Below are 144,179 nucleotides of genomic sequence, written 5' to 3'. Positions count from 1 at the left end.
TTTTTCAGGCTGTCTAGCATGTTATCACTTTATCTTTTGGAACCACTTACGACTCTGGTGGCACAATTATAAAACGATCACACTTTCAATATGGAAAACTGTTTCAGAGGTGAACGACTTGTCTTCAGATTTGACTTGTTTATATAAGCAAAAAACAAAAAGAACATTTTTATAGAAAGTTTCATCTTTCTGCTAGATGCTGGATAACTGTTTACATCTAAATCAGCCTTGACATCATTTTTAATCATTGTGTTTTTGGCAAACGGTACCTTTATAACACAATTATTAGTTTTGTGAGTTACTGAAAAAGAGCCAATACAAGTTCCTGCTCTCCACTCCTTGGCTTTGTGATTACACTGTTGCTGGAGCTCACATGTTGAGATTACCTCCATACACGGTGCTGTCATTTCATTCTATTGAGACCAGTGGCATGCTTGATCCTGGTCCTTTTCATTTGCTCCCACAGATTCCCTTTTCTCACCCATTCAACCTTGATGGCTCCTTTCACACCACTGTCTGCACCCTCCCCTGGAAGCACAATGAATACCAGTGTGTTGCCCTGTCTGCCAGACAGACTTTTATCTGCTGAGAAGCCCACAGCTCATGGAGAGCCTTTTGTTACCTATCTCCAAGGTGGCTGAATGACTTCTTCCTTTGATTTGTACCTTACCATTTTCCCTCTCACATTGGATATGTCTCTTTCACACTTTTCATATGTGTCCTTGCTGCTGGATATCCTACTCATTGTTAAACTTTCTCCCAGCCCCTAAAATTTTGCTTTGGAAAGCCCTAAAGTAAGTAATGAACACGATTATTGCATAGCATTGTAATTTTGTTGTTAAGATTTTCATATATATTCTAAAGTAGGTTATTGAAATATAATGGTTTATAATCATTTTAGTTCAATACAGCAGTTCCACAAAGTGCAATAGGTCTAAAATTGACCATCTGGGGGTACCCTGCTTTATTTGAGAAACAGTACTAGTGTGACTCAAAAGGACCTCTGCATCCTTCATCCCTTTTAAAAGTCTCCCCTTTCTCACTCTACTGTTAAGAAAAAGTCGACAACAATCTTCTCTCTGCAGTGTGAGTGGCAGTGTCGAGCAGGAATCAGTCTTTATATAGATTGTAATTGTTTCTCCCTGGTCATGCATCTCTCTTCCCATCCATCTCGGGTTTTTTTTCCCTGCCTGTTTTAGGCAGGTTTCAACCACACAAGGTCATTGCTCTTAGGCAGCCGCAACTCGGCTTTATTGTTTCAGCAGGTCAGCGGGTCCGACACACATCACAGCTATTATTCCTCAGGAACAAATGGACGTCTCACGCTTTGATCTATGGCCTTCTTTCTCAGACACTTCTATAATACCCTTGACAGGATTTTTTTTTTCTTTTTTCCTGTTCCGGTTTTTGGAAGATTATCCTTCTCTTTTCACCACTTCTTACACTTAAAGTGCCATATAACTGATGCAAGTGGTTTACTACTGTAGATTTGATAAAGAACGTGACAGATGAAATCTTTTTGTGTGACAAATATGGGCTCTGACTTTCAGTAGGTAATACAAATTATTGCTCTAGAGTCATTTTGTCATAGGACAGCATTGTATTGGGATGGCATCCCATTTCTAATAAAAAACAAACACAAAAACAACACAAATAGGTTTTAAGTATAATAATTATAAACTGCTTTTTGCTCAAAACACTAAAATAGGAGTGCAGCCCAACACACAGCAGAAATATTACCTGTGCTATTAAGAAACAACATGTATGATTTTAACAGCATATTTAACCTCCAGCCAGGACTTGGGCGTCTTTCATCAACAACGGTGATATCAGCTCATCCCTGATTAATGGCTTTCATGTGGCATTTCAAGCCGCTCTCAGGAGAAGTCCAGCAGCAGGATCACTTGGATGACCCCACTGCCCCTGTTTAACAAATGAATAGGAAGCTTATCATGCGTGACACTGCAGCTTGCAAATGTTCAGAGGCAGGTGTATGAGTGTGGGCATCATGGCACAGCCCAAAGGACTGAATTATTTTTCTAATTTTCCATTTTTCAAAGTTGATGCCAAGGTTGGAGCCCCACTGCACAACTATGGAGGTCCTCCTGTAACAAGCTTTGTGCTCATTACTAAAAGTCCCCCAAAACATACCTGCACCATGCATAATTTATGGGAGCTGGGGGGGTGTCTCACACCACTAGTGTTTGTAGGGTTTAATTACGCATAACTTGCCAGGATCCGTGATGAATGTACTGACAGCTATAGTCAGTGACTCGAGCTAAAAACAAAAACACGCGTACACACTTTCTCTGACTTTCATTCATTTTCCTTGAGAAACAGTCATTTATCTGTTGATACTTGCATTTATGGATACATCTCAGCAAAAAGTATCTGTTTGATTTCAAGGATAAAACAATAAAACTGAACAGACGTGAGAGTAGGCAAGGGTGAAATGAAGAGGTTTGAATATATAAAAGCACACGTTTTTCTGTCACTGGAAGGCTTTGAATATTGTACACTAGCAGATCTAAGTTCTCCTCTACCACATGGGCATTTGTGTTGTTGTAAGACATACAAACCCACTATTATACAACAAGTATTATCTAGTTGCACCTGAATTCCCCCCAGCCCATCCACATGCATAACAAATCCAGGAAATGTCAGCTGTATGGCCTGAGGGAGAAGCGTGCCATTTGTTTAAGCTCTGGCTTGTGATGCAGCCTAGTGCCATTGATGTTTGGATAGAAGTGAATGAATAAAGGATGCCGGCACTTGCATGTCAATCAGGAGTTTACAGGACCCTGAATTCAGCGAGCCTTAAGCCAGCATATGCTGCTGATAACCAATAAGCCCCTCGACTTCCACTCATGCACACACACACACACACACACACACACACACACAGAAACACCGAAAACATACAGACAATGATGGAGATTGATGTTAAGTATTTTGATCAATGCCTCTCTCATCTTCTCAGTACTCACACATAATAAATATTCAAACACCTGCCACGTCAACATGTCCCAGCAAAGTGATTAGCAATTTCATTAAAAGGAGCAACTGAGAAGAAACCACAGTAATGTAGCATTAACATCTCTTTCCAAAAAAAAAAAAAGAAAAGTTATTTGAACATTGTTGAGCAATGAAGCAAGTGTTGATTCCGATTGTATGTTTAAAGCCACGGCAGTTTTGTTGTTTTCATTCTGTTTAGCATCTGACAGCATATTGAAGGAGCACCTCGGAGCTTTTCCTCTGTCCGATTCACTGAATGTGGATTTTTAGTTGCAGACTCCTGGAGGCCCAGAAGTTTCCACTGGCTTGTTTTTCATTCTCAAAATCCCTTTCCCTGCTAGCCAAATCACTGAGCTATGACTACAGGCCTGGTTGGAAGTCCTTATCTGCTATCATTAAAGATGCATTTATTCCATAGCCTCAGGTGATTGTGGGTGTTTGTGTGTGCATGTGTATATGTGTGCTTTCAAATGCCTTTCCTTGTTTGCATGTGCACATCGTTGATGTGTGTGTGGGAAGCGGGAGAATGTGCAGAATAGATGATGGGGGTAAAAATGTTTGCGTGTGTATGTGGAGGTGGCTTCAGGGGGGTCCTGTGTGTGGAAGCGGATAAGGATTTGTGTGTTTCTGCGCATCTGCCTGTGATTTGTGTCTATTCTCCAAGGTTAACACACTCCTCCCACACTAGGCTGATCTAAATAGAGACAGAGCTGGGGTAAATGGGGATCAGAAGTCAAGCGCTGGCAACCATGCTAAATTATCAGCGGAAATCAACACTGTCCTCATTAATTACACAAAAGGCCGTTAGTCATTTCCACCTTCCCCCCACCAGCCCGCCCCCCTAACGCCTCTCAAACTAACTGATGCTTCTCCAGTGATTCCTTTCGCTTTGGCACACATGAAGTGTACCCACAAAAATTCTAGCATATTTTAAACTCCCGCACACACGAGAAAACAGAACAAGGGCAGAGATGAAAGGAGAATCTGTCTTTGCCGCTGACATTGGAACAGAGCAACGAAAAGATAATGTAGTCTGTGAGTCATGCTCACCTTGAGTCCTGTCTCCCTTTCATTACAGCTTTCGTCTTCCACTAAAGGTAGCTGTGTTGTTGTTCTCTTCCCAACAATCACTTCAATAATTTATGACAATGAAACTAAGAGAGGCGTGCACTGCATATTGTAGCTGATAAGAGGCAAAGTGTCTTCATTCAACAAAAAGAAGCGCTGTGACAGTATTTTGGGGTGGATGTTCCTTTACCTTTAAGAAACAACGACTGCTTGAAGAAAATAAGAAAGCACTTACAGTAGCTTGGCTTCTTGGCTAAAAAGGAAACATAAACTTTTGCAAATTTCATGGCCTTGGGCTTCAAATAGCACAGGATTTGATGCTTCAACTTCACACTATGTAAATTGACAAATTCAGATTTGTAGTTTCAGAGTTTTGTGATTAATGGATGAATTAACCACCTTATGGAATACACATTTCCTTTTTGGGCCAGTGAGTAGTTAGCTTTGTCATCAAAAAGTGTGAATAAAGAGCAAGTTGACTTCTTTTATTGATTGTTGATTCACTCTTTATCCTGAAGGCTTCTGAACTGAGGAAACCTCTGGGATAAAGATTGAAATGTTTTCAAGAGCCAAGTAAATAATTCTAGATGCCTTCTACTAAATAAAATAAAAAACATAAAAAAATAGGATCACCTTGACCTGGACCTATAGTTTAGATTTGCGTACATATTAGGGAGTCAAGGTGTAGGAATGGGCTATGTGGTGTTACTCCAGTGTAATGTCTTGCTTTGAACCATCTCATTCGTACCATTTTAAAAAACAACTAGAAAATTTCAGGAAATTTTGATATGGGCATGCCCTACTGCTCATTCGACTCCACTTGCTGCTTTGGTTTGGGCTGTAGTGGTTGTGTTCGGGGTGGTTCTATGTCAGTTTGAGGTGTTTACGGTTGTATTGCATTCATTCTTGTGCTCCCAATAGTTATTAATGGAGCGCGCTTTTTGGCGTCTAGCGTCCCCACAGTAACGCTTTTGACTTACAAAAAGTAATTCCCATCGAGGCACGATGGAGACGCATCTAACGATGTATGCCATGCATGGGTGCACGTTCCGGTTCAGGCCACGTTAACAGATACAGTAGGTGTTTCTTTCACCATGGTAAAAAACCCCATCCGAATGAATGGGGCCATTTGGCATGGATTTTGACATAAAGTTTCCTTAAATCACAGCTTCATGAAATTTGAATATGTTGAAGTCCACAGCGTGCCGAGTCGGGGAACATTTGTACGATATCTCTACGATAACCTGTTGCCTAGCAACAAGCGTCCAAAGTCAAACGGAAAAAAAAAAAAAAATGAAAGGTCAATATCGCAAAAACTGTAATAATTGGCATAATGAGGTTGTACGGTCCGTTAGTGCCAATCGGGCCGAGCGAATTGAAAGTTTGAACGATGTCTCTACGATAAAGTTCGGCCGAGCAATAAGCGTCCGAATTTTCGCTTTTTTTTTGTGCTTTTTGGCAACTAGCGTTGCCACGGTAACCCCTATTACTGAGAAAATTAATCCCCATCGAGGCACGATGGAGACGCATCCAACAATGTATGTAAAAAAAGTGCGGAATAAGAATAATAAGAAAAGGGAAACCTTTTCTGTATACCATTATATCGCCTTCATTTTCATGTTTTTCCTCATTTTTTCGGGCGCGTTTTATTTTTTGGGGATTTTTTTTTCCACATCAGAGCGGGGTCATGCTGTACACCCGCTGGTGTGACGTGAGACTTTTGCGACTTTAGCTTGTTAGCAAAATGCTAGCAACATTGCCCTTTGGGCCATTCTGGACGATTGCAATATGGTCATGCCATTACTTGGCATGCCCATAATTATGCATCACAGTTGATTCAACTGTCGTGTTCTTAAAACAGTATTAAAGAAATATTAAGTTTCAGACCAACTGTACAGCACGCAACTCTATTTATCTATTTATCTCTATTTATTCTTCTCCGCAGCTAACTCACGACAATACAATTCAGCCTGGCACCACAGCGCCCCCACCTGGTAATATGAAACAAATACTCCCATAGCAATAACCCATACTATGAATCACCACACAATAACACCATTAACAAGCAAGTTTTTGGGCTGTGAGAACAAGTTGGAGAACATGGTAAAAACCCTTGAAGACATGAGGAGAAAATGCAAACGTACAAAAAGACCCCAACTGGGATTAAAACCAAGAAGCCCCTACTATGTGTCAATATGCAGTAGCCTATGTTTGCACCGTGCACAGTTTGGTTGTGCTACAGCAAGCTTGAATATAGGGCATTTAATTGGATTCTTTTTTTTGACCTAAAATACAAGCACAAGAAGGGGATCAAAGTAAGTCAGATAGGTGGCAAAAAGGCAAATCTTTCGCTTTGTGAAGTTGATTTTGTCCAGTTAAACATTTACAAGCAGGGATTAGCCTGACTTCAACATTATTATGTGAGCATGTTAGTCTGACTATGCGAACTTCAGTCTTATTCGATTTCTGTTGGGCAAAAATTATACATGCATATTATAACAGTACGAACACGTTTCAGATGGATTAAAGCTTCTTTTTTTTCAAACCTCATGCAAAGACACTGAGTACTAACCACCGTACCAACGTATAGCAGCCAAACATTCATGTAGAGGGTAAATATAAAACAAGTAGAAATGTTTAAGTCTACTATACATGTGTAGTTTCATACAGTTTGGACTTCAACACTCAGCAGTCATCGAAGGCTAAAGGAGGACAGACCATCTGGACCCTTAAACTGCCACAATTTAATACAACTATATAATCCTAATGGAGCTAACCTTTCTAGTGTTGAGTTTCATTTTGTGTTCATTTGAACCAACAAGATTCAACTGTCAGGGATGTGGTGGATGGGACCCAGATGCAGGAGACCAGGAGGCAGGAGTTAAAAAACAAAAACGTGTTTATTTCAAAATATAACAAAGAAAAGCATTGCTTTGCAGGATTGCAAAAACCAGAACATGACCATGACAAAATCCAAAATAACCTGACACGACACATGGAGGAAGGAATCAGTATGGACCAGCAGGGAGCAAGGGAAAGACAAGACAAGATATACACAGATAAACACATGTCCAGATGATCAGGGGAGATGGGAACAAGGGAAGTCAAGACATAACTGAAACACAAAGACACAGGTTTCAAAATAAAACAGGAACTGGACAGCAAAACCATGACATCAACCTCTTTTTCCTACTTGTAGTGGTTGGAACCACCAAGACCATTTTAACAGCATTTTAACAGCTTTTGATCCTGATTCTAACTCCATATTTAACTCTAACTAGACTCACCCTGAACCTGTAAGTGAGGAAAGGATTGTCCCTGTTTATTTTAGCAAGGGTTGTGTGAATTAAGGTTAGCACATCTAATGAGTTTAGGATCGTCATTATAGATAACTTATTCAACCGAATGGCTCACATTCCACGTGGACCACATGGACCTCCTTGTGTTTTAGTGTATGAGTCTCGCTGACCATGCAGCCACACATCCCTCGTCAAATGACTTTAATGTAAACTGGTCTTTGAGCAATACAGTCAAGAGTTTATGTTGTCCTTTGACTCTGTCGCTGTGTTTGTGAATATAAAACAAGCAATGAACTTTAAAAGCAAGCCTGTGCGTATAGCTTTAGTGGACAGATCAAATTCAACTTGTAATCACAAAATTGAAAGTAGCACACATAAAGGCAGGCTGTGCATAAACATAAGTGAACTGCAGGCTGATTTCTCTCTACGAAAGAGTTAGCTAAGGTCTTACAGAAAGCCATTCATTATTTCCCAGCTGAGGTGGATTACTCTGCAACGGGAGCTGACATTTACCGTATGCATTTCATTATTGAAACTGACCTGGAAATTAACAGCAACATCTCAGCTCCAGCAGCCCCCCCACCACCACCCAGCCCTCAAGTTCTCTATGTGCAACTCACCAAAGCATTGACCCTCTCCTCATCTCCCTCCTGACCTTTCAGTACTGCATTATTTAATGCACACTGATCCCACACAGACCGCCACTGAATACTAGGAAAAGGTATTGACAGAGACATATGGCTGCTGTTGGATTACATGCATAATTGAGGGGAAGGAAAACAGGTTATATCCCTGACTGGGGTGTGTGAGTCAAAGACACCGACCTTGGTCTTCTGTGCCCAATATTGTGGAATTAGAGCTCTGTTTGAAAATCTGGCGCTAATTATTTCATCTGAAACTATACAATGGAAAAAAGGTATATATTGACCATTAAATTTCACAGAAATAGGAAATTTACAAACAAATATTCTGGCAGATATACTTCTGCCAGAATCTACTGCTACTTCTACAGATATACTTGTATATAAAGCTGGGATTCACGATTTTCATAGTGTATATCTATAATTTACAATGAGTTGTGACAAGCGTGATTCATGGTGTTGAACATACGATTATAAATTAACACTGAATATTTTTTTTTCTCTATGGAAATGACAACTTCCGCTCAATGCCAGCACATGGAGGATTATTTGTCACAAGGGGTCTAAAAAAAGCAATTTAATAATCAACAAGAGTTTACAAGAAAAACCAAAGAAAATAAATGATAGCGTGGTGGAGGAGGACAATGAGTCGACATTAACAATCAGGTCTGCCAGTGAATAACGAGCTCGCCACCAACATTTTAATTAGCAATCCGCTGGACGGCACAGTGATTAATGACCACTATTTGATTTCGGTGGTGCTCTGAATTAATAACTAATTGACATTTAATGAAAATTACTTACTGCAATTGGAATTAAAGCTGTTTCTTGCCCCTTTATGCACCATAGAATAATAATAATTATAAATGCTGTTATCCCCAATTGATCATAAACATGTTAAAAAAGATATCAAAGGTGAAGAGATTAAATTACAGGAGGATTTAACAAAGAGCATTAACAGAACCAATTATATTTTGATAATGTTGGCTCTGACCAATAGCAGAAGGAATTTCATGTAATTGTTTATACATTTTTTCTATCATCATGTTCTAGCTGCATATAGGTGATGATTGGAAACTCAAGGGTTAAATTGAAAGCATACTGCAACCCCAAAAGTAGTTGGATAGTCTAAACGTGAATCAATTTTGCTTATGCTTGAACTATTTTTATTTCCTTTCTCAGTTATGTCCATTATAAACTGAAACTGTCACTATATATCACATTTATCTTTGTCTGACAAACATTGAAAGTGATAGTTACAAAAAATGTGCATACTTATCTTCATTTTCATTTCACTTCTAAAGTGAAGGTATTGAAAGTATTACAATCATTTACTACAACAAAAACTTTGGGCGACTTTCTCCTGAAATACACAATTCTTTCTCTTTTTTTTTACTTATGTTATGCTTATATTACATAGTCTAGACAACAGTTTATCTACCTCTTGCATACTCACCAGAAAATATCAAACCTTTTTATTCTAAAACTGGTCTGTTTTCATGTCACCAGTTTTTCTTGTCTTGAGTCATTCAGTTGTGTAGGAGCCAGTATTAACGCTGCATTTCTATCTTTATCCTGAATGAATTACAGTAACCTCCCAAGACCCGAGCTCTGGTTCGATGTTTTTATTTCTCATCGCTTTTCCCACCTAAAGCATGATTAAATAAAAAGATATAGACACCCGAACCTATGACATCCACTTATGCAGACATCACAGGTTTTAGGATTAAGCTATTTTTCTGCTACTGGAATTTGAAAACGTACATTTTAAGCAGGGATTTGAACATTTCATTTGTTAGATAGCGCTCAGCCATTGTATCCTCCCTACCACTGTCTTTGTTCAGACTGTTATGCTCTATTAGTCAGTGGTCACCTGTTGGCATCTCAACACAGACACAGCAGCCTAGTCTAGTTAATTTTACTCAGCTGCCCACCTTCCCAGCCCGCCACCTTGCTCCACTCAATTCTAAATGCAGAACATAACAGACCACATAGAGCTCCAATCAATATTTTGCTTCTCTGAAGATCAAAAAGGGCTTTGTTTATCTGTATTTGCCCCATTCTCCAGGTGAGAAGTCCCCCTGTGATTCCTGCTCCATGCAGAGTCCACCCTTCTTCATTTGTCTGTGGAAATTCCTGCTCACTTCTTCATTACTATGCCCTGATATTCATGGCGTACATTCTGTTTTTCACTGAAAATAGACTTGATTTATTTGCAAACAGCAAGCTCACGTTAGTGAGTGTGTTTGTGCTTATACTTAAAAGTTTACTTGAGCTGTGGTTTAAATTATGGGTTCCTTGTGTCTGTTTCAAGTAAGGAAAGCGATTCATTTTATCTCCCCTGTGTATTTCGTTGTGGTGTTAACACATTCAAAATCGAATGCCTTTTGGCTCTTTAATGGCAGCTACAAACAGCCTGAATTTGTATAGCACTTATGAATGTTTGATAAAAGCTTGGAGCTCTGGACCAGAAGAGTCTGTGTTTAAGTTTTGCTCAAGAAGCCCCTTCTTCTCTTCTTTATTGCTCTATTTTCACCACAGATATCTCTACTCCAGGTAATCTACAAGGGATTTTTTTCTGGAATTCATTTCATCTTTGTTTTGTGATACTCTCAGGTTTATAAAATGCTAGCGATTGACTGAGGTGATGTAATTATGAAATATTTAGCAGTAATGACTATTGAGGATGAGATGTGGATTCATGGCAGTATCAAAGTTGTTTAATATTAAGATGTAAGACTTGTGTCTCTTCTTAAATTATTAACAATTAAAAAGCAATACATAACGCAATTCAATATTCCTATCAACTGGATGTCTTAAATTGTTAATAGGGGAAAGTTAGGGAAAGTAGTTTATAATAGTTTAAAAAAAAATGTGCTAATGGTTTCAGTCCTTGATGAAATGCTCTGCTTTTCTTAAAAGAAAATGAAAATGAAATATTTCAACCACCCCTATGTGCACCTCTGCATTGCATTTGATCATTTGTGCTCTAAACTTCATATCCTATTGTGTATCACACTGCACTTTGTTGTTTACATTTTCAGTTCATTAAGTCTGAGTTTCATAAGTAATCAAAAACTCTCTGTTAGTCAAAGAGCAGAGAATCAATTTGCTGTCACAGAAAAAAAAAGTCACACAATGCATTGAATTTCCTCAAAATGCCCAAGATGTTTCTGGAGGGGTTTATCGGCCAGCTGGCGATAGCTAATACTGAGATTCGTCAAATCGTTCCAGGGAAAGACATGTTTGAAGTAGTAACAAATCAGACATTGAAGTAAGAGGACTCACACATACAGCAGACAAACTGTGTGAGCCAAACGATGCTTATTAATTCTAACTATGAGCTCATCTGCTGCATTGATCATATGGTCTATTTATTCCGGTTAATGGCAAAGGAATGAGTGATTTGATCTGAAAATAGTATGGTGTTCCCTTTTTTGTATAAGACCAGTCTTGTAAATTAATTTTCATATTAGGTACATTGTACAATATGTGACAGTTGACAGCGCATCATCTATGTTTATTGCTGCTACAAGCCAGAATGCTGTGGAATCACATACACAAGTGTCTTCTTTCACATCATTTCTAATCAAGCTGACAAGGTGCAAACAGCAGGGGCGGAGCCTGTGCGATACTACGCCTTAACATGTCCACTATCAATATATCCCAGCAGAGAATAATGAATGGAGGTGAATGGCTAGAATGTGAAAGATGTGCTCAGCACAGTCAGCCATCTCAAACTTAATAGAAAGTTACGAGTATATCAAGATATGGCTGATGTATGATTCCAGCAATGATCATTTAGTGCTGATGATGGAGAGCAGAAAACAAGTACTCCCTGCATTCTGTAAGATTTGGGCAGTTGGATTGGAGAACATATAGTTAGCAGTGGAAACGGGAATTGATAAGTTCTACTCACGATCCACCATTAAACCACCATTTTGGCCTCTGGAGAAAATAAAATTGATCTTTTTATATGTACAAAAGAAAAGCCATTTGAAACGCAACATAGGTACAAGAAACCTTACTTGTCAAGCGAGGTTATGCAATAATGTAGAATAATATCTCAATAGTCCTTTTTTAATGTAATATATCAACTTTTGATCACACTTTTATGGGGAAATTTTCCTGAGTTAATGAGTGAAATACTGTACTTTATCTAGACAGAGGATTATCATGCCTTGCATTTAACGTTTAGGAGACAGCTTGGTCGCATGAAAATGCATACTGATAATCAGTGTTGTGCTAGTTACTGAAAAATAGTAACTAGTTACCATTACTAGTTACTTAATTAAAAAGTAACTCAGTTAGTAACTCACACTTACTTTAAATAAAAACATTATTTTAAATGCTCCCATTTAATGCCCCTCTAGCCTTCATTTCAGCATGTACTGTATGGATTTGCATTGTGCATCGTGTTCTGCATTCTGATTGGCTAAACAGTCTCCCCGCTTCCTGTGTCAATAACGTTGGTCGCTTAGCAACAATGCTGAGAAGGGCCGATGAGCTTCAGCAAGCAGCTGAAGAACGAGACCCTTTGATGAATCGTTCATTACAGTCTCAGATATAATCCATGGTGGCATGTCAGTTTACAAGAATATTTTTGCCCAGAAGAAAAAAGAGCGACAACAACGACCCATAGCTATTTTCTTCTCTCGAAAAAACACATGTGCACCGCGGGATTTAGGAGAAAAAGACGCTGCAGAGTCAGGATGCAGCGGCTCAAGGCTGATTTATGGTTCCGCGTCACACCAACGCAGAGCCTACGGCGTAAGGTACGCCGTCGATTTCATGCAGAACCATAATTGAGGCTTCATAAGAGCAGTGAAATACGTGCGAGGCGGTGCTTATCTCCGCAATTTGAAGCCTTCTATAATAATTGTAAAAATAATTTCACTTATCACGGGTTCTTTTTGGAATGCAACCCCTGCGAAAAACCAGGGATTACTGTAATGACAATATCTCCACGTTGCGAAACTCGCCTTCTCTTGGCTCGCCATGACCGGTCATGTTTTTGAATGCACACACACTACGTTTCCTCTGGTCTCCGCATGTGGGGAAAAAAAGCCTCACTGTAGCTGCAGAAATAATGGAGTAACGCACCGTTTGGTAACGGTAATTGCGTTACTGAATTTAAAAAGTAATGCGTTAGAGTATTAGTTACCTCAAAACTAACGGCTTTACTGTAACGCGTTACTAAATAACGCGTTAGTCCCAACACTGCTGATAATATATAGTCACTTCACTTGTCATTGGTATGCATTGCGTGTTTTGTACATCAGTGCACAATAAGCACACTTAAGAAATGACACCGTTCTAACAATATCATTTGTACAAACCCCAAGACATTTTTTATATTGCAAATGACACACAAATTACGTTAACATACATAAATGGCATATTTTGTAAATGCAAAGTCATTAGAACGTGATGGATCTTGGGACATCTCTACATCAACACGTATTTCAAGCAATAACAAGCCGCATACTTTACTTTGGAGAACAAGTTTTCACGAGTAAATTGTGGGTCATCATTGATAAAAATTGAGAAAACCATGTAACAAAAACATGCAGCAATTCTGAGGTGCACTGCCTCCTCTGGCCAAGTGGGGCGCCATAGGGGGCCGGGGGGATCTGGCTGGAATAACGTGAGCCTTCCACGCGCTACGTCCGGCCAGAGAAGCCCCACCCTGTACATGAAGTTTCTTCAGAACAGTCAAGGGTCTGTTATGGTGTTCCGCAGGGTTCAGTGCTAGGGCCAATCTTGTTCAGTTTATACATGCAGCCATTAGGAAGTATAATCCAGAATCACGGCATACACTTTCATTGTTATGCTGATGACACGCAGCTCTATTTGTCTATGAAGCCGGATGAAACAGAACCGTTAGTTAAACTTCAGGCATGTCTTAGGGACATCAAGGACTGGATGTCCGGAAATTCCTTGCTTCTAAATTAGGATAAAACAGAGGTTATCATTCTTGGTCCAGAGCATTTTAGGAAGTGATTAGATGGTGTTGTGATGGCTTCCAGTGCAACTGTGAGAAACCTTGGTGTGGTTTTCGATCAGGATTTGTCGTTTAAACCACATGTTAATCAGGTTTGTAAAATAGCATTTTTCCATCTCTGTAATATTGCAAAGATTAGGAAAATCCTCTCGCAGAGTGATGCAGAAAAACTAGTTCATGCGTTTGTATCTTCTAGACTAGATTACTGTAATATGTTATTAGCAGGATGTCCAAGTAATTTGCTGAATAGGCTCCAGCTTATCCAGCCCGAGTGCTGACAGGAATCAGCAAGAGAGACCACGTCTCTCCAGTGTTAGCGTCACTCCATTGGCTACCCGTAAAATTCAGAATCCAATTTAAAATTGTATTACTTGCGTATAAAGATCAAAACGGCTTAGCTCCGCATTATTTGCAAGACCTGATAGTGCCTTATGTTCCTGGCAGAGCTCTCCGTTCTCAGAGTGCAGGTTTACTCGTAGTTCCTAGAGTATACAAATGTAGATTTGGAGGGCGGACGTTCTGCTATCAGGCACCATTACTATGGAACCAACTTCCAATCTGGGTTAAGGAGGCTGACACCACCTCGACCTTTAAAACTAAACTTAAAACCTTTCTGTTTAGTAAAGCCTATAGTTAGTGTTTAGTAAACCTCTAGCTGGTGTTGGTAAATCTCTAGGTAGTGTAAACTCTAGTGTGTTAGAGTCAGTAGTCATAGTTGCAGCTATAGAACAAGACTATAATAGTTAGTCTCAAATATAGCTTTGCGGTAGATATGCTGCTATATAGGCCTATGCTGCAGGGGGGCACCGACATGATCCACTGAGCGGTGCCTCTCACCTTTCTTTTCCTCTCCTCTTCCCTTCCTCTCTTTTCCATTTCCATTTTTATTTATTCTAAGTATCTCATAGCTATTATTTTTGTCCATCGCTCCTGTAGTTTCTTGTGCTGGCCCCCCTTTTCTTTTTTCTCTTTTGTACATGGTGCAGCATCCTCTGCTGGTGGCAAAGAGCATCTCTGAATGCACAACACCGGAACCTGCAGCGTGGGAGCGAGAGGGGCAGGGTAACGGCCCGGTCAGGCGGGGGAGAGATTTGTCCGTCAAGACTCCTCTCCCTGGCCCTGCCCCTTCTCAACCTTTCCCCGACCCTGAACCTAACCTGGGGCTTGCTGATTGGGCTGGAGCTTCGGAACTGCGTGCTGGCCTGCGGTCCCCACCCCCGGTCATCCCGTTGCTGCTTCCACCTGCCTGCTGTGTGTTGCTGATGTCCCCGACCCCCCAGTCTGGCCCTCGGCAGGAGGGTCCCCCCTTATGAGCCTGGTCCTGCTCAAGGTTTCTTCCCTCCTAAAGGGGAGTTTTTCCTTGCCACTGTTTGGCTTAAGGCTTTTTTCCCACTATGGGAGTTTTTACCTGCCATTGTTTATGTAATAATTGCTCGGGGGTCATGTTCTGGGTCTCTGGAAAGCGTCTGGAGACAACTTTTGTTGTATTAGACGCTATATAACTAAAATTGAATTGAATTGAATTGAACTACACATTGTTTAGTGAACAAACTTGCTTCCAGAAAGATACAGTTCATAGTACAGGGACAAGATTTATATTAAAAGGTATAGTCAGTGATGTTGGAGAGCTAGCAAGATTTGAAAGTGGCACCTCCTCTAAGCCCCGCCCCCTCCTCCCCCTCCCGTCAGCGCTCCGTCCAAAGCCACACCCCCACAAACTTTGGGGAATGCGCATTTGCAGGAGTCGAGTTTTCCAGGACATTTTGGACAGCACATTTTCAACAAAACTACACCATTTCTCACTCACCTGTAAGCGAGGCCGGTTTTAGGGGGGGGGCAGGGGTGGGCTGTGCCCACCCAAAACGTGCGTCCTGCCCACTCAATCAAAGTTATGGGGATCCTTTATTTTTTTATAATTTAATTTTTTTATAAATATAAAAAAAAACATCACAGAATATCTGTACCGTTTCTGATTGGTTGGGCACTGCACATCATTTTTAGATACAACAATGAACGCATGCCGCAAAAGTTGTGGCTCGGCGGAGGGACCCGGCGTCCCAGCAAAATCCGCACAACAGAGAAGTGTTCAGAACAGCACACAGAGCACACACTGAAGGCTGATTTATGGTTCCGCGTTACACCAACGCAGAATGGTGCGCGTCGCCGCGTACCCTACGCCGTACCCTACGCCGTACCCTACGCCGTACCCTACGCCGTACCCTACGCCGTACCCTACGCCGTACCCTACGCCGTACCCTACGGCGTAGCTGTGCAGGCTCTGGTGCAGGCTCTGGAGCCACGGCTACGCCGTACCCTACGGCGTAGCCATGGCTCCAGAGCCTGCACAGCACCGCAACGAACCGCCACCCACACCGGCGCTCTCCGCCCTCGCCAGGATGGAGACGCCTCCACTTCAGCCCCAGTATGGGGGTCCGTGGCAGACCCCCAGTAGCGGACAACCTGCGCCGCAGAATCGCAATTTGGCTTTCTTTTTCTAGCCTTTTAGCAGGGCGAGCCGTTACAAGTAACGCTGGAGGTGGTATTTTTGGCTGCGTTTTCTCGTTTTCTGCGCCATTCTTCAGCAAACGTGACTCGAGTGTGTGAAGTTTTCCAGCAAGATTTTTGACGTGACGAGTGCGCGCATGGGACAGAGGGGGGCGTGGGCGGGATTTAAAATGAAGGCATCTGATTGGCTCTTTCCCCCCTGCCAATCCTCTGGTCCTCTGACCAATCCGTGCCACTCGGTGCACAAAAAACAGATTGGTCAGAGTTTTTACAGGATTAAAGCTGTCAGAGAGGTCGGATATTTTTCTTTCCTTTTTCTGAACACATTATTCACTGGCTACTCTCAGGATGGAAGGACCATTTCACCCAGTATAACAATAAATGCTTTTGAATATTTATTCAAAATTACAGACTATACCTTTAAGCAAGAATGATGAACAGAGGCCTTCTTTAATTTTGACATATTTAATGTCAGGTGTTGATAGATTTAAAACTGGATATATCAAACCACTTTGGGATCTTATGTGGCTTTCTTTACTAGCTATTTTTATAAATGATAAAAAACTTTGACATGACAAATAGACCCATAGATAAAGATTTTTAGATTATATAGATTTTGTGCATAACACATCAATGTTCATAGGATCTGCAGATAGAGCATGGTGCCGAGTTATTAGCAGGAATTATGTCAGAGGTGTTTCTTTATGCCACACTCCTGAAAGCTGGCATGTGTCCAGTCCTTAATTATGTGTCTTGGATTTGAAGCCATGGAGGGAAGTAAAGCTTATGATAATAAAGACATTTTATGGTCATTGTTTTCTTTTTCTAATTTTGCCATTTTTATAGGTCAACATAACAAAACACTGTTAAGCCTGTCTAAGCCTGTGACTTTGCCACCCAACAGAGTGAGCCGCTTTAACCATCAGATGATCCGAGAATATTCAAACTGCTTAATCAGTTTTACCTTCAATAGAAAATCCTTAATTGTGTGAGAAAAAAAATCTTTATGAGCCAAATGGTTGGTCAAGTGGAATATAAGTTTGCACTCATATTTGACATGTCAGAATTTAACCCAATAAGTATAAGCAGGGTTGTAGACAGGATCTGAATTTAGATTTATTCCAAAACTTAAACAATGATGGATTTCTCAGATTATACTGTATGGTTTGAATGATGGAAACTTAAATCCTAAAAAGTAGCAGTAAAAGAACACAGGCTGATGATTCTTGGAACTGCTTTCTTTGATTGAAGTTTTGGGTTTGAAATATATATTGTACAGACTGACAAACTCACAAAGAGTGAAATGGTGAAAGGGTTAGATATAACGAACAGAGACTGAGGTTAATGAGCCACAGGTGCACAATGTGAGTAATTGGCAGCAGGATCGACCCCAGCCAGCCACACCCACACAGAGAACAGAGGGAGACAAACAGAAGACACAAAAAAGTAAAAAAAGAAGGATGCGGGATGATACTGCAAGACCACGACACCCAGAACCCCATCCTCCTTCCTGGCAGACATAGTTTGTGTTCTGGCAGCAAAGATAACGAAAGACAAAGTGGTTGAAGAAATTCCTGACACATTATTTTAGCGTTTGGAACACAGTAATAGTCTTGGTAAGTACAAATGCCATGACTAGATACTGAATGTGACCAATGGCTTCTATACACTGCATGATTTTTGCAGTCGTATAAGATCACACTAGATCTGCTTAATCTTGGGTAAGATGTCAAGAATAGGATGCAGAGAGACTGGTGACAATGGTGAACTTTTTTGAATTGTAGGCTCTGACCTGATGTGGACAGATGTAGGATTACATTATCAATATGCCCTGACAATAAACAGTTAAAAACTTGAAAATGAACTGCTCAGTCGTAGCTTTCATGGATTCCAAATATACTTTAAAGTAGCAGTGAAGGATGAGGATGTGGTCATGAGGCCAAGTTGAGATGCCAGTTTTGCAAAGCCAGCTGGAGTTAATAAGTTGTAATATTGAACTGTGACCTAGCATTCACTATACCGTCAATGCATTACCATCACAGTGTTGACCTATATTGCCACAACTCCACAAAATTTGGCCTGTTTCTAAGACACCATCAAACCTTGATTTGTTTTACACTTCACATGCACGTTCTTTTTTTTAAAGAATTGTCCTGGGTTTCATTGATTCATATGTCATTTCATGTTTCCTTTTAATTGAGCTGGTAAGTAGATAGAGTTGTAAGATATCTGGTACGTACGAGCGAAGCGCACCGTACGTGCGCGTCGCCGCGTACCCTACGGCGTAGGCTCTGCGTTGGTGTAACGCGGAACCATAAATCAGCCTTAGGGCTTCAGCGGCGCGGGAGAGATGGATGACCGAGGGAGAACACAGTTTCACCAAGAGTGGAAAGCAGCGCCGGGCAAGTTATGCCACAATTTGCAGATGGATTGTAGATACTAACGTGGGCTAACGTGTCTGCTGGGACTATTTTGCGAGCTTTCGCAAAAGCCGGCAAGTCCGAGGCGCCGCACAGCATGGAACGTGACTGACAGCGAGGAAGTTCGGACTGGCACAGCTGATTTAGCGGAGCTCTTTAATACAGAAACGGGATGAGGACTTCGATGGGTTTGATTAATGTAAAAACTGAAATAAAGTAGCCTACAATCAAACAAAGTTTTGCTCCCGCTCTATTTTCAAATACGCACACTCGTGTGCTGTGTGTGTGTTCTGCGGCGCGTGTGTGTGTCTGTAGACGGCGCCTTTAGGTTCGGTCGCGAAAATACGGTATTTATATATGAAATGTCAGAATAGGTAATTTTTTGACGACACCCCGGTGGAGAAAGGCTGATGTAGGTCAAGAGACATTCATATTAATTTTCACACTTTTTTTAACATGACCCCAGCGCAACTCACTCGCACAAATGCGAGTGGATACATATTTCTCTTCGCACCGGATGATTTTTATTCGCAAATGCGATGAAAACTGTCGCACTGTACAGCCCTGATATACGATGAAAGATATTCCCATGATTCTTTCATGACGGCCATCTTTCATCTACAACAGCCCAAAATCATGCAGAGCACAAGAGTGTTAAAAAAACAGTTTTCAGTTTTTTCCCATCTTCAGATTGGACTAGATTAAGCTTGGTAAAAGATGATGGACCAGCTAAGCAACTCCAAACATGAATTGTTTACAGGGAGAGTATATATATCATCGAAGTCATGGAAATGAATACACTGTTGCTGTGCTCTCATTCTTTTAAATGAAGATACATGTTGCACACAGGGAAGAGGAGAAGAACGATTTCATCTGCTATAGGTATTCACTAATGTATCTGTCATCATCCTGGGATGGGTGAAGCTAAATAACAAGAGGTGAGAAAGCAGGGTCCAGGTAAGAAGTCACTGGGACAGCTGTAAGGGCAAAGACGAGGAAGTGACAGTGCCCCTGTAACACAAACCTCAATGAGATCATTAAAGTATATATTAAATGATTCAAGAATATTTGTGGGTAGTCAATGGGAGATGTATGACTATCAATGTTTGTTGGAGGTTGGGTGGACTAGAGTTAGGTCAGGAGGAAGAATGTGCTCCAAACACAAACTACCAGCAGACCAGACAACATCACTATGGATATTAAACCAATGATAAGAGGCAAATTGGGTGAGTAAATGAGCTGGAACTGGCTAATCTCACTGTTGTTAGTTAAAACTAGGCATTGGCAGAGCTGCACTATATGAGCCTGCAGTTCAACATTTAGAATACAGTCTCAAAAGAAACATTTTTATCTATATCTTCTACCATCCCACAAACACACAGCAAACAGGTTCAGCAAAATCTGCACTTCTGCTGGTGTTCTTTGTCACCAAAATAATAAGTTTGTCATCAAATATCTAGAATGGCTACATAAACACTTATCCACACTAAATCAGTGCTCCACCTTTGGAGGGATGAGTCATGCGTCTGCTGTAAAAACTCTTGCAAGAGTTACAAAAGATGACAAGTCACCTTTTCCATGCCCATAGTTGATTATTCAACCTAATATAAAGGAAACAGCAGAAACAGGGGCAGTTGTTTCACTTTTGACTAATAGATCATTCTTCTTTCTCTTTTTTTTAATACTCAGAGGTACCAGCAATGACAGCCTATAAGCCAGTTTTCTCGTCATTGTATGAAGCTTTTTTTTTTTTTTAAACATATATATGATTTGGATAGGAGGGGAAGTGAGGGGTGGCGTCCACTGCAAGTCTGAAATGTGAGAAACACAGGAAAACACAACGGGCACACAAGCCTTTGGAATCTGCAAGAGAGAAAACAAACAAACAGAAACGGGAACAGGCCAAGACACAAACAGCAACAATTTCAGGTCTCTAAAACTAAATCAAGAAATGGCTGCTGCGATTACTGTATTTGTCCCCCAAAACTGTGGGGTAAGTATGTAGGTGAGTGAGCAGGTGTGTATTGGCGCTTCTCCACTAGTACCTACTCAGCCCGGCTCAGCTCGCCTCCACTCGTTTGGCGCTTTCCCACTAGGGGTCTAGCCATGCCGAGTAGATACTTTTTCTGTAACTACTCTGTCGAGGTTCTAAGCGGCTGAGTCGGGCTGCATCTGACGTCATCACACTACACGCCACCGATTGGTCAGGGGGTTGGATTCAGACGTCTGAGTCAGGAGGCGGACATCAGCGAAAGAGTGACACTGATGGCGGCTTCTTGTTCATGTTATTCAACAGGCAATGGCAGCGCAAAAGTCTGTTTCATGATTCAACTCTGATGTGCAGATGTTCATAAACCTGGGGGCTGAGGAGAGAATTAAAAAGGGATCTAGACGGGGCGATAAGGAACGACAAGATCTACCAGGAGCTCTGTCACTTCATAGCTGCTTGCGGCTACCAAAGGACTTTTCAGCAGTACCGAGACAAAAAAATAATTAAAAAGCGTTGCCGCTTGAAGCCTCTCTCACTCTCATTTTTTAACTTGATATCAAACACAAGGTACAGACCCAGCAGCACATATATCATCTCCATGTTCTACATCTTTAGTGTTGTTGTCTTCATCGTTTAGATCACGCAATCAAATACGTCACAGCAGCTTCGCTCCAACCCACTTCTGCTTCAGGTGCTGAATTGTTATGGAAAAGAAACTAGACCGAGTTGAGTCGAGCCAAGCTGAGATAAGTAGAGCTGATTAGGTACTAGTGGAAAACTGCCATATGTCTGTGTAACTGTGTGTGTGAAAAGTGAAAACAAGGCTTTACCTGAACTGCAACTACAGTGGAGGAGGGAGGGCACAACCAGCCACCAGAGACCAGAAGTCAAAAAGGAAGAAACCCGAACCCAGGCAACCAGCAGCCACACTGAGGACCAGAAGAGGGCGGGAGGAAATCCCCCGCCAGGAAGCCTGACCCCTCCCAGCAGGCAACAGATGGAAGCCCGGGGAGGAGGCAGCCGGGATGCCTACGGTGATAGACCAGGACTCAGCCGAGCACCAGCCACCCTGCATAGGCCGATCACGTGGCCAAGAGGTCCACACCCTCCAGGCCCGCAACCCCCACCCGGGGAGAGGCCAGCCTGCCCGGAGCGACGGGGGCCACCTCGACAGTCAATGACACCCCACGACACCCGCCCCAATGAAAAGCGGGAACCCCACAGCCAAAGGCGCACCCAACTGCAAGGGCAGCGGGGGGAAGCAGAGACGGGCACGGAGTGCGACAACCCCCCAAGGAGCCACCCAGACAAGCCCAACAGCAAAGAGCCCCAAACCCAGGTTAGACAACGGACACTCATCCATCCATCCATCCATCCATCCATCCATCCATCCATCCATCCATCCATCCATCCATCTATCCAGGTCCACCAAGCCTGGTCAGGGCCACGCCGCACCCCCAGGAGCGGGCCCCCCGCTGTCAGAGCCCCCAGTGTGGAGCAGGAGATGCTACAAACAGTCCTCCATTCACACCCATGACAAAAAACATAGAAACCTGAGAATGAGTCCCCCTGCTGTCGTGCCCATCCAAGTACCCCCCTGCCGGAGGAGACCCGCCCCCCGAACCTGGCCCTGCTCCCCCATGCCCCTACAGATGCTGGGGCACGTGCCCCCCACCCAAACGACGATCGCCCAAGGCAGCAATACCACCCCAGCGCAGGCAGCCACCCCCCACCCAGGCAGAGGCCAGCCCCCTGATGCGGGAGCTCCAGGCCCACACCCTAGCCCACACCGGAATGATCCGGAGAACCGCTCAAGGCAAGTGGCTGGCACCTAGGCCATTCCCAACTACCCCACCCGCCGCCACGAGGTAACACCCCCCCCACAGACCACCAAAGTCCCCACCAGGCCAGGGACAGAGCTCCACCGTGACGACCCCCATCCCCCCCACGCCCCATCAGATAATTCTTCTGATGTTCACATAATCCATCAATTCCCCGTGCAAAGGCATATGGTTTTATCTGGAATCTTGGGCTGGGGTTCTGTTGCCACAATACAATCTGCCACAATCGTAGTTTCATGACGTAAGGGTTTTTAAAGCTTAGTTGCATAAACTGGATGTAGAGTTTTACTTTAAACTTTTCACCATAAAAATATCTTGGTGGATGGCAAACTGGTTGGATAGACTTGGGTAGTGTGATTTGAGTGTAAAGTCAAGAGAATAAACTTGTCTCTATAGTGATACAAGATAAGCTGTGTCACTAGATTGTGATGTCTGAAGAGACATTGCTTATTTGGCTCAATGTTTCCTTGTGGATTGCAATGATTTCAGTCACCATCTTTCAACAGGATACTGCAGGGTCAATAAAAGGTGAGGCCAGTGTATACTGTCAGAAATTAAACCCTGTGTTTTGGTACAACACAATAGCTAAATGCTGCCAGAGGAGAACGCTCATATTTGAAAGTGTAAATATAATGGCTTTGAAGATGTTTTATATTGGGATGTTCCGTCATACAATGTGATCCTTCTGACTTCAAATTTGTGGTTAATTTACTATGATTAAGCTTATTTGAAAGCCTCCATAATGTTTTCACAGTCATGGAGTACCCCATGTTTTATTAATGAATTAATGAATTCATTAATTGTGCATAAAAACATAATAAAAATCATCTGATTATATTGAGTCTCAGTTGAGCAACAACATATTAATGTTTTACAAAAATTAAGCCCAAAGGGGCCCTGGATAGCTCAGTGGGTTGAGCAGGCACCATTTGTAGAAGCCATAGTTCACAATCCTTGATTCCTTTACTTTTCATCCTTTCTGGTGCACATTCGTTGGTGTGATTATAACCATTGCCCTGTAGCATAACCCAATTTTGACCAAAATGTATGTGTTGATCAGATGGCTTCTAGATTCCTCTAGAACAGGGGTTCCCAACCTTTTTTGTGCCAAGGACCAGCAGAAGTATGAACAAAAAGCTCAGGGACCGGTTGACAATTTATGTCAATTTTAATAAACATTTTAGAAAAAAACAATGCATTTTAAAATGCAGGCTATCATTGTTTTACTAACTTTACAATGGTTTCAGGTGCATATATTTATCCACCAACAGGTGGCGACAAACACTCATTTTACGAAAATAACAGCCTATTTCAATTGCCAGACCGACGCAACATTTTGGCCCCTTTTTATTGCTAAAGACATTAATATTATTTCAATAAGCAACTCACCCAATGATTACAGCCTATCATTTCTAAAAGTAAATGTAGAGATCACGCTTAACAAATTTTGTAAAATCAAAAACCAAACCACACAAGAATATACTTGTCCAGACCAACAAGAACAGAACAGTTTGAATGTGATCATAAACTGATTATTGATTGACGGTACTGTATGCAGGTTAGGTACAGTCAGCTACAGAGATGAGCGGACCTCAGCAAACCTCCATGAGCCGTTTCTTTACTGGTTGTTCGAGTAAAAGAAATAGTGATGAACAAGTGGAAAATCCTACCAAAAAGAAAAGCAAAAGCTTTAATCGCAAGTACGACATTATGTATATAAAATATGGATTTGTTGCAACGGGCGATTTGGAGGCGCCAAACCCACTATGTATTTTATGTGGAGAAATGCTCGCCAACGAAGCAATGAAGCCATCCAAGCTTCAAAGACACTTAAATACAAAACACCCTTCTCTCAAAGACAAACCAGTGGATTTTTTCGAAAGGAAAAAACGTGAGTTAGATTTGCAGAAGCAAGTTTTAAAGGCCACAACATCAGCTAACGTCGCTGCAACGAGGGCTTCATATCTCGTTGCTCACCAGATTGCAAAAGCTAAAAAGCCCTTTACAATTGGAGAGGAGCTAATACTGCCAGCTGCAAAAGACATCTGCCTCGAACTTTTGGGGGAAAAAGCAGCTGGCATAGTGGGAAAGGTTCCACTTTCCAACAATACTGTTGCCAGGAGAATTGATGATATTGCCGAGGATATTGAGGGACAATTGCTGGACAGAATAAAAGCATCTCCGTGGTATGCAATACAAGTGGACGAATGATGTGATGATGTGGAAAATAAAGCAATGATGTTGGTGTACGTCCGATATGTGTATCAAGATGAGGTGCATGAAGATATACTCTGTTGTCTTTCACTTCCGAGCTCAACCACCGGCTCCGAAATATTCAGTGTTGAAAGAATACGCTGCAGGCAAACTGGATTGGGCGTTTTGTGTCGGTTTCTGTACTGACGGGGCTGCCGCGATGACTGGCCGGTTGTCAGGGTTCACCGCCAAACTGAAAGAAGTGGCGCCGGAATGTGAGTTGACTGCATGATTCACCGCGAGATGCTGGCAAGTAAGAAAATGTCCCCTGAACTCCACACAGTCCTGAACAACACAATACGGGTAATTAACTACATCAAAGCCCATGCCCTGAATTTGAGGATGTTTGAACTATTGTGCGAGGACATGGATGCCGATTACAAGCGCCTTCTTCTACATACAGAGGTTAGGTGGCTGTCGAAAGGAAAAGCCTTAACCAGAGTGTTCGAGTTAAGGGAGCAGTTACAGAAATTCCTCTACGACCGACAGTCACCATTAGCAGCGAATTTTAGTGACGAGAGCTGGCTCGCAAAACTAGCATATTTGAGCAAAATGTTCATGGCCGTGAATGGCTTAAATCTGACGATGCAGGGGAGGATGGCGGATACATTCAGACTTGCAGACAAAATCGCCGGATTCAAAGCCAAACTGGCAACCTGGGCACAGCGCGTCAACCGGGGTGTTTTTGACATGTTCAACAACTTGTCCAGCTTTTCGGAAGAGCCTGAGGGACTTGGCGAGGTGATACACAGCCACCTGACATCACTGTCTGATGCGTTTGAGCGCTATTTTCCATCTGCAAAGGACCCGAAGAATGGCAAAGGATCAATGCGTGATCCATTTCAAAACGACGATGGTCGAGACCGGCTCCCATCAGAACAAGACGACCAGCTGATTGACCTCAGGAATGACGGAGGACTGAAAACACTCTTTGATTCAACATCACTGTCATCCTTCTGGATCAAAGCATCAGGAGAATACAACGTGATCAGCACGCTCGCTCTGAAGACGCTGCTCCCGTTCCCAACGTCGTATTTGTGCGAGGCAGGGTTTTATGCCATGACCATCACTAAGACCAGACTTAGAAGCAGACTGGATTGCGCTGTTCAGTCCGGTACCAGAACTTATTGTCCGATATTGCCAAGCCATGACAGGGCTGCCACTCAAAGAAACACATTTCGATTTATACAAGTTTTGGATGAAATTATATGACAAAAAAATGCAAAAATTGTTTTCTTAAATTTAGTATGAGGTTGCTTTAATTATGTGGCAAATGATAATAAACACGAGAAAGATGGGTACTTCAATGGAAAATAGATATTTTATTCAACTTTGCTGCTGTTCATACAAAAAGTAAATAAAAAAAAACAAGGACAGGCATAGTGATCAGTCAGTATAGACATAAATCCATAAATAAATAAACCTCTGTCCATTATTTTTCATTTTTTAAGGACAGGCAATTGTGTGATATAAAAAATAAATGATAAAATAAAATAAAACGTCTCGTATTTTTTCTCCATCAAGTGGGTGAAATGGGTTCTGGATGCTAGGAGGTTTTCTGGGTTGAACTGGTGTATCATTTGTTGAAACCTGTCACCATCAACCATGGAGAGCTGCTCATATCACAGATCAGCTGCAGTATTGATCAGTGAGCGCAGTCGTCTGGTGCGGGGAACACGTCTGCTTGTTTTACAGAAAGGGGTCCATGGTGGCTCTTTATCGGTCTGCATGCATTTAATTTAGAATACTTTTGTCAGGCACAGTCAGGCATAACGTTAAAGCTCTCTTTTAAAGCCGAAATACGCTTAATATCTTACCAAGGCGAGTCCGTTTCGTTCAACTGTCCGAGGTGCTTTTTCTCTTCAAATGCTTGTGCATTACCGACGTGCTCCCGTGATAAGCAAGGTCTGCTTTGCAAACCTTGCAAGTCTTCTTTTTATTCGCCGTATCCAGGCTAAAATGCTCCTGAACTTTTGAAGTTTTGTTACCCGCAGCTGTGCTGAGACGCAAAAACAAAAACAAAAAAGCTGCGCTGAGACGCTGTGGTGCAGCGCGGCTCTCAGCAGAGATTGTATGAGTTAAAGTGAAGTGAGATGCCTCACTCCATTGGGAAAAAAAAAGTCTGGTGACAATTGCCGACAATTTTGATTATCGCTTTTTGTCGACAACGTCGGCGAATCGTTGCAGCCCTAATTATGATCGGAACACAAGCCATTTCACGTCCCAGTAGTAACGGCTCTACGGCCCGGTACCAGTCCGGGGACCGGGGGTTGGGAATCACGGCCCTAGAATACTCTTAATATGCAGAGAAGTTCATAGTCAATGCAGTGACAGCAAGGTGTCCCGGTCCTGTGGTGTGTTTGTGCAGAAATACTTTGTTTGGATTTTAACAAACAGCTTTATTCCACCTCATCATGCTGCCATGTTCTTTTTAGACAGAAGAGAGGTTCAAACAAACTGTACTAGTTAATCCTCTTCTAATTGTTCTGTCATGGACTTTAATATTTAACATGCTCTGTGAGGTTTGTAGGGTCTAAGATGCTACACTTGTGTTATTTTTCACGCCCCTGGTAGGGTCTCGCATGGCAAGCAGGTCCTAGGTGACGGGACAGGCTAAGAGCGGTTCACAAGCCAAACATGGATAAAATTAAATCAGGGACTGTTACATCGCCTCGATTGACGTCACCAGGGCCCCTCCCTGGAGCCAGGTCCGGGGTTGGGGCTAGAAGGCGAACGCCTGGTGGCCGGGTCTTTGCCCATGGGACCCAGCCGGGCTCAGCCCGAAACAGCAACGGCTTCAAGTAGGCTCACAACCTGCAGGAAGGACCCTGTGATCCTGGTCCAATGTGGTCTAGGTAATAGTCGTGGCAGGGTGCCTCGATGACCCTGGACCAAAACTCTACCAATAGGGATATTGAATGTCACCTTGCTGGGGAATCAGCTGGAGCTTGTGCAGGAGGTTAAGAAGTACCGGCTAGAGATAGTCGGGCTGACATCCGCATAGCTTGGGCTCTGGAACCCAGCTCCTTGAAAGGGGCTGGACCCTCCACTACTCTGGAGTTGCCCAGGGTGAGAGGCGGCGGGCTGGTGTGGTTAGCCCCCCAGCTCAGCTGCAATGTGTTGGAGTTTACCCCGGTGAACGAGAGGGTCGCTTCCTTGCCCCTTCGGGTCGGAGAAAGGTCTCTCACTGTTGTTTGTGCCTACGGGCTAAACCGCAGTACAGAGTACCCGGCCTTCTTGGAGTCCCTAGGAGGAGTACTTGATGGTTCTCCAACCGGAGACTTCAGTGTTCTACTGGGGGACATCAATGCTCACGTAGGCAATTACAGTGATACCTAGAACGGCGTGATTGGGAGGAACTGTCTCCCCGATCTGAACTGGATCGGTGCTATTGGACTTCTGTGCTCGTCACAGTTTGTCCATAACGAACACCGTGTTCAAGCATTAAGGTGTCCATCAGTGCACATAGAACATGACACCCTAGGCCAGAGATCAATGATCGACTTTGTTGTTGTTTCATCTGATCTTCAGCCGCATGTCTTGGACATTCGGGTAAAGAGAGGGGCTGAGCTGCGAGTGTGAAGCGGCTGGGATGAAAATCAGCACCTCCAAATCCAAGGCCATGGTTCTCCACCAGAAAAGGGTGGTGTGTCTTCTCCAGGTAGGTGTAGAGGTCCTGCCTCAAGTGGAGGAGTTTATGTAACTCTGGATCTTGTTCACAGGTGAGGGAAAGATGGAGCGTGAGATTGACATACGGATTGGTGCAGCGTCCACAGTTATTGTATGTGGTCGTGTACCAGACCAGTGTGGTGAAAAAGGAGCTGAGTCAAAAGGCGGTGCTCTCGATTTACTGGTCAATCTATGCTCCCATCAGAAGAATCAATGCTTTTTTTTATCAATGTTTTACAAAACACCAAAAAAACAAAAACTCAAAAAATAATGAGGCAAAAAGGGGTGAAGATGAGATACTGAGTTTTGCGCATGACTGCACATCCAGGCAGACACAGAAGCATAAGGTGACTCCAGAGACAGACACAGTTTTACATGGATTAAACAAGATTTTTGGAATTGTTTCATACTTAACTTGAGTTATGGTCTTGATAAACTGACAAACTGGCATAAATTGAAGTGGGTCCACCATTGTGCGTTAACTGCCTGCAGGATGAGCCTCAACAAGCCCCAGTAATTTAGAGTTCTAGGTAGAGAGACAAACACAAAGTGATCAGGAGATAGTCGATACAAGAAACCAGGATGATCAGAATTGATATTGCCAGATGATGACATCAGTTTTATTTATCAATTTTTTTTACAAGTATAAATTGCATTTTTGGAATTGTCGATTTAACTTATTGCTGGCATTTACAACACATCCAAATCCATAATGTTTCTGAAAGAATTCATCAAATATGATACAGAAATATGCTGCAAATACTGTAGCTGTCATGACAGTGGAAGTGCATCAGTTGGTTTTTTGCAGATAGGATTCTTAACACATGTACAAATGATAAAATTATATTCCGATATAAACAAAGAGAATTATAGAACAATGTATTGGGCATGTACTGAGGTACATCCAATACACACGTAGAGTATCAGACCAGAAAGCTTTTCAAATTGCTAGAATTTCTGTTATTATTCATTATCCCGACTATTACTGGAGATATAGGAGTCAGACTGACAGAAAAATAGTCACTGGCTAGAAAGCAGAGACAATAAGAAAGAACTGACAGAGAGGTCCACTTCAAAGAGACTGGATTATGAGGAAAAAGGAAAGGGGGGGGGGTTAAAATATAATGACGAGTGCAGTGCACTGAAGCAGAATTTTGGTGAGTTGTCAGATCTTCATGTGTACATATCTCAACTTCTCCCACAGACATTCATCATCAATCAATCATTTTTTTTCTTTAAGCTTGCTTTTTTTCTCACATTTTTTACAATTGGTAATATCACCAAACACACTGTTTTTAGTTTTATAGCACCCCCCCCTCACATTTAAAAAAATTTAATTTGTTGTCATAATACTGGTGTATTCTTGATCTACCTTGATCTGCATATATTTTCAACAGTGATAATCTACTTTTTTTTAATTTAAATAAATATGTGCTTGATTAGAAGGACATTTTCCATAATAATTTAGGATTTTCAGTTAATATTGATGCTTTTAACTGTTCAATATTCTGATCTCTTTCCTTTTATGTGGTGCTTCAATTGAAATATTTATTTTATATATCTTTTAAGTTTACAGTTTTGTTTTAATCAGTAAAAGAAAAACCATATTCATAGGCCACTTTGTGAAATGCACTGACTAGATTTTCAATAGTGTATGAAGTCTGTGAACAGCTTAAAGTGTCCATATTTTCAGTTCCACCTGCGGTGACGTTTACACATTAACTGCTGTCAAGGATCTATCAGATGCAATAAAATGTACTATTAACAACATTTTATGCAGTCTTTTGGGAAAAAAAAGATACCTGTGAATTGCTATAACCTGATTTGATAGAAAATAGGTTTGTTTTATTAGGTTACAGTTGTTGAAATATGAAGACTATATGTGGGAACTGAGATGTGAATCCTAAGTGATGAAATGAACATATTGCTCTCAAATTACCCCCGTATCTCTGGCAGTACTCAGAAGATATCTTTACATACTAACCCAATATATATTTATTTCAACAGGCTTTTATATCATTTTGTATCACTTTCTTATAACTCAAGCTCAAGTATTTTCTTAATATTCTATTTTATTGTATTAGTTTTAGAAAAAAATTCAACTCTTTTGTTTGAATAGGGAGACTAAGTCTGATAATGTATGTTACAAATTTGCTGGAAAAGAGCAATACATATAGGCTGATAACTGCTGTTTGAATCAACGGCTTCATGTCAATGAAGCCATTTACTGCTCATACACTGTAAACATCAACTGTGTGTTGGTCTTTTATGGCAAACTGTAACTAATGGTTTGAATGAATTTTAGGTAAGTGTAAGTGCTTTCAGAAGTGCTCTAAGGTGCTGAAATACCAACTTTGCATTCCAGTGTATAAATAAATGTTCAGTGAGTCCTTTCAATCCTCAAGGCATAATTCATTATAACGGTTATTTTCACATGATGAACTTAAACATGGAATACAAATTATGTTAACAAGCAGTGGCTATGGGTTTCTACACTGTCAGGATACAAGCCACTACGTCAAAGTGCTTCAGGCTCTGTCCATGGTGCTGACATGTTCAAGCACTGAGCTATATCTGGGAGGAAATTGTTTTCTAACACTGGGCAAAGAAGTATGTGGCCACAAGTCGAAAACAATACTCATGAGAGTTACCATTTCCATAAGGTTGTTTAACTGTGCTAAGCTCAAAACACAGAAGCAATTAGATGATTTCAGTAATGACTAAAGTAGTCTATCTAGTGAAGTACAATGAAGAGTAGTTTATATATGTATATATATATATATATATAACAGGCAGAACTGTTGATAATCAGGTCTGCTTGTTTCTGTTGTTCTTTAATTTCCAGTATATAATTGACCTGTAAAGTGACCAATGACAGGTGCAGCCTGCTCTTTTTAGATAACAGATCATATAATCATTAACCTTATTATCTGAATAGTTGAAATTATGATTATGTGAGATGTGCTTCATACTTCAAATTAGAATGACGTTTAAGATGTACCGGAAAGGGAAAAAAAACAACTAAAGATGTTAATATAAACATGTAGTGCATCATTGCTTTCTTACCAATTTGAAACACTTCTGGGTTTACCAATCATTTTAGATTCATTCTTTCACACCAACAACCATATACTGTAAAGCTTTTTATTGTAATCCCCAATTTTCTTATATTCAATTTCTGCATTTCAGGCCTGCAACACTTCCATCCATCCATTAATTTCACATATCCAAGGTCAGGTTGAAGCAAAGAGCCCTGGCTTATTCTTTTGGTCACTACCAACAGCTGTTGGTGAGGGTAGGAATGTAGATCAACCGGTAGCAGAAAGCCTGCCCTTTGGCTCAACTCTGTACTCAACACAACAGGCCAGTCCAGAGTCCACATTACTGCAGACACTGCATGGATACAACTGTCAATTTCCCTCACTTGTAAACAAGACCCTGATATACTTCAACTCCTCCATCTGAGGTAACACCTCATTTCCTTCCCAGTGTTCCACCCTTTTCCATCTGAGAATTATGGTATCAGATATGGAGGTGCGCATTCTCATCTCCACTTGCAAAACTACCCATAATAAATTGGGACGGTAAAGCTTTTAACACTTTGTAATGCTGCCATTCCTTTTTTTAACACAGGGATTGAGGACTCTGTTTTTTTCCACATTCTTCCTGCAAAGGCATCTTAGGGTGTACAACACTACAGGTTTTTCCTTACATTTTGCATTTCATTGATTCATCCATTATCTATACCTTCTTATTCCTGTGTCAGGATTACTGGGATTTATTGGAGCCTCTCTTGAGGCAAACGGCATAGGTACACTCTGGACGGGTCCCCAGTCGATCACAAGGACACATTTACTGTGGACCAAAAAAATTCTCACTTTCACTTCTATGGGCAATTGCACAACAGTACTATTTTTTTTTTTTTGTATTTTAAATATTTTTCACTTCAAAATTCTTCAAACATGATCTGCTGAAAAAAGTCAGGGCTGCAGACCTGCCAGTTTAGTACCCATACCCTGTTCTTTTATCATGCCTTTGTATACAACATGGTCTTGGATTAGTTGAACAATGCATCAACATTGAAGAGAAAGATGTCAACTAGAAGGCAGCATATGTTGCTGTTAAACCTTAGTGTGCTTCTGTGCATTAATGTTGCCATCACATAAGTGCAAATTAGCTTTGCCAAGTGCAGTGATGCAACAATGTACCGTAACAGATCTTGAGTTTTTTTACTTCTTGCTGTTAACGGTATGGATGGTCCTCTCTTTGATCCAGAGCGTGTGATGCCTATTTTTCCAAAAAAGATAAATACAAACCTTGAATACCAATTTGTTTCTCCACAGTACATTTTTCCCATGCAATTTTTCATAAAAGATGTCTTTGAACACTTCAGTGGTGCCTGTGGAAAAGTTTAAGACAAAACTTCACTGTACAAAAAAAAAAGCCTTAACTCTTAATGCTTAATTTATAGTTTAATATATTTTGAAATGAAAACACCCCCAATTGTCACGGTGTGGTGTTGATAAGACCCAAATGCAGGAGAGACGCCAGAGGAAGGAGTTCCAAAAAAGGTGATTTATTAAATTAAACAAAATCTAAAGCACTGCTGAGTAGGGTTGAAAAAAACATGAGAACAAAAAATCCAAAAAGCATGACAGGACACACAAAGGGTGGAAACATTACAGACCGGCAGGGAGCAAGGGAAAGACAAGACCAGATATACACAGAAGGGTTGACGAGACACAGGTGCAGACAATCAGGGCAGACGGGAACCAGGGAAGTCTATTTTATCTATATGAAACCTTTATTTTTTTAAATTGTTAGCATGGTGTGGTGCAAAGGTCTCAGAAATTAATGTATCAATTATGATAAATCTGCCATTATAGGGTAAAGTAACATTTTTCAATGTAAATTTGTCAATGTGAATTGAATTGTCATGTGTGACAATTGTTTCCCCCAGTGATCCATTGGCTATGTGATTACATCACCTATTAATGTATGACAGTTCTCAAAGCAGAGCCTGTTGATGAATCACAGCCTTCTTGTTTAGATTTGCAGGCCTTTCCTCCAGATTCTTTAAATTATTCAATGTTTCTTAACTTTAAATTAGGAATATTGTTTATAAACACTTAAATGATTTCCTCAAGCATTTGCTGACAAAGTGGAGATCCTTTTCCCATATTTGTTTGTCAATGACAGCGTTATGGGAACTGTTTTTGTAACTCCAGTCAAATTAAGAATGATGTGGCTTAGGAATCAATATGTTCTAATAATTTCTTCTTCTGGTATTTCAAATAACATTCACAAAAGGATGACCGCATAAAGAAATCTCTGGTAATTCAAATCTGGGACAAGATTTAAAGAACAACCATTGGAAAGCCACTCCAGGTCAAGCTACACTACTCATTCAAGAGGATAGTTTGACTATTACCATTATTTTACAGATAGACATTATGACCACGCTGTAACATTTATTGTTGTGGGTTTTCATTTTGCCCAATCTCACACAATTTTGGACCAGACTGGAGTTTCAGCCGGCATGTATGAAAAAGTGCCTTTTTCATTCAAGAATGAAAGGGATGTTAGTTGATGAAGTTAAAGTTTGCTGTTGAATATCCACATCAGAAAAAAGTAAGCAAAGGCTTCCTCAAAGAAAACCTGGGAGGGATTCTATAAAGAGACAGGAATCTATCCTTATCGATGACAGTGGACAAAACACAGGCTTTCTGTTTGAAAAAATAAAAGACAAACATTTTTTGTTTCTTTAAAAAAAAAAAACTAAATTAGGAACAACTCTAGAGGAATTCAAATAACAAATATACAGAGCACAACATAAACTATTATGTGATCTAAACTGGGCAGTTATTTTATTTGATACAGAACAGAAATACAATTTTCCTATGTTTGTTTTAATTTTTTTAATTCTTCTTCTCATTCATACATAGATCATTAAATCAGCTGGGCATATTTGTGATTTAGAGCAGTGGTCCCCAACCCCCGGGCCCCGGCCCGGTACCGGGCCGTGGGTCATCTGGTACCGGGCCGCACAGAGAGAACAAATTATTTCTGTAGAATCCCCTGATGATGGATGACTCTCAAACTGATGGTTCACAATGTTTTTATTCCTTGGATGTAAATACACTGCAAACACAGTGTAAGAGCTATAAAGGAATAAAATAAAATAGAGTTAGTCTTTCTACATTCATATAAGTTTCATTTAACTTAAATACAGACCGACGCAGCTGCTCGCTCGCTCGGTAATAACAGCTACAGGCGGATTTATGGTTCCGCGTTACACCTACGCAGGCCCTACGGCGTAGGGTGCGCGGCGACGCCGTCGATTTAACGCAGAACCATAAATCAGGCCTACCGCTAACCACAATACATGAATAACCATGACAGCCAAACCCAATATGTACATAAATACGGCATAACATTTGCAAAGAAAACAAATCCTTATCAGAAGTTGCTTTTTGTGTCAGTTGGGCACCACTTTAGCATTCCCGACACTAGATTAGTCTTTCAGACACACTTTCTACTGCCGTTAAACTTTTACCATTAATGCCCGAAGCACCGGATGTTTACAAGGTCTCGGCGAGACGCCTTCAAAATAAAAGCACTAAATATCGGTCTCCTTAATAAATAAAATAAAAGCCTGGCTTTAAATAACGTTAATGAGACATAAAAACATAAAAAAAACATTTATAGAAATACTCATATTAAAAGGTAATTTACAATTTCCATTATTTTATTTTATTTTTTCGAAAATTATGTTTTATTATTATTCATTATTATTATTACTATAGAGAAAAAACACAGTTTTTAATGCCGATCTTGTCATTTTATTTTCTTTTATCAAGTACACTTTTAGATTGGGCCGTGAAAATATTGTCAGACATTAAACCGGTCCGCGGTTCAGAAAAGCTTGGGGACCGCTGACTTAGAGTGAGGTTACAACTCAGTATATATATATAAAAAAAAACAAATTTGAAATTATAACATAGAATTATTATTATTTTTTTTATGTAGCACCAGTCCAAAGGACCTTTTCATCTTACCGTCAAATAGTTTGTATGTTTTAGTCATCTAAAAGCATATAGGCTTCTTTGTCAGTTCTTCATCTATAACATTGTTACGTGTTCTGTCTTGTGCTTAAATGATGATCCAATTCTGATAAACAAATATTTACAAATAAATCTAAACTACTTTGTGACATCATAGAATCCTGGGAGATCCGACGTGTAAAAGCTGTGTTGTTAACAGTGTAGGTCTAACTAGTTTGTAATCTGAGGGCCTTTTCCCTCAACAGTATTTTTAATTTGGAAAATCCAATTTCTAACTTAACCAAGCTGAGTTTTCTGCTTTACTACGATGAACAAGCCTGGCCACTCACCTGCAGTGTAATTAAAGCAAAACAAACTCCATCTATCGGCTACCATTACCACGGAGAGAAGGAAAGAAAGGCGTGGGAAAAGATGGTGGTAAAGGGAAAAAGGAGAAGCCTTGAGAGAAAGACATAGAGAAAGGGGACAGGGAAAGAAGATGGATGTGGAAATATATGATGGAATGAGGGACAGGGAGAACTGGGGGGCAAGAGCCAGAAAACAGAAAACAGAAAACAAAACAATCTGGCCAAATCAGGTTTAGAGTGGAGGGTGGTGAGCAGAGTGATTACAGCAACTGGACTGACTCTCCCAGAGAGAGGGCCCCAGGGAGCTGACTTGGAGCAGACAAACACACACACATGCACTCAAAGAGCAGTGCACATTCTGTATATAAGAAACCTCAGTCACACATACTCTGTAAAATTCAGAAAACACTCCATTAATGTCAAAATCATTTTACACTTGTAGCAAGGGTTCTACAGCCTTTATATCAGGCCTTATAAACACATGCACATGCTACACATGCACATACACAGCTTTTGTTCAGTTTAATGTGTGTTTGATATTTGTAGCGTTTCCTAGGTGCATCTCCTGCCGATGTGATGGGGCGGCACGTAGCTAACTCTGTCAGTGATTCTTGCCTCTTTTCCCTCTGAAGTGTCAAGCGTCGTCGGAGCTCAGGTGCTCCACAGTTTATCTTCTGCTTCTCCTCAGCACCCTGCTGATAGATGCTATCTGCGCCGTTATTACCCCTCCAGTAATAAAACAACACTTTTCTTCCTGTTTCGGGCTGTCAAGCATTATTTCCCTGCAGATTTTTCTTTTTCTTTTTTGATCATTGACTCAAATAGTTTAGCTCACACTTATTTGATTTGACCACTTCATTTTGAGGCAATTTTTTGTTAATTCAACCATCTCCATCCATCCATCTGTTATATAAATACCCATTTAGTCCTATTTAGGGTTATGGGGCTCTGCTGGAGCCTAACACAGCTTTTTTTCACATGAGAGGCAGGGTTGCACCCTGGACGGGTTGCCAGAAATTTAGAATAACCAATTAGCTTGATTAAAAATGTATTTGGACAGTGGGAGGAAGCTGGAGGACCCCAAAAAGCCCAACGCCTATGCAAGCACAGGGAGAGCAACCAAACTGAATGCACCAAGACCCCTGTGTACATCTGAGTAAATATATCTTATTGTTACAACAATAAAAGTAAAAGGCAATATATGAAAGAAAAACAGCATTTTTTTAAAGTGTGGTTTGAAGGCAAACATGAGAGTTGATATCCAAAGCTAGGCTCCAAATCTTTTCGATCATACCGTTTTCCACAGCACGCACGCACTTGCAGAATTGCAAGCCCTGAAGAGGAAAGTATTTGTATGCATCACTCAACATGATGTGCAAAGTTTCATTGGTCAGTTTAATGTACGCGATCATTTATTAAGCACAAAATTGTTCTAAATAATTCTCTACTTGACATGATTTTGATAGTTGCCTAAAAGGACACTGGGAATAAAGAGTGTGTAGTTGGAAGGGAAGTTCTCAGTCTGTATTTTTCATGTTTTGAAAGAATTTGTAGTGTTTTTTTTTCTTCACTGAGCTGTTGTTTTTTGGAACTGGGATTTCACAGTCCGAATTTGACCTGCAGTGATCCTGGACCTGAGGTTGGCAATTGGAAAATTACAGGGGTATACAATAGTCTTTTCCAGAAATGAAAGAATGGGCCGTGAAGTCAAAAATGCTTTTCTTTTGTTTTATCACAGCATGGAAGACTTTTTGTGATCTGATAACTGACTCAGCCACTGTCCTGAGCCATTACCGAAAATGAGAAACTTGGATATTGCTGAAGCAAAGATAGAAAGTTTGCTTTTGAAATTTGGCATTCTTCAGTAAAAACAGAATGTTTTATTAGCTTTTATAGCCTGTCCTCGTGCTTACTCAGTAAATAGAGTTGACTTTTTTCAGACTAGAGCTCAGTGTGTTAGATTGGGAGGAGGGAAGATGAGTGCTATGTTTGTACCAGAAACAAGTCCTGCTCATCAGGACGTGCGACCACTGATGCCAACATTCTGGGCCATGTGACAGTTAGCTTTGACGGTTTGCCATAATGACCCGAGCTCCTGCGCTCTCAGCAGGGAGAAGCTTTTGGGGGTGGGGGAGAGTGAGCGGGGAGTGAAGGGTGGAGGCTGCGGGTAAGGCATATAAAGGGGACAGATGCCAGCTAAAACTGCGGGAGGGGAACGAGTTTCTCTCCAACCCTCGGGCAGCTAACACTCAAACTACATTACTGTCATACAGGAGTCCATTCTGGCCAAACACTGGCCCATCACCCGCCTTGACTCCCCCACTGTCTGTTCAGTCAGCCAGTGACAGCAGTTAAACAGCTTTCACTTGAGGCACTTTACCAGACTTCAACGTGGCAGCTCCTCTCCCAAACTTATACTGCCACATACAGCCCCGATATGTATTACAGTGCGTCGGCAGAATTTTTCCCCACTCTTGCAAAATGTTGATACATTTCTATTGATCAAGAACAACGGAAATAAAAGTGCAATTCCATACAACAAAACATTTGGATGATGCATTTCTGCTTCAGGCATTTAGCATTAAATCTGTGGCATCATAGAGGCCGACACAAAGAGACACAGAAACAAAGTGAGAGGAGGGGAGGGGAATGGCTGAGGAAGAAAGGAGATTGTATACCAAACAAGCAGGAGAGGAAACAGCGAGAAAATGAGGGAGAAAGGAATCAATGGCGGAGTGCCTGATAGATGCTGTCTATGGGGTCATTATTGGCCATTGTGTGTCTTTGGCACGGGATAGGAGAAAATGTGACAGATAATTAGGAGGTGGTGATTTAAAGGGAGAAAAGCAAGGCTTGGGTATGGGGAACACAGTCAATGGACAGAACAAATAAGTCAATAGAATAAACAAAGCCACCGTGCTCAGTGTGCATATGCAGCACCAACTCAACAGCACAGCAGGCGTATTGTCCAGCCTTGTGAGTTACCCCTCATACACATGCAACACTTATGAGCTAGGAGCTGTTGGGATTACTCATAATAAATAATTCCACCTGTGTAGCTGAATATTTTACATTTAAAACACATTTTTCAACTGTTTTATGTATCCACAAATGTAACTGTAAGAATGTATCTGTTTATTTATTTATTTTTTAAATGGTAATGCACTACATCATTCTATTGTAAAGGATATTTTAAACAATTCAACTGATATGTTTATGCATGCTTCTTCCTTAGCCTTGGAACAGAAGTTTTCCAATATTCAGTATGCACCAGTAAACAGTACATAGTGGAATAAATTTGTGTACCAAAACAGAGTGCAAATAACGTTAAGGCAGGAATGGATGACTGCCTGTCATTTCAGGGCAACCTCTTCCCTATCTGGCCCAGTGCAGGTTTAGGATGTTTGTCTGTCTATCTGCTTATCTGTCTATGTGACTGAGTGTCTGTTTGCTTCAGTGTCTGTCTGTCTTTTTCTCTATCCAGACAGACCTGGCACATTGCCTGCCCTCTGCCACATGATTAGCCTGGAAGCGGCTGGGGTGAAATTGATTTGAAGTGGCCTCAAAGCATATGAAAGATTGATGCTTCGCATCATCTGCAGCCACTTGAATAGTCCCCTTCCACTTCTGAAATGCCCTTCTTGTACCTGTTCTGCTATAAACATTCTGATTTGAAAGAAAAGAAATAAAACAATGAAAATGCTGCACAACAACAACAGTATCTTGAAAGAATGGATAGGTTTTAATAACATAAACTGACTTGAGGCTTAAAAGTGTCATTGGGTTTTAGGTTTACTTCACCTACTTGTTATACAATAAAAATCAGGATTTAGAGGTAGCAAGAATTTTAAAACTTACATATTCTTCAAAAATTGACACAATTAAAGTAGCTATGTCACTTACATAAGTAAATCTCACCTATTACTTTTTGTAACTCTGTGCAAAAAACACTGCTGAATATTATGTACGTGATCATTTCTGCAGCAGGTCACATGAAAGGATTAAAAGGTTGCATTGCTGCTCTGACAGAAAATGTGCAGGTATGATACCCACTGTATCCTGTAGAGGGTCCCTGGGGCTATGCTCAATAGTTGACACAGCACAAGAGCCAGGGGAATTAATGGATGGGTCTCCAGCTCATACGGAGAGATAATCAAATGTGCAAATTCTGATGCACCCAGAGAAAACCCACAATGGCACAGTTCAAGCATGCAAACATGAAACAGAAATGCCTCAAAAAAGCATAGGATTCAAACAGAGACTTTTTGCCGTGAGACAACAATGACACACTTCACCACTGTTCTGCCCAGTTTGTGATCATTCATTTTGCATTCATGCCTAACCTGTTTCCCCGTCTCGTCATTTAAAGGAGCATGAGGCAGGATTGAGACAGGATTTATGAAAAAAATGTGTATACGTTTTAAGTTTTCTAGTAATAATGTCAGATGAAGCGTTCCAAACCAAAAAGAATGAGCCCTCTAGCGTATCTCTCTGTTGCCTTCAACAGGCTGTGTGCTGCAAAATGTGCTGCAATGCTGGGGCCGAATTTCCCGCGCTGTCCTGTGGATGTGATGTCAAATGACGCTGCATGCACGTTCTCCCCGTTCTCCCGTGCCGGCTTCACTGTTGGCTGCAGTACCCCTAATGAGTCTAATTTCTTTTTTTTTTTCTTTTTTTTTACCTTGTCTGCACACATATTAATGATAGATACCATGACGTTTTTTTTTTGTTTTTTTTGGGGGGGGGTAGGGGGGTGGGGGGGTGACGACATCCACTGCCAATCCAGGAAGCAGGAACACACAGAGGCACACGTCAAGCACTGGAAATCTGCAACAAAAAACAAAACACAAAACCGACACGGAGCCGACCAAAAACGAGCAGCAATCGACCCAAATCTTGAGATCTGATCACAGTCTGAGCTAAGCTACCGCTACCGCTACCTAACCCCAAAAACTACAGAGCAAGCATGCAGGTGAACAAGCCAGTGTGTATGTCTATGTGTGTGTGTGTGCGTGTATGTATATGATCATGCGTGTGTGTGTGTGTGTGCGTGCGTGTGTGTGTACATGTCTTTGTGGCTATGTGTGTGTGTGTATGTGTGTGTATGTATATGTTTGTGTGGCTGTGTATGTGTGTGTATGTGTGTAGATGTATGTGACTGAGTGGCTATATGTGTGTGTGTGTGTGTGTGTGTGTGTGTGTGTGTGTGTGTGTGTGTGTGTGTGTGTGTGTGTGTGTGTGTGTGTGTGTGTGTGTGCGTATAATGAGTCTCATTTCTTAAAAGGAGCCTCATGCTCCTTTAAGTTCATTCTAAATATGAGAGGGTATGGAATAGAAGTGTAATGAGAAGTTAGCAGAGGTTGCATCCCTACTGAAATCTGATGCTGGTTAGACTAGTGACAGACGATCAACTGGGATGCAAATCCTGAGAAATGCAAAAATGATTTGTTAAAATATGTTAATAAATAGCTGGTCAGCTACTTGCTCATTACTACCTTTGAGGGCAACAGAGCTCGTGACCTCCTGGATCAGATTCCCACAGAAGATAAACTAATTGTGTCATATGGTAATTGCACTGGACCTTTTTTTATTGTTTATTTATGTTGTGAAAGAATGATCTTTTTATATTTGAACATATACAGAGAGATTGGCGTGGAGGGTGGTTGATGGAAAGAGCAAAAGGCTGCAGGACGAGACCCTAGTATCGCCCTTCGCATGGTGGCAGCTTTGTTGCAGCACGTCTTTCATATCGATAGCAAATTATACCTTTTTGAGTTTTCTAAATGATTTCTCCTTCCAGTTGGTTGTGCTGGATGTGTGATGGATTTCCACTATTGCTTCTGACAGTTTTTACCACCTGCTATGATGGGTGACCATAGCAAAGAAAAAAAAGTGTTTCCAACAAGGATCAGCTTATCAAAATTTCAAAAGCCCAAGTAATTCTCAAATTGAGACCTCAAATCCCCAATAACTTGAGGAGATGGCTGTACAGGAGGAGCAAAATGAACAGAGAGGAAGAGCACATTTAAACCCATTTTCCTCCCTCAATCACAAAAGATAATGTGAGATATCACGCAAATAGGATGGACAATCCTGGAGTGGCGACAGGGATCCAGCCAGATTACTAGGAATGCTGAATTATGTGTTTCCCCAACACGTGCTGCAGGAACACATTCCCAACTCCCACATCTGTGCCTGGTCTGAGATCTGAAGAGGAGCAAAATGTTAGGGTGGGAAATTGTAGTGCTTGTCAACAACACTTGGTGCAATCCTGTATGTGCTACTGTGAAGCTTTGTCTGTGTAGCCCAGATATTATATTGTCAGCTGTAAGGTTTTGATACGTTAAAAAACTGTTATTTTACTAGCAGTACACATCCCTACCATAGACTTTTCTAAAAACTATTTTTCCTCGTACAGCAGCGCCACGATGCAAATGGGTTGGACAAACAGCTCTGGGAAGCTGACCGGAACAAGTTGTTGTGCAACAAAGGGAGTGCTGGTTCAGTTATTAGAGAGTTATTAATTCTCTTACGATAGTTATTAATAATTAATAATAAAGATGACTTATCAAGATAAATAACCAAAATGAATACATTAAAAAAGGGCTACTACTTGACTTATCATGAAATGATAACTTAACAGCAAAATCAGTCTCAAAGTAGCTGTTATGCTATGCGTGCCAGCCTGTTGCCAGGGGTGGTGCTATAGAGTAACAGTGAATGGAGGAGTCCGAGCACAGGCCTTTGCAACCTGCAGCTCTAACAAATATGTGAAAAATAAACACAAACAACTTCTCTTATTCAAATGAATCAGAATTGATTTAAATTGCAATGCTACACTACACAAACTACACATAAACAACTAACTAAACATTAAACACAAACTTCAGATTAACTACGTGTGTGTCAGTGCGTCTGTATGTGTGTGCGTCAGGACAGAACGTGGACCAAAAGGAAAATGGTAGACGTCACGTAACGTGGACCAAAAGGAAAATGGCGGAAGCACGGTTTTCAAAACTGTGAGGGGAGGTTTCCTCCACCCAGTGGTAACTGAACGTATTGGCGATCTGATGGCCGGGAATCACTACTACAACTTGTCCGTGTGGGTTAGTAACGAGGGGAGGAAAACTGGCTTGATCTCTCACCACCAGTATCTTTTCAACCCGGAAGTTGTTGGTGCTTGATCCGACCATCAGCTGGCAAAGACTCTATGTGTGACATTATTGCTTAAGAAAACTCTGTGGGGGGCCAAACCAGCTCTTGGATAGTGGGTTGAGCGTATGCCATTTACAGAGGCTATCGCCCTCTTGCAGGCAGTGCAGATTTGAGTCGTGTCGTGCTTTGCTGCGTGCCTTCCACCCTCTCTCTACCTGTTTGTTGTTTATCCACTGTCCCAATAAAAGCCACTAGTACCACGAAAATAAAATAATAAAACAAAACTCTTAGGGATTTTTTAAGGCTGCCAACTGGGACACACTCTGTGAACTGTATTGAGATCATATCAATGCTACGTCTCAGTGTGTGACTAATTTTATGAAGTTCTCTGGACAATACTATTCCCAACACAACAGTGAGGCAATTCCCTAACAACAAACCCTGGATCACCAGGGCCCTAAGAGAGCTCCTCAACAAGGAATTTTCATGGAGTGTACAATAAGACTTCCGATGTTGACCTTAAGATTAGCGACAACAAAGAGGTATACAGGGATAAGTAGGAGAGCGAGCTCCAGCAGAACCATGTAAGAGGTGTGTGGTCAGGGACAAAAATATTACAGTCTTTAAGTAGAGGGAGGATCAGATGGATGGAAGTCTGGACAAAACCAATGAACGGAACACATTCTTCAACAGATTCAGTTCAGCAAGAGGCGCAGTATCCTCTTCAGCTGGCCCCAACCACACAGATCTCCTATCGTCCCTTAACCCACAGTTTTCTTGTCACACCTCAACTGTCTCATCTTCCACCTTGGCCATGGCTCTTGCTGCTGTTCCACCATTGTTCCAACCACAAATGCCACTTTACCTTCTCCGCTCCCCCTCCTGCCTGTCTGTCTTTAACTGTCAGGTCCAGATGGTATCATCCCCAGAGCCCCGAAGGCCTGTGCAGACCAGCTATGTGGGATTCTACAACACCCTTCAACATGAGCTAGGGAAAGGGTCCTGTGCTGTGAAAGACATAATCTATGTGATCCACTAAGAAATAAATCTCATCCATCTTTCCTTAACAACTACAAACCTTTTAGAGATACTATCATATACCAATTTATGTAATCTGGACATAGTAGACAGCACTGTGAGCATTTTGTTTTTGTTTAGTTTTTATCCATTGCATTTTAGATAATTCAGTCTGCTTAACTATGTAAGAAACACCAGAAGACACAGGTGGGTACCCCCACAATTGCTTAGTTTACAGACAACCAGACAAACAGACCACAGTTTGTAAGACTGAACTGTGGGGGGGTATAAATGCCTCAGTGTTGACCTGGAGAACAGACTGAACTCTACAAGAAGGGCTGGAAAGGAAACTTAAGTCATATGCAGCAAGATGCTGCATATCATCCATGAATCTGTGCTTGAAAGTCCCATGTTTTGAAGCTAAAATTTTCCATGTCTACATTAGCATTTCAACACCTTGTAAAAGATCTCATTCCAAACTATACCCCCATAAACATATATCACATGATCAGTCATGCTTCACTGTAAATAACCTTAAGATTTCTCTTATAATGGTTTGCATCCCAAAAATGTTAGCAGCTGCAGTATTATTAAAAATAATTAATAATAAATAATTAATTAATTAACAAATTAACAAAGTCAGCAGGGTTGCTTTTCCATCATCATTTTATTGGGTTGTGACATATATATATGACTTTCAAGCACAGATCCATGGATGATATGCAGCATCTTGCTGCATATGCTAAAGGGCTTAAGTTTCCTTAAGAAATACAGTCTTTTCCAGCCCTTATTGTAGAATCCAGTCTGTTCCAGTCTGAGTCCAGTCTGTTCTCCAGGTCAACACAGAGGCATTTATACCTGTGTATATATACAGTGGGGCAAAAAAGTATTTAGTCAGCCACCAATTTTGCAAGTTCTCCCACTTAAAAAGATGAGAGAGGCCTGTAATTTTCAGGTACACTTCAACTATGAGAGACAGAATGGGGGGAAATAATCCAGGAAATCACATTGTAGGATTTTTACTGAATTAATTGGTAAATTCCCGGGTATATATATATATATATATATATATATATATATATATATATATATATATATATATATTATAGGTATTTGGTAGGGGTGTAACAATATATCGTGCCACAAAATTTTGCGATACAAAAACGTCATGAAACGTGTCGTGGAGGTGACAAAGTGTATCGCGATATTGGGTTATTAATATTAATCTATTGTGTTTACTAGTAACGCGCATCCGACCGCGCATGACGGCCGCGCCTCGACCTGCGGACCAAAATCTGACTCCGCTCAGAAGAAACTAGTACCATTTTGCGGTCCCGTTTTGAGCTCTGAACCTTATGTAAGGCTGGTGTAGAGTTAAGCCTTACCTTCTTAAATTAAACCTTTTTCTGGTCGTGAGTAGGATAAACACTGGGACAACTTCTGCGTGAGTTCGAGTGTACTTTAATGTCCGCTCAACAGCATAGGATTTTAAAACATCAACACAGCACCTAGTGCTGTATTACTCCGCCCAATCTAAAACATATTAAGCACTACAGATAAACTGACTAGTGTCATTATAGTCCCTGATTTACATCAGAATATAAAGAATATATTTGTAAAATAATGAACCCTGAATTACCAAAATAACCTTCCTAACAAAAATAAATCTCCTCTTACACTTATAAGGTGAGCATGAATCAATCTTTTTTTATGATGTAAAATTGTATGTATTTATTTACTTTTATTTATTTATTTAATTTTAGTTGTTAAATTTCTGGAAAAGAAAAAAGTCAAATCATACATGAGAGAAACTATTCAGTTTGTGGCAAAATATTTGTACTTGTATGAAACTGAAGATGCATAATGCAAACCTGACATTTACTTTTAGTTCAATTTGTGGAAAATGGTTGGCCTGGCTTTCTCTTTAAAATTTAAACAGTTATAAAGCATTACAAACTGTAACCATAGGGCAAACGTACAGTATTGTTTTGTATTTTGTGTCTTTCAAATAAAAGAAAATTTTTTCCAGTCATATGTTCCTCATTCAAGGTTGTTAAAAAAATACTGCTATAATATCGTATCGTAACGTTATTGTGACCTCAATTTCGTGTATTGTACCGTATCATGAGATTAGTGTATCGTTACACCCCTAGTATTTGGTCACCTACAAACAAGCAAGATTTCTGGCTTTCACAGACCTGTAACTTATTCTTTAAGAGGCTCCTCTGTCCTCCAACCATTACCTGTATTAATGGCCCCTGTTTTAACTGGTTATCAGTATAAAAGACACCTGTCCACAACCTCAAACAGTCACACTCCAAACTACACTACGGCCAAGACCAAAGAGCTGTCAAAGGACGTGAGAAACAACATTGTAGACCTGCACCAGGCTGGGAAGACTGAATCTGCAATAGGTAAGGCAACTGTGGGAGCAATAATTAGAAAATGGAAGACATACAAGACCACTGATAATCTCCCTCGATCTGGGGCTCTCCGCAAGATCTCACCCCGTAGGGTAAAAATGATTACAAGAACGGTGAGTAAAAATCCCAGAACCAGACGGGGGAACTAGTGAATGACCTGCAGAGCTGGGACCAAAGTAACAAAGGTACCATCAGTAACACTACGCTGCCAGGGACTCAGATCCTGCAGTGCCAGACGTGTCCAGGCCCGTCTGAAGTTTGCTAGAGACCATTTGGATGATGCAGAAGAGCATTGGGAGAATGTTATATGGTAAGATTAAAGCAAAATAGAACTTTTTGGTAGAAACACAACTTGTCGTGTTTGGAGAAGAATAAAAGCTGAGTAGCATCCAAAGAACACCACACCTACTGTGAAGCATGAAGGTGGAAACATCATGCTTTGGGATGTTTTTCTGCAAAGGGTCCAGGACGACTGATCCGTGTAAGGGAAAGAATGAATGGGGCCATGTATCGTGAGATTTGGAGTGATTTTGAGTGAAAACCTCCTTCAGCAAGGCCATTGAAGATGAAACGTGGCTGGGTCTTTCAGCATGACAATGATCCCAAACACACCGCCCGGGCAATGAAGGAGCAGCTTTGTAAGAAACATTTCAAGGTCCGGGAGTGGCCTAGCCAGTCTCCAGATCTCAACCCCATAGAAAATATTTGGAGGGAGTTGAAAGTCCGTGTTGCCCAGCAACAGCCCCAAAACATCACTGCTCTAGAGGAGATCTGCATGGAGGAATGGGCCAAAATACCAGCAACAGGGGCCGCTCGGTGGCGCAGTGGGTTAAGCGGCGGCTCATATACTGAGGCTACAGTCCTCCTCCTGCAGCGGTCGCGAGTTTGAATCCAGCCCGCGCACCTTTGCTGCGTCTCTTCCCCATTCTCTCTCTACCCCTTTCCAGTCTGCATCTCAATAAAGGGCCACTAGAGCCCAAAAAAATCTTAAAAAAAATAAAAAAAAAAATACCAGCAACAGTGTGTGAAAACCTTGTGAGGACTTAAAGAAAACGTTTGACCTCTGTCATTGCCAACAAACGGTATATAACAAAGTATTGAGATTAACTTTTGTTACTGACCAAAAAATTTGATTTTCTGGATTTTTTTTTTTTTTTGCCTCTCATAGTTGAGATATACCTGTGATGAAAATTACAGGTATATTTCTTTAATGGGGAGAACTTGCACAATTGGTGGCTGAGTAAATACTTTTTTGCCCCACGGTATGTATATATTTATAATATATTTATATTTTTTTTATTATGGTCAAATCATATACAAAAATAATGGAAGATGATGAAAGTAATGGGTAGTGACCCAGAAAAGCATATCAAGAAGTGAATGTGTGCAACTGCGTACTTTCCAAATGCTTTTAGTTCTGTCCATCCACATTAGACCACAGCAGCTGCAGTTAAAAACTGAAATGGGATCTCTAATGGGACAACGGAAATCAGTTTTCAAGGACTTATCTTGCCAGAGATATGTGAATGCCATGCGTAACTGATCAGAAGTTTCTTGTTTCTGTTAACTATACGAGTATGGATGTAGCCATGTAGCCATGGCATGGATGTAGCCAGAGTGTAGCTCTGATGGGCAACGGAGCTGTAAGGCTGGAGAGTGAGAATAAGAGATGTAAACAGTACTTACTTCATTCTTTTTTTTTATAACTAACCTTTTAACTTGCCTCTCTCTACTTTTCATTCTGGTCTCTTTAGACAAGCCTTGTTCAGTGTGGTAAACACCATAAAACTAGTAGAATAACTACTTTTCAGTCTTTAAATAGACAGAATGACTCCCTGATAGACTGAAGACACTTGTGATGCAAATTATAGGAGAAACATCCCTTTAAAATGTTATTTTGAATCTTTTCTAGAGATTTAAGTTTCCAATTAAATTTTTCCAGGCCAGTTTCATTATTATTATTATAATTATTATTTTTTACTATTTTGTTGAAACAATTCAAAAGCAAAGTCTGACTTCCATTAGTCAGTTTTTAGTAAATAATTATTTATCATAACTTTTGTCCATTTCAATTTATTTTAGTGACCATTCTTGGTTTTCTTTCTTTAATTGAAGGGTACCAACAAATCTGGCCATGTCTGTAAGAATATTTGGTGGCTCAAATTCACTCTCAGTCTCTCATTCCTACACAAGCACATAATGTTGACATTTAAGTCACTTTTGTCAGTTTTCCCATGAATCTCCCTGCGATTATTGCAATAGGAGAAATCACAGATTCCGTTTTTTCTGAAATGCAATCAGCCCCTCTTAAAAATGACATTTTGGTCCAGGCCCCAATCTTTCCTTCAATCATCTGCCTCTGAATACACCAATCAGCAGGCCTTGTCTTAGCACCAACCAATGTGACTCAGTCAAATGATCTGAAAGGAAATTAAATGTGGAATTGGAAAGGGAAAACAACAAATAACAAAATTTTGTGAGTTTTGATGGGGAGACTGATTGTACCAATTTGCCAACTCTAACAATGCCTGTCAAAGCTCAGAATGGAGCCCAGAAAAAGAGCAGATAGTCAGTTTTGTTGGAGCATTTGAGGAGCACTTTGCTTTGACACTTAGCAATGTCTCCCCATTAGCCAAAGAAATGCCCTTCACTAGAACTTTGAAGATAATTAAACACATAATGGATATCACTGTCACTCTCTGACTTGTTTGCTCATTTGTCTGAGTGTGGCTGCCTCAATCGAGACCCTATTAAAATGAAATAAATCGCCTGGTTACTAAGTAATTTCTCCATCTAGGAAATAGTGTGTGTATGTGTGCATGGGATAAAGAGAGAGAGATAGAAAGTGTCTATCACATATTAAGTAGCTCTCTGTATCATGAATAATTGATTCCTTTTCTTCCTCAATAGTCACTGTTTGGACAACTTGCTAAAATGCCCATTTGATTTGACAAGAAAAAAACAACAGGGTGTGATCCTCTTTTATTTATTCCCTGAAATTCTTTGTATAAAGGCTGTCATGGCAATTCTGTTCCCCTCCCACTTCTGTGGTCTGTGTCCATCAAGATTTACAATCTCCTCCAACCCATGCTCTATCACCACCTTCCATACTTTATGTTCTGTTTCTTTGTTCCTGTGTTTTTGTCTCATTTGTGTGGTTTAGCCATCAGTTGCTTTCAGTTTCTTAACTCTCCTCTGTCTTTCATTCTTCTATCTATGTAATGCCAAGAACTGTCAACCATATTTCCCAGAAACTAATGGAAGAAATAAATCCACAGGTGACTCTGTAATGATACTGTACTTGCAGTGTTTATATCACTGACAAAGTGTCTTTGCAAAATGCATTTGTGAAGGCTTTTGTGTATTTTACAAAAGCAATCTTTATGACTGCTGTGCTCATTTGTTTAACATATAAGTGACAAGGAGACACTTTGTGCTCAACGTAATGATCCCAGAGCTGACTTGTAAAACTTTACTACTGTCATTATGTGCACTTAAACAATGGAAGAAGATGTAGCTTCTAGTTTGCATAAGGCAGTCGGATCAGGTTAGGAAAAGGCAGCCAGAGTATCTTCTTAGTTGGTATTTAAATTGGAGCTAGGATTTGAGGGGGGGAAATGCATTCATTGCTCTTTTTTGCTAATTAGATTTAACATGCTGGGAGAATTCAGATGACACCAAGTAGGTTTACTAAACCTGATTAGGCATTTATTAAAAAATATGTGATCATCTGAAAGAAATAGATTTAATTCATATTAATTTATTTATTTTCTTGGTGATAGAATTTTTGTTTTCACTACAATTTCTATGCCTTTCAGGTGAAGCACAATATATTTTATATCTTGTTTGTTAAACCTAAAACACAAAAATGCGTAACAATGTCTTTCATGTATGTTGTTGCAAGTCTCTTTTAGTTGCCAGGCAATCCAATAAACATGACAATATACTTAGTTGCAACTAGGGTTGCAAAATTCCGGGAATTTTCAAAGTTGGAAACTTTCCAGGGTGGCTGGACGCTCCCTTAGAGATAGGGTGAGGAGTTCGGTCACCCGGGAGGAGCTCGGAGTCGAGCCGCTACTCCTCCACATTGAGAGGAGTCAGCTGAGGTGGCTTGGGCATCTGTACCGGATGCCTCCTGGACGCCTCCCTAGGGAGGTGTTCCAGGCATGTCCCACCGGGAGGAGACCCAGGACACGCTGGAGAGACTATGTCTCTCGGCTGGCCTGGGAACGCCTCGGACTCCCCCCGGAAGAGCTGGAGGAAGTGTCTGGGGTGAGGGAAGTCTGGGCATCCCTGCTGAGGCTGCTGCCCCCGCGACCCGGTAACGGATAAAGCGGGAGAAGATGATGATGATGATGACGGAAACTTTCCATGGGAATTAACGGGAATATATGGGAATTAACGGGAATTAACGGGAATAAATAAGAAATTTACAGAATTGAAGTTTGGCCCTTAACAGGGAACTTAAATATAGTTGGGGGAAATATATTGTAGCATAGTCTTGGCTAAAACAACCAGATTTAATGCAAGTACACTCCTCAATCACATGCACACAGCAAATTGCTTACTGCAGGGCTATTGAGGCCACGCCCCCTACAGGCACTGTGTATTCCTCCATCACATGCACATGTGATTTCTTGAAGCCTGGAGGCCACACATTTGAGCTCAAAGCACAAGACTATTGAAGCCACACATTTGAGCCCATGGACTATATAAAGTCAAGTAAGTTTTGATAATATTATGGGGTAAATATATTTGATCTATAATGGTATTAATGTTTAACTTGCAAATATTAAATAAAATTGTATTAACACAGTAGCTAGCTAGCTGGTAAGTTAGGTGCTAAATGAAAGCTATTTTTCATTTCATTGACCATTTAAGAGGCTAGCTTATTATGGTGGTAGCTACCTCAAATTTGATGCTGTTTTTTCTGACTCCAGCAAGACGGTTTTCTGTAACCATTCAAGAATTTATACATCAATTGTCAAATATTTGAAGACCATTCCAATTTCCAGTTAATCCCATAAATTCCCATAAATTCCCAATAATTCCCATAAATTCCCATAATTCCCATAATCCCCATGGAAAGTTTCCAATTTGGAATATTTCCAAAATTCCCCAGCTTAACTTCCCATGGAAAGTTTCCGGAAAGTTTCCGGAAATTTACCGGAAATGTTCCACCCCTTTGCAACCCTAGTTGCAACTAGAAAAGACCTTGTTCGGAGTGCTTCAGAGGTACTTCATTTTGTTTCCTTTTTTGAATATATCTAGATTATTTGTTCCCCCATGTACAAAGTCCATTGTAAGTTTGCTTTATACTTAACTGCCATAGTAGTAATAAACCCACCCCCCCACCCTCAACAAGAAAGATTAAAACAGCTCCCTTGTAGAATTACTTAGCGATAGAAGTGGCATCGCTTTTGGCTTTTACAGCAAATTTAACACAGATATGTGTGCACAACTATTAGTCAAGACCATTGACACTATACCCATTACGAGAAGCAGCATGATTACCCTCAATGGGCTGGCACCTATCCCAATACTCCTCCAAAGGGCACAAGATATGATACACATTACTGTCTTGGAATGATAGATGAATATTTTGTTTTGTTTCTGGACAGTGTGAATCAGCCCCACATACTGACAATTAGAGTGCAAGTTGCCAGCTACTCTGAACATCAATATACCCATCACATCACTCAGAAGCTTTGGCCTGGTGCTCGAGTGACTTTCAAAGCCTCTAGGATAGATGCGTCAGAGAGTAAAAGATTGTGTCTAAAGTTTATATCGGTGATATGCTCATGCATCCTGTTCCACACAGGTTTTTTTTTTTTTTTTTTTTTTTTTTTTTTTTTAAAGGTTTTTTTGAGCTCTAGTGGCCGTTTATTGGAGATGCAGACTGGAAAGGGGCAGAGAAAGAACGGGGAAGACACGCAGCAAAGGCGCACGGGCTGGATTCGAACCCGCGACCGCTGCAGGAGGACTGTAGCCTCAGTATATGGCCCGCCGCTTAACACACTGCGCCACCGAGCGGCCCCCACACAGGTTTTATGTATGCTGATCCAAATTGGAACTAATAAATCCCTGCACAACTGCAGTGTAATTTGAACTGATACAGAATATTGATTGTGCCCCTTGACAAGAAAAGCCAAATAATACACTGTTGCCCATAAAGTTGGAAAAAAAACAATTTTTTTTACATCCTTTCATGAAATGACTGTAAATGGAAAAATGAGTAAAAAAAGAGGAATGTTTCTGAAAAAGAAAATAATATGGGCAACAGCGAAGAGCAACATTTGAGAGTTTGGTAAGATGCAGTACAAGTATTTTTAAGACCATATTTTTTAGGCTATGAGAGCACCCTGTTATAGAAACATATACACGATTCTTTGAAAGAATCCCCCCCATGATGACTTTGATTTGGAGTAAACCCTTGTCTGGTGTCTGGTCAGTAGGAATCCTCTCCTTGCAGTCAACTCAGTACTGAACAATTAATGGTAGCTTTAGAATGCCTTTTAATGACTTATATAGTGTTATTACAAAAAAATACAATAAATGCAAATTTTATTCAACTGCAGATAGTATGAACTCAAGATACTTCATGTCAACTTCATTTCATTTGTTAATATACACCCATTCCTGTATTTCAGGACTGCAAACTTGCTGGCTGGTGAGTCCAGGGCCCCTGCTCTCTTTTTCCTCAGCCATGTCTTAGCAATATGAACAGCATGTGTACTTACAACACCCTGCCTGAAAACTGGTGAACGTACCCTTAGACAAATATTGTCTGTAGGGAGGATATGCTGACTTTAGAAGTCAATGTACTGTACTTTCTAGCATTTATCTATTTTACTCCCATCACCCAAATGTAAAATATTGTCTGTGTGGTCCTTTTCATCCTTAGTTCAGAGTACATGATGGACATTTCTTGCAGAAAAGAGCTGGAATTCCACTTTCTTTTCTTTGAATCTTTGATCCCAGACACCCCCCAGCCCACGAAAGTCAACAAGGTTGCCATAAAGCTTCTTTTTTGGCCCAGGTTGTAATGTGGCACCAGCGAATGGCGAAGGTTTATCTTGGTAACTCCTTGTTCATGTGGATATATGAGCTATATATATATATATATATATATATATATATATATATATATATATATATATATATATATATATTGTTGGTCATTGGTCATTGCTGGTCAAGGAAACTTACATCAGACCTGCCTTTGTTATTTACGCTCTGAACATTTCTCCAGTTTCTTGTAACTGTTTAATGATATGATGAACTATGGAGTTAAAGGGGACCTATTATGAAAAACACGTTTTTTCTTGTTTTAACATATATAAAGTGGTATCTGCTCACCCTGCCAGCAGAGGGAAGATGAAATCCCATGAATTTCTGCAAGGTCTGTACCCCCGCCTTGCTGAATCTTCCAGTGTCATGTGGTTTCTACGAGCCGTTTAGATTTGTGCATTTTCTTTACGTCACCAAAATGCAAACCACACCCTCGGTCTCCTCCGCTGCTGAAACCACGCCCACTGTAAATGCATTCATGAAATGTATGTAACGGTGCATATAATTTATTAACATTATTATTATTTTTTTCATTGTTTTCTGTATTTATTTGTAATTTGAAGAAAACATGATTAGTTTATTTGGGACTATTTTCCGTGATGTGTTTTCAAGTCTCGCGGGTTTTCAAGTCTCGCGGGTTTTCAAGTCTTGCGTTGTTTGGGACCTCTTCCGGCTGTTAACTTCCGGTTTCGGCTCCAAACAAATGGGAGCATGGATGGACTTCATGTTACCTTGCGGTCATGATAGTTTAATGCTGATAACAAAGGCAGCTGATCACCCAAGTTGCAAGGATAAGCTCAACAACTTCACCACGTGCAAAGGACTCTTAATTCCCTCTTGTGCATGCAGCCAACGAGGTATTTGTACATGTCTATTTTTTCTGTAATTGTATTGTTAACTTCATGTATATTTGCTATATGTTTGTTTTTAGTTTCACGGTGTAATGGAGGAGTAATGAAGATTGCCTTCATTAAATCAGTCAAGAAACCACTTGTGTTTGCCGTGCTTGGAGGGAGTTACAGTGAAACTCGACACTGTTTCAATGCAAGTGTAAAGGAAGATGGCGCCAGAGTCCCTCTGATCGCTCTTCATGGCTATGCGGCGGTGCATGGACTACGGTGACAAGTGAAAGCTAAGCTGACTTCACACTTCAAACACACAAATAAAGGCAAGAAGATTGCAAAGGAACTACATTTCATAAGAAGCCATAAGGAGCTTGGACACTTATCAAGTTTGTGAACCAAGTAAAAGGGCGATTTTATGAATGTACTAAATTGAATTGTGTATTGCGAAGTGTGGGTTGTTACAAGAAGGCAGTAATTTTAAGTAACCACTAGAGGGTGCAATTTACCACGTTTTGAAGCATTTACGTCACCAGCCTGTGTTTTGTGCGACTTTTATGATAACCAAAGCTGACTGAATCCATTTGATGCATACATTGAAACAACTGTCCTAAGGTTTGGTATAATTTATTGGGTATATTTGTTTGATGTATACAACTTCATAGGTCTAGCCTATACAAATAAAAAATATTTAAAAAAAAAATAAAGTAAAAAAAAAAAAAATAAATAAATAAAAAACAAAATAAAATAAAAAATAAAAAAATAAAAAATTCACAATAGCAATAAAAGGTTTGATTTATAAATCCTTTATTCACTTTAGGTTTACATAGTAACGGGTATAAATTTAGTCTACATTTGCAAGCATTATAACATGTCAGGCACAGGAAAACGTACAGTTCAAAAGCAGGTTGCCACTAGTGATGAAAATGATTCCCAAGAACTTCCTGAAAGGAGCGAAGTTGGTGACATTGCTGAAAATGAGGAGTTAAGACGGAGTGAAAGACCAAGAACTCTGACAGAGAAGGGCAAGGGAATGCTGGAGGAGAAGATTAAAGGTCTTCAGAGAAGGTTCAATTTCACTTATGAGAAATGGAAATTCAGCATGAGATTTGCCAAGAAGACACTTTCACAAGAAGAGCCAATAACTGATGAGGAGCTCCATGAAATAATTAGTGAAGACCAAGGTCTATCTTCAGATGTGCAGCGTGCATATGAAGAACTAAGGAAAGTAATTACACCAGACCAGGAAACACGTCGAAGAGCCGATCAGTGCATCCAAGTATCGCATCTAATTTTCAACAGAGCCTCCAAACGACTTGGTGGACATGTGCCCGAAGAAGACGATTGGCCCGAAGGAGGATCTCTGTTTGCTTCTAGTGTCAATTCTCTCATCTCTGGCTCAAAAAGAAGCTTGTCACGTACGTCTGGATCTATAGAAAGACGTCAAGAAGCTGCCGCCGAGGCCGCTGCTATTCAAGCCGTTATGAAAGTATCACAAGAGCAAGAACGTGAACGTCAGGAAATACAGCGACTGGAAGAAGAAGCTCAGAAAAGAATTGCTGAGGAAGAGGCAGCAGCGGTAAAACGCCGCTTGGAACGAGAAGCTGAAGAGCTTAAGCTTAGAATCCAAAGAGAGGAGAACGAAGCTAAGATCAAAGCTCAGCTGATGGAAGAACATGCTGCTCTCCAAAGAACGCTGGATGAAAAGAAAAGAAAGGTACAGCAATTGGAGGCAATCAAAAACCTAAATGCAGCCCAAGCAAGAATACAAGTCTACGATCACATGGATGTCACAGAAGAAAAGAGAGACATACTAGAGAGACGGCTGAGAACAGTAAAACAAGCAGCTGCTCCCACAAGTCCTACTTCGCCGTATGTGCTCTCTGCCCAAAAAACCATGACCCCTTCCCCAGCTGATGGTATAGCAGAGCTTGTCAAAATGCTAGCAGATGCTGTGAGTACCAGTAGAATCCCAATTCCTGAACCTACAGTATTCAGTGGGGATCCATTGATGTACAACGACTGGCGACTGTCATTTCAAACACTGATAGATCAGAAGAACATCCAAGAAAATGAGAAGATCTACTACCTCCGCAGATATGTGAATGGAGATGCAAAGAAAGCGATTGAAGGCTATTTCCTGCTGGGCACCCCTTCAGCCTATGTTGCAGCATGGGAACTCTTGGATGAGAGGTATGGGAATCCATTCACCATCGCACAGTCCTATCGCGACAAGCTCCACATGTGGCCCAAGATAGGACCCAGAGATAGCCTTGAGCTCAGAAGATTCACAGATTTCCTCCGCAGTTGTGAAGCAGCTATGACTCACATAAAGACTCTGGAAATCCTGAATGATAGCAATGAGAACAGGAAGATTCTAGTGAAGCTACCAGACTGGCTAACGGCTAGATGGAATCGCAAGTCGACAGAAATTGAAGAACACAATGGCCAGTTCCCTAATTTCAGTCAGTTTGTTGCATTCCTTAACAAAGAAGTCAAGATCACCTGTCATCCTATCACCTCTTTGCAGTCACTCAAGCAAGGCGACGCAGAGCAAGCAAGAGGCAGTAGGAGCCGGATGGTAGGAGCTAAGGTCCTGGCTACACGCTCAGATGACAAAGAGGTCATCACATGTGTCTTCTGCAAGAGGAATGGACACACCTTGCTTAAATGTTGGAAGTTCATGAAGGAAGAAGTTCAAGAGAGAACAACCTTTGTCAAAGTTAATAAGTTATGCTTTGGTTGTCTCAGGCCTGGACACCATTCGAAGAAATGTAGCAACAGAAGTGAGTGTGATGTGTGCCACAAGCAGCACCCCACCTGCTTGCACTTGGATAGAGCCAAAGGAGACAACAGACCAGCTCAAGCTAAAGAAAAGCAAAGCCAAGAGGAGCCTGAATCGTCGCCTCCTGAAGAAAGTACAGCAGCTACTTCACACAGAGCAATAGTTGGTGATCCTGGCACACATACGTCAGCAATACTTCCCGTCTGGCTCTCATCTACAACGGTTCCAGAAGACGAATTTCTTGTGTATGCGCTGCTGGACTCCCAAAGCGACTCGACGTTCATTTTAAGTGAAGTAGCCGACAAGTTAAAGGCTAACAAGGACCAGATCAAGCTCAAGCTCACCACGATGACCGCAACTACCACAGTCAACTCACAAAGAGTGAAACAACTACAAGTACGTGGCTTCCACTCAAAAAAGAAGATCTCGCTACCCCCAGCCTATACAAGGGAGTTCATTCCAGCCAACCGAGCTCACATACCAACCTGCGAAAAGGCTAAAGCCTGGCCTCACCTGCAACACCTTCAGGAGAAGATCGCGCCCCTACTAGACTGCGAGGTAGGTCTGCTCATTGGATACAACTGCTCCCAAGCACTTTTACCACGAGACGTTGTATCTGGCAAAGCCAATCAGCCTTACGCACAACGTACTGACCTAGGGTGGAGCATCGTGGGATGTGGAAGTCCTTGTGTAGAATATGGAGATGCTATTGGTACAAGTCATCATGTAGAAGTGAGACGGGTCACTCCTGAGTCTTCTATCAACCTTCGGACAGAAGTACACTATGTAAGCCGGATCAGAGTGAAAGAAGTCACCGCCACGGAAATCATCAAGGTCCTCGAGTCTGACTTCTCGGAAAGAGCCAAGGAAAATAACCCCATCTCACAAGACGACCTGAAGTTCCTGTCAAAGCTGAAGAACAACATCAAACAAAAGGAGAACGGTCACTATGAGATGCCACTCCCGTTCAAAGGGGAACGACCTGAGCTACCTAACAACAAGGTCAGCGCTATACACCGTCTGAACTGTCTTGAAAGAAGACTGAAAAAAGATGCTAAATACTACAAGGACTACTGCACCTTTATGGATGATATCATCTCCCGTGGTGATGCTGAAAGAGTTCCTGAGGACGAAATCGACAACAGCCCAGCCTGGTACATACCTCATCACGGGGTGTATCACCTAAAGAAGCCAGGAAAGATACGCATTGTATTTGACTGTTCTGCCAGGTTCAAAGAAACATCCCTCAATGAACATCTGCTCACTGGTCCCGATCTGACCAACGCACTGGTTGGTGTGCTTTGCCGCTTCCGTAAAGGCCACGTTGCAGTCATGTGTGACATCGAAAGGATGTTCCACCAGTTTGAAGTGCGGAAAGAAGATCAAGATTACCTCCGCTTCTTATGGTGGGAGAATGGCCACATGGATTCTGCACCATCAGTCTATAGAATGAAGGTTCACCTGTTTGGGGCAGCATCGTCTCCTGGCTGTGCCAATTTCGGCCTAAAACATTTGGCAGCACACGGAAAGGGTCAGTTCAATGAAGAAACCAGACGCTTCATCCAAAGAAATTTCTATGTGGACGATGGTCTGGCAAGTGTGGAAAACAAAGAGAAAGCTATGCAACTTGTCAAAGAGTCAAGAGAACTTTGCAGCACTGGGAAGTTGAGACTGCACAAATTTGTCTCAAACAGCAAAACTGTCATGGCGAGCATCCCAGAAGAAGAATGTGCTGCAGTAAAGGAACAAGATATGGACTTTGGTGTACAACATGTGGAGAGAGCTCTTGGAGTAGAGTGGTGCGTCACAGCTGACACCTTCCAGTTCAGAGTCCAAGTAAAGCCTCATCCACTAACGAGAAGAGGTGTGCTCTCCACCGTGGCCTCCATATATGACCCCTTGGGGTTTGTGGCGCCCTTTGTCCTTGTGGGGAAGCAAATACTCCAGCAGATGTGCAGAGACAAAGTCGACTGGGATGAAGATCTACCAGAAGCCCTAAGACCTCAGTGGGAGTCATGGCTCAGAGACTTGCCCAATCTCTCTGGGATACACATAAACCGATGCTACTTACCTCCAGAATTTGGCGATGTCAAAGGCTGTGAACTTCATCATTTCGCAGACGCAAGCATTTCAGGATATGGCGAATGTACCTACCTGCGCTCCATCAACAAAGCTGATGAAGTCCACTGCTGTCTCGTAATTGGAAAGGCAAGAGTTACTCCAACGAAAGTCACAACTATACCCAGACTCGAACTCGCCGCTGCAGTAGTTGCAGTTCGAACCAGCGACATGGTCCGGAATGAGCTTGAAATTGAAGATCTACAAGAGTTCTTCTGGACGGATTCCAAAGTTGTTCTTGGCTACATAAATAATGATGCTCGGAGATTTCAAGTTTATGTCGCCAACCGCATCGAAAGAATCAAGTCAAGTACAAAAGCTGAACAGTGGTCCTATGTTGCTTCTGAGGATAATCCTGCAGATTACGCTTCTCGAGGTTTGACTGCAGATCAACTTAAGGCGTCAAACTGGTACACTGGTCCGAGATTTCTTTGGCAGAAAGGTCCAATTCAGAGAGAATGCAAGGTGGGAGAAGTCAATGAAGATGACCCAGAACTCCGAAAGACTCTTGTTTTCAAGACTGAGACAAAGGAAGCAAGATCTTTACTGGATAACCTGAAGAAGTTCTCTGACTGGACAAGAGCTGTAAGAGCAGTGGCAAGATTACGGCGTGTGGTCAAGGAATACAAAGGTCTGAAGCAACACACCAATGAAGGGACAAGCATAGAAGAACGAAAGGAAGCAGAGCTTGCTATCATTAAGCAACTTCAAGAACAAGCATTTCCAGCTGAAATCAAAAGACTCAAGCAAAAGCAGGAAATTGCCAAGACAAAGGAAAACAAGCTACAAAGGTTAAGCCCTTTCCTTGATGAAGATGGAATCCTCAGGGTGGGAGGACGTCTAGGTCAAGCTGCACTACACCCGCACATAAAGCATCCGGCAATACTTCCACAAAAAGGCCACATATCATCCTTGCTCATCAAGCACCACCATGAAAAGATACAACACCAAGGCCGTGGAATGACCACAAATACACTCAGAGCTAATGGATGGTGGATCTTGGGATGCAGCAGTGCTGTCTCATCGCACATTTACAAATGTATCAAATGTCGAACATACAGACGACACACTGAAGAACAAAGAATGGGCGACCTACCTTCAGATCGCATGGAAGCAACCCCACCTTTCACCTATGCAGGCATGGATTGCTTTGGCCCTATCCACATCAAGGAAGGAAGAAAGGATCTGAAAAGATATGGACTCATACTCACTTGTCTATGTTCAAGATCCATTCACATAGAGGTGATTGATGACATGACAACTGATGCATTCATTAATGCGCTCAGGTCATTCATTGCCATCAGAGGAAATGTTCGCCAGCTCAGATGTGACCAAGGAACAAATTTTGTTGGTGCAAGAAGAGAGTTTGCGGAACTCATGAAAGGAATGGATGAAGAAAGACTAAAGGCTCTAGGATGTGAGTTTCTTATGAATCCTCCAGCTGCAAGCCACATGGGTGGTATATGGGAGAGGCAGATCCGAACCATACGGAGCATTCTTAGTGCAATTCTTGACCACTCTGCACAAAGACTTGACTGCACCTCTCTCCGAACTTACCTCTATGAAGTCATGTCTATCATCAACAGTCGACCACTTACCGCTGAGCATTTAAATGACCCAGCTGGACCTGAACCGTTAACCCCCAACCACATTCTAACGATGAAGTCGACGATCATTCTGCCCCCACCTGGAAAATTCATTGAACAAGATCTCTATCTACAAAAGAGGTGGCGCCGAGTCCAGTATTTGGCCAACGAGTTTTGGACCAGATGGAGGAAAGAATACATTCTGAACCTGCAATCAAGACAGAAGTGGTGTAAAAGCAGAAGGAACTCTAAGGTCGATGACATCGTCCTTCTTCAAGACGAACAGACACCACGTAATGAGTGGAAGCTGGGAAGAGTCACTGAAGTCTACCCAGGGCTAGATGGTCGGGTCAGAAAGCTGAAGCTGCTAGTTAGCCACACATCATACGATAGTAAAGGGAAAGCTACAACTGGTACAGTATATCTAGAAAGACCGATACACAAAATTGTTACTTTGATAGAAGCAGAGTAAAGTACTAGACCTTGTTTAGCACTTGCCTATTCACTGCCTAGGCTATCTATTTAGTATCTTTTACATTTTTAAGAAATATCCTTGAGATGAGATTATTTGGTTTCTAAGAAATCCCACATATTGTTAGTTTTGTGTGATTTGGTGGGAGTGTAAATGCATTCATGAAATGTATGTAACGGTGCATATAATTTATTAACATTATTATTATTTTTTTCATTGTTTTCTGTATTTATTTGTAATTTGAAGAAAACATGATTAGTTTATTTGGGACTATTTTCCGTGATGTGTTTTCAAGTCTCGCGGGTTTTCAAGTCTCGCGGGTTTTCAAGTCTCGCGTTGTTTGGGACCTCTTCCGGCTGTTAACTTCCGGTTTCGGCTCCAAACAAATGGGAGCATGGATGGACTTCATGTTACCTTGCGGTCATGATAGTTTAATGCTGATAACAAAGGCAGCTGATCACCCAAGTTGCAAGGATAAGCTCAACAACTTCACCACGTGCAAAGGACTCTTAATTCCCTCTTGTGCATGCAGCCAACGAGGTATTTGTACATGTCTATTTTTTCTGTAATTGTATTGTTAACTTCATGTATATTTGCTATATGTTTGTTTTTAGTTTCACGGTGTAATGGAGGAGTAATGAAGATTGCCTTCATTAAATCAGTCAAGAAACCACTTGTGTTTGCCGTGCTTGGAGGGAGTTACACCCACAACCAACTCAGCCGGCTGGAGCTTCAGCCATTGTTCAGCAGAGGTGACTGTTTCCACAGCGAGGGGACAGTTAAGATGAGGTTTTGCATCGACACTTACCCTCATAAATGGATCAGTTCCCACAGTAAGGACCCGGCAACTGCACACGAGTCAGCAGTAAGTGACGTTATTTTTTTATGTTATTTATATTTGTCTACAAGTATTTAGCTTAGCTCCGGAGCTCCGGAGGCCACACACCGGACCGGACCGGTGAGGAGCCCCGGGCCCGGAGCTCCGGGCGCCGGCGGCTCTATTAGTAACGTAATACATTTTTTCTTCTGTTTATGATTTCAGATCTTCCAAGCAATGCACCTGAAGCTGTTCAACGACACCTTCAGAAGATGCACGGCCCTTCCTTGAGCAAACAATAGTGCATAAAGGTTAATTATATACAACTTGTGTTTTTAACAATAAAGTTGCCATTTGTGAAAATTCAGTGTTGTGATTTCTTGTAACATATGAAATGATGAGGAATCTGAGTAACTGCGGTGTACCTGTTTAGAATTAAAAATTAAATCTTCCTGTGTGAATTAGTGTGAAGACGAGGTGACCCGTTCCCCCTTCAGGTAACTAAAGGCTGATTTATGGTTCCGCGTTACACCAACACAGAGCTTACGGCGTAGGGTACGCGTCGATTTAACGCAGAACCATAAATCAGGCTTTATCCTTGTAACTGCATGAGAGCGTCCGACTATCGCGTCGAGCTGCGTGACATCGGACGCTTTCTGTCCACACTAAAACCGTTAAACTCGCGGCCAGTTAGGACAGTCCAATACAAAAAAATATAGCAATGGAATTGATTTTGTTGCAGAAGCTTCTCGCATGGGACACAGTTTGTGTACGACGCAGCCGGCTGCTCTGGCCGGAGCGAGGTTTATTCTCCTCCCCTCCTACACGTCATTCAGGGAGCCAATCAGCACAGAGCCTCATTATCATAGCCTAAAATGAAGCACAGAAAATGAGGTGAGAAGCGGTAAAACTAGTGACATGGCCCATAGGCTGAATTTCTGATTTATGTAGAAAAAACAAGCTTTAGATTGTTTTTAAGAGATTCAAGGCCTGTTTAAAATATACATTAAATGCCATAATATGTCCCCTTTATATATTTAAATCCCTTACATTTCTCTCTTTTGCTATTTGAAGAACATCACTTTTCAATGAGTTATCTCTTCATACTTGAGAGATGGGATGGATTAGGAATCTGCCCATGTTGTGCCCCAACTCTCCCCCAGTGACAGCTGCAATGGGCTCTAGCCTCCCATCCACTGTGGTACTGATTGGGATTGAATGTGGTATGGAAAGTGAATTTTATGAATACTTTTCACTTAGTTTCTCACATATTTGTTGATGAAATGGAGACCCTTTCCCATCTTTCTTCCTAAAGAAAACTAAAAGATAGATTTCTTTCTTCTTGATCATGAACATGCCAGTTTAGTAAACTCAAAATCAAAATGGCAGTAATTAAAGGGGAGCTATTATGAAAAGTCTTTGCTTGCTTTAACATATATAAAGTGGTCTCCCCTCAGCCTGCCAAATCAGAGAAGGAGGAAAGCAACCAAATTCTGCAGTGTCTGTACAGCCGCCTGGATGAGCCGTCCAGTGTGATGTAGCTTCTACGAGTCGTTCAGATTCTGCTCCCGTCGTTACGTAACCAAAATGCGATTTACATCGGTTGGCCTCTGATGCGTGACCACAACTAACTCCACCGGCCAAGGCTTCCGCCATTTTTTCGTAGCGGTGTATCGCGTCATTCAGGCAGCCAATCAGCACAGTGCCTCATTATCATAGCCCCGCCCACTCAGAATCCTGGATAGATAATGAGGTTAGAGACTGGGATGCTAAAGACATGGCTCAGAGGCTGAATTTCTAATGTATTTAGCAAAAACAATCAAAAGCTTGTTTTTAAGACATTCAAGGCCCGTTTAAAATAGGTATTAGATGCCATAATAGGTCCCCTTTAAGAAACAAATAAACATTCATGTCATAGAATACATATAAAGAAGAAATACATAGAAATACTATGTGTAGTAAGTAAAAGCAAGAGTGAGACTTCACACCCAAAGTCACTTAATGCATTCAGCTGTCCCTCTGTTCCAACTGCACTTGGTCTACCATTAAATCCATTTTAATATCCTGTTTTCATTTTCTGCCCACAGCATACCCCCATCCTCCTTTGTTCTTTCTGCCATCTATATTGTCATGTGGACACGGTCAAACAACCTTGGGATTTAGTTTAAAGCATTTGTCTCCCCTCCTCTTCATCACTTTCATCTCACCTTTTTCCTCCATGTCCAACCCACTCCTATACTACCCCCTCTCTCTGGTCTTGGCCTTCCGTGCTCGGATGAATAGCGTAAAGCGACACGGCCTCCATGCGGCTGACTGATTATTGTAATTCATACACTTTAATTAGCTGCACAAACCATTAGCCACAATTAGACTATTACAGAACGTTTTGTGGCAGGAGCCAGCCCCAAGATTGGCTTTATCTGCTGGAGGGAGAGGATAAGGAGGCAGGGGGAGAGGAGGGGAAAAAGAGAAAGGGGAGAGGGGATGGGGGTTAAAATGTTTTCAGCTTTTATGTTTGTGTGTATATATTTACATTGTAGTAATTATATTTTTTGTTCAAAATAAGAATATATATTTATACATGTTTCATGTATGTGAGATGGCAGGCATGACAAATATAGGTGGATGACACAGATTGTATTTTTTTTTCTCATTGTTATTGTGATAAAGTTCAACAGAATGGTCACTTTAGATGTCCATCTTTTAAAGAGAAAACTTCAAATCAATAGCAGGTACTGACACATTCACATTCCCGTTTTCTGGCTGTAATTTTTATGATTAGTATTATTTTTAAAACTGCCATAGACCTTTGACAACAAGCGCAGTTGTGCATTTTCTTCATCACCATATTATAGGTTTTAATCAATAGATCATCTGTGTCACATTTGCGCCTGAAATGGAAGGGCGAACCTATTGAAACCATTACACCCCGCTTGACATATCAACTTGATCCCTCAGCAAAGACATTACAAAATATATACATCACTCACATGACAGGTGACATTACATGGCTGAGTGGCTTGAGGACTATATAAAAAAAAAGAAAAAGTAGTGTGCAGTGATTTATATGTGCATGTATTAAACCCATTTTGTCGGAATGAGAATTGTCCAGGTAATTATCATGAGACAGTGTGTTATTAACGTGGCTGATGATGAGAACATCTTAGTTCTGTGTGGCTTGATTATGTCATCGTAACAATCTGCTATCAGCATCCATTGCTTTTCAGCATCCCTATGCTCTCTACACTGACCTAACATTATCATTTGGTGATATTAACATAATTGTAAATAAAGGCACATCAGTTGCAGTGGTTGTTGCTCTATCCCGTCCCACCAGCAAGCTCTACTCCGTGAGAAGAAACATTTAACACTGAAAGCATGGCTCAGTGCTTCCTCATTGGCTCTGAACATTGGTAAAGGGCGGAAATCCTTTGGGACAAAAACAAACCGATTTGAGGTAACGTTTTATGAAACTCAAAAAAATGATTTAAGAGATATGTATAACTGAAGTGAATGCCATTTTCACTTTCTATATATTTCTAAGTCATTCTTTTGGATTTGTCTCCAATATATATGCCTCAACATGTTGGGAAGATTACATTTTGGCTTTGATTTCTGTCAGTAACCATGTTTTTTTTTAGTTAACCATGTTTTAAACAGAGATATTTTAGGTGTTTAATCCACACAGAAACAAACCTAAATCATATTTGGCATTATAACATCAAGTATTTTAATGAATCACTCTTTAAAAATTGTTTCCGCATAATTCCATGTGACGCTGAGAGAGAGCTTGAGCATATTTAGTTGCAACCGCAGAGATATGAGAAGCCAAGATGGTCACATTCATTTAGCTGTGAGCTCCTCTATCATTCACGCTCATTAATGTTTACATACACCCACGTATACTAATGCATACAGAATACACACACACACACACACACACACACACACACACACACACACACACACACACACACACACACACACACACACACACACACACACACACACACACACACACACACAGGTTTAATGACATGTTAGCAGCACAGAGCACCCGTGCAACACCTTTGTGGAGACTTTGTTAATGTTTGTCCAGCCTTTGGCATGGTGTCTTCCCCACTATCAAATTGTTGGGTTTTCTATGAGCCGTCAGCAAAAGTGACTCCATCTTGCCCTGTTCTCACATGGCTACATTGCAATTGTCTGCTCCACTGAAGCCTTTTGCCACGTGGGAAAGGGCTGCTCTTTCATGGACACACACATGTGCATGCACTTACACACTCACACATACTTTTGCATCTGGCTGATTCACTTGCTAAAGCCTACAGAACTCCGACTGCATGATTTATCTAAGCCAGCAAGTCGAACCATTCAGGTTGCAATATCATGCCAGTTCCTCAAGCATTCTAGTCTATAATCTTTTTTAAAAGACATTAGCATTAGCAATTTTATTTGTGTGTGGTTTTTAATAACACGGGTACATTTGTTGCAAAAGTTTTTAATCACTCAGCCGATGCTCTCATCAAGGATAACTCCAGCTTTTCAGTTATGCCTTAGTTTATGATAAACAGACAAATTTGGCAAATAATTTACATTTCTAAAGCTGACATTTGGGAAAAAAAGAAGTAAAAAGTTAGAAGGATATTTACGATTTTAGGGTAGAAATCAATTTTTTTTGTATCTCCTTGCTTAACCGATTAAGTTTAACTTTATAAACCATGTCATTCAACCTGTGCAGATGGAAATGTCGTGAGGATTCAAGGTGTTATTCCCCAATTCAGCCTTTGATGATGAAGGAAATAACAGGAATGCTCTGTGACTCTAATGAATATTAATTAATTGTGCTGCAATTATCCAAGACACGGGAAATCAAAGGATGAAGCCTCAGGCATCGGTGCAGGTTCCAAGCAAGCTAAAAAGAAAAAAAGAGTCTGAGAACAGAAACTTTAGGTTTGCAGATTGCTAGAAGATTATATATTTGTTTCACAATAATTGTATATCAGTGAATAAATAATTATTTTTTAAATGTTAGAATATCTGAACCCATACAAAAGCAAGATGTAAAAACTTACAACACCCACCCCCCCAAAAAAAAAACATGGCTTACAGTGTTTGATAGCAATACGCCATTCTTCTACTGTAATGGACTCAATTAGAAATGTATTATTGCAAAAAGTCATTGTCTAAATCTCTCAGCCAGCTCTCTGTAATAATATCCGATCATGACATTTAGGATCGGTATACTACGCTGCTTTGTCAGTGCCTCTGGAACTTTGTCCTGATATTTTGTTCTGTGCAGCTTGTGGAACAGCTGCAGGGAATTTGGAGGACCTACATGGAGGTATTGGACTGCTTCATTGCCTCTTACACAGAATTTTGCCCGGAGTCCTGAGGAAAAACGGTGGTCACCCTGACGACTGAAACACCTCCTCTGCGCTGAAGTACCTGAGTGGCCCCACAAGGCAAACAAGAGCTTGTGCTTGAACTGTTGAAATGATTAAGTAGGGATTCATGTCAATATCGATGCTATATGTGTGAATACCAAAGGCCATGGTTGTATTTATGATAAGGCTGTTACAATTACAAGTAAAAACTGAATCAAAACCGTTGTTTCACATAACATTATCAGTTATTGAGAAGATTACAGTAGCTTTCCATACATTTAGCTCCGGTTTTCCACCCAACTGTGGGCTTGCCACACATTAGCTTTGCGGTCATTCGAAGGGCAGATGCTACTGAAGGGGAGATAATTGGTGGCGAACTGTCTGAAATGTATAATTAGACAGGACAAGACACTCCCCCTCTTTTCTTTCTTCCCCAGCTGCTTTGCCTTTTTACTAGGTGATCTGAGTGCCTTAGTTTGAGCTTTGATCTGGGCTGAGGTTTTTCTGAGCCCTTTTAGATGGGATCAATTTGCTTCAACATGCATCACTCTTTTTCTTTTCTCATCTGGCACAACACGGTCGCTTGCAGCACACTGGACAGCATGCCAAGCCGGTGGGGGTGTGGTTCCTCTTCATTTGTACCTCCACCCTTCCCTGCTCACAAATCGTCCAAAGTGACAGTGTCTTTGTAGTCTTTCAACTACATCATGAATGATCATCCCTTAACATCATTATTATTCCTGAGCACGCCATGGCACATCTTTTCATGCACAGACAGCGCACCCGGAATCCTCTGTTTTGTGTTATGGCTTCATTATGGCCACAGTTTCATGCCTTAAAACGTGCAGGAAAGACAGAACTTTACTGCAAAGCCTTGATGTTAATCAGTTCACTTGTTGAAACATTTATTGGTGAATGAAAAACTGTGCGTGTTGGTACGTACTGTTCAGTTACAAATGTTTAGCCCGCTTTTAAATAAGCAAATCGTGTTTATGATTTATGATTTCTGGCTCGAGCGGCTCATGAAGGTTTTATCAGAGGGTTTAATGTCATAATTTGCACCCCTCATGCCATACTGCATCACTATCTCACTCCCTTCGCAGTCCAGTAACCAGCAGCTTGAGTTTAATGAAGAAGGGTTAGGAGAACTAAAGGTCATTTTGCCTATTATTGGTGGTTACAGCAAGACAGAAAGTACTAATATGCAATAACTGATTTCGAGAGAAGTCTTGATGAAATATTGGGCAATTCAGGGCAGATATTTTTTGGTTTGTTGGTTGGGAGATAGACACAATGCCAAATCTAGTTCAGCATGATCTACACCAGCATGGATTCATAGAAACAGAGCCTGTGAGCTTGACTGGCCTGTTTGCAATCCAGATATGACCCCTAATGAACATGAATGGACTACAACAAGCAACTCTGAAGATGATGACAATGTTGTCACACTTCAGCCTCATAAGGAAGCATGTTTGTGTATGCACATGCAAGGAACAGAAGTTTTTAGATGGTAATGTGTTACTAACACCAGGTTCTAGTTACCTTAATAGATCTCTAAACATCTTGTAATTGTGCAATATCCCTTTTGTCACAGTTTGACAAAACACAAAATGTAGGCATATCATGATTTCCGTGAAAAAGATAGTCATGCAAAGTTTTATAACCTTGAAATGTGGTACTTTAAATATGGTGTGTAATACCATAAGTGTAGTTTTCAGTTTGGGCCCCCTTCTTCTTTGATTGTGTAGTGGAAGTTTTAACAACCTTGTTGTACATTGTCTTCTCTGCTTTCTCATTCTCCATCAGCTTCAACAAGTCTGCCACCACATATTAAACTGTGTTTGGTGTACAGTAAACTAACAGTCACCACCCATGCATAATGCTTGCACCAGGCACCGAAAAAGGAGCCATTTCCCTCCCTCTCCTCTTTGCTCTCCTCTCTCCATCTGTTCCTGGGCTGAGGCAGACTAAGGAGCCAGGGAAGGCTACGAGCTGGAACAAGTCTATCTGCAACAGCAGGCATGGCCTCGGAAGCCTCAGAGGGGCTAACTGAATGCAAGAGCCCCCTCTTCGTCCATCCAGATGCAGATGACTTCGCTTTTCCTCCGCCTCTCTGCCACACAATAATACCCTTTTGTAGCACAAGGGCAGAATCCCAGCTTTGTCCAGTCAGCCTTAATTTATGGCACATATTCTGGACGCACATATTGTTGCACAAGCTACAAAGGCATAAGCTTTCAAAGAGGTGGAGAGGAAGTGCTGGCAGGAGGACTCGAGCACTTTCTTTGTTTGAGAAACGGTATAAATCATTCACCAGAACATGCCATTCACAGATTCACCAGTGCATTGATTTTCAGAACTTCAAAGATGTGTATGGGTTCAGAATTGATTTTTTTTCCACCACCTCCAATCGTCTTATTACACTTATCTTTTTTTACTTGTTGCCACTTGCTGAGCATGTTAAGGTTGTGGTTTTAAAAGTTGCATACAGAGAACCTTGTTTGTGGAATTCAAATAAAACATTCTGAGCTGCATATATCTAAAAGAAAGTTTTGGTAATTACAAAAGGTGATGATAGCAATTCTCTCTCTTAAACTTGCATTTTTTGTTCTTTATTACAACTTTTCTTTACGTGCACAAAATATCCCATTCACATAACTTGAAAGGAGATATGTGGGTGTCCCTTATGTATTTGATTCTTGTCCCATCTTGCCATTTTTTTTCCTTCCCCAAACACTGCAGTGAAACAGAGTTGTATTCTCCTTTGTCTCCTGTAGAGACAGTTTTTGTTCTCCTTGAGCTGCCATCCATAGTCTAATCTAAAGTGTCTGACAATCCCCAGATGAAGAGAACACCAGCCTTGATCTTTCAGTTTTCTGCTTTTGCCATGAACATAAAGACAGAAACAAAAAGCCCCCGAGGACAAAAGCAAAAGCCACTGATGAACTAATTGGCATCACCAGTGATATCTAAAGTCAAACCTGTGCATACCCTCTACTGTGAAGAGCAGACACACACTTCACTGAATTTTGAAAGAACAAAACCTTGTTACAGGACGTACAGGAGAACCAGTGAGACCTTCAGATTTGCAGGATGTTGTGACATCACAGATCCAGATAAGAGTAAATGTATCCAGATTTCCTATCTTTAACTTCACTAGTGCAAAACTGTAAACAGTGTTTTTGAACTGTGGACCTTTGATGAGAACATGTCACGGACATTTTCTTAAGACCTCAGGAAACTTTTAACATTAAAAAAAGGCAAAATATGTCTCCCTTTGGTACATTTTAAATGGATGTGTCACATTAAAATTCACCCTCAGTTGTCATGCAGAAGGAAATTAATCATAGATGCCACAAATAATTTTATACCAGGCTTTAAACTCTCATATTCCTTCTTGATAGTTGGGCATTTTAAGATAGCCTGTCTAAAGGGATATACTCATTTTTGATGTCAGCTTGGAGTGACCACTGTGAGAGTCATAGTTTTAGGCATTTCCAATTTGGCCTCATTCATTTTAACCTCTGAGGCTACCCTTGGCAAGGATTTTTGGACTTGTGAAGGTTTTAAAATGAAAACTGATGTCTGTAAAGAAGAATTAAATACTGATGTGGAATGCTTATCTTTAAAAATGTCTCTTCAAAAGCCTTCCTAATAAAGCCTTGCAGGTTAACGTTGTTCAAAGATTTTTATTAAGAAAGCAGAATGTCACATCTGTGGTCTTTTTAAAGGGCAAAGATGACTAGCAAGTCTAACAAGGAGAATATGGCCTGACAGCGGTTGCACAGAGACAATACTCAACATTAAACACGACCCCAAGAGCGACACGTTGAATACGTGAGGGGAGCATCCTGATGCAGCTCGACATGGGATTTAATGAAATTTACTCAATAAATTTCATTTTCAATCACATTTTTGGCCTTTTGCAGGAATCTTAAATCAATTTTAGCCTTCAAAGCAAAGTGCATACATTAAATGATTCATGTTAGATCAAGGAACTCTGTCAGAGAGGTGCAAAAATATGCTTTTAGCTGAGCAAAAACATATTGGATTACTGTGCCAGTGGAGACTCTTATTATCATCTGAGGAGCATTACTTCTATTTGGCAGACAGCTTCATCAAGATAACCTTATGCCAGAGTCTTACAGATATTGCGCTATACATAATCAAATAGCAGTATAAATTAGCAATACGTCATTTGTATATTCACATTAACTTGATGTGTAATTACAAGACCTCTATAAAATGATTATGTTAATACAAATATGTGACTAAAGCCCTTATCTAACTGTTCTAAAAGATTCATTTGATTAGATGGCTGGGGAGACAAAAATAAGCAGATTGGAATTTGAAGAGACAAATAGCACGTGAATTATGCTATGCATTATCATGTCAACTCCTTAGTGATATAATGGCTACCTAACATTAAAAAAGGGAGGGGATTACACTGAAGCAGATGGTGAGAGTGCATCACTGGCTCAGGAGCTATTTATTAAATGTGTTATTAATTATTTTCAATATGATGAGTTCAGCTGGCTTCCTTCTGGATCATGTCTAAGAAAGAGTTCTGTAACCCCTAGTGTCATTAGGTAGCTCTTACACAAACTATTGCCAACCTGCTGTCAAGTTACAGAAATATATGCAAGGTCATGTGCCGCACTAGAAGATTTCTCATTTCTAAAACAATTCCACTGGCTGCCCGTACCTTAACAAATACAATTCAAATTACCTCTCTTCACCCGCAAAGTCCCCCAAATACAGGCCCCCTTCTATCTCACAGACATCTCCCACCATCACACTCCATTACACCTCCATTCTTCTGATGCTCCGCTTCTTTCCATTCCTCTATGGACCAAATATCAGACTTAGGGTGACGAAACCTACTCTATCAGTACCCCCTCCCTCTGGAACTCCCCCCCAAACACATCTGGGACTGTTTTGACTTAAAATCATAACTCAAGAGCTACCTACTGTTTTATTTTTCTATCTTTTTAAACAGTTTTTGAATATTTAGATGTGTGCTTTAGACAGTAAATAAAATAAACTATTATTTTACTATTAAAAACATTTTCTTTTCATGGGGGCACGCAGCTGGTAGTGCAACCGTCTCACAGCTAGAAGGTCCTGGGTTCGATTCCCGCCGGGGACGCTGTGGGTGCTCAGTGCGTGTTAAGTTCCCCCATGACGTCAGCGCCCACATCCTGGGTGGGGTTGGCTAAAGGGCTTTCTGTGTGGAGTTTGCATGTTCTCCCCCGTGTTCCCTTAATAATAATAATAATAATTAAAGCTGCAAGCAGCGATGAACGGGCCCTCGCACTCACGGCCACCGCCCCCATAAGCATATCAGAAATGACACCACCCACGACTTCCTATGTCAAAACATTCAAAAGTTATAGCAGAAAAAAGGGACAACCAATCAGAAGAAGGGGCGGGGCTAATTAAGGCCAACAAAGCTTAAGGACTCATTACAGAATCCCATGACACCACCCACAACTTCCTATGTCAAACCATTCAAAAGTTATGGCAGAGAAAAGTATTCTAGGGGGCGCTGTTGAGCCGTTAGGCCACGCCCATTAATGCAAACCATGAAATATCAAATTTATCGCCAAGCCTGGCTTGCATGCAAAATTTGGTGACTTTTGGAGAACTATCAAATATGGACCAATCAGATTTCAAAATGGCCGACTTCCTGTTCGGTTTCGGCCATGGCTCCAAGAGACTTTTCTTTAAGTTGTGCCATGATACAGGTGTGTAGCGATTTTCGTGCATGTACGTCAAACCGTATTGTGGGGCTTGAGGCACAAAGTTTTCCAGGGGGCGCTGTTGAGCCATTTTGCCACGCCCATTAATCCAAACCATGAAACATCAAATTTATCGCCAGGCCTGCCTTGCATGCAAAATATGGTGACTTTTGGGGAACTATCAAATATGGACCAATCAGATGAAGGGGGGCCGCGCCTTTTGGCGTCTAGCGTCGCCACGGTAACACTTTTGAAAGAGAAAAGTAATGCGTGTAGTCGCAGGATAGAGACGCACATTTTGATGTATAACACATCTGGGTTCACGATACGGTTCGGGCCGTATTAATTCTCGAAGGAATGGCATATATTGCTCCAAAATTACGCGATTAATTCAGAATGTTCAAAATGGCCGACTTCCTGTTCGGTTTCGGCCATGGCGCCAAGAGACTTTTCTTTAAGTTGTGCCATGATACAGGTGTGTAGCGATTTTCGTGCATGTACGTCAAACCGTATTGTGGGGCTTGAGGCACAAAGTTTTCCAGGGGGCGCTGTTGAGCCATTTTGCCACGCCCATTAATCCAAACCATGAAACATCAAATTTATCGCCAGGCCTGCCTTGCATGCAAAATATGGTGACTTTTGGGGAACTATCAAATATGGACCAATCAGATGAAGGGGGGCCGCGCCTTTTGGCGTCTAGCGTCGCCACGGTAACACTTTTGAAAGAGAAAAGTAATGCGTGTAGTCGCAGGATAGAGACGCACATTTTGATGTATAACACATCTGGGTTCACGATACGGTTCGGGCCGTATTAATTCTCGAAGGAATGGCATATATTGCTCCAAAATTACGCGATTAATTCAGAATGTTCAAAATGGCCGACTTCCTGTTCGGTTTCGGCCATGGCGCCAAGAGACTTTTCTTTTAGTTGCGACATGATACAGGTGTGTACCGATTTTCGTTCATGTACGTCAAACCGTATTGTGGGGCTTGAGGCGCAAAGTTTTTTCTATCTGAACCAATCAGATGAAGGGTGGGCGCACTTTTTGGCGTCTAGCGTCGCCACGGTAACGCTTTTGAAAGAGAAAAGTAATGCGTGGTGTCGGAGGATGGAGACGCACATTTTTATGTATAACACACCTGGGTGCACGTTACGGTTCGGGCCTTATTAACTGCCGAAGGAAGGCATCAATTTCGCCAAAATGACGCGATTAATTCAAAATGGCCGACTTCCTGTTCGTTTTCTCGACATGACGCCCAGAGACTTTTCTTTAAGTTGTGTACTGATACAGGTGTGTACAGATTTTCGTGCATGTACGACAAACCGCATTGTGGGGCTTGAGGCACAAAGTTTTCTAGGGGGCGCTGTTGAGCCGTTAGGCCACGCCCATTAATGCAAACCATTAAATATCAAATTTTTCGCCAGACCTGGCTTGCATGCAAAATTTGGTGACTTTTTGGGCACGTTTAGGGGGGCAAAAAGGCCTTCCTTTTGTCAGAACAATAAGAAGAAGAAGAAGAAGAATAATTCCTGCAATTACAATAGGGCCTTCGCACTGCAAGTGCTCGGGCCCTAATAATAAAAGCTGCAAGCAGCGATGAATGGGCCCTCGCACATGCAATTTTCACCAATAAAAGTCAAGGACTCACAACTAAGTCCGATGACACCACCCATGACTCTTTATGTCAAAGCATTCAAAAGTTATGGCAGATAGGAACTATCAAATATCGACCAATCAGAAGAAGGGGCAGAGCTAATTTGCACCAATTATGGTCAAGGACTCAAAACCGAGTCCGATGACACCACCCACGACTTTCTATATCAGACCAATCAAAAGTTATGGCAGAAAATATGAACTATCAAATATCGACCAATCAGAAGAAGGGGCGGGGCTTTTAAAATATTTCAAAGACGCTTCACAGACACAAAGATAAACCATCGAGAGCTAAAAGAAGAAAAATAAAATTCAAATAAAAAACTACAGGATAAAAAAGATAAGAGATAAAAGATAAGAGAAAGGATAGCTACCTTGGGTAGCTAATGTGAGCTACCCCCACAAGAACATGCAACAGCGGATCTGGCTGGAATAACGTGATCCTTCCACGAGCACCGTCCGGTCGGAGAAACCCCATCCTGTCTGGTGAAAATAAGTGGCCTGCTCACTCCTCAGGTAGGAGCACTGGGTGATAAAAATGGGAAAAAATTGGGGATAAAAAAAAAAAAAAAAAAAAAAAAAACTTCTTGGTGGTAGTATGAAGCTATCAATATACAGCACGGGTTGGACTTGCCAGCTGTCTGAACCTTGTAGCCCATGTCACTGAGCAAAGCTACTCCGCTATAAATGAAATAAAAGCATTTATCCACACTAAGATACAGTACTCTAGTGGCTGAACTGCAAGTTAGAGGTAACAGCTTCCTTACCTGTCACAGGCAGCTGCCACACCACTCACTATCCCCTCAGCACACACACAACAGTAGCCCCTGTCCACAACCGTGGGGGCAGAGAACAGGCCATGACTCAACATTCACAAGTATATGTGCTACTGCTCCAGCTCGTCAACTATAGTCTCCAAACACCTTGCATAGAGAAAAAAACTCTGTTCCCACTAAGTAATTTATAGATAACAATGCTTTCACCAGATGAATGCTCTGTTTTGCTTTTTACACAAATGTAAGCTCTTTTATCCACAAGCATGCAAAAAGGCATGGAGGGCAGTTGATTTTTTTTTTTCTTAGAAATTGATATTTACATTCTTAGATGCACAGTACATTCAGTGCCACAAGTCATAACACACCTGCCACATCACATTTTTCACATATGATCTAAATTGTGATATGATTTGGTCCAGATACCTCAGAGATGAATTTCCACAGCATCATTTTCAGCCATGTCTTTACACCTTTGTTCATAGCTGTCTCTCTCTGACTTACGCATAGCACATACACTGTAAACAGATATACGATAAGAATAAACAAAACAAAACAAAAGCCTACCCCATATTTATTTATTTTAATTATTTATTTTCTCTTGTCCCGACTAAAAAGCTGCACATTTTATTCACTTCCAACACATACTGACAAAGAACAAAACGTGACTCTTGTCATTCACCAACCAATCAGGGGATTCACCATTGTCAGATGGTCTCCACTTTACTATAAAAAAAGGCTTTTTAAATTTACTTTTAGTGCCATCTGTCTTTTTCTGTTGTCTGGAAATGATGTAACTCTTGCTATAAAACACTACATTATGTTTTTAGAAAGAGGTACAGAAAAACTGAAGGCCCTATGTTTTTTTTATTTTAGTTCATTGCACAAAAGAAGTTCTGAGCTGGTGCATCACTGCATTGCCGCGGTAACCCATTAGTGACCCATTGTATCTCATGTAAAATGTCTGGGTGAGACACAAGGACTCAGAGTGCAATCTCCATTTTTGGATATCAAAAAATGCTTAGTTATTATTTCTTTTGATTAATTTGCTTCCTGTACAACCTACACAAGCTGGCTGGTTGAGGAAACTGACTCACCACTACACAAAATACCTTCCTTTGGAGTGGTGGGTTATAATTTCCAACCCCAGATAGCACTGATCCCTTCCGATGATAAACTCTTCTTGTAAGTAATTCGTTGAGCTCTCCAAGGTTGTTGAAATGCTAGGAATACTGGAGCCTTGAAACAGCCAGTGACTGTTATTCCTCATAAATGTTCATTAAACGTTGTACTTCACTGTTAGTTAATTTGTTCGCAATTATTTAAAGCTTTTAGACTCTTAACATTAATAACTGTTGCCCATTTGAGCAACAATTCCTACACTTCTTATACCTTTTTTCTTTTACTGCTACTACTGATGCTACTTTTATTTACAAACTTTGGGGGAGACTTTCACACTTAAATCCAGGTCGATTTCTTTCCAATTAAACATTTAAAAAAATGCATTTGCTTTTCTTGATTTATTTAAGTATTGGGCAAAGTACTGATAGAACGGATGGCTGGAGATAAAGAGTAAGAAATCTGGATCATTCCACTCCGAACTTGTTCTGGGAAGTAACGTTACCCTAAATCTGAACACTGAATGCTATTTTTCAGACCGAGGTGGCCTGAAACAAGGGTCACAGGGTTGCGTATAGACAAATTGTGCAACTTCAACTTTCTTAGCAAAAAATCTTAAGATATTCTGATTAAAAAAGATAAATGAACATGCTTCAGACATTGAACCATAACCTCCATGAGCAGAGACTATTTTTCCCATGCAATTACAGCAAGAAAACACACACTGAAACATATCCAGGAGGGTGATGAATACTGAACATACCTCCTTCCTGTCTTTTTCTTCCTCCTGTTCTCTCACCCAGTCATGGCCTGAACTGTAGTTGAACCAAGCCTCTTGGGTTCTTTAGTTGGACAGATCGTTAGCTGTATGACCCATCAGGAAAGAGGAAAAGAACGAAGTGTTAGCACAGAGAAGACAAAGAACAGAGGGAGCTGTGGATAAGGTAGAAAGAACTACGAGGGCAGCTTGATGAAGATACACCATGCTCTCAGCGTTACACTGTGTCTGTGGTATTGCATGCTGAATTACTTACTCATACGCAGAGTAAGCTGTGACCCCCTGGTGCATGCAGAGTACAGCATAATAACATTTTTCTCAGCTTGCTCTGTGCTTCACCTCCTTTCTCCGTGCTCTGCACTTCTTCCCACTCATAAATAAATAGCCGATTGTTTGGGATCATGAATGCCCAAACCACCTTCATACATATTACTATTTCCGTACAGCTGCGTGTAAGCATGATTAGAATAAACAATCCACATTTTTTCCATGACTCCAAAGCGTGTATAGCCTGTGACAGAATGATATTGATTTGATGTATGTCCCATGAAGGCAACATTTTTTCAATGAAATTTGTCTTTAAATTGTGCTTCTGTGGGGATAACCAAAAGTGGCTGATCAGTGGAGTGCAGCATCCCACCCACTCAGCCTACAAGCTGTTGAATGGCTCCTCAGAGTATAACAGCTAATGTTGCATAGTGATTTTTCAGATGCTTTAACCAAGCTCCTCTAGGAAGGCACTGTGTCCCCACTTCTGTCATAACCAGGGGTGAAAGAATGTCACAAAGAAAATACCTCTTAAAAAAAGTGTGTAAAACAAATCTTGCTTTTCAGTATCTCTTATTTTAAGTGGCATGGAAGGGAGCAAGACGTCTGGATTTGCTCTTAACCCACTCTTAGACTTAAGAAAATCAAGCAACAGAAGACAGGTTCCACAGATCATGGGTTACACAGATCAGCAAACTGTCAGGACAGGGCAAAGCTGGCGCTGCAAGGAGCAGATGTATGGTGTGCAGACTCTGGTAAGGAAACAGGCAGGTGGTTTGCGTAGGCATATCTTACCCCGACGCCTCATTGACTGCTTCAATCCATTGATTCGATACATCAATCCATCTGTAACTGATGTAACTGAAGGAGATGCTGCAGTTTCAAAAGAACAACAAAGTTTGAATTTCACCACCGATTTGAGGAAAAAAAAACCATTATTGTCATCTAGCTCTATTGCTAACTGTGAATAGCCTGAAACTCTGAAGATCCAGATGAATTATAACATTATTTCATGCCGTCAACATCCAAATGATAACCAGTGTTGGTCATGTAACTCAAAAATATAATCTGTCCCTTGTTACTGTTTACTCAAGTAACATTATGACTTTACTTGTCACGCCATGCCAAAATTAGACTTAGAACTGACCAGTTTTGGTTGTGGAAGTTACAGCTAGTTTGTGAAGCAGTGGTGAGTGAGGTGAGACACAAAGGGGTCGTCATATCTGGGCTATCATCATATTCATTTGAGAGAGGGCATCTGTAATGTGGGAGGGCATCTTTAATGTCCTGGAATGTTATTGCCTCATCCTTGTCCAACTGCAGTATCTTCTCCTCATGTTCACTATCAACAAGCTGGTCCATTTACACACCTTTACAAAGTTTGATATACTATCAGTAACAATGCTTGTTATTTAGTTAAAACAAAGACAACTAATCTGTCTGTTCCACATCTCACCACCAAAGCTTATTAATCCAGTGACACCTCTTGGAAAAGTTTTGATAGCATACCAGATATCAGCAGTTGTAGAGACATGGTCCAGAAAGGGACAGCAATGTTCCTGTAATCTTTCCTCCAGACAATATCAAAGTAAAGGCAATAAATATATCAAACTGCTGAACTTCCTCCCCCATCATCAAAGCTAACGTGATAGGCAAGGCTCTCAAGTTTCACGCATTGAGCGTGAGACACACTTCAACAACTTCACACGCTCTCACGCCACACATGGCATTTCTAACGAGAAATTATTAACTTTACTGAACAAAAATTCCAACGGCCCATCTTAAAAATGAGTCAAAGGCAGACTATGCTACTGTCCGCTAGGCATGGGGCGATATACGATATTATCGTATATCGCGATAAAAAACGGCCGCGATAACGTTATCGTGGGGTACTGTAATTATCGCCAATTTTTTATTTTTTTTTTTTTTGGGTCACGCAAGGCTACCAGCCAGGTAGAAGCCAGTGTTATTTTTGTCATGTATTTTATTAATATTATTTATTATTATTATTTATTTAATATTTTTTCAGAGAGTAGTACAATCCGTGTGCATTTGACTACTGTGGCACTTTATTTTCACTCAATCTTTGTGTTGGCCATGCAGCTTTTGTTTTGTATACTACAGAGCAGTGCCTTTATTTTATTATTTTTCCAGAGAGCCGTACTAAGTAGCAGGCAGCCAGCCACTGTTAAAGTTTCAGAGAGTAATACAATCAGTGTGCATTTGGCTCTACTTTGTCACTTTATTTCTATTTGTCACTTATTTCTTTCGACTCTCAGGGAAGTATTTTCTTACAAAAAAAGAAAGTTCAAATAAGTACCGGTACCGGTACTATAGTTTACACTTTGTAATGCATAACATTTACAGTACACTATTTGTTCTCTACCTCAAGTGTCACTGTGTTGAGAATGATTTGAGAATAAATGTTCTGAAGGAACCAGTGGATCCACGGTTAGTGTTTTTCCTTGCATTTTAAGAATTTTATAAGCGACACGCTAATATCGTGATAATATCGTAATATTTTTGTCCACTAATATCATGATATTAAATTTTCATATCGTCCCATGCCTACTGTCCGCTGAGCACTCATACAGCTCAGAGCAGAGAGTTACCAATCTCAGCATGTGCCCCAGGAAAAAAACAAAAAAATCTCGCTCCAAGCAAACTTAAAAACCTGAGAGCCCTTGTGATAGGCTAACTACTGATCTGTGGGCCTTTAAAATTTGTAGCACATCACAACTCTTTCTGCAACACCATTAGACAAAAAAACAATAAAAGTAAGTTGGAAAGTGAGTAATTTCATTTCGTAGTAATTGTAATATTGATGAAATCTGTACATACCAGCAGTAGGCTCTTGCCAACCCTCATGTTGTTGGTTCTGGCACAGGAGCTTGAGGGAAACTCCACTTGGACCCCTTCTGAAAGTGGCTGAGGGTCAAGCAGAAATAGGGTGTTAGCTAGCTCAGACAGAGACTCTGACAAGGGCTGAGGGTGTGCAGGGTCACAGTGTGAAAGCTAGTTAACCAGGCCTGAAACATAATTTCTTCTTGGCAGGCTACCCGGATGAGAGCACTGCCACTGGGTAAAGAGCAGACTAGGCAGGGACAGTCTCCAACTGCAAACATCCTAAGCTACAGGCATGAAGACTGAGGACTGAGTCATGGAATTTCTTGACTGTGTAGCATGTTAGGACTTTCAGAAACAACATCCCAGGGTCTGGTATAATAGGTTAGATTGTATGAATATTGTGCAAGCCGTCAATAAAAGTTTCACCCCTGTGGGAGTTGAAGCTTTAAACCAGAGTAGACTTGACTCGTGTGCTTTCACAGCATGGAGAACATCCACAGGACTCCGATGTAAAAAGATGAAACAAAAGTAGATTTATTCCTTAATTTCCACAGCATCTAGTTACAGGAGTAATCTTATTCCAAAGTTTTCCAAAAAGAAAAAGCACTACGGTAAGAATACTGTGTGGCTCTATCCTAACAAGCCTCAACTGCATCTGGTCCTTCTGCGCTGCTCTTAAAGCAACAGTACCATGAAAGTAACTCTCAACGTAGTTACAAAAACAAGCTTTCTTAACCTCTCTCAAATTAAATGAAATTACTTTTAATAACATTTTACCTATTTTAATTATATATTTATTCAATGAAATTAACTATTTATTTTTTTCTTTGAATATTAATTAATAAACCAACAAAAATCATGTAGAAGCACCTAAATCACACTTTGGCTCCCACAACCCCTACACTTACTGTATCACAGACTGTGTTTACATGCAGGCAATAACCCTTTTAAAGCCCGAATATTAGAAATAACCCGTTTTTGCACAGCCATGTAAACACCAATAACCCCTTTGAATAATCCGAATTTGCTCATATTAGGGTTTTTAAAAACCCGAATATGACCCCTGGGTTACTCCTTTTAAAACCCGAATATTCGGTCATGTAAACGCCTTACGGAATATCCCCATCAAACAGAACATTAATTTGTTTTCTGCGTATGCTCTTTTCGCAAGGACGGTCTTTTGAGTCCAGGAAGTTCTTATAAACATGGAGAAACGCAAGAACACCCCACACTTTTGGAGTGAGGAGGAGACTAATCATTTTATAAATGTAATGAAGGATATGAACATTTTGGCATTTGTAGACGGTAGAAAGTACCGGGATAGCGAGATTTACAAGAAGGTGAGCGCAAAGTTGCGCGAAGCAGCATTTGTTTTGAATTTGGATACAGGAAGAAGAAGCGGAAATGACGGGAATTGCGTCATGACGTTCTCTGTGCGTCGCTGGTTTGATCCAGATATCCCAAATGATGAATTACCATGTAAACAGAATATTCTGAATGTTGCAGTAACCGGAATATTAGCAATAACCCGAATTTTGACTGCATGTAAACGTAGTAAATGTCACCGCAGTTTGGTTTACCAGCACCCATCATCACAAATAAAATAGTATAGAAGTGTATAACCAGACAGCAAGTGAAAGATCAAGTGGAATAACAAATGAAGGAGAAAGTAAACAACAAATTAATCAAAACTAAAAAGTGAAACATATTTGTCCCAAGGTGATATCAAGCTTATGTTTGTTGTCATACTCTTCCCCATCCTCCCTCTAGCTCTATAAGGAGGAGCCTGTTTGTTGTTAGAAAGCAAGCACTCCAATATGATGTCTGTAACATTTAGTGCCGGCAGCATTAAGGCAGCGAGCGCAGCAGAAACCTGCAAGGCACTTTGGCAAAACAGCATTATTTAACTCTATGGGAATGAAAATGCACTAGTACTTTAAAAGTCAAGGCCTGTTTAAAATATACATTAAATGCCATAATATGTCCCCTTTAAGTTGCGACATGATACAATTAACAGATACATTAATAAAGGACTTTATCACAATATTCTAATTTTCTGAGACAGTCCTGTATATATATATTTAAACTAAATTAGGAACATTAAGGCTGTATTTTGTTTTTGTTTTTGACAGTTGTCCCATTCTATAATTGGACAGTTTTTGGCAAACAATTGTTTTAGGATTTTAAACGTTTTAAAATAAGAAAGGAAATTACAATAGACACAACAAAACTTTGACTCCACTTTTAAGTAGGCTACTTGGTTTTGTGATCACAGAACATACAAAGGATGGTGATAACACAGACATTGAACCGTTCTAGGTAAACCTTGGGAAATAGCAAGTCAATGATCATAAGTTACTGATCACTGACATCTGCAAAATACAATACAATACAAATACAATACAATCTCTGTTGTACAAATATGCTGGGTGAATACATTCCATTAAAGTAGATTTCTTTGGCTTTTGCCCCCCCCATGATGTCTATCAAAAGACACAGGTGGATGCGTCCATAAGCCCCTGGATTACTGGACAACCAGTTTGGTTGTGTGCCAAGATGAAGTCAGACAGTTTTTCCATCTGGGAGAAGAAGTCGGGGTTGTGGTGGAGTATAAATACCTCTGTGTTCACCTGGACAACAGACTGAACTGGATATGTAACACTGATGCTGTTTATAAAAAAGGACAGAACAGACTTCACTCCTTGAGGAAGTTTAGGTCCTTCAGTGTTTCCAGGAACATATTTTATCTTCTATAAGTCTATCGTGGAGATTGCAATTGCATCTGCTGTCAACTGTCAAAAGGAGCAGCATCAAGGCCAGTGATTGTACAGACTGATAAAGAAGGTTTGCTCTTTTGTGGGGTTTGTTCTGGAACCTCTGGATTTTGGAAAGGAAGTGTAGAATGGAATTTTATAAGGAAAAATGTAGGGCAAAAAATGGTATTCAAGAAATTTCTATACACTATAATAAGAAAGCTGACTTCTTCAAAGTCACACCCTCCAATGAAAAGTTACAGATGGAGTGGTTAAACTGGTAAATAGAGTTATGATTAATCAAAGATGTAATGGATTTGGGGAAAGCTTTTGATTACATAATTAAAGGTACAGCAATCACATGAAATATCATATATCAAGCAAAACTGTTGACTTGATTTGATGCATCCATTAGCATCAAGTAAATACATCCAAAGCGTGAACAGGTTTTATGAAATGTGTTAATGTCTCTGCTAAAGTTCAATTAAACTAAGCACCCACTTAGAGAGAGATTTTCTACGGTCTTCGTGATTTAGATGAGTAGAACATAACAGCATTATTCTTTGGCTTTTTTCTTATTAATAATCTGCTTATTAAAATAATATACAGTACAGGGCAAAAGTCATATGAACCCCACGTCTTGTTGGTTTTTTTTTTCAAAGCTTTAATGAAATCCATATTTGTATTCCAGTCTGTTTAAAATACAAACAGAAATTAAAGCTGCAAGCAGCGATGAACGGGCCCTCGCACTCACGGCCACCGCCCCCCATAAGCATATCAGAAATGACACCACCCACGACTTCCTATGTCAAACCATTCAAAAGTTATAGCAGAAAAAAGGGACAACCAATCAGAAGAAGGGGCGGGGCTAATTCAGGCCAATGAAGGTCAAGGACTCCATACATAATCTGATGACACCACCCACGACTCTCTATGTCAAACCATTCCAAAGTTATAGCAGAAAATCGGGACAACCAATCAGAAGAAAGGGCGGGGCTAATTAAGGTCAAAGAAGCTCAAGGACTCATTACAGAATCCCATGACACCACCCACGACTCTCTATGTCAAAACATTCAAATGTTATAGCAGAAAATCGGGACAACCAATCAGAAGAAAGGGCGGGGCTAATTAAGGTCAAAGAAGCTCAAGGACTCATTACAGAATCCCATGACACCACCCACGACTCTCTATGTCAAAACATTCAAATGTTATAGCAGGAAATAGGGACAACCAATCAGAAGAAGGGGCGGGGCTCATTTTTGCCAATTATGGTCAAGGACTCAATACCTAGTCCCATGATACCACCCACGACTCTTTATGTCAAACCTTTCAAAAGTTATGGCAGAGAAAAGTATTCTAGTGGGCGCTGTTGAGCCGTTAGGCCACGCCCATTAATGCAAACCATGAAATATCAAATGTATCGACAGGCCTGGCTTTTCTTTAAGTTGCGACATGATACAGGTGTACTGTGTACCGATTTTCGTTCATGTACGTCAAACCGTATTATGGGGCTTGAGGCGCAAAGTTTTTTCTGTCTGAACCAATCAGATGAAGGGTGGGCGCGCTTTTTGCCGTCTAGCGTCGCCACGGTAACACTTTTGAAAGAGAAAAGTAATGCGTGGTGTCGGAGGATGGAGACGCACGTTTTGATGTATAACACACCTGGGTGCACGTTACGGTTCGGGCCGCATTAATGACCGAAGAAATGGCATAAATTGCGCCAAAATTATACGATTAATTCAAAATGTTCAAAATGGCCGACTTCCTGTTGGGTTTCGGCCATGGCGCCAAGAGACTTTTCTTTAAGTTGTTACATGATAAAGGTGTGTACCGATAAAGGAAGATAAAGGAAGCTCTGAAAACCTCTGAAAAAAATTGTTAACCAAAATTGAATCATTATCCAGGTTAATCTATCCAGCATACTCTCTTGTAATCCCACCAAAGATTATAAAAGAAATGAATAGAATACATTTTAATTTCATATGGAAAAATAAACATCACTATTAGAGATGCACCGATCCGATATTTGTATTTTTGTTTCGGGATCGATATTAAAAACAACTCTAGATCGGGTATCGGTAACAATGGGCCAATCCATAGGAGCAGATCTATTCAATTCTAATTCTATGTGTGCTCTGTGAGTGTTGTCACACGCTAGTCACGTAATGTCAGCACGCCGTGCGGAAGTCTACACTTTTCAAAATGGAGCGAGCTAAAGGATCTGCGATATGGAATTTTGTCACATTACCTCAGCCAGCACATGCGACTGCATCTTGCAATACTTGCAAAGTCAGTGTTTCGAGGAGGTAGTAAAACGTTTTTACTTTTAAGTTTAACAGCACACTGGATGGATGAAAGCTTCGTGCCACACAGTGCAATTCTAAACACAACCTTTATCTTATTTATAAAGATAAAAGAAGCTCTGAAAACCTTAACAAACCATATAGAACTTAGGAAATTCGCTATAAGGAAAAACAAGCTCTATAAATCAAGGTTATCCCTCTTTAAATCATTTTGAACCAATAAAGCCTTTGGAGGTACTTGATATTAAGAACCTTAAAACTTCTTCTGCTGGCCATGATGATATTACAGCCTATCTGATCAAAAAAGTTGATCAATTATTGTTCCTTTAATGTGTATTTTTTCTTTGTCACTTGAATCTGGTATTATCCCACAAAAATTTTTTTGCTAATAATGAGAAGATAAATCTTGTCCCACTGGCAGATTTTTTTTTACTTATTTCAAGTTAAAATTTACTTGAATCAGGTGAAAATTGTCAAATAAGTTATTTTTCTGGTGTTATTTTTCTGGTGATGACTCTAAATCAGGGGTATTCAACTAAAACTTTAGGTCCAGTCAGAGAAAATGTACTTAAGCGGAGGTCCAGAACATCATAATACATCATAATAAATAAATAAAAAATCTATTGCAGTAGTTCAAACATTAAGAATATTGTGTACACATAAATTCATATAAAAAAATTCTAATTGAGTTTTTTGTCAAGATGAATTGGCACTAGCCTTAAAACGGGTAATGTGGTACAACCATGATTCATATTAAAATAAATTAATTTCCTTAACATCTTGACATCTTTTTTTTGTACAAGTTTTCAGTATTTTACAAAAATGGTTGTTTTTTTAATGGTCGCGCCAGATGCCATGCCAGATTGAGCAGAAGATTGATTTAAATACATTAGTGATCTCAAAAAAAGTTTTCAAAACCAGAGTCCTGGTCGGACGGTCGCACCACATGACATTTTGACGCTTAAAACAACAACAAAATCCCAAGTAACTAGTATATTTTGTAAAATTCAAGTGAGTCCATATGTGGGACAGGTAGTTCATATATATGATATTTTTATATCCATTTAAACCTTTTTTGAATCGAAAAAAAAAAGTTTTTTTCAGAAAATATAGGCGTCACGTCATTGACCCAGTCACGCTGTTTACACAGATCTGATTGGCTGAGCAGCATCACGTGGGATGGCTGAACTCGTATGCAATTGGTCTGTAAGGTCTGCTGAACAAATGCCATAAAGTAACGCTGCGCTGGTTAAAATAGAAGTGCCTGGGTCCGCGGAGGACGGCGTCCAGACTGTTGAAATAGCAGTAAAACCACATTCATTGATGAAATGACATAAGGGATGGAAAGAGGGGATGACAGTTTTACTGGGGGGATGATTTGGACCGTTTTTATTTCAGGGGGGATGCCATCCCCCCTCACCCCCCCTCAACTCGAGTAGTCCTACTGATTATATATCCCATTTGTTGCAAGAATAACTTTCAAAATCAGTAAATAATAATTATAATGAAGTGTCTTGTAAATCAGTCACTTTAAAATCTAAATCCTTATTTTAATTTCAAGTTAACTTACTTTATCTTTGGAACGAGCTCAGCTTCATGTCGAGCGCGTCTCCTCTCTGCTAAACACATACACACATACACACACGCACAGACGCACACACCTTCCTCCACGCTGGTTGATACGGGCTGTTGGGGCGGGTGTTAATCGGAACAAACCAATCATCTTGCCCTACTCACAAGCTGCTGGCCTAAGTGGCCTCTGATTGGCCTGGCCCGACTCTCTAACTTAGAAAAAAAGTCAGAGCCGACGCTGCAGGGAAAACTCAGCCCCGCCTCCCTCTCCAGTGTGAGAGCTGCACTTCTCACAGGGATGAAAACTCAGCTTTCAATTCAAACCAGAAAAAATCATTACAAATCGCCTGTTTGATCTAAACTGCTCAAATCGACATTGTTTTTACATCACAATAAATAACATATTTGCAAAGTTGGAAGTTGATTGGACATTGCATGACAAAATTATAATTTATTTGGAGATTAGTTCATATTTTGAAAAAAGTGAGTGAGTTCATCCAAGGTTGTCATATCCACTTGTTCAGAATGGAAGCCTGATTAAATGTACGGATTTTGGGTCAATTTGGACCAAATATTTGAAAGTTAAAACAACTTTTATGTTCATGGCGAGACACCGAAATTTGACAACCTCTGACAGCGACGCCCTTTGATAAGAACTTACAGTTTTCTCTGTCAGTCATCGTCAATGTCTTACCTATTATCTGACCAACTTTGAGATCAATACACTCATCTCGCTTGGAGCATAGATGCATACTACAAGACATGACAATTCCTGGTGCCAACAGGTGGCGCTACAACCGATCCTGAATATTCCACCATAGATGTCTTCAGGCTCAGTCTACAATCATGCACATACGTTTTCAACAACATCAAATCATGTATTGCTGAATTACAGCCAATTGATGTTTGATGGTGAGGCTTAAAAATGACCTCAAACTTCGGTGGATCACTACGGTCACGCCCTCTGGCAGAAACTTAAAAGCTTCGCAATTTAGCGTCGGCCATGTGTCTAGATTGTACAAACCAAGTTGTGAGCCAATTCGATAAAATCTCTAGGAGGAGTTCCTTAAAGTACGAGGCCTAGAAATGATAAGAATTCATGAAAAATGAAATTTTCTGTTCAAAATGCCGGACTTCCTGTGTAACTTAGAGCATGGGTCCAAAAGACTTTTTTGTAGCTCTTTGTCTAATATAATACACACATAAAGGTCATTGCTGTAAGTCAAACCATATTGTGGGGCTCGTCAAAAAACATAAAATAGGTGGCGCTATAGAGCCCATTCTTGTGGACCCATGCCTGTCGCCCATAAAATACGTAATTTTACGCGACTCTGGAAGCGTGTGCAAAATTTGGTGAGTTTTTGAGCATTTTAAGGCCTCCAAAAAGGCAATTTATTTACGGCGAGAATAATAATAATAATAATTAAAGCTGCAAGCAGCGATGAACGGGCCCTCGCACTCATGGCCAACGCCCCTCCTTCCAGCCCCCCCCAAAAAGAGAATATTAAAAATACGATAAATGTAAAAAAATAAATAAAATTAAACAAGATTTATCTTCTCATTACAAGCAATAAATCTTGTTCCACTGGCAGATTTTTCTACTTATTTTAAGTGAAAACAGGTGAACAGGTGAAACAGATGAAAATGGTGTGTTTTTTTTCAGTTATGAGTCTTGTTTTAAGTGTAATGAAGTTTTTTTTACTAAAATGAGACATTTTCACTAGAAATAAGACAAATATTTTTGTTAAGATTTTGAGTTTTTGCAGTGATCCATTTAACTTATCCTGTGAAGGACAGAGTCATATTGATAAGTTCAGAAAAGTGTTTTTTATTGTTGTGTTTTGATGTATTTGATGTAAGCCCAGTGGATATTTAAAGCTTACAGAAGGCTGCATTTAACTGCTGCTATGTCATTCCTGCAGTATTTCTGCAGGTGTTTTGGTCACTGCTATTATTTGTAATATATTATATTATTTGTAATCAGCACAAATTATCTGTCCCCATATGATAAAATCCACCATCCCCCCTGATTTTTTTTTACAACTCGAGTACTGGCTGCGGTTCTGTTTAAAGCCGGGCAGACACTGTGCCATTGCCGGCTCGTTTTGAACCAATTTTCCTCTTGTTTCAATCATTAATGTGTGCAGACAAGGTAAAAAAAAAAAAAAAAGAAAACTCAAACTCTTTCAGTTCACTGTGTTTTCTAGTAGTTCTTCTAGTTTTCTATTGTTACTTTTAAGTTTACTGTTCCCTTTGTGGTTTTACTGGTTGTAAAGCATGTAGCTTTAATTATCACCCAATTCTGTGTTTCACCTTGTTAGTCAACTTCACTCCAACTCATTACCACCAATTTTACACTTATTTTTGGAATGAATGGTCAATAGACCTCATTTACATAAAATCATAGCTCATTTTTGAGATAGATAAAGATAAGCCGAAATTCTGAATTTTTTTGACTATAGTTAAACTCAGAGGCATATAAATTGATGGATTATCACAGACGGGTATATGTGAAAATGAAATGAAATCATTTAAAATGTTTGGACCACCACCCAGCACCAGCCAGTGGTTGGTGGGTCAAATTGAATATCACAGGAGAGGAGAAATTGAATAAAATATCCATAATTCAATGCAAGTAGTGATCAGAGGTGGGTAGTAACGAGTTACATTTACTCCGTTACATTTACTTGAGTAAGTTTTGGGAAATTTTGTACTTTTAGGAGTAGTTTTGGATAACTGTACTTTTTACTTTTACTTGAGTAGATTTGTGAAGAAGAAACTGTTCCTCTTACTCCGCTACATTAGGCTACGTTGAGCTGTTACTTTTCTTTTATCCTTTTTATCCGTGTACAATCTCATGACATCACTGAGTGATTCTTTGGGAAAAAGGTTTGTTTTTGCATGTTTTGTCACATTTACACAGACTCAAACACACACAGAGTTTCTATGAGTTCATGTTTGTTCTAGTTCTGCCTGGTTGAAAAAGAAAAGTACAAAGGCTTGAAATTTTGTGCTACTGGTGCTTAATTTATTTTTTTATTCTGTTATTTTATTATTTATTAAAGTTCTTGAATTTACTTTACGCTTATTTTAATTTAAGCTATTTTTCATTTTTTTATTAATTTTAATTTATTTTATTGATTTTAATTTGCCTGAAGGTGATTATTTTGTACTTTTGTCTGTTTGAATGGGTGTGTTAAAAAAATAAATCAGACGTTACTCAACACCTAAGGGTGCGTCCCAATACTCCCCCTCGCCCTCCTTTTCTTCCCTAACCCTAACTTTTGCGCGTTCCCGTGAAGGTAGTGGTGTCCCAATTCCTCTTTTCACCTAGGGGGAGGGGGCATAACGAGGGCTAGGGGCTGAGAATAGCCCCTTCAAATCGAGGGATTTCAGATGCTGACTTGGCGAGCGAGGGGGTATGAAAAAAAGAGGCTCTGCGTCGATTTGACTCGCCGACCGAAGGCAAACAGGCAGACTGGTCTCAGAGAAATAGAGAGAAATAATCCTGTGACTCGTCAGATTTGTTTTGGATGTTTCTGATATAATAGTCTTCAGAAACCACAAAGTAATCCAGCTGTTATCTGGGTAATTTACACACTTTCAGATAAAGTTGCGGAAGATCACGCCAGAATAAAGGGATTTATGGTTCCGCGTTACACCAACGCAGATCCTACGGCGGAGGTTACGCAACCTACGCCGTAGGCTCTGCGTCGATTTAACGCGGACCCAAGCTCCGGACCCGGCAGACAGAAATCTCTAAATTTCGGAGCAAATTTCTTAACAGGCGTAGCTACAACTGTTAGATTTCATCTATTAAACCAACATATTCCTAAATGATTTATTTCAGCCGGCGTGATTCTCAACAGAGCTGCGTCCCGGGAGAGAGTGTCTCTCCCGGGGCTGACGGAGCAGCCTGACCCGGCGGAGACGTCTCTTCTCGGGCTGTGAGCTGAGGCTGCTCCCCGGGGCCGGCGGCTCTTCTCATCTCCGAAAACATCGGGTCAAATTTCTTAACAGGCGTTATTTGGATAAACTGAGCCCCGGTTGGGGATCTTAAGGTTACCATTATACCTGAAAAAATATTAAAACTTAATAAAGTGCCATATTAACAGCGCTACAGCTGAAATTAAAACAGCTTTTGGCTCTCAGCTTCCTGATCAGGGAAGGGATGAAAACGAGGGGTAGGGGGAGAATTGGGACAGGCACCTGGGCCAAGTGCCCTAGATCTCAAGTGCCCTAAAATCTCCCCCTTCTTTTTTAGGGCTTAGGGAAGAAAAGAAGTGCGAGTGGAGAAAAGAAGGGCGAGTGAAGGAGAATTGGGATTGGGCCTTACTCAGTACTTGAGTAGTTTTTTCACCAAGTACTTTTTTTACTTTTACTCAAGTAATTATTTGGATGACTACTTTTTACTTCTACTTGAGTCATATTATTCTGAAGTAACAGTACTTTTACTTGAGTACAATTTTTGGCTACTCTACCAGCTCTGGTAGTGATCATCAATTTTATTTGAAATGAGTGTAACAGAGGCAGTTATATGGATGAAAATCATATTTTTGATATAAAAGAAAAGTGAATATGGGTCAATTTGACCAAAAGACCACAGAAGGGTTATCTATTAACATTTCAACATAATCAACTCATCCAAGAGATATTCAGAAGAGCTTCTCATCTGCAAATGGTACAGTAGATGAGCTGCCATACAAAGGAATTTCCCTTTGGGGATTAATAAAGTAATTCTTATTCTTATTCTTAAAATCCGTCTAGCTGACGTGACCCAGGCAGACCAAACGCCCAACATGTTAACAACAGGCTTCAGCTTGAGCGGCCGTTTTCCGCTTGGTCCTAGTGCTGACCTGTCTCCATTTAATATAGCGTAACATTGTTTTTGGACGGTAAAAACTGCAGGGGACCAAAACTGCCTTTTGAAAAAGTGCAGGATACATGTCCCCCCCCCCCCCATATGACGTCCGTGTATGAACGTACAGTCAGTGTGAGCAGAGACCTGTCGCATCAGAGCATCAGGTCCGTCCCAGCCGGTGTTCTGCCAATTTCTGCTCCCTGCCGAAAAAATGCTACGTTTGGGTTCTGCGCATGCGCACAGTCGATTTTCAAAGTTTGCATCATTTCTTGCACGATGTAAAATGGATAATGGGATGTTGATTATTTGATCCTTCAAAATACACGACCCATGACATGAATGCATTACACTTTGTGAACATTATACGATAAAGAGAAAAAAAACAACAATTCTATGGCTTTATTTGATATTCATTCAGTCATTCGCCTTTATTTAACCAGGCAGGTCATTAAGAAAATTCTTATTTACAATGACGGCCTGGCAAGAGACAAGGAGGGTGAAAAGGAAGTGGTTTAGGGAGTAAAACACAGTAAAGTTGTGGCTCTACAAAGGTGGAAAACCTTTAGGTAGCATTTTTTGGCAAAGCTGCAGAAATGGGCAGAAATTGGCTCTCGGCTCTGCGCGTGGCCGCGCGCGGCCGCGCGCTCCTGATCGGGATCGCGGATGGAAGCTCAATAATAATATAATAATATAATAAAATAAAATAATTGCAACACGCATTAAAAAACCACAATACAACTTACGTGACGTGACGGCGTGACTCCACATGTTGCTGCAAGTTGCAACAACCCCCCTCCCCCGCCCCGCCCCCGGCAGCTTCCAGGAGCTGCGGCTGCGCGTTCCCGCGGTCTGCGCGCACGCGGCCCGCAGACAGCTTCATGCTTCTAATCCAACTCAAAACATTCATTATAAATCGCCTCTTGCACATACAATGCTCAAATCATATAATTTTCAACAATATTTTTACGAAGTTAGAAGTTAATTCGACATTGCATGACAAAGTAAAGATTTATTTCAAAATGAGTTCATATTTTGAATAAAGTCGGTGACAAACTGTCCCAAATATAGAATGGATATCAGAATGGAAGCCTGATTAAATGTATTGATTTTGGGTCAATTTGGACCAAGTATTTGAAAGTTAAAACAACTTTTATGTTCATGGCGAGACACCGAAATTTGACAACCTCTAACAGCGACGCCCTTTGAGAAAAACTTACAGTTTTCTCTGTCAGCCATCGTCAATGTCTTACCTATTTATCTGACCAACTTTGAGATCCATCCGCTCATCTCCCTTTGAGCACAGATGCATACTAGAAGACATGACAATTCCTGGTGCCAACAGGTGGCGCTACAACCGATCCTGAATATTCCACCACAGATGGGTTCAGGCTCAGCCTACAATCATGCACATACGTTTTCAACCACATCAAATCATGTATTGCTGAATTACAGCCAATTGGTGTTTCATGGCGAGCCTTAAAAATGACCCCAAACTTCGCCGGATCACTACGGTCAAGCCCTCTACTAAAAACGTAAAAGCTTCGCAATTTAGCGTCGGCCATGTGTCTAGATTGTACAAACCAAGTTGTGAGCCAATCTGATAAAATCTCTAGGAGGAGTTCGTTAAAGTACGAGGCCTAGAAATGATCAGAATTCATAAAAAATGACATTTTCTGTTCAAAATGCCGGACTTCCTGTGTAACTTAGAGCATGTGTCCAAGAGACTTTTTTGTAGGGCTTTGTCTGATATAATAGACACATAAAGGTCATTGCTGTAAGTCAAACCATATTGTGGGGCTCGTCAAAAACATAAAATAGGTGGCGCTATAGAGCCTAATCCTTTTTGACCCATGCCTGTCGCCCATAAAATACGTAATTTTACGCGACTCTGGAAGCGTGTGCAAAATTTGGTGAGTTTTTGGGCATTTTAAGGCCTCCAAAAAGGCAATTTATTTATGGCGAGAATAATAATAATAATAATAATAATAATAATAATAAACATCACAGATACAATAGGGTCCTCGCACTTTCAGTGCTCGGGCCCTAATAATAATAATAATAATAATAATAAACATCACAGATACAATAGGGTCCTCGCACTTTCAGTGCTCGGGCCCTAATTAAAGCTGCAAGCAGCGATGAACGGGCCCTCGCACCCTTGTGCACGTTCAGGCGTGCTGCAGTGGAAGCGCTTGTATGACTTGCATGTAGATGTCTTCAGGCCTGGACATTTAGCAGATGACACCAGCCACGACTCTCCATATCAAACCATTCAAAAGTTATTGCAGAAAATAGGAACTATCAAATATGGACCAACCAGATGAAGGGGGGGCGCGCTTTTCGGCGTCTATCATCGCCACGGTAACGCTTTTGACTGAGAAAAGTAATGCGCATCGTCGCAGGATGGAGACGCACATTTTGATGTATAACACACCTGGGTGTACGTTACGGTTCGGGCGAAGAAGCGGCTGAAGAAATGGCATAAATTGCGCCAGAATTACACGATTAATTCAAAATGGCCGACTTCCTGGTCAGTTTCGGCCATGTCGCCAAGAGACTTTTCTTTAAGTTGCGACATGATACAGGTGTTTACCGATTTTCGTGCATGTACGTCCAACCGTATTGTGGGGCTTTTCTAGGGGGTGCTGTTGAGCCATTTTGCCATGCCTATTAATGCAAACCATTAAATATAAAATTTTTCGCCAGGCCTGTCAGCGCGCCCCCACTTCATCTGGTTGGTCCATATTTGATATTTCCTACTTTCTGCCATAACTTTTGAATGGTTTGATATAAAGACTCGTGGGTGGTGTCATCGGACTCGGTATTGAGTACTTGACCTTCATTAGCCTTAATTAGCCCCGCCCCTTCTTCTGATTGGTCAATATTTTAAAGTCCCTATTCTCTGCCATAACTTTTGAATGGTTTGACATAAAGACTCGTGGGTGGTGTCATCGGACTCGGTATTGAGTACTTGACCTTCATTAGCCTTAATTAGCCCCGCCCCTTCTTCTGATTGGTCAATATTTGATAGGCCCTATTTTCTGCTATAACTTTTGAATGGTTTGACATACAGAGTCGTGGGTGGTGTCATCCGCTAAATGTCCAGGCCTGAAGACATCTACATACAAGTCATACAAGCGTTTCCACTGCAGCACGCCTGAACGTGTACAAGGGTGCGAGGGCCCGTTCATCGCTGCTTGCAGCTTTAATTAGGCCCTGAGCACTGACAGTATCTGTGAGAATTTTTTTTTCTTTCTTTCTTTATTCTTTCTTCTGACGAAAAGAAGGCCTTTTTGCCCCCCTAAACGTGCCCCAAAAGTCACCAAATTTTGTACGCAGGCCAGGCCTGGCGAAAAATTTGATATTTAATGGTTTGCATTAAAGGGCGTGGCAAAATGGCTCAACAGCGCCCCCTAGAAAACTTTGTGCCTCAAGCCCCACAATACGGTTTGACGTACATGCACGAAAATCAGTACACACCTGTATCATGTCGCAACTTAAAGAAAAGTTTCCTGGCGCCATGGCCGAAACCAAACAGGAAGTCGGCCATTTTCAATTAATCGTGTAATTTTGGTGCAATTTATGCCATTCCTTCGCAGTTAATACGGCCCGAACCGTAACGTGCACCCAGGTGTGTTACACATCAAAATGTGCGTCTCCAGCCTGCGACAACGCACATTACTTTTCTCAGTCAAAAGCGCTACCGTGGCGACGCTAGACACCAAAAAGCGCGCCCACCCTTCATCTGATTGGTTCAGACAGAAAAAACTTTGTGCCTCAAGCCTCACAATACGGTTCAATGTAAATGAACAAAAATCGGTACACACCTGTATCACAACGCAACTTAAAGAAAAGTCTCTTGGCGCCATGGCCGAAACCGAACAGGAAGTCGGCCATTTTGAACATTTTGAATTAATCGCGTAATTTTGGCGCAATTTATGCCATTCCTTCGGCAGTTAATACGGCCCGAACCGTAAAGTGCACCCTGGTGTGTATATATATATATATATATATATATATATATATATATATATATATATATATATATATATATATATACATCAAAATTTGTGTCTCCATCCATCCAAGCATTACTGTGGCGACGCTAGACGCCAAAAAGCGCGCCCCCCCTTCATCTGATTGGTCCATATTTGATAGTTCCCCAAAAGTCACCAAATTTTGCACACTAGCCAAGCCTGGCGATAAATTTGATATTTCATGGTTTGCATTAATGGGCGTGGCGAGATGGCTCAACAGCGCCCCCTAGAATACTTTTCTCTGCCATAACCTTTGAATGGTTTGACATAGAAAGTCGTGGGTGGTGTCATTTCTGATATGCTTATGGGGGGCGGTGGCCATGAGTGCGAGGGCCCGTTCATCGCTGCTTGCAGCTTTAATTTCTGTTTGTATCTTAAAAAGAGGAAATTCATATGGATTGCCATTGAAACATTGATAAAACATGAAGACCAAGGGTGACATATTTTTGCAATATAATATAATATGATATAATACAGTTTTAATATCATATCATTATCTGTGCTGAGGGTGTAGCAATAATAGTCTGGACCTAATAGTACGACTCAAACACAGCGTTAGGCATTTAAAATATACATTAAATGCCATAATAGGTCTCCTTTAAGGCAAACAGTGGCCAGGAAAAACTGCCCTTTAGGAGGAAAGAAACCTTGAGCAGGACCTGGCTCAGAAGGGGGGACCCTCCTGTCGGAAGCCAGTTGTGCAGAGCAGGAAAAGAAAATAGACAGAGAGAATGAAGAACAGAGAAAGGAGAGACACAGACACAATGGCTAACTGGTGCACTACAGGGATTACTATATAAGCAGATGTAGACAGCAGACACCGAGGTGGCGAGAGTTGGGCAAGGGGCGCAGGCCAGGATGTCAGCAAGCATCTAGCAGACATCCACACAGACAGGTGGAAGCAAGCAGTGGGATGATTAGAGGGGGGGGACTGCAGGGCAACACGCAGCTCCTGAAGCTCCGGCCTGAAAACATACACAAAAAGAGAAAAGTGGGGGGCAGACCATCACAACAAACTACAAGAACAATGGACAACAATGAGATATGAGATATGAGATACTTATAATTAATAAAAAATGGAAGGGGAGAAGAGAAGAAGGGTGAGTGGCACTGCCCAGTGGATCATGTCGGTGTCCCTGACATGATCCACTGGAATATATCTACGAAGCTATGTTTGCATTTAGCTTGAGCCTATTCAGAAAATTACATCCTGCTAATAAGACATTACAGTAATCTAGTGTCATTATTATTATCATTAGCAAACGTCCTTGTGGTGTCTCTGAAGACTGGGGTAGTCCCTAGTGATCTTAAAGTGGCAAAAGTTTTACCTCTCTTTAAAGAAGGAGAACCCAGTGTTTTCAACAATTATAGACCAATTTCGATTTTGCCTTGCTTCTCCAAGGTCCTGGAAAAGCTAGTTTACACAAGAGTTATTACACATCTCAATGATAATAACATATTGTACAAACACCAATATGGTTTTCGCAAAAAACATTCAACATATATGGCTTTATTGCAACTTATCGATAAAATCTCTACTGCTCTGGACAAAAATATGTTTGCCATAGGAATTTTCTTGGATCTCTCTAAAGCGTTTGACCCCGTTGATCATGGTATTCTCTTGTCAAAACTCCATAGATATGGTCTTCAAGATGTGGTGATCACTTGGTTTAAAGATTATCTTTGCAACAGAGAACAATATGTTTGTATTTATGGTCTGAATCTGAAAAATCTAAGAAAGAAAAATTACGTTATGGTGTGCCTCAAGGGTCAATTCTTGGGCCCCTTCTGTTTCTAATTTTTATTAATGATTTTGCTGTAATGTCTGAGTCCTCTCTGCCCATTTTATTTGCGGACGATACCAACTTTGTCATGTCGCATTCTAATTTTGAATGTCTATTAAGAAATGCCAATACCATGTTGGAATACGCCTCAAGATGGTTTCTGACGAACAAGCTTTCCTTGAATATAAATAAATCAAATTATATTCTTTTTAGAAACAAAAACAATTTTTTTCCTGAGCAGGATTTAAAGCTCCAAATTAATAATATTGAAATCCAACAAGTTTCATGTGTAAAATGTCTTGGTGTACTAGTGGATGAAAGATTGTCCTGGGGAAAACATATTGAGTATGTATGCAAAAAAAATATGAAATCCTATGGTATTATTAGAGGAGTTTCTTTCTTAGTTAATCAATCCTGTCTCATGATATTATATTATAGTCTAATTTATCCATACTTGACGTATTGCAACATTGTTTGGGGCGCTTCTTATTCTTCGTACCTTAACCAATTATTTTTAATTCAGAAAAGATTCTTGAGAATGATTTCATATTCTTTTAATCAAGCACCTTCTGCACCCTTATTTACCAAATTTAAATTATTATCAATTTTTTCTATTAACAAGTTTCAAACATGCCTGTTTATGTTTAAGTTCATTCATTTCAAACAAGACATTCCAGGCACTTTTCATAATTTTTTTCTGTTATCATCAGATATATTCTTATTCAGTTAGAGGTGGGAAGAACTTTCATTTACCTCTTTGTCGTACCTGCAGTCACCAATCCTTTATTAAATTCCATGGCCCTCAACTCTGGAACTGTATAGATAGATCTCTTAAATTAGCGTCATCCTTAAAAATGTTTAATAATGACTTGGATTTATATAGCGCCCTTCTAGGCACCCAGAGTGCTTTACAGAGATCACTATTCATTCATACACATTCTCACCGGTGGTGGTAAACTACATTTGTAGCCACAGCTGCCCTGGGGCAGACTGACAGAAGCGTGGCTGCCATATCGCGCCAAACGGCCCCTCCGACCACCACCAACATTCATACACATTCAAACACATTCACACGGGGCAAGGTGGGTAAGGTGTCTTGCCCAAGGACACTACGACAGCAAACTGGGACAGAGCGGGATTCGAACCGCCGACCTTCCGATCATTGGACGACCCGCTCTACCACCTGAGCTACTGCCGTTTAGGACCAGCTTAGTGGGGTATCTTTTATATAGGCAAAATTAACAGGCTATTCGTACTGAAATGAAATTGCCATTTCATGGATATTTTTGTTTGGGTGTTTATTGTGTTTTTCTTTGTTTCTTTTACCTTTTCTTTTTTCCTTTCTATTCTTTTTCTATTGATTGATTTGTTTTGGTGATTTTGTATTGAGGGGGAGGATTTTTCATAAGCCCTTCGGGCTTCTTTTCCTCTCCTGCACAATTCATTTGTCATTGTATGTTAAAATTGCTGTTATCATTGTGCAAATAAATAAATAAAATAAATAAATAAATAAATAGTGTAGAAGATACAAACGCCTTAAACTACATCACTCTGTGGGAGGATTTTCCTAATCTTTGCGATATTACGGAGATGGAAAAATGCTATATTACAAACCTGATTAATATATGGTTTAAATGACAAATCCTGATTGAAAACAACACCAAGGCTTCTCACAGTTGCAATGCAAGCCATCGCCACACCATCTAATCCCTTCCTGAGATGTTTTGGACCAAAAATGATAACCTCTGTTTTATCTGAATTTAGAAGCAAAACATTTCACATCCAGTCCTTGATGTAGACATGCCTGAAGTTTAGCTAACGGTTCTGTTTTCATACGTGTTGAAAGCTGCAGTGTCAGTTACATGTATGGTCATGCACAGAGAAAGATGTCACAAATGTCATCATAATGAAACTTCTCAAAATGTTGAACCTACACATCATCAAGTAGTGAAACACGGCAGCTGTATGTCTCCATGTATAAAGAGGGAAGCCAGTCAGGAAAACATAACATTTTGGAGCCTTAGTTGTGAAGCTGCAAGGTTTTTTTGTTGTTTTTTTTTGTTTATTTGTTTGTTATTTTATGTGGATAAATTTACCTATGATGTATTTTGTCCTGAGATTGGGTTGGTATCTTTTAATCTATCCATGGATTTATCCTGTAATTGTGTACTGCAAAACCAGGACGGGTTTGCTTTTGTACTTGATGCTGTCCCTCTTGGTGTGGGAGATATAATTCTGTCATTTTCAGGTTTCCCACTGTGAAAATATGCAGGATAACATTAATGTTTCCTGATACCATACCATTCTCCTCTGCCATTTGGAGGAACAGATCTGTGGAAAGAACAAGCCAAGAGGGTGTCACGGAGAATTTTCCAGGACATGGCTGCAGGCCAAGCGCTTTCTCAGATGTGACAGTTTTAAGCTTCAATCTGGAGAGCCGACTGTTGCCTTTCTAAACACATTGCATATTACATTTTGACATTTGCAATGTCACTAGAGAATAAAAAAGGAACTGTGCATGGAAGAAATCACTTTAAGAAGGAAGGCACTGGTCAAAGAAAACTTTTTTTCAATTAGTACATAAATGTGCCTAAATTCATTCCATCTTTTCACTTTGTTTTGTTTCGTTTTGAGTTTTTTTGTTCTTTCATTTACAAAAATGCTGTGTAAAAGCAAATTGTAGAACTAATATACTGACATTTTGCTTGAATCTGATGGCACGCTATGAAAAAATGAAGTTTAAAGAATATTTACAGTAGCTATTTCAGTTTAGTTCAATTCCTCTACTCCTAGAACTAAAATTAAACATTTTGTTGTCAATTTTGCATAATGGCGTTATTGTTACCGCTCACTGCCTATAATCCAGCATTACTGTTTTTATGCACTGAGCTAAAAAAAAAAAAGAAAAAGAGCTACAGACATGGGGATGACACCTGGGGTCTATGAAGAGAAAGGAAAGTGAATAGTCAAGGAAAGCACAGAAGATAAGGGACACATTAAGTAATAGTAGAAGTTCACGGGAACAATTATGTGCAACGAGGCGAGCAAACAAAAATAAACTGAAATAAACAAAATATTTTCAAATGACGGGAAGTTGTGAAGAGGTGCATGGGATTTGCATCTGGGGAAATGGAGGAAGATGGATAAAACATGTCAAAAATGGGATACATTCAAGGAGGGGAGGGGAGGCTAGAAGAGAGGGATCCTAATGGATCCCACATTAACTACTGAGGATGTTGGGCGAAATTGAGAGTAACCATCATATTTTGCTTGCTTCCCTCCCTTGTCCTCTGCACAGTATCTCTGCTTCCTTGTTCCAATTCCCTTCCCTGCTGCGATTGTTCCCCCCCCTGCTCTCATCTCCCCCTCTCCCTGGCAGACTGCTTGGGGAACACGCTCCTCTTCTGTCAGCCCCCCACACCCCTATCTTCTGCTTCACAGGTAATTAAATGGATTTCCTGTCTTGTAGTCGGCAAGAGAACATGACCCTGCACTCTGGCGGAGCGTGTCCAAAGGCACTCTAGGGCCGGCTCCCTGCACCATTTGCATCTCTGTGTCCGAGCAGAGCAGTGGCCCTAAACAAACACACTCCACCCTGGGGACTGTCAGGCTCCCGACTAAACACACTCCGCAGATGCAGTGAGCAGTAATGAACTATGGAGAAATTGAGCTGTAAGTACCAAAGACCTAAACTATAGTAACATAGCACTGTGTAAACTAAGCAATATTTTAACTTGTTGATGTCAGAACAATTAATGCTGGGCAGAATAACAGGGAAAGGGAAACTTTTTTTTCTGTGAAGACCCTAAATTGAACCTCATGACTAGACAAGAATTTGAACTTATTTTGGAGTAAGCCGGTTATATAAGCTTCATTAAGTGTCATATATTACAGACAACATTTACAATGTGAAAGATACAAATAAACAATTTTATAGTAGCCTATAAGTAGTTCATTAAATAAAAAAAATGTTTTTTTTATGCAGCTGGGCTTATTTCTAAAATGTCCTTTCTCTGAAACAAGCTTGCACTCAAGCTTGTTGTCTGTGACAATAAATGCAATTCAATATAACATGCACACAGATGCCTCAGTTAGGGTATAACTTTGTCCTTCAAGTATGTTTTCCCTCCTTTTTGTTAATATATCTGAAGAAGACAATGCATGAATAGGAATAAATGCAGGAGACAGGCAATGGTATGAAAACTAGCAGAACCCAAGGGCAGCAATTTATTGCCGTGCCTCATATTGTGAGGTACTGTATTTATTCCACAGCAAGGTCTGAGTTCATTTCAAATATATGACCAAAGATTATCAGCGTGGGAGCAGATCTTTCTTTTACCCTGCTCTAGTTCAAGCATCTTGACAAAAGACTTCAAAGTACTGTCATGAAAAGAAATTACACCTGACAGTCTGCTTACAGGCATGGGAAAATATGTATGTGTGTGCAGGAGCCTGTCAAAACCAATGCCATCAATGCAAAGAGCACCAAATATATACTTGTGAGCTTTACTAACAATTTATGTGGCTTTAGGAGTATTGGTCAAGCACTGGTTTCACCATTAATCTCAAACCTTATAGCCTTTGAGAAGCAAATTCATAGATTGGTTTTGAAACATCTTAGATAATAGCCTGCGAAAGGGTTGGACTGTTGCTTTTTTTTTAGGTCACTTTTTTAGGTCACTCACAAATAAGACTAGATGATCCGTCCATGTTAGTATGTTCACTATGCTGACTTTGCAGAACAGTTCTGCCTCCTAACTTCCTCTGGCCCAGTGCAATTTTTTTCATGTTGTTCTGGGCCCCCATTAAGAAATTAAATATTGTAATATAAACAACACAAAGTGTGATGTCCACTATGTGTACAAAAAATGATAGGGTGTAGACGAAGTGGATTGAATTTTTTGAAGAGCAAAAGAAGAACCGTAATAAAGGCGTTTGGCGACCTATGCAAAGAAATGATGTTGTATCATATGGATTTATTCTAAGTAGAGTTAAGTTTACATATTCTAGGTGCTTTTATAGTAGATCAACCTAGGGCTGCGGCTATCGAATATTTTAGCAATCGAGTATTCTACTGAAAATTCAATCGATTAATCGAGTTATCGGATAAAATATATTTTTGTTTAAATAGCTATTATAAATATACATGAGAAAACAAGACATTTCACTTAATAAATAAAATAAATATTTTTTGATAGAGTAGATAGAAAGCTCGTACTTGGGATGGAAGATTGAAATCATTGCTTTAAAACCACTATCCTCCACCATGCTTTCTGGGGGCATGTCTGTGTCTATCATAAGTATCAAAAACATAAGGCATTTATACATAGAAAAAAAGCCAAACATTTCCTTTATGTTGTGCAACTTCACTTTGGCCACAAGTATCAAAATTTACAGGCATAACTAGGGATGTCCCGATACCATTTTTTTCACACCGAGTACGAGTATGAGTATTTTAATTTGTGTAGTCGCTGATACCGAGTACCGATCCGATACTTCTACCACAAAAATAACTAGGCTAAAAATGAAATGAAAAATGCAAATAATTGGAAGACTATTTTTTATTTTTATTTTCAACAGAAATTCAATTTTAAACAAAACTCGGCCAGCGGGGCTCCGCGCTTTAGTCTCATCGCAGGTACAGTACATCAACTGCGCATGTGCGGTGCTTCACCTGAAGCCGTCCGTGTTAAACAACCAGAGGTGGGTAGTAACTTTTACTCCGTTACATTTACTTGAGTACGTTTTGGGAAATTTTTTACTTTTAGGAGTAGTTTTGAATCACTATACTTTTTACTTTTACTTGAGTAGATTTGTGACGAAGAAACTGTTACTCTTACTCCGCTACATTAGGCTACATTGAGCTGTTACTTTTCTTTTATGCCTTTTATCCGCGTACGCGTTTATCTCATGACATCACTGAGTGATTCTTTGGGAAAAATGTTTGTTTTTGCATGTTTTGTCACATTTACACAGACTCAAACACACACAGAGTTTCTATGAGTTCATGGGCTTGTTCTAGTTCTGCCTGGTTAAAAAAGAAAAGTACAAAGGCTTGAAATTTTGTGCTACTTATGCTTATTTATTTTTTTATTTATATTTTTAATTTACCGGGATACCTTAAACAAGGAAGGGAGCGGTATATAGAGAAAATAATGATTATTAACGGTTTGAGTCCAAATGAAATCCCTATCAAAGAGTGGAGCTCCGATGAGGACTTACTGCCGCAGTTCTGCACAACCAACGTCTTAGGCTACCTTGTTTAGGAGTGTTTGGCAGCTGCTTTGGTAAATGTTTGACTCGCCATGTGTTTCAATAAATTAGTATAATAGTACAACATACAGTACATGTTTTGTATTACTCTTACTTTTCTTTTCTTTTTTTGACTACTATATTATGCTGAAGAGGCTCCGAGGCGTGAGCAATATTTTTGTTTTCCTCGTGAGATTGTTTTTTTCCTCTGCAGCTACAAATAGAGTTAATATTTTTTCCTCAACAAACTAGTTTTATCTGAAGAGTGGGGTTAATCGCACCGCAGAGAGCTGGCCAGCAACTGCGTTTAGCTGGAGAAGTGGGGAATAAAACCCGTGTGAATGATCCGGCCCCGGTCTGTGTGAGTGTTTGTTTCTGCTATACTGTGGAAGGTTATGTTTGGTTGTTACAAGCGATCCAAACGAGCCGACGACTCTTTGTTATCTAAGATACTCGGCCTCCGTGGTCTTGCCTCCAAGCAGGAAAGCGGTGAAAAATTAAACCATTAGCGATCTTTTCCGCACGTCTTTTATGTGTGGAGCTGCTGCAGCTACAACACAGCAACAGGTTACCAGCTTCTGCTGAGCTCTGCGCTCCACGCCCTGCCCATTTTCGTCTCGACTACAAATCGGGAAGGAGGGGGAAGTGACGTATGCCGTAAAGCAGTCAAAGCTGTAAAAATGTGTAGTTTTTTAGTGTGGAAGGGTTCCTACCATGCACCTCAAAGTTACATATTGCCAGTGAAGGCCATACAGACCCCCTCAGACCACGACAGATGTGTCATTAAACCTGTTGTAAGTTGATGTACCATCACAATGACTCTGGAAATATGATATTAAGGTGGAAAAGTTACATAGTGCTGCTTTAAAGGAGCACTTTATTGCAGTGAAGGAAGGTGAGCATATCAACATGCTCAGGCCTGAGGCTTGCCCTCTTCTTTGATACAATGTTATCTGCAGGCGAAAAAAGATGCTCTGAATCGCGTTGATGTGGCTGGAATACACAGCAGGGACCTTGCCAGCTCTGCCAATGTTGGATAGTGTGCTGCATTCTTTTTCCACCAAGTCAGTGGATTCTCCTTCTTGGAAAGGTATGTTCTCCAAAATACAAAAAGACCTGTGGAAAGGAGTGTGACAACAATATCATTAAAAACATTTTATTTATATTTTGCACTACTTTTAGTTGTATTATGGTCATTATCTGTATCTGTAGTACAATTTTTCTATCATGTGTGATGCCTTATTGTGAAAATTGTTAAAGAGCCACAATTAAAAAATATTTCCTTCGCCTCCTGATGCACAGCTTCGTTTAACTGCAGCTCCTAATATTGTTCTTTGTCACTAGTGGTGGAGTCTGAGTCGAGGAATGATGTAGTCCTCTTGGTATGTGCTGCTGGTGGGAAGTCCTGTGCTGTCTGCTCCATGTTTTTACTTTTAGTGGGCTGCATCACTTGCTGTTTGGCAGCAAGTGCCATGCCTTGTACAGAGCTTTGGACCTTGACTACTTTGTCAGCATGCAAGAACCTCAGTTTTTGAAATCTGGGATCCAGAGCAGTAGTAAGCAGGGTGATGTTTGGAGATTCAGGAGTAAACTCAACTAGTCTTCGCCATCTTTCTGTGACCTGTTCTATTGAGTCTATGAGTCTGGAATGACCTCTCATGTGCAGTCTCAAGTTCTGGACTCTGTATGTTCTTCTTAAGTTTGTGCACAAGATGTGGAAGTGCAGAGAGTGTGACATAATTTTGTCCACTCAGAAACACTGGCTGATTCAAAGGGCTCAAGGACATGGTTCAGCTCCTCAATCAGAATCCACTGTTCAGGTTTAAGGTCCTGCTAGTGTTTCCCTCTCTGGGTCACTGCTGGGTCGGACAGTGTAGCAGTCACTGGCCATCTCTGTTCTTGTAGCCTGGACAACATGGCATAAGTTCTGTTCCAGCGTGTGGAGACATCTTGCACCAGGATGTTGTCCTTGCAACCCATTTGTTTCTGCTTGTCCTTCAACTTGGTACCTGCCAGTTCACTCTTTTTAAAGTGTTCGACAAGGCTTTTTGCAGCAGCAACACACTTGGAGATAGCCCGGAGTAATTTAAGTAAGCTTTGCACAACCAGGTTGAGGGTGTGCCCTACACATCTCACTGATGCCCATCTGTGCCTTTCTTCCAAAATCTTTGCTGCCGCTACGACATTGGCACTGTTGTCGTGGACGACAGCCTTGATTTTTTTCTCCCAGAATGTCGAATTTGGCAATCACCTCCTCAATCCACTCTTTAATATTTGCAGTTGTGTGTCTCTCATCAAGATGCATCATTGTCAGGCAGTGGGACACCATGTTCCAATGCTTCCCAACATAGTGGCATGTCACCCCCCTATAAGCCTCTGGTGAGATGCTCATCCAAATATCAGTAGTGAGTGCAACGCTGTCAGTATCTTGTAAAGCCTGCTTCATCTTGGCTTTGATGACTTCAAATTTTTTTCCTTCTTTTTTGTGAAGAAAGTTCTTGATGGACGCTCGTACTTGAGATGGAAGGTTGAAATCATTGCTTTAAAACCACTGTCCTCCACTATGCTTTGTGGGGGCATGTCTGTATCATGTTTAAAAAGGGTATTTGTAAGTTCAGCTGCTTGCTGGGGCCTACATAATGGCGCTTTGTAGATGAATTTGTCCATGCAAAACTGTGATGATTTACTGAAAAAGAGGAGAAATAATAATTAGTTAATTGACATAACTAAGACCAAATGGCTGTGCCCTTGACCTTCCTTGCTATACTCCCACCCTTCCAGCCGGCTACCCATTTTTTTCCACTGTCTTATGTACAATAAAAACAGAGGGTGGGAAATGCTGGGTGGATATTCCCCTGCATGCCTTAGTTAAAATGTGTATTTTTATTTATTTATCTTTTTTTTCCCCCCTTTGCGGGTATGTACATTTTTATGTACGTTTGTGTGACTTGGGTGCATTAAAAAGAAAGTGGGAGATGCAGTGTGGATATTCCCTGAATGTCCCTGTTCTGTATAACTAAAATGTATGTTTTGTTTTTTTTCATTTCCCCCATGTTAATTTCTTTGTTTGTGTAAGTTTTTTCAGCGAGTGCAGTAAAGAGTGTGAGGCGTGCAAGGGTGAGCATCCCCAGCAGGCCCCCAGTTTCACATGTCAGTGTGTACGTGTTTGTGTCTACTGTATGTATGAGGTGGGGGATGGAGGAGGGAGGTAACAAAGCTATGTTCAAGACAAGCATTCTCTAGTCTTGTCCTGTAGCTGCAGCTATGACTTGTTGCCCTAATACACTAAAGTTTAGACCAACTGTAAAAACGTTTTAAGTTTGGTTTTAAAGGGGGAGGTGTTGTCTGCTTCCTTCATGCAAATTGGTATCTGGTTCCTTAGTAATGCTGCCTGATAGAAGAAGTCCTCCAAATCTAAATTTGGATATGCTAGGAACTACAAGTAAACTGGCATTCAAAGAACAGAGAGCTCTATTAGGAAAATATGGTGTTATTGGGTCCTGCATATAATGCAGAGCTTGGCCATTTAGGGATTTATATGCAAGTAACATCATTTTGTATTAGATTCAAAATGTTATGGGTATTAACTCCAAGGTTCAATTATATCAGAATTTAAAGGGGACCTATTATGAAAAACAAGTTTTTTCTTGTTTTAACATATATAAAGTGGTCTCCCCTCAGCCTGCCAACTCAGAGAAGAAGGAAAGCAACCAAATTCTTCTTCCGCCATTTTTTCGTAGCGGTGTATCGTGTCATTCAGGCAGCCAATCGGCACAGTGCCTCATTATCATAGCCTCCCCGCCCACTCAGAATCATAGATAAGGAAGTTAATTTATTTTTCTAATGTATTTAGCAAGACATTCAAGGCCTGTTATAGGTATTAGATGCCATAATAGGTCCCCTTTAAAAGCAAAAACTTTGTGGACTTCCAAAAGTTTTGCTCACCGTTCTGTTTCATCTTGCTTCATAGATAGATACACCTGTGTATCATCTGCATAAAAATGATAACTGAGGCTGTGGTTCTGGATAATATTTCTCTAATGCTCTGTATATAGACTGAACAGACTGATTGGCCCTAGCACTGAACTCTGAGGCACACTGAGCAAACCCTTATCTGTGCAGAAAAACCCTCGTAAACATTAAAACTGGATTTTGTCAGATATGATTTAAACCAGCCCAGTGCTCTCCCTTTAATCCCAACAACATGCTCTAACCTATACAGTAAAATACTGTGATCTATGGGATCACAGGCAGCACGAGGTCCAGCAGAACTAGTACAGGCATTAATCCATTATCTGAGGCTATACAAAGGATGTTAGTGACTCTAACCAGCGCTGTTTCTGTGCTATGATGTATTTTGAACCCTGACTAAAAAGCGTCAAATAGATCATTTCCATACAGGCGTTCACCTAACTGGCTTGTAACCACCTTGCAAGATAGATGCAAGGTAGCACTTTACAACACCAAATTATGTACTGTACTGTACATACTTACTCAGGTTTGGTTAAAATAAATTCCCTGTGTCTGTGATTGCTCAATCGGGAATGGTATCAACCACCTTAAGAGCCCAAGTGTTTCAGATAAGATAATAATGCATAATTCATTTCTATTTTTCAAAACTTTGAAAACCATTCATGTTAATGGTGTCAGTTTTTGGATAATTCAAATTTTATTCAATAGTAAATGCTAACATCAACTGCACGACCCTTATGAATGTCAAATGTCCAAATTTAAAGCAAAGAGATTTCTTAATGCTCTACTTTGATTTCACAGACTGAATGTAAACTGTACCAATGTCAGATCTTCGATACAACACGTTGTTGAAAAAAACAAATCCTGGCAAATCATTTGTATCAGTGTAGTAACATAAAGCAATAAAAAAATGAAAAACAAACAAACAAAAAAATAAATAATTAAATCGAGTTACAATTTTAACCAAGCTTGAAGATCACCAAGTTTTTGACGACCAGACAAGAAAAAAATGTGATACAATGTAGCAGTCACTGTTAACAGTCTCAACAGGTTAGGGTTGCAGTGACCACCACTGGAAACTGGAGCGGGACTTAGGTGGAACTTGGCCTAATGACCCTGCCATTAACAAGCAGTTCAGATGAACCAATAGAAATCACAGCTTGGGCTCAGAATTAATTAACCGCAAGAGCGTGATGAGTCACAAGAAGCCCATTGACGTGAAGCAGTGTACCACTGCTTGGTAAGTTTTTATTCCCCAGCATGACTACTGAACATAAATCAGACAGCGAGACATTGTCATTGAGACAGAACACCCCTGGAGTCTACTACTCAGAGAGGAGTATGCAAATGAGGACCTTGACCCAAATCAAATTCCAGAGCCTATTCGTTAATTGCAAATTACAGACCCAGACACCCTAATCAAAGTCTTTTTTAGAGAATGATTTAAGAATACTTTTTGCAAGCCTTAGAAAAATATGAAATATCCCTGTTATGGGTGAACGAAGTGGCAAATAGGCCAAAATATTACCTTTCAATTCAGTTTGCCAATGTTATTTGAAGTGGTCCAGCCATATATCTGAGTATAATAAAAACATACAAATGTTTTTCCCAGCTATAAGAATGTTCAGAACTGCCATCCCAGTAAGGTTACAAATCAAAGCACTGCTTTGTGGTGGCAGCTGTGTTATTACCACATTAGAAGGAACCACAAAGTGGCAATATTCCTCAAAGATTAATATAACATGACAGGCCAGGAAACATCACTTTGTTAAATGCAAATTATACTGTGGAGACCATCATTCTTTAGTCAAGTGCCTTAAGGCCAAAGACAGCAAATAAGACTTAATTCATATTTAGTTCTCTATTTTTCACATCTCAGCTGTCCTAACAGAGAATGGGGAATATGCACCATTTACATATTTAAAAGTATAGTTCGTTTGTCCTTTGGGGGGCAAGGGGTTAGCATAAGTTATTGTTAGGGATGTGTTGCTTTCATTATATCTACCATCTCTTAAATCAGCAAAACAGTTTTCAGAGCCTCAAATTTCAAACAATAATAATTAGAAAAACATAGTTACAGTGTCTATGATGGACAAAACTTGACCATTTTATTCTGGGCACACCGCACACAGACAAACTCAAACCAACACACACACACAAATCCACTTCTCCACAATACTCTTACCTTTGTCTGAACAAACCTGCAAACACACACATACATTGCTTAAAATCAGGCAGTTGGGAGCTGTGAATGAAGCGATATTGTAACCTCAACCTATATAGCACTTTCCCACTGTGGGTTCAACCAATGAATTATCCCCTCCAATAAATCCTGTTTGGAGGATAATCCTTTTCCCATCTTCTGGACAGACACTTTCTGTAATGAAATGGCCCCGGGTCCTTCCCTGTAACCCAGTCACATACCAGCCCTCTAACTCTGCCTGTCTCAGGGGAAAGAAGGGCTTACAGTGTGGCTTCAACCCCACTCAACCTGAGCTCAACTTCAATGGCTTTGTCACCTCCCACCTGACCCCGCACCTAACCCATCTTCACGTTTCTTCCTACTTCCTTTGGTCTAGGCGCAACTTTATTTCCTGCAGACCCCCACTTGTGTTGGCTACCTTTGCTGCAGAGCTCTCCTGGCTCCACTGTTTTCTCTCGCTTATCCAAGCATCCTTCCTTTCTGATTTCCTCTCGTTTTTTTTGCTCTGTATTTTTCTATCCCCTCCTGTTAAACAAAAAAGATGGAGCCAAGCTCAAACCCCTCTCTCGTTTTCTGATGATCTGAGTCAAGGCAAACAGCAGCAGAAAATCTTTTACTCCTGTAATGAGATGTCTTGCTGTGTCATACGCTCACTCTCTATTTTCTTGTAACCCAGTTTTGCTTGTGTATTGTGTGTTTTAGATCAGCAGGGGGGCTATAGTTGGAGGCATAGAGCAGTGGGAAGACAACCTAAGCCAGGGTGGAGATGGAGGTGCAAATGACATTGGTTGAGAGCTGAGAGGAAGCTCTCTGGGGCCTGAGATGGATGCATGATGCAGTGCGGAACTCTGGGAAAACTAAGCCAGGGCTTTACTCAGTAATTGGGTTGGTTGGAGCAGCTGGCAACCTGGGCAGGAAAGGATTTGTAAACAATGTTGCACATTGGAACACTAGAGCACAGGTTGAAATGTTCTTTTCCAAACTTTTATTGTGTTTATTTAGCTATATTGCTGACACAGAAGCTACAAACCAAAAGGAATAACACACATTGTACATCAAATGTGTTTATAAATCTCTACAAACAATAGACAATGGTTTGTTTCTTTTTCTTAAAAAAAAAACTAAAACCTGTATTAATTTATTAACCTTATTTACACTTAATTATTCACATTAAGTGCTCTGATACATTTTCACTTTTTGTAAAGTCCGAGTGAAGCAATAATTTGTATAGATTCTGAGTTTGTTACATTACCAAAAAAAGTACAGTATTTTCACCCACCCACGAACACGAACTGTACTGACAGGACTCAACAGTACATACACTCACGGCCCCTTCAGCCGGCGTGTTTCCATTACACCGTAGCGCCACGCAAGAACCTTTGACTAAAAGAATAGCGCCGCCAACCACTTTGCAGTAACACATTTTTTGCAGTTCTCAAATGGCCAGCAGAAGAATGAAAAGAAGAATAAACACGTAAACAACGGATGCTACTTGCTTTCTTTTCTTTTTTTTAAACATACTCGTTGTATTGATTGAGATTAATAGAAACCCCCCACCTGGCCTCTATATTGGTGTAATATGACAGCACGAACTGTGCTTTGAACTGTGTTTCTTTCATGTACTCAAATGTATCTTAGCAAAATTTCTCTGGTCAAAATGCTTAAATGATCTGTGGTCACATGATTAAAATTCACGTGAGAAGCTGAACTTCATTTCCTGCTTTTAGAATACCCAATCAGCAGAGACCACCCACCAGATAGTCCCTCCAGGCCGAAAAACATCCCTCTCCCAGTACAGGGCAGATTTTGGCCCCGTAAAGATTCCTGAAGGCCCTGGCACTCCTGCTAGTGGAAACGCACCTCATGCTTTAATAATGAAGTATGTGGTTTAGTCTTGTTTTCCTTGAAAAAGAGCTTGTCTGGGTAGGGACATACTTTATATTGTTTAAAAACCTTTCTAAATGTTTTAGCATTGATGTTTCCTTTCTAGATGTTCAAGTTGCCTTGTGCATAGGCACTAATGCACATCTCTACTATCAGAGCTGCAGGCTTTCAAAATAAGCACTGACAACAAGCCTAATAGTCAAATGTCCTCTTTAATATGGAAAACACAATGTCAATGGTTTCCAAAAAGAATTTCCTTGACTGGTATGGGCTCTCTTTGGCTGGAAGCATTTCCCCCTATCATCATCTCCGTCTACAAGGCAGGAGCAACAACACTGACCCTGAGAGTGAGCCAGAACTCTCTCTTTCTCTGCTCTTTCTCTAACAGTTGGTATGTGTATGAATGGTCATTTTTAAGAATTTCAGGACAGGTGAAGTTCTGTTCCAAAAAGGCAATCGATGTTGAACGGAAAAGTTACAAATCTTGGAGAAACTTCAGCCCCATCTACATAGCACAACAAGTCACACAGATAAAGTGTACACATCCATGCAAACAATACAAACACAAACCTTTTCACAGTTTTTCAAGCGTCACAGTTTGGCACAAATCCTGCCCAGACGATTTGCCATTACTGCTTTCAAAAGTTACAAAAGCTGTTTTCATAGATGTAGTGAATATTCTGGAATCACAATTGTTCTGAGTTTTATCTACTACATGTGTTCAACTCCTGATGGGTATACTTTTATATCCACATTCAGATCATTACCTGTTTTTGATCATAAATCTGTGAAATCTTCTTGGCCCTTTGTTCCACCCATGTTTATCATAGGAGCAAAACTCTGGAGCAGTTGTTTCGTCTTTGACAATGACACAAAAACCTCACTCTTTTGCTTCCCACAATTGTGAAATTTTGAAATCTTTGCTGTTCATGATTTGTCATAATTGTTTATAGATGTATCTATGTGACATCTATTTATTTATTTTTTGACATGCAACTGTGCGTCGCTCATGTTAATCACAAAGAAACTAAATTAAACTAAAAGAAAAGTTTTGGTCAACAACAACATCTCCTCCCATGGCCATTTGTTGCTCACATATGGGTGCGGTTGACTTCTTTAACTACTCTCATTTACAGGGGGGCTGGCTGCCAATTCATCACAAAAAAAGGTTTTACTAAAAGGATGTGGGTTTGTTTATGATAGCCTCCTGGTAGATCTGTTGCAAAGCTGCAGGTGCCTCTGTTAGCAACCAGGCGGGTTCTGAACCACTAAACAGGTGCCTTAGCTCTCGTTTCAACTACTGCACTCTCAATGCTTCTGCATATCGCCCTTTAATGTCACCACATCAGTTACAATTAGAGCTGAATCATTTGTTGGAGTAGAGTTTAAAGTACAGATTAAATTTTGTGAACTTAAACACACAAATTTCCACTGGTCATTACTGACACATTATTTAACTGTCAGGCAGCAGAAGACCAGAAACTCAAAATAAAGGAGGATCTCCTGGCATATTATGTTTTTTTTTACTATTTAGAAAAAAGATATAATAAACCTGACCATCGGCCAGATTTTCTTGAGTTGTCCGTGTTCAACATCAAGCTGTCAGAATAGTGTCACGCTTCAGGGGTCAGAGAACTGCACAGACATATTCTTTCCGGCATGATGAGATATCAAATTCTCCATTTGTTGATATAATAATTTCTAGTGACACATTTTTCTCACTAAATGATAATGATTATAATAGTTGTAATTAAGCATGAAAAACTGCACATCTCCGTCCATAAATAAATTATATTTGTTGGAAAAGAAGTCGCCATATACAAGTTGGAACACTTAATCTTTGCAAACATGTAAAGATACTGAAATGAATTAGTATTTAATATCAATAAATGAGAATGCATATCAAATGCATGGCTTATCTGTTTATTTGTATCTGCATTAACAATTTTACCAGTTACTTTGTATTTACTGATGTACAGAGAAAATGATTAATTAATAAAAATAACAGAAGTGATGGCATTTTCTGTTTCATCTTAACAGGAGGAGGTTGTGGCAGTCCTGTTTCCATGGAGAGACATCCTATAAAAAAAGAACAGACTGTTTATGAATATTGAAATTCCTCCAGTCCAGAAAACAGGCAGTTTCCACTGAATTATTTTGGCCTTTAAAGTATGTATATTTCCGAATGGATGAAGCAAACTTTAAATATTGATTATCTTCCAAACGTATATCCATTGCCAAACAGTAAAATGCTGATCTGAGTGATCTTTTTTTTTTCTTATTCTCTTTCAAAACCCCTTCACTGAACTGTGTATCGAAGGTTTGCTGATTACTGTTGGACAGATGGTTCAGCTCATCAAACTCTGTCTGTAGGTTTTTCAGCTTTCTCGCTCCAAATTAAAACCCACAAGGGTATTATTTTCAGAAATCTGTTATTATTTAGGTGCTTCTTTCTCCGAGTTAATAGGGACCTGGGAATACCCTACAGCGGCTCACAAATATACTTTCTGATCCAGTTTTGTGTCTCATCACGGGTACGCGATGAGGTCGTATTGTAATTAATCTCTTATCTCCTATCTGACTGTTAGATCTTTCCTCGCTAATGTTGTCCTGCTGGTCTGATCTGGGGAACATTAGATGTTTTGTTTTGAAATGTGTCGAGCATGAAGAACCCATTAACATCTCAGCCCCACTGGCTGCCTTCCAGCACACTGTTGCACATCGATTCGGTATCTGTGAATCTTTGTTTTGTTTTTTCGTTTTACCTTTTTGTGTTTCTAATATCATCTTTCAATGTAGCCCTGTTTTTGATATACACTTCCAAGCTCAGTAGGAGACGTCCGGTAAAGGCACGGTCAGTGTAATGTTTTAAAAGCAAGTGACAGAAATAGCATCCTGTATCTTAGTAGTTAAATGTGATTTTATACACAGATTTCCATTTTAAAATGTTTCAGTTTAATATTATTCTCTAGCATGTTAGCTGTGTATAAACAAACCATTGAAATTACACTATTACAGAATTATTGTAGGGTAATTGCTGCCTTAATCTGACACTGTCTTTTATTAAACATTTAATTATATATTATAGGCACAGCAGAAATACACTTTCTTATGAGATTCATGTACCCGTGTGCACCGGTGTGTATGGGCTTTCCTTGTTTTCCACTCTACTAATGAGTTGACCTCAGCCCATTAAAACCAGGAAAAGATTTCTTTAACATACTAAGTACCGCTTGTTATTTAAGTGTCACCCCCACTGTCCAAGCTATCTGTGGGACACATTTGTTTCTCACATTTTCTTTTTTTTTCATTATTATTCATCTTTCTGTTTCCCAAGTGCTGAGTCTGCAGGCCATTAGTTCTGCAGAAACTCAGACACACCGACTACAGAGTCTGTGGAGTAAAATAGGACCTTGCATAATATCTCACATTCTTAAAAAAAAGAACAAAAAAGAAAGTAATTTAACAAAAGCTGAATGAAGAGCTAATGATGAGAGAATACCCCATCCAGGAAGCAGAATGTGTAGCATACTGGTCTGTCAGGATTATTTTCAGGGAGCAAAGTAGGGGAGAATGATAACCTGGTATTTTAACCAGGTAAATCCATTTCAGAGTTAAAAGAAGCAAAGAACAAAAGCTTCAGGGCAAAAATATCATTTTTATCCATGTGGCACCTACAAAGTCTATATGTATAATGGTTTCTGCTGCCAACTGGTGTGTATCTTTGTGTGTGAGCGCTGCATGGTGTGTATGTCAAAGGGAGGGGAAACAAAGCAACTGTACAAGTAAGAGAGCAAAGGAGAACAAAAGACACAGATTCTCAGAATAATTTATAATGTGGCAGCCATGCTCTTTCTATCTCCTGGAGTGTGTGGTTCCTCAACGATATGCGTAGCCTTGAGGGAAACACCAGACAAGGATGAAGCTGGGGTGGCTGTTGACGTTTTGGCAGGAGAAATACATCTTGTAACACAGCATGCTAAATGACAAAATGATATCTCATCAGAGGGCCTCCTTCTGTGTGTGTGTGTGTGTGTGTGTGTGTGTGTGTGTGTGTGTGTGTGTGTGTGTGTGTGTGTGTGTGTGTGCGCTCACATTTGTGCATCTCGGAGGGAAAATCCCCAGATACCTCGATGTGTATATGCTTTCATGGAGGAGCGCTGTAGCATGCTGTTTGTATAGTAAGCTTTCGAACGGAGCGCTGGGATCCGGACATCGTACTCCACTGGCAGACTGGAAACAGTGCAGGGCATCTGTACTGCGGTAGCTGACATATTGGAACATCTGTGCTAAAATATTCTTCAAAACACAGAGTTAAACTACTAAAAGGTTTTACAAAAGAAAGCATGCCAGGGGCTGCAAGAGAAACCAAGCAGACTGACAGTCAGAAATGTTCCATTCTCACTACATAATGCAAAGTAAACCACCAGTGGTCATGAAGCCCTCCCATTCCCAAAAGGCCAAAGCCACCGTAATGGTGGCACCTGAAAGATCCACAGTGCAACCAGGGCAAAGGCACTTTTGGGGCGGGCAAAGCCCAAATAAAGCTTTTAATGTGCAAGCTATTGATCCTCTCACTGAAATAAACTCAGGAGTATTGGCAGGCCCAGAATTCCACTTTGAAGGGACTCCATAATGAAGCTGGTCAATGCTAAGCTGTCCGCAATCAATCCCCCACATAACAGTTAATTACAAGTGAGGCTGCCATCAAGCGAAGAAGGGAGAGATGCACGCTGAAGGCAAAGGGAGGGAGAGCTGGAGAGGTGCGAGATGAGCTTTGTTAAGGCAAGATGGTGGGGGAAGAATATTGAGTGGTTTGCAGCAGGAGATATGAAAATGAAATGCACAGAGTGGAGAATGCATGTGTTTGTGTGCAAGTATAAGTGTGTGCATGGTATTTTCCCCATATAGCTGAATGGCAGGTCTTTCTTGTTAGGCTTTCCTTTTCTGACAGTCTCTTTTCTCTAATAATGCTAAATTGTGCACACTAACCTGCTGTGGGTTAGGCTGCTTTTTGCGCCCCACATTCATCCATTTTCTGTATCAGCTCCATCCAGTATATCACAGAGTTGCACACAGACAAATGACATGAACAACTATGCACATTTACAGTCACTCATGGGGACAATTTAGAATTATCGGTGATTGTCTGAGGAAGTGGGAGTTACTTTACCTGCAGACAACCCCACGTAGGTACAGGAAGAACTCAAAAACTCAGAGAGGGATTCATGGAACCTTCTTGAGGTGAGGCGGCAGCACAAACCATCACAGCAGTGCACTGACCGCCCATACCCACACTAAAACACCTAAAACACACCTGTTAATGAAGTGGGACAAGAGGCATGTTTGTTACAAGATCTTTTTTTACCTGGTGTCATTTAGGTGATGGATGTGCAGGATTTGGATATCACTGACAGTCTGAAAGGCTTGCTGAGCTTACTGAGCACAAAAGAGTTACTGTGTGCAGGTTGCAAAATTGTTAACGAATAGTGTAGCAGCAAGCTGCTGAGCTCCAGTAGATGATACTTGTCTGATGTATTGCTGAGGGATTAGAGGACTGAGGCTGAGGCGCTATGTTGGTTCAATTTCGGCTATTGGCGTTTGTCAAATTTGGTTGTTTATTATTCAATTCATAAAACTCTCCTCTATATTGTGTCTTATTCAAAACAGTTGATTAAGTAGTTCAATTTACTATGTCAAGTATCCTCACGAACATCGCTGTGACAACATTGTACACTGTTTGGACAATGTGAACATTGTGTTTCACCACAGAAGAAAGACAAAAGTATCTGTGAAACCATGGATCCAAACACTGCGATCTCCTAATGGCTGCATGTGTTGTGTGTGTCTCCCAGGCTAATGGATTTACTGGAGATGGTGTGTGGTATTTATTACCATGTGTAATTGAATGCAATGATTATTGTTGTTGTGTAATGTGATTTTAATGTGGCAGCGATGGTTATGTATAAGGCCTAATGACTTTGCCTACAAGGGGGTATGGTTCCCAATTTAAAAATCAAAATAAAAGTGGCAAAAAAGTGAATCACAATAAGAATACAATTCCCTTCTATTTCTTCTGATGACAAATAATTGTAATCATTTAATCAGTACGCTACTCATTTAATCAGAATGTCTCCTCACTAATGAGTGTGCCCTTTTGAGTCTTTGTTTACATGGCTGGTTATTAAGTCAAAGGTCTGTACGCATCTCTGTTTGTAATCTACAGGTATCAAACTGACCTTAAACTATGCCCATGGACCATAATTGCTGACATATTTTGCATGAACTGAATTTGCAGGTGATTATTAGCATGGCAGTTAAATTCATGAGCAAAAGCAGCCATGAGTATAAAGTATGTACTACACTGCTAGAAACACCAGATAGTCTCAATGTTTCTGAGCTAGAAGAGCGCCATCTCTCTCCCACCCTTACTACATACTGTCACTTTGAGATGAAAAGCAAATTTTTGGAATACTTTACATTTTTAACAATAACTTTTACAGCCTAATTCCACTTAAGATATAAGTGCAAGATGGGAAGCAACGTGGATAAAACAAGAAAGTAACACATAGACAAAAAGACAAACTAATGGTCTCATGAAGAACCAAGAAAAAATAGTACTAATATATCAATAAATAAATGTCCCTGGAATGGGATTATGTACCATAGTATTTAATACTTTAATACTGGAATCAACTCAAGAATCCCAAACATAGTTTCAGGTCCTTTCCAACAAACAGAGCTGATGCGCACAAACGTCGGGGGTGATCAGATCTTAAAGCAGCACAATGTAACTTTCAGCTTTTGATAAGTTTGGCGGCTCCTTTGGACAAAAGCGGTAGTGCTTTACCAGAAAGAATACTACATTTCCCAATCACCAGCGCGTTACTGCCGGAAAGATCCTGTCCCCGTTTTGTGCATTTGTTTTGATAGTGAATGAAATAAGACGGGACGGACTTTCAAAACTACTTTTCTGTTTTCAGCGGTCGTTTGCAGGATGGATAGTGAAGAGGTAATGTATCTATTTTTGGCCAAACAATATAATATGACGATGTTGAAAATCACTAAGTTCAACTTGGTTTTATTAGTGTTTCAGCGAGATATTACGCTGCAAACTACAAACGTTCTTTAGAGGGACTTCATCATAAATTAGTAGTCCAACATACTTACTGACAAAATAAAAAAATACTTTATAACCTGTGAATAACTGAATGCCCATTCCTTATATTTTGCAGATCAGCCCTGCACAATTTTACAGTTCTCAGGAAAAATACTAGAACCCAAGACAAATCCACTGTATGTGAAAACATTCTAATTTTGATTCTTATTGAACATAGTACTCTACATTTCCATATGTATCATAACAATTCTGTCTCTCTTGTCGGACATCCTGTCACAGTTTCACAGTGTAGGATAGGTTTTTTTTACTGTTTAACTCACTCCCCTGTTTTTCCAGATCCTGCCACCCTAATCAGCCAGAGATCCACTCATTCCCTTCACCTGTGCTTCCCCACCCAGCTCCACACCTGGTTTCCCTCATCAGCAGTTCCCCTCATATACCGGCCCATTTCCACCTTCTAGTTTGCCAGATTGTCGTGTGCTTTTGCCTCGCTTTCCAGCCTTCCTGATTTCTGTCCTGTTCCTGCCTGCATGCCTGTAACCCTGCATGATTCTTGGTTTATGGATTTTTGCCTGCCCGTTTTGGTTTTGTTTGCCTGATCTGCCTGACTACCCGGTTTGACCCCTGCCTGCCTTTTGACAAAGATTAAAGCCTCTTGGACTCTGATCCTGCCTGGTGTTGTGCATTTGGGTTCTCTGTCCTGTCTGAGCCGTGACAGTACAATCTGGCCAAAGACTGAACCCAGCCAACATGGACCTACCACGTAAGGAAGAGGATTTGTGGGATTTTATTTATGGGGACCAAGTGGCGTTCTACCACCGTACGGTGAAGGGGACGGGGACATGCCCCCAGTTCCGGCCTGTTGCTGTTCCCGAGGTGGTCCCAGACCCACCCCAGTCCCTTCCCCCTTTCTGGGGAACATGCCTGGCTCTGGGTGGGCCCAGGAGCCTGCAGGCTCAGGGGAGGCAACGACGAAGGCGTCAGCCCCAGCCCCAGCTTGCTCCTGCTCCGGCTCCTGCTCCTGCTCCTGTTCCGGCTCCCCGCATCCTGTCTGCCCCGGTTCCGGCTCCCCGCATCCTGTCTGCCCCGGTTCCGGCTCCCCGCATCCTGTCTGCCCCGGTTCCGGCTCCCCGCATCCTGTCTGCCCCGGTTCCGGCTCCCCGCATCCTGTCTGCCCCGGTTCCGGCTCCCCGCATCCTGTCTGCCCCGGTTCCGGCTCCCCGCCTCCTGTCTGCCCCGGTTCCGGCTCCCCGCCTCCTGTCTGCCCCGGTTCCCCGCCTCCTGTCAGCCCCGACTCCGGCTCCCCGCCTCCTGTCAGCCCCGACTCCGGCTCCCCGCCTCCTGTCAGCCCCGACTCTCGTTCCTGAGGCGGTCCTGCAGCCCTCGGTTCCTGAGGCGGTCCCGCAGCCAGTCTCCGTTCCTGAGGCGGCCCCGCCGGTCTCTGTTCTGGAGGTGGTCTCTGTTCCCCTTCCTGAGGCGATCCTGGATGGATCTGCCGCAGTCCCAGACCTACCCCCTGACCAGTCTGCCGCAGTCCCAGACCTACCCCCTGACCAGCCTGCCAAGCTCCCAGACCGACCCCCTGACCAGCCTGCCAAGCTCCCAGACCGACCCCCTGACCAGCCTGCCAAGCCCCCAGACCGACCCCCTGACCAGCCTGCCAAGCCCCCAGACCGACCCCCTGACCAGCCTGCCGCAGTCCCAGACCGACCCCCTGACCAGTCTGCCGCAGTCCCAGACCGACCCCCTGACCAGCCTGCCGCAGCCCCAGACCGACCCCCTGACCAGCCTGCCAAGCCCCCAGACCGACCCCCTGACCCGCCTGCCGCGTCCCAGACCGACCCCCTGACCCGCCTGCCGCAGTCCCAGACCGACCCCCTGACCAGCCTGCCAAGCCCCCAGACCGACCCCCTGACCAGCCTGCCAAGCCCCCAGACCGACCCCCTGACCAGCCTGCCAAGCCCCCAGACCGACCCCCTGACCAGCCTGCCGCAGTCCCAGACCGACCCCCTGACCAGCCTGCCGCAGTCCCAGACCGACCCCCTGACCAGCCTGCCAAGCCCCCAGACCGACCCCCGGATCCGCCTGTTACGCCCCAAGGGCGACCCCCCCGAACTGCCTCGCCGGTCTGCCCGGCACCGAGGACGGCCCCCGGAGCTTTGGCCATGTGTTGGCCGGGGCCCTCCTCCGGACCCCCTCCTCCTGCCCGGGGTGGGGGGTTTTGGGACATCTGGAATCTGTCCCTTGAGGGGGGGGTTCTGTCACAGTTTCACAGTGTAGGATAGGTTTTTTTTACTGTTTAACTCACTCCCCTGTTTTTCCAGATCCTGCCACCCTAATCAGCCAGAGATCCACTCATTCCCTTCACCTGTGCTTCCCCACCCAGCTCCACACCTGGTTTCCCTCATCAGCAGTTCCCCTCATATACCGGCCCATTTCCTCCTTCTAGTTTGCCAGATTGTTGTGTGCTTTTGCCTCGCTTTCCAGCCTTCCTGATTTCTGTCCTGTTCCTGCCTGCATGCCTGTAACCCTGCATGATTCTTGGTTTATGGATTTTTGCCTGCCCGTTTTGGTTTTGTTTGCCTGATCTGCCTGACTACCCGGTTTGACCCCTGCCTGCCTTTTGACAAAGATTAAAGCCTCTTGGACTCTGATCCTGCCTGGTGTTGTGCATTTGGGTTCTCTGTCCTGTCTGAGCCGTGACACATCCATCCTCGTCTTTCATCTCACGCCAGCGAGTGAACGCCGGGCCAATGTTTATTCTTGTCCGGGCATTTTTTTTTTTTGTCCGGGCATTTAGCTTGTTACACTCCCGCTTTCTTTTTCCCGCCTCCTCCGATAAAACTTTTATTTTCTTCGTTTTTTTCGCTGCTTCGGCCATGATACCAGCTCCTGCTGAGCTCTGCGCTCCACGCCCCACCCAGCTTTCGTCTCGACTATGAATCGGGAAGGAGGGGGAAGTGACGTATGCCATAATGCAGTGGTCCCCAACCTTTTCTGAACCGCGGACCGGTTTAATGTCTGACAATATTTTCACGGCCCAATCTAAAGGTGTAGTTGATAAAAACTCAATAAAATGACAAGATCGGCATTAAAAACTGTGGTATTTTCTCTATAGTAATAATAATGAATAATAATGAAACATAATTTTCGAAAAAATAAAATAATGGAAGTTGTAAATTACCTTTTAATATGAGTATTTCTATCTAAGTTTTTTTATGTTTTTATGTCTCATTAAATTTATTTAAAGCCAGGCTTTTATTTTATTAAGGAGACCGATATTTAGTGCTTTTATTTTGAAGGCGTCTCGCCGAGACCTTGTAAACATCCGGTGCTTCGGACTTTAATGGTAAAAGTTTAACGGCAGTAGAAAACTTTGTCTGAAAGACTAAACTAGTGTCGGGAATGCTGAAGTGGTGCCTGACACAAAAAGCACCTGCTGATAAGGATTTGTTTTCTTTGCAAATGTTATGCCGTATTTATGTCCAGCTTGAGTTTGGCTGCCATGGTTATTTATGTATTGTGGATAGCGGTAGGCCTGATTTATGGTTCTGCGTTAAAACGACGGCGTAGCCTACGGTGTCGCCGGCCACCCTACGCCGTATGCCCTGAGTAGGTGTAACGCGGAACCATAAATCAGCCTGTGTAGCTGTTATTACCGAGCGAGCGAGCAGCTGCGTCGGTCTGTATTTAAGTTAAATGAAACTTATATGAATGTAGAAAGACTAACTCTATTTTATTTTATTCCTTTATAGCTCTTACGGTGTGTTTGCAGTGTATTTATTGTACATCCCAGGAATAAAAACATCGTGAACCATCAGTTTGAGAGTCATCCATCATCAGGGGATGCTACAGAAATTATTTTTTTTCTCTGTGCGGCCCAGTACCAGATGACCCACGGCCCGGTACCGGGCCGGGGCCCGGGGGTTGGGGACCCCTGCCGTAAAGCAGTCAAAACCGTAAAAATGTGTAGTTTTTTAGTGTGGAAGGGTTCCTAGCATGCACCTCAAAGTTACATAGTGCCAGTGAAGGCGATACAGACCCCCTCAGACCATGACAGAGGTGTCATTAAACCTGTTGTAAGTTGATGGACCATCACAATGACTCTGGAAATATTATATTAAGGTGGAAAAGTTATATAGTGCTGCTTTAAATGGAGGACAATTTCCAATGTATTTGTTCCAGCCTCATTCATTTGGCGCTAGCCACACTTGTGATCATATTTTTAATGACCATGTGAACGCAAATGAGTCCTGGGCCATACCGAAAAACCACCTACTGAGTTAATTCAATGAAAAAATATATTTAATAAAAAGCAAGAGACAAGAAACAAGGCATGCATTTATAAAGCAGCAGCGCCAGATTGTCCAGCTGGTCCCAGGAGTCATCCTTACGGTAAGAATGTTTTTAACTGAGCTTTGAAAATGTATGGTCTCAATGGTAGACCTGGAGTCAGTACTTATACAAATATGAATAATATATTAGCAGTTCTAATATAGATGCACATATAGGGCAACAAGAGATTAAGAGTTTAAATTCCAGTATTTTTAGGTACTGTCGACCTGGACCTAAAAAAATATTGCTAAAAACATAGCTGGAGTAAATGACCAAACTGAAGGTCTGTGAAGGAGACTACCGCCCCAACCCTTTTCCCCTCTTAAGGGGCCAATATACTTGCTGTTTGAGCCTGCGTTCCCATCCGTACCGGCGGTAACCGATTGGGGGCAGTATGCAGAGCCAGAGTAGAAAAGTAATAAAATATTTGGTAGTAATATAATAAACCAGCTGATGGAATAACTGATAAATAAACAAAGCAGCAACATACGATGAAGAGGAGATCACTGCATTGCTTTTCTTGTGATCTCGTAAAGAAAACGGCGCCATCGGAGATGGTTTGAGAGATGGTGAGAGACACTAAAAACGCAGTTACACATCTTTCAGAACTCGTAACTGAACCCCATCCTGCTCCTCTTTAGGAGTAAATTCGGTTTTCCATTTTTAGGGAATTTTAACACGAAGTTTTTGCTTTTTGGCCAGAAATGTCTTATCTCTCATTACATCCATCCATCTCTGATTTGTTTTTCAGAGTTTGCTCCTGTTGTCGCCAATAACCTTGCGAGAACTGCGACCCAGGATACATCAGGTGGCAGTTCTCGCGAGGCTAGTGACTATTCAGTTTGCAGTTTAAAAATTATTATATTATAAAATGTGAAATTTACGGGAAAATACTTATACGGGAGGATGGCGGGAAAGAGGTGTAAAATACGGTAGTTTCCCGGCCAAAACCTGACAGGTATGGTTAGGTTACATACCTCTCAGTCTAGTTTGCACATCGTAATCAGAAAGTTTAAGCTGTCAAAGAAATTCAAATTGCAACATAACACTTTCCAAGCCACCTCCACGTGTCCGCTGTACCCAATCTCCTCACTTTTACTTTGTTTTAAATCTTTTATACTGCACACAAGCACCAGGTGCAAGCACGCACACACATGCACGTACTGCACACACTCACCGTACACAAAGCTGGGCTTCTCCTGACATTATTAGTTTTGCATTTGGGCGCTCTGCCCAGAGTAACGGTATGGATTTTTGCCTTGGCTCCCTATAATTGGATGAGTTAAATTTCTCCATTCATTACATGTGCATCTGACCTCTGGACCTCAGCAGCTCCTGTGTTTTATTAGCACTCTCATCCCCTGATAATAGGGAAGCCTTTCCCTCACGCACACATTCCCTCCTCCTCAACAAATTAACTCTTTGTGTTGAGTGCCAGTGTCAGGCGCAAGAGAAGGAGACGTTGCGATCCATGTGATTTCACTTTTGTGAATTTTGCACATTCAATTTAGCAAATCTCCCAAAATTAATTTTAATCTCTTTACAAAAAAAATAGCTTCAATAAGAACTCTTATTAGACTTTTCAATAAAAACTGAGCTTACATTTCTTACAAAAGCATACTGCCTGTGACTGCAGACATTTACGCTGCTTCATGTAATGTCAGATATGATAAAGTTTCCTGAAAGGAGATGAAGAAGATGAAGACAGTCACCGATATGATCATTATGGTGCAGTGGGACACAGGTGAATTCCAGCATGAGGTTTCTAATCATTCCTGCTACAGCCACAGGCTTTGCATACATATCGGTGTCATGTATATTTCATGGGTGCATGTATTTTTAACACAGCCACGTATACCATATGTGGGTATGATGGATGGCTACTGACAACAGTCCTTGACATTATATGCACAATTACTCTTTGCCCCAGCAGTAAATCCTCAAGTTCAGTGTAGTAAACAAAAAAGAGAATGTGTCTGGGGGGCTTGAGCATGACACAAGGTCAAAGCTGTTGTGGACTTAATCTGTGGCTTTATACAAATCGCACAGATTGAGAACCTATTTGTCACTGAATATTTCACAAAGATAATGTATGCAGTAACAAATGCCTAGACACTGCAGTTGTACAACATGGCCCAGAAATCAAGTGATGAGAAGACTTTTCCCCACTACAGGAATCCCGGCTTTCACAATCAGAAATCCCTTTCCACTAACTGATCAGGTGACACTTTATTGATCAAAAGCATATTTCAAGGCCAAAAACTCAAAGCCTTGTGTGGCACATTCAGTGACCTTTGTAGACAGTAATGTTGTTGGCACTGGCTCTCTGAGGATCTGATGAACAAGTATCCGCCTGGCTCCAGGCTTTTGAATAAGAGTTTCTGACAGCTGCAGAACAATGCTAATGGCCACTCTTTTGTAGCAGACAATGTGTAATCAGCTCAGCACTCTGCTGTTAAAACTTTACAACAGTAATGTATGCAAACATGAATTCCATTTATTCCCCACTAAGTCCCAACAGGCAGGCCTTAAAGTTGCAAACTGTCTTACATCACAAATTACTCTGCTGGCACTTAATGCATTTTATATCACTCATAATCCTGGTGTTCCACACTAATTAGTTGGAGTTGCCAGCATGCATATTTTTCCTCATTATTTGGTGGTATCAAACTTTTCCTACCCATTTTCAGTACTCTTGGGTCGAATGCCGTTTTCATCAGTCGTTTTGCATATATTTTTTCTCCCGTCACATAAAATTGCTACCTCGAATTCCTCACCGGTGGCTTGTACTACCCTTAACCGACCCTGAACATGTACTTCTAACTTATAAAAATACATGTTTTGATGAAATTACTGTTAAAATTATTTCCAAAGAAATCAAATTCCTTTAAAAAGAGACATGAAGTCTTTCTTTCTCAATGCTTCTGTATTTTTGTCATTAAGGCAGTGAAAGCCTCAAGCCTTTTTTTCCAAGAAAAGATCTGTTCTGGTGAAAGTCAGATTTCTATACATATATATCTGTACAGCGATGACAAAGAGCACTGTCGACAGAGCTGGCAGAGTTTTTGTTTGAAAGGAAGCATCCTAAGGAGTTTGACTTGAGAGTATTCCACCCAGCTGTGAAACAGAAAATGCCCCTGTTTGCCAATAAAATCACAGCGGATGCTGTCAAACTGTTCCAAAACTTTTCCCCCGTTAGTCAAAGCCTGTGGACACAGACTGGGATATGTTTCTAGACACGTCATTGCAACTCACTAAATCATCAATGCAGTTAGTCTCACAAAGAGAAATGTTCAGAATTGTTCCGACACAATGAGCTGCACATTATCACAGAAAAGCTCGTCATTCCAATGTTTGCTTCAAGCACCTCATGCACAAGACAATTCAAAGTACTTTCCATAAAAACATTTTTAAAAATGCCTTAAAAAGTAAAACAGCTTAAAACAAAATTAAATAAATAAAGGTTGTAGTGCATTGTGGGACATTACTGAAATACAGCTGTAAATAAAAAGGTTTTCAACGTTGACTTAAAGCTATTGAGAGTCTCAGCAGCCCTGATGCATTCTGGGAGTTTGTTCCTCAGGTGAGGAGCATAAAAGCTGATTGACACCTCACCTGGTTTGGTTCTAACTCTGGGCTTCACTCAGGTTTGTATTATCTGTATTTCATCACTCCACATTGCTCTCTGTTTAATGCTGTGAACAGTATTCTTGGAATTCTTCATTACTGGATATGATTTAACATGTAAGTCACAGATATAAACAAATCATCTCAGCGTTCTTGCCTCTTTATTTAAGATCATAAATATTCCCACTGGCTAAAATCTGAAAATTGACACGCTATCAGCGTTTTTGGAATCAAACACATACCTTCTGTAGACTTGAAATAGTAGCTGTAAAAGTTTGCTCCTTCACAGAGTTCAAAGGCATCAGCTTTAAATCATGTTGGTTACAGTGGATTATGCTTGTGACAAGATGTCATTGCAGAAAATGCATCAACACCCCAGTCATAATTTTTTGGCAGAACATAACTAAACAGATTTACGAACAACGCTTTTGAGCACATGAGTAGGCTTGTAAGTTTGCACACATTGGAATCAGTTCGTAATATGAAATAAGTTGTTTTTTTTGTATCATAGTGGAGATTTATGAACAGTGGTCCTGATTAGATGCCAAAAAATGACCAGATGGTTTTAGTTTGATGTGCTTATAAAACAGAAATCATGCAGATTAAATGTAATCACAAATAAACTGATGTCTGCACATTGCTGGTATATGGCGTGGTGTACCAAATTATAACTGTTACTTTTTTAGTTTTGGAATGTATCTGAATGGCTATTGATCCAAGCTCTATTTACCATGGAGGTGTTAATTAAACCTTTTTACGTGTTGCCTTTTCAATCTTTCAGGAAGATCAGCGTGAAAAGGCCCTCAAAAATCTTTGATCCAAACATCCTTTAGCCAGACACTCCTCTGCCACCTGGGTAAATGAATGTTGGAGTGTGATCATTGATTTAAAGGTGCATTGTTTGACTGACAGAAACAAATAGTTAGGGGGATGTCATGGATCATCCTTGAGGAACGTGCCTTGTGGATACACTGACTGAAGTCTGGTGCTGATTCAGATACTGACCTTGGAGATGCTGTAGATGTCAGGATGTCTCAAAGATTCTCATTGACATTCAGCATATACCTCCAGAAGCACACACATGATATGTGATGAGAATGGAAAAATGCGCAATATCAATATCTGAAATTTGCCTGGGTGTGTAACTGCTCGTGTATGTGTTGTGGATCTGCTTATTTGAATTAATGGGCACACATGCTACACTGCAGTAAGCATTGAAAGACTCTGGACGTTTTCTGTGCATGGTCACAACAATCCTAGAATAAAAAATTAATTGCAGCCGGAAAACATATTATTTGATGAAATATGGTTTCTATGAACAGACATTTCCTGGGGTAGAACTGCTTATAGTTACAGTGGGGCAAAAAGTATTTAGTCAGCAACCAATTGTGCAAGTTTTCCCACTTAAAAAGATGAAAGAGTTCTGTAATTTTCAGGTACACTTTAACTATGAGAGACAGAAAGGGGGGAAAGAATCCAGGAAATCACATTGTAGGATTTTTACTGAATTAATTATAAATTCCTTGGTAAAATAAGTATTTGGTCACCTAATAACAAGCAAGATTTCTGGCTTTCACAGACCTGTAACTTCTTCTTTAAGAGGCTACTTTGTCTTCCAACCATTACCTGTATTAACGGCACCTGTCTTAACTGGTTATCAGTATAAAAGACACCTGTGCACAACCTGAAACAGTCACACTCCAAACTACACTACGGCCAAGACCAAAGAGCTGTCAAAGGACGTGAGAAACCAAATTGTAGACCCGCACCAGGCTGGGAAGACTGAATCTGCAATAGGTAAGCAGCTTGGTGTGAAGAAATCAACTGTGGGAGCAATTATTAGAAAATGGAAGACATACAAGACCACTGATAATCTCCCTGGATCTGGGGCTCCACACAAGATCTCACTCCGTGGGGTAAAAATGATCACAAGAGCGGTGAGTAAAAATCCCAGAACCACACGGGGGAACATAGTGAATGACCTGCAGAGCTGGGACCAAAGTAACAAAGGTACCATCAGTAACACACTACGTCACCAGGGACTCAAATCCTGCAGAGACGGACGTGTCCCCCTGCTTAAGCCGGTACATGTCCAGGCCCGTCTGAAGTTTACTAGAGAGCATTTGGATGATTCAGAAGAGGATTTGGAGAATGTTATGGTCAGATGAAATGGTCAGATGAAACCAAAATAGAAGAAAGACAACTTGTCATGTTTGGAGGAGAAATAAAGCTGAGTAGCATCCAAAGAACACCGTAGGCTACCTACTGTGAACCATGGGGGTGGAAACATCATGGCCTGGCCAGTATCCAGATCTCAACCCCGTAGAAAATCTTTGGAGGGAGTTGAAAGTCCGTGTTGCCCAGCAACAGCCCCAAAACATTGCTGCTCTAGAGGAGATCTGCATGGAGGAATGAGCCAAAATACCAGCAACAGTATGTGAAAACCTTCCGAGACAGAAATGTTTGACCTCTGTCATTGCCAACAAAGGGTATATAACAAAGTATTGAGATGAACTTTTGTTATTGACCAAATATTTATTTTCCACTATAATTTGCAAATACATTCTTTAAAAATCAGACAATGTGATTTTCTGAATTTTTTTTTTCGTTTTGTCTCTCATAGTTGAGATATAGCTGTGATGAAAATTACAGCCCTCTCTTATTTTTTTAAGTGGGAGAACTTGTACAACTGGTGTCTGACTGAATACTTTTTTGCCCCACTGTATATGGTTGCAAGAACTTAACTATTTTCTGATTTATTTATTTATTTTTCTCCCTACCAACCTTCTCTAGCCCCACCTGGGAAATACTTAGGTGTTCTTAGGCCAGCTGAGAGATGTAATCTTTCTAGTGTAAATTGGGTCTACCCTGGAGCCTCCTCCCGGTTGGATGTACCTGAAAACATCCCCCCAGGGAGACATCCAAAAGGGATCCTAACCAGATCCCCAAACCCACTCAACATTTTTTTTTGCCTTACAGCTTGTCCACACTGCATGCGAGCGTCCGACTGTCGCGCCGCACTGCGTGGCATCGGACGCGCTCTGTCCACACTGAACACGTTATCGGCCCCACGTTCTACCACGCTCTTTTGATTGACAGCTGAGACTCGCCTTATAAAAGGCTGATTTATGGTCCCGCGTTACACCAACGCAGACCTTACGGCTTGGGGTACGCGGCGCACTCACCGAACGGTGCGCGTCGCCGCGTACCCTACGCCGTAGGTTACGCCGTCGATTTTACGCGGAACCATAAATCTGCCTTTATTCACCCGCCCGAGACTCTCCTTTTATTCGCCCCACCAACCGCCCGTGCGCTCGCTTTGCCAGCTCTCTGTCCATCTCCCCCCAGCCAGCTGCCACTTTATTGAGGTTTTTGTAGTGAAATGAGGAGGAATCATAAAGATAACTTCTCATTTCAACTAACTGGATCAGCCGTTCCTCATCATGACTGTTTCCTACAGCACTTTCAACGCAGGCGGCAGGAAGAAAATAGAAGCAGGTCTAACGTCCGACCAAAGTGGGGAAAAAAAACGAACAAAATAACGGTGACGCAATCAAACAGCGAACAGCTGGAGTGAGCGGCGTGTTCGTGGTGTTAAAGCAGCAAACATGTCAGCATGTCAGATCATTATTGGGATGTGGGGAAAAAGCAGAAAACACGAGAAATGATCAAATAGGTACCAGATCTTGTTGGATCCGGCACAAATTAAGCCCTAATAAGATTAAGATAAGATTCTTATTATTTTATCAGAACCTTCCAGCTCCTTGGCGATCTCCCTCCAGCAGCTGCCACTTTATTGAGGTTCTTGTATTGAAATGACTGTTTCCTACAGCGCTTTCAACTTTTTTTTCAACTTTCAACCGGCTTTCAACGCGGCCGACGGGAAGAAAATAGAAGCAGGGCGTGCGACAAAAGTCCAGCTCAAAACGGCGCGCTGCGTCACGCCGCATCGCGCTGCGTCGCTCGCAACCAGTGTAGACAGTGCAAATAAAAAATAAAGCAATGGAACTGTTTTTGACGCTGACTCTCGCTCGCGTCGCATGCAGTGTGGACACGGTGTAAATGACCAAACTTCTTAGAGATTCTTGATCTAGATCTTTAAATTACTACCCACAATTCATGACCACAGATGAAGATGGGATCATAAATCGACTGATAAATAATAGTCTTGCCTTTTGTCTTAGCTTTCTTCACCAGAACAGACCAGTACAGAGTGCACATTATTCCAGATGCCACACCGATCTGCTTGTTGATTTCACGCTCCATTCTCCCCTTACTGATGAACAAGGGCCAAGATACTTAATATCCTGAATGTGAGGCACCAGCTGGAGAGACCACTCCACTCTTTTCCAACTGGGAACCATTGTCTCATATTTGTCTTATGAGGATTTTGAGAGTAATCTTTTTACTTATGAATTAAATAAGTATGAAATGGAAGATCAGCAACAGAAAAATATGTTTAAAAAGCTCAACACTAACATGCTCTCTTATCTAAAACAATGTTGGATTTCACTGAGAATGCAAATATTGTAAATGTGATTTTGTTATGGACCATAATTAGTCTGCTGCTTACCTTGTGTACCTTTTGTTTGTTTTCAGCTCACACAGTGTTCTTGATTCATAGAAGACTACTATGAGAGTGATAAAAGACCACAGATATATATGCATCAGACTTGTAGAACTCAAGTCCAGGACTTAGACTTAAATTTAATTTGAGCCCCAATTTTAAGGATGTCACGGTTTTGAGTTATGTCACAGTTTTGGTTAGTTGGGTTTCTGTTTTATTTTGGAACCCCATGTCCTTGTGTTTAAGTCAAGTCTTGACCTCCCTTGTTCCCATCTGCCCTGATCATTTGCACATGTGTCTCATCAAGCCTTTTGTGTACATCTTTCCTTGCTACGTGCTAGTCCGTACTGTGTCCACTCTCCATGTGTCCTATCAGTTTGTTGAAGTTGTGTGCGTTTTAAATAACATGCTAATATCTACGTTAATTTTAATATCATTGTAGCAAGCTCGGGATCAACCGAAAAAGAGGACACAGGGTTTTGTGGAGAAATTCTTTATATTTATTTGCACCCAGACACAGACGTGTACCAGCACACTCGGCAGCTCTGTGTCATCCCTTTGAGTCCCTTTGCCAGTGTGCAGCCGCTCTTAAATACCCAGGCAGGGATGAGAGATTGATTGGGCACAGGTGTGCCCAATCAGCTTGACCAGGCCCGCGCCACCTGTGTGCTGCTCCCCCGCAGACCACGCCCAATCCTCCACCCTGCCACAATCATCTTTCCGTTTCTACATTATTTTTTTTTTTTTTTAGCAAGAAGCACATTCTCATATGCCATCAGTTTACATGTGTACCATGTTTAGGAACAAACTGATGGTGCTTAATTGCCAGGAGGAAATGTCCATACGTTTAACTGATCTGCTTTTACTATTTTTTTATTTTTATTTTTTTCATGTAGTAGTTAAAAAAAGAAATGCACCGCCAAGTTTTCCATCTATGAAAGGACCACAGAAGAGATGAGGATAACTTTTAATATCAGTCATCATCTGGCAATAACTTACCCTCAGATGTATAATACAATAATGTTTTTGGTGACTTTATAGCAGGGGCAGAGTGTCAAAGAAAAATGTCTCTATGGCTGTGAGTAAGTGGCTTGCTGACTGATGACAATTAAAACTAACTTTCATTGTTTTCATTCACAGGCTGCCAGCTTACTGCTACCATGCAGAGGTGCAGCTGTAGCTGCAGCCTGTTGATGCTATTATTGGCACTAACTCAGTAGCAGGAGCAGTTTGTCAGTAGGCTCTAGCCACAGTCAAGTAGTTAATTTGTAAATTTGTAATTTAAAAGTGTTGCACATTGAAAATCAAAAGAACCACAGGGATTTGTTCCACTAAAGGAAAAAAAAGTTTGCTAGGCCCCTTCAAGTATTTTGGCCTGTCTTTTGGCCACAGGATGGCAAATAAGTGAAGGGCGGATAAGGGCATGTTGGAAACCTGTTGTAGGCAACAACACACATCTGACAGAGACTATCTGGCTTCTTTGACAGATATGAATTTACTACATGACTTATGTGACTCAGCAGCAGACCACAACTGGAATCCAAATGTCTTGACATTTAATTGCCGTTTGTAGGTCACTGGTTTAGCAATCCAAAACCCAGCAGTAGATCAGCCCATTAGAGTGCTGACAGTTTCCCAGCTTCTCTCCCTCACCAGGTTCTCTCTCTCTCTTTCCTGGCACCTGATGTCAGTATGAGGTGCTGTGCAGGCAGTGATGACCTGGTCAATAATCAGTAATAAAGATGGTGTGCTGAGCATGATTGTGGAATGATTGGTCTGTCGATAGCGTATTGAGCTGACACACCGAGAGCCAGGCAGATGCACATTTTGGAAGCAGCTGAAAGGCAGCACAACATATTCTGATATATGGCAGAAGCATTAGGAAAATAAAAACACCAAAAACTTCCGGATTTGATGTGTGACAAAAAGCTTGCGCGTTTTGAATAGTTCATGGAGACGTTCAGAGAAAACAGGATGAAGTAACAAAATCATAACTGCGCATGGTGAACCTGCTCCAGTGGCAACCCACAGGGGTTCACTGTTGGTTTACTGAAAGAACACATGATTATAATGTTGTTTGTATCTATAGAGCAATAGCGATTATGTGTTTCTATATTGGCAAGAGTGTTTCAGGTCTCATCAGAAAATGTGTGACATGTGCACATTTGTCCACACCTGTCAAATAGCTTCAGCTGCATGCAGTTGTTTTGTATTGGGGAGCATTCGCATGACACAACGGGAACCATGGCCGATTAAATCTATAAGCATTGGCTTTGTATTTCTCTAACCCTGACCATGTAATTACAATCCTGACCTTAACTAGTAAAAGAAAAGTAAAGAAAGAAACAACCTTGGATTAGTGTCAGATTAGTCAGATTAGCATAGCATCAGAGTCTGTAGTATGACATGTCTGGCCACACCTCTTTTCCCTGTTTATGTGTTGTTGGAAACAACAACATTTTCAAATGTCTGCATTGACATGTAGCAAATATTAAATGTGAACGCATGAGCCTCAGTATCTAACCATTTAATCAATTTCACAGACATCACATTCAGACTCAAAATTACAATTCAAATGCCAATGCAATAAAGCAAACAACTGTCTGCTTTGTTTTGCTCAGTAAAGATGTAGGTGACTGTGTTAGCGATATTACACATGGACAGATTTGTTGGTACATTAAAGAAAGAAAAAGTCAATAACTTGTCACTGAAATAACATGAAACTGACAAAAGTACTGATTAATAATAGTTGACTGAAAATCAACCAATTAAAATCAGTGATTGCTTTTGAATTATTGTTCAGCAGTGTGGAGGACCAAAACGGACATTATTAAAAATAAAAAGCAGAAATATATATATATATATATATATATATATATATATATATATATATATATATTGTTTTTCCTTTTCCCTATATGTACATTTTGGCAAAAAATTGTATATATTTATTTTTTCCTTACACATGCATTCCTTGTTTTTTACCTTCCCTTGTCTCCTCGTTTTACGTCACCATATGCATTTCTGCCTCATATGCAAATGAGGAGGGCTTCTTGGTCCAGCTCCTCTTGGGCAAAAAGGATTGGGCAAAAATTAAGAATATTGCACAACCTAAAGACTAGCTTAACTAGGCTCTTTAATGGGGCATGGTGGCGCAGCTGGTAGTGCAGCCCAGGATTGACTTATGTAGGAGCACTGGGTAATGGGAAAACAATTCTTTTTTTTTTTTTTTTTTTTTTTACCTTGTCTGCACACATATTATTGATTGATACCATGACGGTAGAAACCAAAAGTGTATATATGTGCATTATTACTATATGTAATATATACATATATATACGCACACATATGTGTACACATACATAAATATACACATACAAACCCAGTGTTTTTTTTTTTTTTTTTTTTTTTTTTTTTTTGGGGGGGGGGGGGGGGGTGGGTGACGACATCCACTGCCAATCCAGGAAGCAGGAACACACGGAGACACACGTCAAGCACTGGAAATCTGCAACAAAAAAACCCCAAACAAAGCACGAAACCGGCACGGAGCCATCCAAAACACGAACAGCAATCGACCTAAATCTTGAGATCTGATCGCAGTCTGAGCTAAGCTATCGCTACCGCTACCTAAACCCAAAAACTAGAGAGCCAGCATGCAGGTGAACAAGCCAGTGTGTATGTCTATGTGTGTGTGTGTGTATGTATATGATCATGCATGTGTGTGTGTGTGTGTGTGTGTGTGTGTGTGTGTGTGTGTGTGTGTGTGTGTGTGTGTGTGTGTGTGTGTGTATGCATGTGACTAAATGACTATATGTGTGTGTGTGTGTGTGTGTGTGTGTGTGTGTGTGTGTGTGTGTGTGTGTGTGTGTGTGTGTGTAATAAACCAAACAAAGCTCCACCTGAAGTGTATCTATAGTGGGGGAGGGGGGGGAGCAACCCCGCCACCCGCGAGACCAGAGGCCGACAAGGAAGAGCCCGGAACCCAGGCCACCGGCAACCCCACAGAGGGGAGAAGTAGGAGGGAGGCAACCCACCGCCTGCGAGGCCCCCCCCCCACCCGGCGGCGGCCGAGGGGGCCCGCGGGCGGGGCCCCCACGGCGCGGAAAGAAGCAGCCAGGGATCCCGCGGCGGCGGACCGCGACCCAGGCAATCCCCGGCCACCCGGTCCGGGCCGGACACGCGGCCAGGAGGCCCTCACCCTTCAGGCCAACGACCCCCACCCGGCAGGGGGCCAGCCTGCCCGGAGAGACAGAGCCGCCCCGGCCGCCGACGCGGGCAGGCGCACCCGTCCCCCACGAAAGTGGCCCTCCAAGACCAGAGGGGCGCCCCGCCGTAGAGGCAGCGGGGGGGACCGGAGACGGGCCCGGAGAGAGGGAACCCCCCAACAAGGCGACACCCGCGCAGGCCCGACAACGGAGGGCCCCAGACCCAGGCATCCCATTCATTCATCCATTCACCTATTCGATACCTATACTAATAATAATATAATATACTATACATAATAATAATAATAATAATACTACTAATAATAATACTAATAATAATACTAATAATAATAATAATAATAATAACCATCTTTGTATAAAATAATATTGATAAATTATTAAGTTTTTGATGTCCTGCCAATGGAGGCTCAAATCCTCCATGGCAGGACCCTTCCATACCGCATTCCCACCAACACAGACATACAATCACGCACCGTTTCCCCCTCCCCGGGGGGATCCAGCACCGCCAGAAGGCACCCCAGGCTGCACGGCGGGCCCCGCCAGGCCCGGGTAACCCGACCCACCCGTCCCAGGCCCAGGCCGGTGAGGGAACGCGGGTGATGTGGGACCCCCTCCCGCCCCTTGTGTTGAGTGCATGTGATTAATGCCATAAAAACAGGGAGGAGGGAGGGCCAAGTATCGATTGACACAGACCCCCCCCCCTCCCGAACTACGTGTCCTTGTCAAATGTATTTATTAAGTGTTGAATGTGCAGTGTCTATTTTGCTGTTAAAACCGTGAGGCGGGGAGTGCCAGGCCCCGCGGGACAGTGCCCCCCACGACCCGGACCCCCCGCCTTTCGCCTATGTGCGTATGAATCGTGTAGGGGGGGCAAGAGGGGGAGCGGAGGCCGAAGCCAGGAAGCAGGACCAGCAAAGCCGGCCCTGATAAGACACCCGCGTCCCCCCACCGGCCGTCCAGTAGACGGGGGCCGGCCCCCCGAGCCGGGCAAGGGCCCCACCGTACCTCCAAGGGCGCCCCCGGCGCCGCCGGAGCCCCCAGACGGAGGGGGAAACGGTCCAACATCCTCCCATTCATACTGACAACATAAGACATAGATACCTGGGAATGGTGCCACCCCGCCGTCGCGCCCGCCCGTGCACCCCCCGGTCAGGGGAGGCCCGCTCCCCGGACCCGGCCCCACCCCCCCCCGAGGCCACCCCGGCGGACACCCCAAGGGTCCCGGAGTCCCCACATCCGCAGGGGCACTTGGCCCCCGCCCAGCGACGGAGGACCAAGGCAGCAATGCCCCCCCAGCGCAGACAGCCACCCCCCACCCAGGCAGGGCCGGGCCCTCCGGGTGGGACCCCCACGTACACGGCCCCGCCCCCCCCGGGAGGCCCGGAGACGCCCCAGCCACAGCCCCCCGCCCGAGCCCTCCCCAGCCACCCCCCCCCCCACCGCCATGAGGTAACCCCCCCCACAGGCCCCCAAGGCCCCCACCGGCTAGGGACAGGGCCCCGCGGCCCCCCCCCACCGCCCCCCAGGGGCCACCCGAGGCCCGCGCCCCAGACCCCCCAAGCCGACCCCCAACCCCAAGGGCTACGAGATCACCACCCCCCCCGCCCCCACTAGGTAACGAAGCCAATAAACGGGGACCACAGAGAGTGCAATTCAGCCGAATGTTGTTCAGTGGAGGCAGACATTATCTCACTACTAATATGATCTGATAAAAGATTCCTAAAATGGTTGATACATAAACTGGATTTATGTTTCCAATTTACTAGAATGGTTTTCTTTGCGATACATAAGGCAGTGAGAACCCGGTGTGTCCAATTAGGATCTATTTGAGTGTCTCCCAGGTGACCTAATATACATACCGTGGGGCACACTGGGATTCTGTGGTTGATCCATGTGGATAAATCCTCACAAATCTCCTTCCAGAACCTCTGTACCGGTGTACAGAACCATAAAGCATGCATATAATTATCTGGGGTGTTCTCTGTGCACTGTGAACAGATATTAGAGGTGACAAAGCCCATCTGGAACATCCTTTGTCCAGTATAATGTATTCTATGAAGAACTTTGTACTGTATAAGTTGTAGGTTTGGGTTTTTAGTCATAGTAAACGTATTTAAGCATATTTGTGACCAAGAAAACTGGTCGGTATTAAGAGAGAGATCCGCCTCCCACTTAGAGATCGGGAGAGAGACTGAATCGTCCAGTTTAGACACTAACCTGTAGAGTTTTGATAACAACTTTAAAGTGCTTAGATTCAATAAATCTATTATCTTAGCGGGAAGTTGTAAATCTAATTGGCTAATTTTGTATGTTTTATTTATTATTGCCTTAAGTTGTTGATACTCTAAAAATTTATTCCTGCTAACTCCGTATTGAACAATAAGTGTATTGAAAGGTACAAACTGTCCTCCTACAATTACGTGCTGTAAGTACCGTATTCCTTGATCTCTCCATTGAACGAAGTTAACCATCTTTTTATCCTTTTTCACGATGTCTGGGTTGTTCCATATGGGTGTACGGTCACATGGAAAAAGTGAAATTTTAGCTATTTTAAGAAATTCCCACCAAGCTGATAAAGTTGTGCTAATATTAATGCTTTTGAAACATTGATGACGTTTGATACTTTGACTAATAAATGGTAACTCTGAGATTTCTAGTTCATTACAAAACACTTGCTCTGAGTCCAGCCATTGACTTTCTAAAGGATGATCTTTTGACCATTTTACAATATACTGTAACTTACTGGCTATGAAGTAATACTGAAAATTAGGTAATTCTAAACCTCCATATTCTTTGGATTTTTGCAATGTCTTTAAACTAATACGTGGAGTTTTATTTTTCCACAGAAATTTTGATACATATGAGTCCAACGATTTAAACCAGGAAAGAGGGGGTTTGCATGGTATCATTGAGAAAAAATAATTTACTTTTGGTAAAACCATCATTTTAATGGTGGCTATTCTACCCATGAGCGAAATGGGGAGAGAGCTCCATCTGGAAAGATCATCTTCTATTTTCTTTATAAGCTGAACATGATTTAATTTTATTAACTCTGACAGCCTAGGGGAGATGTTTATGCCTAAATATCTAATGTTCCCTGATTGTAATTGAGTATTGGTTATATTCCTAAAATTGCAGTTAACACACAAAACAGTGGATTTAGACCAATTAATAGAATAATCAGACAGAGATGAAAATCCCTCTATAAGTGCAATTGTCTGTGATAGTGAAGATCGTGAGTTCTGGAGGAAGAGGAGTACGTCATCCGCATAAAGACTTATTTTGTGCTCTAATATTTTACATTGTATACCTTTAATATTTTGATTTTGTCTAATAGCTGCTGCTAAAGGTTCAATAAATATTGCAAATAATGAGGGAGAGAGAGGGCAACCCTGTCTAGTGCCTCTTTGCAAGGTAAAACTTGTAGAGATTTGATCATTTGTCCTTACACGTGCCTTGGGAGAGCTGTATAATATTTTTATCCAGTCAATGAAAGATTCGCCAAATCCAAATTTATGCAAAGTTGCCAATAGAAACTTCCAATTTACCTTATCAAATGCTTTTTCCGCGTCTAAGGATATAATAGTAGTCTCCTGTTTATTGATACTCGAATAGTCTATAATATTTAATAATCTGCGAATATTAGTAGACGAATGTCTACCTTTAATGAAGCCTGTTTGATCCGGATGAATAATAGAAGGGGTGACTCTTTTCAGACGTTCAGTAATGGCCTTGCTAATTATTTTAAGGTCTACATTTAGGAAAACAATTCTTTGTTTTTTTTTATTTTGTATTTTTTCATTTTTTTCATTTTTTTACCTTGTCTGCACACATATTAATGGTTAATACCATGCTGGTAAAAACCTAAGGCATATATATGTGTATTGTTAATATTTGTAATATATATATATATATATATATATATATATATATATATATATATATATATATATATATACGCATACATACAGTACGCATACACATACATACTGTACATACACAACAAAAACCAAAAACGAAACACGAAACCAACACGGAACCGACCAAAACACAAGCAGCAACTGTCCCAAATCTCGAGATCCAATCACAATCTGAGCTAAGCTACTTTATTTTTAACTAACGATTAACTAACCCCCAAAACTACAGAGCAAGCATGCAGGTGAACAAGCCAATGTGTGTGCGTGTATGTATACGTCTGTGTGGCTATATGTGTGTGTGTATGTGTGTATATGTATGTGTGTGTGTGTATATGTATATGTCTGAGTGGCTTTGTTTTTTTTTTTTTATGTCCCTTTATGATGTCCCTCTGACCCCCCCTACATGCAACATAACATAACATTAATAGATAATTTTAGAAATTCACCCATTAGACAATATTAAGTCTTGGTGCGGGCTTATTGTGTAAACAAAAGGTAGTGAGAGCAGCATTATACATACACATCAACGAATGTGAGGGGTGGGCTATGTTTATCCCAGTACGTCATTGCCGGTTGCGCAATAGTCTTGATTTAGGCCCGATCCTGCTTCTTTCTGTTTATTGACCAATAGTAGAGGAGCTGGACCAAGAAGGGCAGCCCTGCTTATTTGCATAATGAGGCAGAAATGCATACGGTTAAGTAAAAAGAGGAGACGAGGAATGTAAAAACAAGGAATGCATGTATAAGGAGTCATGGGTGGTGTCATCCGCTAAATGTCCAGGCCTGAAGACATCTACAATGCAAGTCATACAAGCGCTTCCACTGCAGCACGCCTGAACGTGCACAAGGTTGCGAGGGCCCGTTCATCGCTGCTTGCAGCTTTAATTAGGGCCCGAGCACTTACAATGCGAAGGCCCTATTGTATCTGTAGGAATTTTTCTTCTGACGAAAGGAGGGCCTTTTTGCCCCCCTAAACGTGCCCCAAAAGTCACCAAATTTTGCACGTAAGCCAGGCCTGGCGAAAAATTTGATATTTAATGGTTTGCATTAATGGGTGTGGTAAAATGGCTCAACAGCGCCCCCTAGAAAACTTTGTGTCTCAAGCCCCACAATACGGTTTGACGTACATGCACGAAAATCGGTACACACCTGTATCATGTCGCAACTTAAAGAAAAGTTGCTTGGCGCCATGGCTGAAACCGAACAGGAAGTCGCCCCCCCTTCATCTGATTGGTCCATATTTGATAGTTCCCCAAAAGTCACCAAATTTTGCATGCAAGCCAGGCCTGGCGATAAATTTGATATTTCATGGTTTGCATTAATGGGCGTGGCAAGATGGCTCAAGAGCGCCCCCTAGAATACTTTTTTCTGCCATAACTTTTGAATGGTTTGACATAGAGTCGTGGGTGGTGTCAATTGAATTCAATTCAATTTTATTTATATAGCGTCTAATACACCAGATATTGTCTCTAGACGCTTTCCAGAGATCCAGAACGTGAACATAAACATAAACATAAACCCCCGAGCAATTATTACATAAAAAATGGCAGGTAAAAACTCCCCTAGTGGGAGAAAAACCTTAAGCCAAACAGTGGCAAGGAAAAACTCCCCTTTAGGAGGGAAGAAACCTTGAGCAGGACCAGGCTCATAAGGGGGGACCCTCCTGCCGAAGTCCAGACTGGGGGAGTCGGAGACTGTCAGACTCCTTTTTGAGTACATGACCTTCATTGGCATGAATTAGCCCCGCCCCTTCTTCTGATTGGTCGATATGTGATACTTCTGATTTTCTGCAATAACTTTTGAATGGATTGACATAAAGACTCGCGGGTGGTGTCATCGGACATGGTTTTGAGTCCTTGACCATAATTGGTGCAATTCAGCCCCGCCCCTTCTTCTGATTGGTCCATATTTCATAGTCCCTATTTTCTGCCATAACTTTTGAATGGTTTGACATAGAAAGTCGTGGGTGGTGTCATTTATGATATGCTTATGGAGGGCGGTGGCCATGAGTGCGAGGGACCGTTCATCGCTGCTTGCAGCTTTAATTCAATGTTTAGTTCTTAGTCATTCTTGAGTGTTTTCAGCTGTATTTTGAGTTATTATCCTGTGGGAGAACCTATGACTTCTGACTGAGATCAAGCTTTCTGACACTGGACATTCTTTTGATTTCATTGTACCTGCACAGATTTAAGATGCCCCATATGAGATAAATCTAAGAAGGTCCAGAACATTCCTGAGCCTGAGTGATGTTGCAAACTGACCTTCGAGTTCACCTTGGATCTTCTTAGTAGTTGTTCTTGGATCTTTGGTGGCTGTTAACATTCATATAATCCGTCTCTTTAATTTGTCATCAATGTTCATCTTGCACCCGTGTCCGGGGGAGTTGCATTACAATGTACCCCTAACTTCCAAACAAAATGTACAACTTTAGTTACAGGAACATCTAGCTGCTTTTAGATTGTCATCTAGCCTTTGACTTAAAGATGATTTTCTGGAATTTTCTTTCTGATCTCCTCAGACCACTTTCTCCTTTGGTTTCTCTGGTCCATTTTCAGTGTGGTTTCACACCATGATGCCCAAAAGCTGAGTGATGAATTTTCACTATTAAATAGTCAGACTGCCACTCATGGTGACAACTTGCTGCAGCTCTTTCAAAGTTTCTAGTTTTTTAGTATCTCTTTCATTGATATAATTGATTTTCAAATTATTTTTCATTTCGTTTTGAATGCTGTGTTGCCAAGGGATTTCCTTTGTTCATTTTTTTTTACCACGTTATGATGAGTAATCATAGCAATAAACAAGTTGTTTACAAGCAGTTGCAGGTCCTTGAGACATCAAGAAGCCAAATTATACCCAAACTAAGAACTCAAATCACCCATGAGTTGAAGAGGAGACGTCATGGATGTAGAGCAGTAACAAACCGGAGAGAAAGAAAGAGGAAGTTTAAGCCAGCGCTTTCAAATATAATCACTGATACCGTCAGGTCTCTCATAAAAAAGATGGACGAGCTTGAAATATGGAGTTTCAGCAATGCAGTATCATGTTTTCACTAAGACGTGGTTCAACTTCAGCATCTCTCTGCCCTGCTTTCAGATGATACAGGGCAGGCAGACAGAGACTTGAAGAGAAGAGGAAAAAGCATGAGCAGTGGAATTGCAGTGCTTGTCAACAACAGACATGCTACTGTGAAACATCATTTCTGAAGCCTGGATATTGAACTGTTAGCTGTGTTTCATCCTTAATTTCTACCGAGAGAGTTCACCAGTGTTATTGTAGTGGCAGTTTACATCCCACCGTTAGCTAGGATAGACTTTGCCTGTGATGCCATCAACTCTGCTGTTGCTAAGCTACGGACAAATAACCCAGCATGTTTCTAGCCTTCACTAGTGATTTCAACCATGTCTCTCTCTTTGCCACATTTCCAGTGTTTCAGCATTTTATCAAGTGTTCCACCAGAGAAATAAACATTGGATTTGTTTTATGCAAACGTCTCCTCTGCACGACTTGCTCTCGGCAAGGCGGAACATAATCTGGTCTCTTTTTCTTCTCCACCTACAAACTCATCATACAGAGGCAACCTGTGACTAAAGGGCAGTGAAGAGATGGTCACAGGAACTCTTTGCTCTCTGTGCTCACTAAAGAAACTCTCTAAGCTCTTTGTGCTGTATTTCTACGTAAATTGCAATATAAGTAAAGTTTGATTTGATTTGGGCGGGTGTTTTGAGGCTACAGACTAGGATATATTCTGAGCCACATGGAGATGACATCAATCCCTTGAATGAGTGTGTGACTTAGAG

Source organism: Cololabis saira, chromosome 8 (assembly GCF_033807715.1).
Source record: "Cololabis saira isolate AMF1-May2022 chromosome 8, fColSai1.1, whole genome shotgun sequence".
Lineage (NCBI taxonomy): Eukaryota > Metazoa > Chordata > Actinopteri > Beloniformes > Belonidae > Cololabis > Cololabis saira.
This window is presented reverse-complemented; position numbering follows the sequence as displayed.